General features: G+C 36.5%; 1 protein-coding gene across 1 annotated transcript; it reads right to left on the bottom strand.

The window, feature by feature from the left end:
* Positions 1 to 5,043: 5,043 nt before the first annotated feature.
* Positions 5,044 to 74,222, bottom strand: SNX2 (sorting nexin 2). The gene is made up of 15 exons (XM_090276618.1): positions 74,042 to 74,222; positions 44,836 to 44,953; positions 40,412 to 40,575; positions 34,690 to 34,756; positions 34,290 to 34,333; positions 32,784 to 32,925; positions 25,185 to 25,263; positions 19,215 to 19,290; positions 16,147 to 16,260; positions 15,800 to 15,893; positions 14,269 to 14,474; positions 7,997 to 8,140; positions 6,719 to 6,799; positions 6,532 to 6,603; positions 5,044 to 5,196 (listed from the first exon to the last, which is right to left on the bottom strand). The coding sequence occupies exons 1-15, from the start codon at positions 74,147 to 74,149 to the stop codon at positions 5,146 to 5,148; spliced, it is 1,560 nt and encodes a 519-aa protein (XP_090132744.1). The 5' UTR covers positions 74,150 to 74,222; the 3' UTR covers positions 5,044 to 5,145.
* Between the last annotated feature and the right edge of the window lie 47,674 nt (positions 74,223 to 121,896).

The following is a 121,896-nucleotide window of genomic DNA, read 5'->3' as shown; positions in this document are numbered from 1 at the left end:
TAGAAGATGTGGACTTAAAGTAAAAAGGATAGACAGGATTAAAACAATTGCTGGTAAAGGGAAAATGGTAACCCAGACATGGTAACATCAACAACAGCATTGAGCGGAGAAGGCACACAGCATGCTCACAAGACAAGGGCATCATTTGATTAAAGCAAAAGTTGGGTGAAAATAAGGAGGTAAGAGCAAGATAGGAACAGCAGTTTGAGACGAGATTCTGGATAATCTGAACTTTATCTGTAGTCTGTAGGGATCTATTGAAGATTATTGTGCACAGCACTGTAGTAAGATTTCTTCTTTAGGAAGATCATTTTAGCAGTAGATTGTAAAAATGGCAGAGTAGGAAGACTGAAAGAACAGGTATTTCACAGGAGACTTAAGATAGTTCTGGAACATGGTCACAGATCTTATCCTTGAGAAAGAAACAGTAGAAATGAGAAGGGAATAGATTTCAGAAACAAAATCAATTCAAGTTGGTCTTGGCAAAATAATGATACCTAAGCAATGTAACTGAAAATCTAAGTATTGTGCTTTATGTCTCAGCTACCAGAGGCTGGGTAACATTTTTCACTGAAATTTAGAAATTAAACTTGGTTGACAAGCCTGTCATGCATGCACACACATTTATGTACACATACAAATCCATACATACTTATACACATATATAGTAAGAACATTTGAAATAAAACTTAAAATCAAGATAACTTGAGACTTTACTATGGAATCAATGAGAAGACAATTTATTGTTTAGTTTTGTTAATTTTGTCTGACTTTAGTTATTAAAGTTACATATGTACAAGTTTAAAATAGAACCTTTTTTTTTTTGATGTACTCCCTTAAAGCAGTTTATCCCATTAACTAGCCTTAATAAAAAAATAATTTTCTGTGTATTAACAAGTTGTCAGCTTTACCTTAATTGACTTTAATTACAGAGTTTCCATTTCACCCAGTTAAGAAAAATATGTCAACTTATTCAATCTTATGAAAAGTTCAAAAAAGTATGTGAAAATAGAAAGGAAGAAGGGCATTTTAAATTTCATGTGCATTAAAAGACTAGGCAGCAAGTTACAACTTTACTGTTTTGTACAATCTTCTATTCTTATCCACTTCTGAAGGAATAGTTTGAAGAAATAAACTCTCTGTATCCCAAAGGACTTCCTAGAATTCTGTATGTTAATGATTAGAACAAGAATCTTGAAAAACTTACCAACACACTTTCAAGAAAGAATGCTCACAGTTAACACAGATTTAAGAGGTAAAAGCAGTTTCATCATAATGCTTTAAAACCCTGGATCTTCCTACCTGTAAAATGAAGTTGTACTAGACAGACTATTATTTCCTTATGGCAATTTATTCATAGCAGATATTAGGTACCCACTACATGCAAAGCACTATGCTACCTAAAAAGTCTTGCACATAAATTGTATCTGTCCTTGAGAGCAATACCTGATAGTCCTTTTTATTTAGCTTCTAATTGTTCACTGAGTTTGAGATAGTAAATAAAACACTAACTGTTGGACTTACTCTCAATTTCCATTTCCACAGGCATTGTCTAAACCTGCGCTGCCCAATATCATAGGCACTGGGCAGGTATGACAACTGATCACTTAGAAGGTGGCCAGACTGAGTGGAGAGGTGATGAAGGTGTAAAATGCACACTGAATATCGGAGACAATATGAAAAGCAGAATGTAAAACTGCAATCATTTTTAACAAATTTGATTACATGTTAAAATATTCTCGAGCTTACTGAGTTAAACATTAAAATTAATTTTACCTGTTTTTTACTCTTTAAAATTTGGTTACAGTGGGGATGTAGAAGAGGGTCTAGAGGGGATAAACGCTGATGGAAGGAGAGACGTGACTTGGGGTGGTGAACTCACAAAACAGTAACAGATGTATTAGTTAGAATTGTATGCCTGAAACCTATCTAATTTTATTAACCAATGCCAAATAAATAAAAATAAAATTTGGCTGTAGAAAATTAAAATTATACCTGTGGTTCACACTGTATTTCTATTGGTTTAAACTCTAAGGAAGTCATCAGATTACCATGACTTTTCTTCATGGCCCTGACTATAAAGAGTAATCAACAATTATTCACATCACTCTTTAATTCCCCTCTTCTTAGTAGTTGTCTGTCTGGCCAATCATCTAGATTGCTTATTACTTGAAACCACATCCTTCATTGTGAGGGTTAGTAATAATTCTGGATTTTGGGTAAGGTAGAGGATCATGATTCTATCGGTCTGCCCCCCACCACCCAATACTTTGAAACACAGTGTCACACACAGAGAGATAGTATAACATATACATTTCCTTACTAGTGAATATATGGAAATGCCTCCGAAGTTCCCAAGCCAGTGAGACTGGACTTCTTTTCCCAGGTTTATGTTTCCTCCTCACTACATGGCCTCCTTTCTTTTACAACAGGATGTTTGCGCAGCACATTCGTAGTTACTGTTACTGAATTTCTGCTGTCTCTTGTTTTAATTACATGACTGACTGCCCATGCAGGAGCAACAAAAAAAGCAAAGTAGCCATTTAGCTTTATTACTAGTCCCATATTTTATTTAAGACAGGAAAATGGAAGTCTTTGATTCCAAGAAGCATTTTTTAAAGAAATATAACCTTTCCTCTCTACTCCTCTGATGTCCTTCCTTTAAAAAACCTGACTTAAGAGGCTTATTTTATGTTTAAAAACTACTTATGAAACAATTTGTACAAGGAACTTGTAAAACTTTACTAGACCTTGATAATAAAATTAAAAAGCTTCAAAGAACAGCAAAAAATGAAACAGGTATTTTGAAGCTAGTATAAATATATATGTATAAAATAAGCTAAATGGTTTAAAATAGCTCATCAAAAATACAGTCAAGAAAACTTATTTTTACATTTTAGAAATCATAAATACGTTTTTCTCTAGCTTTGGTTCACTTTATTAACAGGAGATGGTTTTGATTAGAATTAGATTTTCTAATTGAATAATATTTAATATTGAAGTTCGGTACCGTAGTCCCTCTCTATATCACGGTTCACTTATTGCGGCCTCACTGTATCACAGGATTTTAAAAAATATATTTAATTATTTATCGCATATTTTTTGCTATATCGTGGGATTTTGCGGTACTGTATACGTATGTTGTTAAAGGTATGTAGGTTTAAGAGTGTAGAATAAATGTAAGGTTCCTACTTTTGGGGGGGGGGTGTCCTAGAATGTAAAATAAGTGAGGGAATACTGTATTCAAATTCAAACCTATTCAACTGAAAAATCATTATTAGAACTATTAATGCTTTTGTTGTTCTATTTATTTGGAATGAAGTATTTTAGTAATATGAATAGGAGATATGAAGACTGATAGGTGGAAATAAGCAGATGTGGGAGAAATTAAATCCTGTTAAAATGTTTGTAGGTATCAGAGGCTCATATAATTTACTTGAAATTTATATGAATAGACTCCTTTTCTTTTAGTAAAGGTTGTTAAGGGGAATAAGGTCTGGAATGAAGTGTGGGTCTGTGAACTCTTTAGCTTGATCAAAGCTAAAAACATTTATTTGAAGATACTGAATGTTCTAAAGAATATACCATTGTGGAATGAAATATTTCGGCTTAAATAACTAAGTTATTACCCTATATTCAAACTGTATCTTTGGAAGTAATATAACTATGTATATGATACTAGGACATCATTGTAGTGAAACTATTCCCACTAAGCCTATATTTTGTTCAACATTAATGGAAAAACAAAATATATACAACCATGAATTACTCATTTCTCAAAAATTTCTAAGTTATCTCCAATAGAAGCAATAATACCAGGATATTTTTTTTCCTGTTCAAGTCTTTATTATTAACCGATTATGTGTTAGGTACTCTTTTGGGTTCTAGGAATATAAATGAGTAATACTTCCAGTATGCTTAAAATTTCAACTAAAATAAGTGATGGAAGCAAACATATCCTGAGGATACTCTACTCTGATATATTAATTGTATCTAGTAAGCTGCTCAAGAGGACATACCATGTCTCACTCTGCTGGGAGGAGATTTAGCTGTTAAGCTTAAGGAGTGAGACATAAGAATACTTTCTAAAAAATAAAAATAACTCTAATGCCAGTCACAAATTAAACTTTCACCAGTATTAAGAATTAGATAATAGTCATCCAAACAGGATACAGAATAGGCAAGAAGGTTGCCAAAGACAAATTTCATGAAATTTGCTCTGTGGATTCTTGACCAGTCATCAAATCATGAGATATTTTAGAATGATACCATTCTTCGTCAATTATAACCATAGACAATTGACATTTAGTTTAAAACAAAAACAGTCAAGGAAATAAATTAAATATATGCAAAGTCTTGGATTTTGAAAATAATAGATGAGTAAAACCCAAAAGGCTTGTAACAGAGGTACATAAATACATTTCTTCCTAATTCTTAAACTGGGCCTTTATGATAGGGATTGATAAAAATAAGCAAAGATAATTATTCTCTCCTTTACTCAAGACAAGAGCATTCTTCAGAGCTGAATCAAAATATAAATGTTCTTTGGTTTGTGGTAACTGCATAAGAAAACTTAAGCTTCATTTAGTCATTTAATGATGAGTTCAGCTCTGTCAATAAAAAAAAAACATTATCTACAAGGTAAAGTCTCTTCCCATTAAAAATGCTTTAAAAATGTTTATATACCCGAATAATTTGTTACTAACACTTCACAAGGAATATAATTTTATTACTGCAATCACAAAATCATAATTTCTGTACAGGAATGTATAAGTGAACATTAATCAATGCATTGATAATTCACTTCATAAAGAGGGTGAACATACTACAGAACATATTATAAAGAAAAAATATTGTAAAATTTTCTGGCCTTGCAGTGCACTTTTTAGTGCAAGTATTTAAGACACAATAGTGTTCAATTCAGCAAAGTATTGCAGAATGTCATGCCACAGTCCACTTAATTCAAAAAGGGTCAGGACATGCAGCTTGTAATAAAATGTGTGTGTGTGTGTGTGTGTGTGTTTATATAAAAACCACATGTAATTCATAAAATATATAGTGGTTTATTTAGATGGTTTTAAATGATTTCACTGTGGAATCAGTATAACTGGAACAAACATCCAAGATCTTAACAGGAGTAATCTTCTAAGCAATGGCTTTGGCTTCAGGTAGGAATGCCTCCCAGTATTTTATCAGCTGTAAATGATAACAAAAATAAAAAATATTCTCATTACCTTTTTGCTATATATATGCATATGTCCTGTACAGCATTAAAAAAAAGAAATCTATGGAAATAGCTAGTAATGATTAACTTTTACTAAAGTCTGGTTCTCAAAATTATTTTAATTCCCATCTAAAGTTTGTCAATATAATTCACGCATGAATAATTTAACTTAATTACTTCTGGCTAATCTGTTTTTGATGTGAATATAATTTTTAAAATATCCAAAAAATTTTTTTGATTTATGCAAAACTGCAGAGAAGCAGATTATCAGTATAAATTAAGTAAGATTATCTTTAATAATAAAACTGCAATGAGCTTTTCCAATGTAAAGTGATAACAGCTAAATCAGAGAACATTTGTATTGTATGTTACTGCTAGCCAAAAAGAATGAGAAAAAAGGAGAAAGAAAAGAGACACTGGGCAAAAGTTGGAAAAGAGCCTGGAAAGAATTAGCTGCCAGTCTTTCCTGGATAGTCCAAAAAACAGAATGAAGTATAAACTAATGTTAAGTTTAAAAAAATTACTTTAAAAACAAGCTTATATGACTTATTTATTATAGTAGTTTAAAAATCTGATCTTATAAATTAAGTAGTTAAGATAAAAAAAATATAATTTGAATATATAATGTCATCACTTAACTCAAAAATTATATAGGCAAGTTTCTAATCCAAAGATCTTAAAACTAACTGGAGGAAGAAATCCTTCTGTTCAAGACATTAAATAATTTGATCCATTACTCAAAGTTTTATTAAAATACACAGGAAAAAAAACCCTGCTATTATCTTGTTAAAGATTTTTACTTAATGTAACATGAACACCATGGTCTCCTCTAGTTAAGGAGACAAATGCCACTACTTGTGGCACATAATCACTACCAACCCCACATAAAATTTAAAAAGAATCAAAACAACATTGTTTAAAACCATAAGAATAGTATTTTTAGTTTAAGTTCTGTCTCTTAGGAAAGTGAAGAACTTACTAGTTTATACACAGGTATGATCAATAGGGAAAATAAAACTCGGAAGATAGGCAAAGGGAAAACTTGCCCAGTATGTGCTTTTCATAGCCTAAAACTGGGAAAAGTGTATCTTACCTAGTGGTTTGAAAGAGTAGGGGCAAAAGGGACCTGAGAGTTTCCAATTATTTTAACTACCATTTTTTCCTTTGCTATTACAGGTTTTCTCTACTTAATTTCTTATTCCTCTTTAAGTATAGAAGTTCTTTTCACGGATTATCATCTTTAAAATGAAAAAGCATACTAAAAATAAAATCTGCAAGAAGTTTATGTTATAAAAACATTAGCTTACCTGTTGTTGTGTTTGAACTAATGATTCTAAGTACTTGATAATAACAGTTTTAAAATCTCTCACTCGTTCTTTCTGTTAAAGAAGAATACAAGAGAAAAGGTCCATTAGTACATAACTAAATTTGATTTTACCATAAAATCACAGCAAATGTGATCACATTGTTAAGAGAAGTGTAAATTATACTTGCCTCAAATCTTCCCACTTCTTTTCTAATTGTTTTAGAGATTTGTTCAAAATCTCTTTCTCCTTGTTGTACTTTTGCCTCCCACTAATAAAAACAAACAAAAATGTGCAAGTTTTTTTATGTTTGTCTCTAAGAAATGTATAGAATTAGCTGTCATGACCACTAAATTTAATGTAAGCCTGAAAACCCTGAGAAAGCTCAATACTGGCAAAGCCCATTTTAGCATCATTCAAGCTTGTATCTAACTTTCCAGTAGTAGAGATGCACTTCAGCTTTATTTCCATTAATATTTCATTGTCAGATTTACTTATGATTAGAATATTCTAATGCTTACTAAACTACAATCTCCACCATTGAATTAACTGTAGGACAGATGAAATAATTTAGATAATAAAATTCACTATCAAATCATTTAGCAGTGTTAGATTTTAATTTTCTCATTTTTTATATCATCAATTATTTCAAAATTTATCAACTACATTCTAATTTCAATACTACATATTCATCGCAATTTATCTGCCCATGGAAACTCTTTAAATTAGAAAAATTGTATGATAAACTTAAAAAAAAAAAATTTTGCAATGGTAAAATGTCTGTATTTTTTAAAAATTGTGGAATTATGTTCTACTAAAGACCTATTACTAAACATTAAGTTCAGTACAGAAACAACAAAATATGATTAGTGACCAATGAAACAGCTAAAATAAAATAACTGAAGACTTAAGCTATGAAATGGTATTTCCCATTATGTAACCAAAACACTGGTACATACTCTTCCAGGAGCAGGTACATTTACTTTGAGTAATATAAAGGTTGTCCTACCTCTTCAATTTCCTTATTGAAGCATGGCAAAAAAAGTGTATAAATTATAATAAACTTATACAAATTTACTAAAATACCATATATAATACATATATATGGGGGATAATGTTGCCCGTAAAGCTAAATGAGGGACAAGTCCGCTTCTAAAACTATTTTTAGAAACAAATTACTGAAATCAAATTACTGTACTCATCTCAAAACAAATATGTAATTATTAATTAAATATAAATTTAAATAATTTCCTTGTTTATTTATTCCATGATCATGTGAAAGTAACAAGGGCCCTGAGAATATTAATGAAAATAAAATGTTAAGATAATTCTAACACAGTTTATAATATTATGGAAAAGTAGCTAGGTGCTGAATGGTTAGAAAAAAATTTATGAAAAATTATGCATAAATGAATGACTCATGGAAAATTTGAGTGAAGAGATAAATAAAGCATTTTGTATTAATCACCTCTCTTATTTCATTTTTAGCTTGCTGTATTTTATCTGGTTTGTTAGCAACCATCATTTTTGCCTCTGTTTCACGTTTTTTGAGCAAAGTAATTTGAGCATCTTCCCATTTCTGCCAGCACTTCATCCGATGGTCAAACACACCCTGTAAGTGAACGACATGCTGCTGTTAAGTGACAGTAACACCAGATGCACTGCACTGCGAAACACAATAAAACCCAGTATTGAAATTCTATTTTAATATAATGAACTACTAAAAATAAACATGCCAATATTAACAAATAAGTGAATAAATATCCATATTTATTTGCTTAAAAACAGAAATCCTGGTGACTGAATCAAATGTAAGAGCTCAGAATTTTAAAATACACAAAATCTATTTAGTCTTTAATGTTTTAAATGTGGCTTATAAGAAGATTTCTAACAGAGTTCTATGGTTTTCAAAAGGAAAATGCTGGTGTCATAGCTACATTGGAAGTTTTCCTACTAAATAATATCAAAATTAGATTTAAGTATTGGAAATAAGCCAGAAATTGAAAAAAGAAAATAGAAAAAACTCATAACAGAAAGTAAAAATGTAGTGGAAGAGATTACCAATAGCAAATAAAAGGCAAAGAAGTTAAAAAGTATAACAAAACAAAAAAAGTTCTATGCAAGATGAAGAGGGCAAACAAATATATATATGTATATTTACACACACACACAGGTGTATAATGCAGAACCAAAGAGACAGACAAAAAGGGCTGTAATAGAACAAATCAACCAAGTCTACTATTTTTTTTTTCCAATGGGTGTGGCAGAGAAAGAGTAAGTGAATAGAGAAAAATAAATAAAATATGACCATAAGAGAGTAGATTAAAAGTCTCATGAAAATAAAAATGATGGATAGTATGACAGAATAAAATAATCCCTTCTCTAGCTTGATGCTAGGGATATAGTCATATTACTTTAGTATTTACTAACTGAACAAATGAAGCAAGCATTAATAAATTGGGTAAACTAGAAAGCATGAAACAAGGATTATCTTCATCTATTCCAAACAAAGAGCTTTATGGATCGAGAAACAATAAATACATGCTCTTAAAGGGACCTGCTGAAGAGAAAGTATGTAGGTAGTGTACTTAAAAAATCTAAGCTTTAGAATAAAGTTGGCTTCGAATTCTAGCTTGGTCACTGTATGATCTTGGTTAAATTCATTTAATTTCTATAAGCCTCAGTCTTCCAAATATAAGGAGGAAAGTAGATCTATAATTTTGGATTAGAAATAAAATGTAGCACAGTGCCTTAACCTAGGGGACATTTAAATGACCAGGTAATATTATGAGTCACTTCTAAATAACATACACATATAAGTGTAGTTGATTAACTCAAGATTTCTACTAAAAGTGCAAATAGTAATAACTAAGCAATAAGAAAAAAATTGGACAGCATTTATATCATAAAGCATATTTTTAGAATGTGAGCAAGAACATTAAAAACTCCAAATCAGGCAAGCAGTATCCAATGTGATGAAAGGCAACCTGCAACCAGGATTACTCTATTCAGCAAAGCTATCATTTGCAATGGAAGGGCAGATGAAGTGCTTCCCAGACCAGGTGAAGCTAAAGGAGTTCATCATCACCAAGCCATTATTATATGAAATGTCAAAGGGACTTACTTAAGAAAAAGAAGATCAAAGCTATGAACACTAAAATGACAACAAACTCACAACTATCAACAACTGAATCTAGAAAATAAAAACAAAATCCAACTAAGCAAACTAGAATAGAAACAGAATCACAGGTAATGGGGATCATTTGGAGGGTTATCAGCTGGGAGTGGGGAGAGGGAGAAATGGGGATTAAGAAGCATAATTGGTTGGTGCAAAATAGACAGGGGGAAGTTAAGAATAATATAGGAAAGGGTGAAGCCAAAGAACTTCTGTGCACGACCCATGGACATGAACAAAGGGGGGTAGGATTGCTGGAAAGAAGGGGGGTACTGGGCAGAGGGGAGCAAAGGGGAAAAAAATTGAAACTACTATAATCAATAAAATATACTAACAAAAAAACAAAAACAAAAAAAACTCCAAATCAACCTGAAACTTAAGTAGTTTATCCCAAAGAGTTCTTAAAGATGGTGCACATTTTAAATTAACCAGGACAACAGACATTCTGGAAAAGCTGCTAAGTCAAAGCACCCTATCCATAGGTATTTAACTCCATTTTGCTAGACTTAATTTGTCATCTCATATAATTTCTCTTCTCACAGTAAGTGACTCTTACTGTCCCCACTGTCTGCTTTTCTTATATTTAAAAGACCCTATTTTCCTTAAAATAGTTATCATGAATTAATTTAGCTTCAGCCGATGTAATTTGGGCAAAAAATCACCAAAGTAATACATCTAACATAAATAGATTCAGTCACTACCATTTAAAACAAACAATTCCTGACTCTTACTCCCTATGCATACACATACACAAAACCAAAAAGTAATTAAAAATGTTAGGCCTTGTCTTTTTTTAGGGGAATGGGGCCATATCAGCTCTTCACTGATAAACTCTGTTCATTAACAATTTGATTACTTAAAATATGTACCAATACAGTGCAAAAGCCAACCAAAATGCCCTTGAATTTCAATATTAGCTTAAGTTCTAACTATAGGGTGGGGCAAAAGTAGGTTTACAGTTGTTCATATGGAAAATAATACATTAATAAATAATAATATAAGAATAAACTGTTTTACATATAACGATAAACCTACTTTTGCTCCATCCTGTATATATCAACTTATTTTTTTAATGATATACTAACTTACACTAATTTAATTGCTGATCAACTTATTATCTCATAATATTCCAAAACCATCACATCTTTATTGTGGTACAGATGTAGGAGCTATGGTAAGTAAGGCTACTCAAGTCAGGTTATTTCAGAAAAATAAAATTAATCTTAACTGTATAAGAATCAAAACTTACCCTCATTTGTTTTCCTACCCTTGTAACACTGGAAAATAAAAGAAACAGAACCATACTTGCTCTTCTAAAATGCTATCTTAAAAAGCAATTAAATCATAACATTTGTCTTTGTATGTCAAGATGATCTGCTCTAGAACTAGCTTCTTCTATGAGAGACAGATTTACATTGATGATCACTTTGGATTTCCACCCCCCCTTGCCAATTTATGTTACACATTTGTATGCAAGTTGACTAGGTTAGACAACACTGCAGTTGTGGAGAGGTTTTCCTGGCCCACCAGGAAATTTGATGATGCAATTTTAATTCAATTAGTACTATATTCTAATTCACTGAATCTGAAACTATGTTGCCCTTCCTGGAGTCCTGAAAGGATGCTGATTACTTACAGCCAAATGATGATTTTATTAAACTCCTCGGGAAACCCATTTACTGGGTGTTTTAAAAAATATTTTTATAAATTTAGATTCCCTGTAAGAATCCTTAATAAAGAGTTCTAGTGCTAAAAACATTCACAACCATTACCCTCAATCCCTGATGCTACTCCAGTGATTCACAGAAGATGAATACATAAGAATGCAATGCAACGAGTTTACCAACTAATAAACATTAGATAACAGTACTAGCAAAAACATGAAGTCTTAGATGTCAAGAGACCCTGTAGTGTAAAAAAGAGAAAACAAGAGTTTCCAGGATACAAGGCCAGGCCTAGGCAATATTTTGAACGGGTAAAATTTATCTTTCTTTAGGGCCCCATTTCTGATGTTCTTAGCTCCCCATTTTGGGTCTATATTTTAATTCCCAAAGGACTTCTAGTTTCAAAATTATCATTAGAAAAGCAGTCTTAGTATGGGTAAAACAAAAACCTTAGGAGTGTTAAACAGCTATTAGAAATAGAAATAAGAAAAAACAAAATAACTGAACAAAGAAAATTATATTTAGAAAAAGAAATGCAATGGCTTATTATTTGTAAAGATGCTTAAATCCACACTAACTAAAGATATTAAAGCATATACAAAAAATACCTTCACTGCTGAGTAGAAGAAGAAATACATAGGTTGATGGGAGTAAAAGAAATATAACCTCTCTGAACATCAATATGGCAATAATTATTGAAATGCATATACCCTTTGGCCAAGCAATTTACTTCTAAGAATTTTATGCCCAAAGAGTTATTATCAAAATACTTAATATTTAAGATTGGGCGGGTTAAATAATTCAAAGAACACCTATATACTATATGATGGAACACTATGCAACTATTAAAAATGTGACATTTGATATAGAGACCTCTAAAATAGTGAGTGAAAAAAAACAGGCAAAGGACTGTGCATATGCAATATTGTGCTCCTTTCTAAAGAAGGAAGTAAGAGATGGAGGGAGGAAGGAAGGAAGAGAAAGAGACACAAAGAAACAAAGAAAATAAATTAGCTTCCTATATGTGTATAGCTAATTGTGTAAAAACACACAAGAATCTAACATCATTTCATTAAAGGAAGAAAGACTATAGAGGTCTTAGGTAGAAAAGAAATCTACCTGTTTGGGCTGTTAGAATTATATGTGCATGTCTTTTTCTTCAAATACAAAAAAATTAATTTAAAACAAACAAACAAAAAATAAAGCCCAGAAATATAAAACCATCGCCCTGTTCCCTAACTCCTCAACTCCTTGGTGCAGTTGATCTGGACTAGGTTTCAGTAAAAAACCAATCTGAAAGAGTTTAATTTACCTCATGGTATAACCTGACCATAGCTCTTCAACATTTAGTCAATAAATCACTAATTCAGTATTTCCCAAAATGTGTTCCATATATATAAAAATATATTACATGGAAAAAACCTGTTCATATGAATTTGGAAGTCTCTAGATTAAACAAAGGTAAATGTTCATTATTTTTTTACTCCTAGACATTTCTGAGCTTTTCCTATACATTCTGAGTGTATAAGACAGTATTGTATACATTTATCCCCAAACTCAGATGACAGTGGTACATCTTTTGGTGTCAGTGTTCTATGGGACATAATATAACTGTAATTCCACAAAATGTAGAAGTAAAACTGGATGTAGGTAGAAAGAGGAAAGCTGTTTTTGAGGAATCAATATCCATTACACAGACAGGCCATCAGTGCCAGGGAGTATTTTTCCAGGTTAGAACTTCTCAGCAGGTGCCCCTTCTCACAGACAATGCCTAGCTTCCCTTTTTGGACCCATAGGTTTTTTGCAGGTATTATACTTTTTTTACTACAGCTCTTAGGCTAGTGGGAGCTCTGGAATGAGGTGAGAATAAGTGAGAGATACAAAGGAACCATTATCTATAAACTGCATTTCTTTATATCTTAAGTTACATATATATAAAATGAAGTATACTTGGATAACTGTAACGTATATTAACATCTTTAAGTAACTGTAAAAAAATAATTAACCACCAGGATATATAGTACATCTAAGAGTAAATACAAGCAAAACTGGTAATTTTACCAAACCTAAGAAAGCAGCACTCTTGAAGTGCTAAGAACCTTCTAGTAGACTGTCACCATTAGCTTGAAAACCAAATCCTTGATGAATATGCAATGTATCAAATGTTGTGATTGTAGAAAAACACTAATTCCATCACAGACATCAGCTGAAAAAATTTTGCATAGAAAACAAGAACTTTCTAGACGTTTGAATTCAATGTAAAAGGTAAATGTCCAGCTCCCCTGTTTCATAACTAATGTTCATAACAATAATCCAAAAACAAGATAAGATCTTAAAGTAGCTTCTGAAACATAAGATAATATTCAGTTCAGTTTAATTGTTTAAATATTGGATATAACTATGTAATATTGATTTCTATTAGGTAACTGGATTACTTTTCCAACTATTTAGAAACTGAAGATTGTTCATACTTAGTAACTAATCTAGTCCCATTTCATCTATAAATACAGGGTGACTACACATTTTGGAATATATACAGTCCAAATTCATTACAGCTATCGTTAAACATATTCATGCAACAATCAATTCTGGTTTGTCCTGCTTCTCATTACTGTTCTACTAATGATAATACAATCCAGTAGGTAGTATCAGTTCATGCTACAATGAGCATATAAATGCTACCAGTTAGTTGCAAACTTGTATTATGTAAATACGTAAGTAAACGTGTATTGGTTTTATCGTATTTGGCATTCCTCAGACCTCTTAAAAACATCAATTTTGTCTATTGTATTGTCCAACTCACAGGAAAAGCATTCTTTTAAGTTATGAATAATCAAATTCTTTTATAAACAAACCACTGAAGTGAGGAGAATTCAAGGAAGATTGCAAAACAAGGCTTACTTTCACTGCAGCAATAAGACGAATATAGTCACTAAGCAGTTCGGAAAACAAATAGAAGTCAGCAAAAGCTTGTTCTTGATGTAGCTGGTCTATCTTCTCCTCAACCTCTGCAAGCTGAGAGAGAGCTCTAGACAAAGCAGTATGATCCTCCGAATTTCCTAACATGGCAGCACTTTTAGCAAAGGCAGCTGTGTTGGCTGAAAGTTCTGAAATAGAAAAGTACCCACTTTTAATGTTCACTAGTAAAGTTTTAAAATATTGTATTGCATTTTTAATCTCTCTAAATTTTGTCTCTTCATGAATTGCTCAAATAATATTTTAAAATAATTAACATAGAACAACCAGTCATTAAAATGCCTTGGGCATAAATGCCAACTGCTCAAAGCTATACTGAAAGTTAGAAGAACCAAGCCAATACCCCCAGAAAATGAACTGTTTAGTAACTTAATAAAATAATCTGCCTCCCCTTTCTCTCCTAAAGTACTTATTCTATTCCTTAAAACATATGTGAATAAATATATTTATATTAAATATGAAAAGCATTGAGAACACACAATCGATTTATGCTACTTTGCCTTTAAACATGTGTCATTAAAAACACCTATAATTTTTAATGAGGATATTATTTAACCAACAGGAGGAAAGCAAGGTAAAGCTATACATACAATTCTCCTAGATCTTATTCCTTTTTTCTTTGTAATGCAACAATGCTTAGTGAAATATTAAGAATTTCTAAAGAGATTTTTAAACTTGGTCACTTTAGATACTTCAAATAAAAATAGATGTCTATAGACTGGTAGTGATTAACCAACACCTGCACTGCCCGTGCATTCTGTAAAGTGATCTAAAAGAACCTTAGAGCCCATTTTCTAGGAGATATAATGCAAAGAGCAAAAGGTGTTATAAACTGCTTTCAACAAATCAGATTTCTGTAAGTATTTTATTAAAATGTACTGCTGGTAATGGCACATACTAAATTACTTATCTAAAATTTTAGAAATGTGATATTAAAAGGCTTCTTTAAAAACAAACAAAACCAAAAAAGAAAACTCACCATGCAATTTAAAAATTGCAACTCAAATTTTCTATACATTTTTAACAGAACACCCAGATTTTTAAATACAATGCTTCAAAAGTGAATATTTCAATGTTTTCTAGAAAATACGGGCACGAAACAAGTATTTTAAAGAAAAATTCTAAATATCAATTTTGAATCTCATACGTTGTTATAATCAGTTACTAAGACATCTTCATTCATTAAATAGTTAATACGTTTAACAGAGTTAATAAAGTGAACAATTTTAATTTATAATCCAAAATGTATTTTTATAAGCTCATAATTTTCTACTTCTAAACTAGAAATTAAAATAGAACAAAAAATATCAAACAACAAAGTTGAGATAGAAAACATTCTCTTAAACTATGTCTTCTCCCTTCCATAATAATTTCAGAATATTTATTTTAATAAAACTTAATTAAATATTTCAATTAATTCATGGTATTAAATAAATAAATAACAAGGCAAACAAACCTTTCCTATGACAGACCAAGGCTTCAACATTGCCATGAAGTTTCCTAAGTTGCTGATCCAGATTTTCAAATTGCTGCTGCTTTTCTTCAAACCACTAACAAAAAAATGAAAAATGGAGCTTATTTATCCAGAACAAACTACTTTAAATTAGGTTACCAATAGCAAGTTCCATTTCTTGTTTTAAAGCAACAAATTAACCATGGATAACCATGGTGGTCAACTGATGTGGTTGAGAACTAAACTCAATAAGCAAATTAATATCCTATTTTCTACTTGTACAGCTTTAAAATGCAATTGTTGGGCTCATTAATTCATCTCATTATTCAAGTCGAAAAATCAGCTCTTACTGCATCCGATTCATTCATCTTGATTGTCATTTTGTTGACAGCGTCGGCAGCCTTGTTCACCATCCTCAATATTCCTGCTCCACTCAGAGCCTGTGTGTTAACTGCTCTAGGCAGCTGGAATTGAATGACAAATAAGGGCAAACAAACCGGTTAAAAGCCTGGAGGTTTAACTGGACACAAAAGGGATTGTCCCCTCTCCCTCCCAAAAAACAGAAAGGAAAAAAAAAGGAGGTTGTATTTTCTTCACTCTCATACATTTCAATAGTGAGATCTAATTTCTCAAATATACTACTTGTACATTCTCAAAGGAAAACTTAAAAAATTGACTTTCCATTTGTTTTTCTTCTGCACGTTTACATTTAGATGGAACAATAGTCTGTTTGTCAAAATATATTAAGTAATTGCCAAGCACCTTAACATGAGCCACCTGTTTGCTAGCAGAACTAAACTGTTTATAAGGAAAGAAGAAAGTCTTGAGAAAAATCTCCTTATGCTCAGTTAAGACTGTGAGTTTGAATTTCTAAAATATTCTGGGATTCAATAAATTTTTGGAAGATCTCAAAAGGTTAACAATTAGAACGCAACTCTTTAAGGGCCCAAAATGTGCCAAACATCTCAAATATAAAGTGCAGCAGTTAATAATTTAAGGTCTTTCAAGTGACAAGTTTGCATTTCAAAACCTTAATAGGAACATTAGAATGTAAACAGAAACACATTCAACTGTCTCTAAAAATGTATTCTGAATAAACTTATTTTAATATGATGTCTAAGCAACAATTTACAGCACTGAAAATTAGACTACATAAGCCATTCTTTTATATCTGGTTTTAAATTTTCAAGAAAGGAACTGATAATCCTGTAACTATCAATGCAAAGAAGACATTATGCTAGTAATGGAGTTCAGTAATTAAAACTAATTAAAGCACTAAGCAGACTTCTGGTCAAGATGGAGGCCTAGACAGACACGCTGCGTCTCCCTCCACAACTAAGAAGGAATACAACTACTTCAAAACTAGAGACAACTAGAGGTTCTAGAAAATTGAGCTGCATGAAGTCCAACAAACAAAGATATAAAGAAGAAATACTCATCCAGACAGGTAGGAGGGGCGGAGAGGATGCAGTGTGGTGGTGGCAGCAGTGGCGGCAGCAGTGGCGGTGGCAGCTGCAGCTGCGGCTGCGGCAGACCGGCAGAAAGCGCAGTCAAATATTTTAAAAAGGCGAGAGGGACACCTGGGGAGCACTCTCAACATCAGACCAGACCCCACAGCTCACAGTTCCAGCACCGGGGACAAAGCCTCGTTGCTTCTGACTGTGCAGACCAGTGAGGGTTGGGGCGGAGGCAGAAACTGCCAGTCTCTCAGCAGAGTTTGCCTGTTTTAAGGGCCTCCACAATCCTAGAACGTCCGCCGATCCTCCCACCCTGTGAACAACGGCCAGGGCAACAGCTAGAGAGCAGCCTGACCCATACGAAAGTGGGAGAAGTGCTTAGAAAAGGGATGAGTGCTGAGGAAGCAGCATTGTTCCCTCTCAGACCCCTCCCCCACATACAGCACAACAACGTGGTGAAACAGGTTGCCCTGTACTGACCAATACCTAAGGTTCCATCCCTTACAACATGACAGGTGCGACAGCTCTACTAAGACTCAGAAGTAAACAAACACTGGAGTCTGTCAAGATGAGGAGACAGAGAAGTATGGCCCAAAAAAGGAAACAGATCAGGTTCCAGTGGGAGAACTAAGCGATGAGGAGGTAGCCAACCTAACAGATGTAGAGTTCAAAATACTGGTGATAAAGATGCTCACAGGCTTGATAGATATATTTGAGTACCGCAAACGCATAAGGGAAGAAGTGAAGGCTATGCTAAATGAAACAAAGCAAAATCCACACAAAACCAATGGTGAAGAGAAGGAACCCGGGTTTCAAATCAATGATTTGGAACAAAAGTAAGAAAAAAACAGTCAACCAGTACAGAATGAGGAAACAAGAATTGAAAAAAATAAGGAGATGCTTAGGAACCTCTAGGACAACTTTAAACGTGCCAACATCCAAATCTTAGGGGTCCCAGAAGGAGAACAGAAAGAGCAAGAAATGTAAAGTTAATATGAAAAAATAATGAAGGAAAACTTCCCAAATTTCCGAAGGAAACAGACATACAAGTCCAGTAAGCACAGAGTCCCAAACAAGTTAGACCCAAAGAGGACCACACCAAGACACGTCATAATTAAAATGCCAAAGGTTCAGGATAAAGAGAGCATCTTAAAAGCAGCAAGAGAAAAGCAGAGTTACCTACAAAGGGTGCCTATAAGACTATCAGCTGATTTCTCAAAAGAAACTCTGCAGGCAAGAAGGGACTGGCAAGAAGTATTCAAGGTGGTGAAAAGCAAGGACCTATAACCAAGACTACTCTATCCAGCAAAGCTATCATTTAGAATGGAAGGGCAGATGAAGTGCTTCCCAGACAAGGTAAAGCTAAAGGAGTTCATCATCACCAAGCCATTATTATATGAAATGTTTAAGGGACTTATTTAAGAAAAAGATGATCAACACTATGAACATTAAAATGATAAACTCACAACTATCAACTGAATCTAAAAAATAAAAACAAAAACTAAGCAAACAACCAGAAAGGAACAGAATCATAGATGTGGGGATCATTTGCAGGTTATCAGCTGGGAGAGGGAAGGGGGAGAAATGGGGAAATGGTGCAGGGACTAAGAAGCACAATTGATTGGTACAAAATAGACAGGGGGAAGTTAAGATAATATAGCAAAGGGTGAAGCCAAAGAACTTATATGTACAATCCATGTACATGAACTTAGGGGGGTGCGATTCTTGGAAGGAAGGGGAGTAGTGGGAAGAGAGGAGCAAAGGGAAAATAAATTGGGACTACTCTAACAACATAATCAATAAAATATACTTTAAAAAAATCCACTAAGCAAAAAATAATCCATTCTTTATCCCATCTATTAATTCATTTATTTACTGAGCATCTCTATTATATACTATTACACAGAAAAATATAAATACTGAGACCATTTATATACAAAATTTTAAAGTAGAAATAATACCTCTGAGCTTTCCAAGAACTGCCTTAAATCAGGATCCTGTAGTAAAGTTGGATGCTTTACTGTTCTTCGAAGATACCTAGATTTAAGAATAAAATTGCTCCTTTATTTATCAACAGCATCTTATTTTAAATCTTAATTCAACAAAATAATAGATACATGATGTCCTCAGTCTGTCTATGATTATTTAGAATCTTAAGCAATTTAATGATTTAAAAGCTCTTTGTTCATTTGAAAAGTCATATTTATATTAAAGGAGATATGGCAGGGAATGAGGGTGAAAGTGGGGAGAGGTTAAATAACTTACCAAACTTCTCACTGAAAAGTTTAAAAGGGTATATGAGTTTGTCAAATAATTTTATCTTGGGTGGAGTTATTACTTCAAAGTCCTAAGAAATGCATCACTCTGTATATTCCAGTCAACTATTTTTTAATTACTATTACGTATTACCAAAATGGAGAACAGCCTATAAGCTTTTTCCTTATCAGCAGATTTAAATTATCAAGTCAGCTTTGGCCCTTATTTGACAAGGAATATATTTTCTTCAATATTTCTATTTTTAAGGTTTTGCTATTATTAATAAATGTCTTATAAACAAAAATAGAAAGTAAAGGAAACAGCATTATTAAATCACTACTAGTCCAACTTTTAGTCATTTTCCTTACTAGAACACCCCAAATTTCCCTGTCATTCATAATAAATTGCCATTCTTTCATAAAAAGAATAAAAGTTCACTATTGATGATTCTTAATTACTTATCTAATCCCATTTTTTAAAAAAACCACTCTTTCTCCAGATTAAAGATTACACGAAGTAATATTTCAATTATATTTTGCCTCAGTTAATATACCTTTATTCTACTTCTGCAGAACAAATGTAGTAGTTGCCCCGACTTTTTTGTTTTCTCTTTTTTACAAATTATAAAATACAGTAGTCCCTCTCTATATCACGGTTCACTTTTCATGGCCTCACTGTATCGCGAGATTTTAAAAAACATTATATTTAATTATTTATCGCAGATTTTCGCTATATCGCGGGATTTCGCAGTACTGTATACGGATGTTAAAAGTTACGAAGGTTTAAGAGTGTAGAATATATTTAAGAACATAAGTTGTGTTTATAAAAGTGTGGGAAAAGTTAAGGGAGTGGGAAAGGTTAATAAGGGACTGGGAACGGTTTATAAGTGTGTGGGAAGGGTTTATAAAGCCTTAAAATATATATAAATACTAAAATAAATGTAAGGTTCCTACTTCGCGGATTTTCACCTACTACGGAGGAGTCTAGAACGTAATACCCATGATAAGTGAGGGAATACTGTATTCTAAAATAAAGATTCTGGGACAAAAAAATGAATACCTTCTCTAAAGTTAAATTCTACCCAATGGTTAAAATTATTATTTTATTGTGGGGTTTTTTTTGGTATATTTAAATGAAATATATACCATATTAAACTTCATTTTAAATCATTAACCCATATAAGAAGTCATTATAATAGATACATGCAATACAAACTACACTGTGATTTAAAATAATATTTGCTGTCTATATTATCAAGCAATAAATAAATAAATAAATAAAGCTGCAGTAGGGACACTAATCCAGTATATTAAAGAAATGTTGGTATTTTCCATTAGGGTTTTACTTACACATTTAACACTGAGGTTCTCCAGTACTATTAGGTAAGTTAGTTATTTCATTGCTTAGACGCTTACTGCTTAAAGCAGTTTGTACAAGTTGTTCATCTGAGTGAAAACAGCTGGTAAATAGCCCGCATTCAGACATTTGTGAAATGAACAAGCAAGCAACAAGATACAATACCTAGTACAGAACCTTTAAGAAATATTCCAATGTTTCAAACTAAAAAAAAAAAAAAAAAAAACCTTAATACTATTTATATTCTAAAATAGCTTTCCAAACTGAGTTCACATTAAATACATATTCCTTTCATTAAGATTCATAATGACAGCAGCATATTAGGTGCTGTGAGAAGCCCCTGCAGGAAATAAAACTCATCTATCTGTTACATTCTATGTTGACAAAATCGAATTGATGAGAGACTTCTTTTTTCACCCTACCACAAACTAGCATTCTGAGGAATCAGTTTTAGAAAATGATAGTCTAGAAATAGTAAATTTTTTCTTCTTCTTAAGTGTTAGATGGAAGTAAAGAGCAACTAACCATTAAAAACAAAAGTATTAAGCTTACAGAATGTTAAGATTAAGAACAGAAACATAAAATGAATTTTAATATTAACATTGGGTAAATATACACCAGTTCAGAATTAAGGTGAGGGAGGGTTGTCAATATATAAAAGAAGGATACAGAACAAAAAGAGGAAAAGCATATAGGAATAACATGCGGAAAGGAGTATCGGAAGAAACAGAAAGACTGAAAGGAAGACAGAAATGAAAGATGCAATGAAATTAATGAAAAGTAATAGATTCAACAAGAGGTGGGTCAGTAGTTATTTTTCAGATCTGCTCTAAGAAAAGGATACTGTTAAATTTAGAAGAATTGCGTACTTACCAAAAACAGAACAAAATAAAGCAGGTTATACAAAATGCTTGATAGGAACAAAGTTAAAAAATATTCCCTTGCTTGAAACTCAAACACACATGCTAATAATAAGAGAATAAAAAAGGCAAAAAGAACCTCATTCTTTGATGACATACAATTGTTCATTCAACAAATATTTACTGAACATTTACTGCATATCAGTTATTGTTCTGAGGACTCAATTTATCAGTGAACAAAAGAAAACAAGATCTTTCCCTAGTAGGGGTTGTATTTTAATAAGAGAAGATAGACAATAAACAATAATTGTGTTAAGTATGTAAATTATGTATGTAGTATGTGGCAAGGTGGTAAATACTATGGAAAAAAGGAAAACAATAGAGCAAATGGAATCAAGTGTGTAAGGTGTGGTTGATGGCAATTTAAATACAATAGGTCTGAATGAAGCCAATGATCAGAATAGGTTTCAATGGAAAGGTGATATTTGAACATTTTAACTTGAAAGAGGTAAGGGAATTAGCCATACAGATACCTGGAAACAAGAGCTTTCTAGACAACGGGAGAGGCCAGTGAAAAAACCCTAAGGTGGAAGTCTGCCTGGGATCTTTGAAGGGCAGCAAAAAAGTCAAGTGTGGCCTAGAGCAGAGTGGTCAAGGAGGAAATAAGATGAAATAGGTAACAGAGTGAGCAGTGCACACCATGTAGGTCATTTTAAAGACTGGCTTTTATTGAGTGAAATGGGGGTGGGGGGTGCATGTATTGATATGATCTTATTTATCATTTAAAAGTATGATTTTGGCTGTTAACACTGAAAAAGAGCAGAGTACATTTGAAACTAATATAATATTGTATGTCAACTGTAATTGAAAAATAAAAAGTTACTTTAAAAAGAAACAGCAGAAGTGCAAGGATGGAAACAGAATTAGGAGCCTACGTCGGCTAATGGAGGCATTTGGACTAGAAGAGGGCTGCTGAGAAATGGCTGTATTCCAGATACTAGAAGGAAGCAATAGGATTTCCTGATGAATTAGATAATCCTAAACCTGTGCCTATCCTCCAAACTTCCTGATACGAGAGTGGATTAGTCAATTTACACTAACTGTTTAGACCTTTCCAGTGGGTTTTTAGGTACTTGGAATGAGCACATTCAAAACCGATACACTTATATCTTAGAGATAAAGAATGAATTGAAGTTAAGTAACTTGCCTAAGGTCACAGAGTGTGCAGGGCATAGTGCAGTGCAGGCTTCAACAGAGAGAGGATTCCAAGCATGCACACTATATCATGCCACTCTGTATTTCCCAGTTTATATTTGCAGAAGTGTATCCTTACCTATAAAATAGACCCTATGCTCTTAAAGCAAGATGCAAAGCACTCTCAAGAAAATCAAGTGAGTGATCTTAATACTAGTTTCTGCTTAATTCATTGAGTGTGGCACAGGGAAGTACTTGGGTTCCTAACCATTCTTCCTATAATTTAATACCAGATGTTTATTCTTTCATTTTAAGATAGTCATCTGGATTCTCTAAATTGAACAACCATGTAAATGAATATCACAGAATACACAAAGAGAAGCACTTCCCTGACCCCCCAGATTCGATGAAGTTGGACAGTCCACAGATATGCCTGCTCTAATATTTCAATTTTAAGAAATACCACAGAAAAATCACTTTAGGAAATTCATTCCAATTCCTTTGTTTCTATACCTTAACACCTATATATTTTTTTCAGCTTTCTTTTCTAATGGAAAATACACTTCCCCCTCAGTAGTACACTGTTTCTTTTCTTTCACTATTGAAAAGTCCACTAAAACAGGATTTTAAAGTAACAAGTATCAGTAAAGAAAATTGTTTTCACATATACACTAGGTTAGGTTTCAATATTTTCTTAAAACTCTCCTCAATGTTTCATACTGCATGAAGGTATGGTAAATACTATGCAATGCATTCAAGTTACAAGAAAGGTGAATGTAGAACCAAATTATATGTGTTTGGTACAATAAATCTTCATTAAGTTCCTTAACAAGCATGCCATCCAAAATATTTCAAATTTACTCATAGAAAAATAGGACTTGAAAGGTTTCTTAAAGGGTCATGGTTATACTTTCAGGAAGAACTAGGCAAAATAAAGGCAGAGCATTATCTACTTTTATTCTTGAAAATATTCAGTTTATGACCTCTTTCACAACAGAAGCAATTCTGATGTTTAACCTAAAAATCTCCTGATGCAATTAAAATCCTTTTCCTAATTGCTGATTTTCACAGATAAAATCTCATCTTTATGTCTTCTCCAATATAAGATCTTAAACTTCATATCCTTTAGCTTTTCTTATTGTAATTGTTCAAAGCTGACTTTACTATGGCATTTTCTTATAAACAATTCACTACTAAAACCAAGAAATAAGTTGCCTTAAAATAACTTTAAAATTAATTTGTAACCTGGAGATGATATATATATATATTACTCACTAAATCTCTCCTACTCCCTCCCACTCCAATCATTGATTTTAAGCCAAAATAGAAAATAAAACAAAGAACAAATAAGCAAATTCAATTAAAATAAACAATTCAATGAAAAAAAAAAACCCTATGAAATTAGAAAATGTTTTAACTTTAGGTAATGTTATATACTTATGTTCTATGGACTTTAAGATAGTTTCAAAATTTTCTCAAATTTTCAGCCATAATAAGGAAAGAATAAATGTTCAGATTCTGGAAATGGAATCCTCCCATCCAATCCACTTTTAAAAGTCAGCCACAATGAAGACAAGTCTTAAAAGCTATTGGAAATATATTGCATCAGCAGTTAAGGGAAGGTAGAGCATATACATTAGCCTTTAAACACACAGTCAACTCAGGCAGCCACTAACAGTTTTGTGAACTCACATCAAAACCAACTACACAAAATTAATGAAGGGAGCACAAACCGAATTTTCAGTGTATTTAATAATCTTACCCAGTAATAATTCAAAGGAAAATTTAATTTAAATGAACTATAATTAGCCAAATTATCCAACGTAGTACATGAAAGTGAGTACAACTTTCCAAGAACCTACATAATACTAGAGGTATTATTTTTATCCAAATATTTTTTATTAACCCTTCTCCCCCCATTCACAAGATTCATGTTTTCTTTTTTTCTGCCTTCTCTTGCTGACTATAGCTATGAAATAATTCTATTCTCAACTAACTCATGCCTTTATATTGCTGCTTGTAACAATGATACAAAAACAGGCGGTATGTTGATAACTATTAATGAGAATAAAAGTAGAACAAGCATACAGTATAGTGTTTTTTAAAGAAGCAATTTTCCTAAAAGTTTAAAACACTCTTGATATCATTCATCAAGTGGTATTTTGAAAGAAATCACTGAAATATAGTTGTACTATATAATGGAATTAGCCTTATATTACTGAAGTAAAAACATGAAAGTAATAAAGCAGAGCTGTCTAGAATTACCTTTCAAGAGCTGCTCTCCGTTTTTCCACAAATTCAGTGGATGATAAATCTTCTTTACCCACTTTGACCTTGGTCATGCCTTTGAAAAAATTGAATGAAACTCATGATGATTTATTATTATGAAAAAGTCTTTTATGATCATTTCTGTCTAATTTAAAATATACTTTAAACCTGAACTTGACAAAAAGCTCCTCAATTTATAATTAGTATCATACATTTGAGAAATTAAAACTCATGATATATTAACTCTACTTGTAAGTTACTTATAAATAAAGCAGAGGTTGAGCTATGTCTGTAGTTTTCTGAGCTAAAACTTTTGGATTTCTTATCTGTTATATATTATACTACTGGTAAATTAAAATGTGTATTTCAATGAAATTAAAGTTAGTAAATTTAAGCTCAATTTTCAATTCTTATTAGCAATAATTAAGGTTTTTTACCTTGGGGACAAAAAAGTAAAAATAAGCATAACCCAAAAATTTGCTAAACATTATCTCTTACAGATTCTAAGAATATGTTCTTATTTTTCATAGCTGTTTTGTAATAGAAGCAACAAGCTCTTTCATAGAGACATTTAGAACTCTTTAAATTTAAAAGATAAAAATCATGTAAATAATTTCTGTATTGGCAATTTCAATTTTAACACGAATACAGAAGACTGAAGTTTTTTTCTTTGTTTTTTTTTCCTTTCAAAAACTGATTCTGTAGAAATAAAGTACAGCATACTATAATGTGGATGAAACTTGAAAATATTATACTAAGTGAAAGAAGCTAATCAAAAACCACCCTATATGATCCCTCTTTTATGAAATGTCCAGAATAGACAAATTTATAGAGAAATAAATTAAATTTGTGATTGCCTATGACTGGGGGATGGGGAAATTAGAGAATGATGGCTATGGGGTAATAAAAATATTCTAAAATGGATGTATAGATAACTCTGATATACTAAAAGCCACTGAACCACACACTTAAATGGATGAATTGTATAGCATGTGAATTATATCTCAATAAGTCATTAAAAATGGATTATGTAAAACCATGTAATATTCTAATTCAGATTGGTACATCTGGTATACATACAAATGTATACCACCTATGACTGTTCTATTCAACTTAATTCCTCTGTAACATAATAGTTTGAAAAAGAAAACTCAAACACCTATGCTGAATGGACTATAAGATGTGAAATGTTCAATTATTTCATATTTTACTTTCCTAAAAAAGAAAAAAAAAAAGATAGTCCCTTTTATTTTCTTCAAGAATCTTCTGCTCATGCTATTTTCTAGAGGTAACATTTATAGGCCACTGTGGCAAATTTTTAAAAAGTCTGACTCTAACCAGTTACCTCTTAAGTTTTCAACTTTGTTATTCTTCTCTAAAAGCTTAGTGAAATGGTGTTTTTAAGTCAACTGAGGTTCCATGAAAATGCAGTAACTGTTAAGTGCTAATAAAATGACTCCTCTTCCTTCAGTGCTAGTTATAGCTTCCCAGTAAAGAGGTTACTAACTTTTATTACACCACCCCATTATCAGTGTTTATTATTCAAAAACTACTGAGTATGAAATTAAGAGCCTCCATATCTTAAATTTTTCTTTGAAAATATATTCATTTTTACTTTAAAAAAATTGATGAATATGAAATTTTTAAATGACTGCTTCTCTAACTGGTTGGCTACAGGAAGCTCAGAGATCAATTTGTTACCCACCTTTAGTAACTGTTCAGACTTCATGCACATATTTTGAGGAAACTTTACATTGGCTTCATCCTACTATTTGACTCTAATTATTTTTCCTGCTAATTTCTTTCTTTACATTTTAAAAATAAAACTGCATTTTATGTAGTTGCTTCAAATCCTTTCTGAAATAAAGTGGTATATAAATAAATAATTTTAAAACAATTTAATCCTCAAATATATATTAGAAAATTAGACAACCACATAGCATTAGATTATTTTGAAAAACCAGGTTTTCTATTTTAGGTAAAAAATAGATGCAAATAATAATTGCAAAAAATAATACAAGAAGTAGAAGCAAAATAGAATAATGATTAATAAGAGTGCAAGCTCTAGAGTAAGATGGCTGGCTGGCACTTAGAGCTCAGCTATGCCTGTTAGTAGCTGTATGATACAGGACACGTTACACAACCTTGATGAACCTCAGTTTTCTTACCTATTAAGTAAAGATGATAATAAGTTAACCTCCTAAAGTCATTATGAGGATTAAATGAGAATGTACGTAAATTATTTACCATAGTGCCTTAGCACAGTAAACACTCAATGAATGATAATTATGCTGATAATTTAACTGATAGTCTTACAATTTAATGGTCTATCCTATGAATAATATGACCATAAATGTGCCACTGTCCCCTAGTACCCTTTAAAGGCTATCAGAATCAGTATCAGAAAAGAATGCTCTAAGGACTTAGTTTCTTCTATTTTGAATTTACATGTGCTACTTATTAGACTGCAATAATTTGTGGAATGATGAAGATTATTGAGCCAAATTATTAATTTGAAATACAATGAACTTGAGCATAAAAATTTAGTATTTAAATCTTTTCTTTCTGGCCAATGTTTAAAGACTAAACTATCATATCTAGCCACCAAAATGAAAGAAGAACTTCCGGTCAAGATGGAAGTATACGTAGACATGCTGCATCTCCCTCCACAACTAAGAAGGAATACAACTACCTCAAAACTGGAGACAACCTGAAGTTCCAGAAAATCGGGCTGCATGGAAGTTCAACAAACAAATATATAAAGAAGAAATATTCATCCAGACAGGTAGGAGAGGCACAGCTGGGGCTGGGGCAGAGGCAGCGGCAGTAGCCACCTGGCGGAAAGTGCAGTCACTTATTTTAAAAATCGGGAGGGGCACCTGATGAGCCCTCAGAGCATTAGACCAGCCCTCCCAGCACATGGTTCCAGCACCAGGGAAAATAAAGCCTCATTGCTTCAGACTGAAAATCAGTAGGGGTCGAGGTGGAGGAAGAAACTTCCAATCTCTCAGCAGAGTTGGTTTGTTTAGAGGGCCCCCATGGTCCTAGAATGTCCGTAGAACTACTCAATCTGGGAACCATAGCCAGAGCAATAGCTAGAGAGGCACCAGTCCCATGCGGGAAGTGAGAGAAGTGCCTGGAAAAGGGATGAGTGCTGAGCAAGCTGCATTGTTCCCTCTTGGACTCCTCCCACACATACAGTGCCACAACATGGCAAACCGGGTTGCCTCAGACTGACAAATACCTTAGGCCCCGTCCCTTACAACACAACAGGTGTGGCAGCTCTACCTAAGACACAGGCAAACAAACACAGGAGCCTGTCAAGTTGAGGAGACAGAGAAATAGGGCCCAAAGAGGGAATGGATCAAGGTTCCAGTGGGAGAAATAAGCGACGAGAAGACAGCCAACCTGACAGATGAAGAGTTCAAAACAATGGTGATAAAGGTGCTCACAGGCTTGACAGATATCCTTGAGTACCACAAACACATAGAGAAGAAGTGAAGGCTATGCTAAATGAAACAAAAATCCACACAAAATCAATGGTGAAGAGAAGGAAACTGTGGTTCATATCCATGATTTGGAACAAAAGGAAGAAATAAACAGTCAACTAGTACAGAATGAGGAAACGAGAATAGAAAAAAATGAGGAGAGGCTTAGGAACCTCTGGGACAACTTTAAACGTGCCAACATCCGAATCATAGGGGTGCCAGAAGGAGAACAGAAAGAGCAAGAAATTGAAAGCTTATGTAAAAAAATAATGAAGGAAAACTTCCCAAATTTGGCGAAGGAAATAGACATACAAGTCCTGGCAGCACAGAGAGTCCCAAACAAGCTAGACCCAAAGAGGACCACACCAAGACACATCATAATTAAAATGCCAAAGGTGAAAGATAAAGAGAGAATCTTAAGAGCAGCAAAAGAAGAGAGTTACCTACAAAGGAGTGCCTATAAGACTATCAGCTGATTTCTCAAAAGAAACTTTGCAGGCAAGAAGGGGCTGGGAAGAAGTATTCAGTGATGAAAAGCAAGGAGCCACAACCAAGATTACTCTACCAAGCAAAGCTATCATTTAGAATGAAAGGGCAGATAATGTTCTTCCCAGACAAGCTAAAGCTAAGGGAGTTCATCATCACCAAGTCATTATTATAAGAAATGTTAAAGGACTTATTTAAGAAAAAGAAGATAAAAACTATGAACATTAAAATGACAACAAAGGCACAACTATCAACAACAGAACCTAAAAATATAAAAACAAAAAGAAACTAAGCAACAACCAGAACAGGAAGAGAATTATAGGTATGGGGACCACTTGGAGGGTTATCAGCTGGGCGGGGAACAGGGAGAAATAGGGAGATGGTGCAGGGATTAAGAAGCGTAATTGGTAGGTATAAAATAGACAGGGGGAAGTTAATAATAATATAGAAAAGGGTGAAGCCAAAGAACTTAAATGCACAACCCATGGACATAAATTAAGGGGGGTGGGATTGCTGGATGGAAGGGGGGTACTGGGCAAAGGGGAGCTGACAGAAAAGAAAATGGGGCTACTGTAACAGCATAATCAATAAAATATACTTTAAAAAAGTGAGAAAAATAATTTATTTTTCCTCTTTTGGTTTATAAAAATAATTGTACAACTCAAAGTCAAAAAGATATTAATAATAAATGATCTATAACAGATAAAACTGAAGTTCCCTACACAGATTGCAGGATGCCAGAAGATATCACTGTGATGTTTAAAGAGAGAAACAAGATTATTAACCAGATCAGCAGTTCTCCAAGTATGGTCAGAACACTCAGAAGGTTTCAGAGACTCTTTGTGGAGGAAAGGAGGGTAGTGCACAAAAGCTTCATTTTCATAAAATATTAAGCTATTATTTGTTTTTTCTACTCTCCTTCTTTCATAAAAGCTCAGTAAAGTTTTACAAAGGTTATATGATGTGTTATATCACAACAAATTGAGTACAGAAGCAGATATGAGAATATAGCCATCTTCTATTAAACCAAAAACTAAAGAAATCTGCAAACGTGTAAAGCAAAAACACAAAAGGTACTCTTTTTAATTTTAATTTTTTCACAAAATTTTGTTAACAGGTAGTGAGTCTGTCATTTTTAAATCAATTAATAAATACAATTTTAAAACATTCTTATATAATATTGATACAGCTCACATAGCAAAAGCTTTTTTTAAATTTCTTCCATTTTTTTATTGTTGTCCTATTATAGTTGTAGCATCTTTCCCCCATTGGTCTCCCCTGCTTCGCCCACTTCCCCCCTCTTCCACACTCAATCCCCACCCTGTTGTCCATGTCCATGGGTCATTTACATTAGTTCTTTGACAAGTCCCTTCCCCTTCTTTCCCCCCTCTCCCCCCACCCGCCCTCCCCCGGTCACAGTCAGTCAGTTCCTTGTCTCTAGGCCTCTGGTTCTATTTTGCTCATTTGTTTTGTTCATTAGGTTCCTGTATTGGGTGAGATCACAATGTATTTTTCTTTCACCACCTGGCTTATTTCGCTAAGCGTAGTACTCTCCAGTTCCATCCACGTTGTTGCAAAAGGCAGGAGTTATTTCTTTCTGCTGCATAGTATTTCATTGTGTAAATGTACCACAGTTTTTTAATCCACTCATCTACAGAAGGGCACTTAGGCTGTTTCCAGAATTTGGCTACTGTGAATAGCACTGCTATAAATATAGGGATCCATAGGTTCTTTGGAATTGGTGCTTCAAGAGTCTTCAGGTATAATCTTAGCAGTGTAATCGCTAGAATAAAAGGCAGCTCCATTTTTTGTTTTTTGAGGAAATTCCATGCTGTTTTCCACAGTGGCTGTACCAGTTTGTATTCCCACCAACAGTGCACCAGGGTTCTCTTTTTCCCACATCCTCGACAGCACCTGTTTGTTGATTTGCTGATGATGGCCATTCTTACTGGTGTGAAGTGGTATCTCATTGTGGTTCTTATTTGCATCTCTCTGATGGCTAGTGATGTTGAGCATTCTTTCGTGCTTTTATGGTCACTCTGTATATCCTCCTTGGAGAAGTGTCTGTTTACGTCCTTTGCCCATTTTTAACTGGATTGTCTGTATTCTTGGTGTTGAGTCACATAAGTTCTTTATATATTTTGAGATCAAACCCTTGTCTGAGGTATCATTACCAAATATGTTTTCCCATATGGTTGGTTCCCTTTTCATCCCACTGATGTTTTCTTTAGCAGAGCAGAAATGTTACGGCAGAAATTGTGACCATAGAACGGTAACGAAAAGCTTATGGGGCCTCCGTAAAATTCTACAAGTGGCCACACTTAGTCACCCTGCCCATTGTGACACAGGCCACAGTCAGGGATTTAAAAATAAGGTGGCAGCCATTTGGGAAGGGAGAACCATGTAGTTCTGAAAGGAAAGGGAGAACTCAGTGCAGTTTACTAGGAGGTTAGCAACTCCACGTGGTTCTGCATTAAGAGCTGGAGGGCACCACAACACAGGCTCGAACTGTTGGGAGCTTCTGGTAAATCTGAACTGTGTCTGGGAAGGAGAGAAACGGTATCTGACTTCTCTATTCTAAAACTAGCCTGGTTTGGCAGGGGGAGACAGAACTATGTGTTTGTGCGTGTTTTAAAGACAGTAAGACTTAACAGCACAAATCCACCATTAATCTAAATCTGTATAACCTTTAAATAAACAATTCCTTTTCTTTTCACCAAACTCTGGTATCAAGAGTTATGCTTTTGGCGGCAGGCAATCAGGCCCCTCATAACTGAATAGCCCGTGGGTTCTGTTACAGAAACTGCAAAAGCTCTTTTTATAGGTCTCAATAAATTTGAAGACTATATAAGTCTTGAGAACAAGAAGCTAGAGAACTGACAACTAGATTTCTGAATTAAAAAAAAAGAAACAAATCGACTCAAATATGTCAGGCTTCAAAATCATAAGATATGATAAAATTGTTCTTCAAATCAAGTGTTAGAAAAGTAATTTAAAGATCAAAAAATTCACTTTAGAATATTTTTCAGAATAATAATCTTATGTATAAAGAAATATAAAGTAAGGTAAATAAAAACCTATGACTGAAAAGAGTGGAAAAAAATATACTACAAAATTTTAAGAAATGACAGATGTCTTAATGGTGAGACAATGGAGGTTTTCCTCTTTGGTCATTTCCTACACAGTCTTAAACTAAGCCTTTCTTACTTGCATAAGTAGCAATGTTTTTAAACTTTAAATTGAGGTACAAAATATATTGAGTTTAAATAGCTCTTATCTGAGTGAGGCTAGATCATATCTTCTTTCTGGATGATATATAGCTGAGAGCCAAACACCTCCCTCCCTAACATGGCACTCTACTGACCCTAAAAGGTTAGGGTTTTCAATTGCTTTCAGCTTGGCAAATTCTGACCCAATATTTAACATTATTATATAAATCAAAATCCTCAGGTGTTAGAAAATAAAACTATTAGGTTATACAGTCTTCGGTTGATAAATAACTATCATAAATGGAATATTTAAATTCAGTATCTCTAGACATTATGAGATAGCATAATGATCATGGACTCTACAAAGTTATACAGTAACAAACCAGTTTTATTGTTTTTTAATTCACACTTACCTACTATACTCTTTTCTGGAGCTGGTGGCACAATATAACCGACATGTAAATACTTGCTTGCTAACTTGCTATGCAAACCGAGAAAGTCACTAAATCTTCTTTTAACTGAAAATTCACTCTTACTGAACATGGAAAGAGAAGTCTACGAGTGAAAAAGAGTTATTTCAAATTCTGAATACTAAGCAATTATTCAGCAGTTAATATCATACATAATTGTGAACATACGTGTATATATACACACTGGTCTACTTCACAAAAAAACCCAGAGTAGCTTACTAATGTAGTATACAAATTGCTAACAAATGAAAAAATCTAAATCATAGATGTTTTTTATAGAAATGTAAGAGGACAGAAAATATTTACTTTACCCCATCCTTGACTCATCTCATTGACTCTATTTATATTTATGGTAACGACTCTTAAATCTTTATCTCTGACCGAGATCTCCTCAGAGCTTCAGTCCAACATATCGAAATGCTCAAGGAACACCTCCATTTAAATCTCAATACTACCTGAAATTCACTGTATTTTCCCTGCTGGAACACAGCTCCATAAGGGAAGGATGTTTGACTATATTGATTACCATTATATCCTAGCACTTGGAAAACAGCCTGACCCCATGGTTAGTGTTTAACAAATATCTGTTTAATGAATTAACAAATCTCATCCCTGTCCGCACTGTGTTTCTCCACTTGTGTTGCTTTTTCTCCAGGACCAGCCTAAGCACCACAAAGTTCCTTTAGTAGGTAACTTAGACATTCTCTTCTTTATCACTCCTTAAATTCAAGCCTTATTGATTCTACTTCCTACACAACTCAAGAAGCTATTTATTTTGCTCACCCCCAGAACCAATCCATTAATATAAAATATTACTTATCACAGCTAAAATTGCTACAGACCCTACAGACCCTATCTCTCTCTTTTAAGACTTGAAGGTCTACAATCCTGTTAAGAATTGCCATGGCCTCTTAACTAGAAATCTTGACTGCTACTTTGATACTCCCAGTTCATACTGCATCAGAGGCATCTTTCTAAAACAAAAACCTAATTCTCCCACACTCTTGTCTGAACCTCTTCAATGGCTCTCCATTATCCTTAGGATGAAGGAAGTTCAAAGTCCTTAAGGTTGCTGTTCATAATATAGGAGGCTTACTGCCAAACAACTCAATGAGGTACCACTTCTTGCAGATCCTGGAAGGCACAATGCTTTCATGACTTCTGGCTTTTACACATGCGAATTCCTTTGCCTGGAACATGCATTCACCTTTCTCCCCCCACCACTTCCCCCAATCACTCCTCCTACCTTTGTCTATATTAGGTCCCTTCCTGCATACTCTCAAAGAAGAGACTACTTTACCTACCAAATCCCTCACAACTCACTAACAACTTATTTGCAATCTTTCCTGGATGGTCACCTTGGTAAAGACAGGGATCACTTACAAGTTAACCATCCTTGTGCTATACACAGTGAGGGCTCGGTATTTTTTAAAGAAGCAAAAGGCTCACCTTTGTTGTTACTCTATATGCCATGTAAGCATTCATGCCATCACCTGTAAGGAAAGTCAAACAATGCTATTTAAAAACATAAGCTTAACTGCAATATACACAAAAAGGTAGCTATGTAAGGTAATGTTCTGATTAACTAATTTGTGGTAATTTCATAATGTATATATACATTAAGTTATCACATTGTACATTCTAAATAAACATAAACAATTTTTATTTGTAATTATGTCTCAATAAAGCTAGGAAAAATCAAAACAAAATAAACAAAAATCCCCCCACAAGCTTAAAAATAAAGGTGCCATTTTAATACTATAACAATGCATTTAATAAGGAAAAACAGCACATTAATAAAAAAGCTAATTATCAAAAGAAGCAAGGACAAAATATAATATTGACTCACCAACTTTCTCTGGATCTGATACACCAATTTCTATGTCAAAAACATCTCCATTTGCTTCTTCTTCAATCTAGGAAAGAAATTTTTTGGTGTTAAAAATTCCAAATTATATTATTGTCATAACGCTAATCACTATAAACTTTTTAAAGTATAACTTATTGATAATGTTGTTACAGTAGTCCAAACTTTTTTTCCCTTTTCTCCCCTCTGCCAAGTACCCCGCTTCCCTCCAGCAATCCCACCTGGCTAAGTTCATGTCCATGGGTCATGCATATAAGTTCTTTGGCTTCGCTCTTTCTTGTATTATTCTTAACTTCCCCCTGTCTATTTTGGACCAACCAATTAAGCTTCCTAGTATCTGCACCATTTCCCCATTTCTCCCTCTTCCCCCTCCCAGCTGATAACCCTCCATATGATCCCCATACTATGACTCTGTTTCTATTCTAGTTTGCTTATTTGAATTGTTTTTATTTTTTAGATTCAGTTGTTGATAGTTGTGAGTTTGTTGCCATTTTAATGTTCATAATTTTGATCTTCTTTTTCTTAAGTCCCTTTGACATTTCATATAATAATAGCTTGGTGATAATGAGCTCGTTTACCTTTACCTTGTCTGGGAAGCACTTTATCTGCCCTTCTATTCTAAATGATAGCTTTGCTGGGTACAGTAATCTTGGTTGTAAGTCCTTGCTTTTCATCACGTTGAATACTTGTTGCCAGTCCCCTCTTGCCTGCAAAGTTTCTTTTGAGAAATCAGCTCATAGTGCTATAGGAACCCCTTTATAGGTAAATCTCTGCTTTTCTTTTGTTGCGTTTAAGATTCTCTCTTTATCTTGAACTTTTGGCATTTTTAATTATGATGTGTCTTGGTGTGGTCCTTTTTGGGTCCAGCTTGCTTGGGACTCTCTGTGCTTCCTGGCCCTGTATGTCTATTTCCTTCACCAAATTTGGGGAGTTTTCCATCATTACTTTCACATAAGTTTTCATTTTCTTGCTTTTCCTCTTCTCCACCTGGAACTCCTATGATTTGGATGTTGGCATGTTTAAAGTTGTCCCAGAGGTTCCTAAGCCTCTCTTCATTTTCTTTAATTCTTGTTTCCTCACTCTGCACTGGTTGACTATTTTTTTCTTTCTTATGTTCCAAATCACTGACTTGAACCCGTCTCCTTCTCTTCACCATTGTTTTTGTATGAATTTTCATTCACTTCATTTAGCATAGCCTTCACTTCTTCCCTTATGCGTTTGCCATACATAAGCATATCTGTCAAGCCTGTGAACATCTTTATCACCATTGTTTGGAACTCTAAGTCTGTTAGGTTGGCTATCTCCTCATTTGTTAGGTTGGCTATCTCCCCACTGCTTAGTTCTCCCACTGGAACCTTGATCCATTCCCTCTTTTGGGCCATTCTTCTCTGTCTCCTCATCTTGACAGGTTCCTGTATTTGTTTGCCTCTGTGTCTTAGGCAGAGCTGTCACCCCTATTACGTTAAGGAATGGAGCCTTAGGTATATGTCAGTATAGAATGTCCCGTTTCACCACGCTGTGGCACTGTATGTGGGGGGGGGGTTTGAGAGGGAACAATGCGCTTGCTCAGCACTCACCACTGTTCCAGGCACTTTTCCAACTTCTGTATGGGACTGGCGTCTCTCTAGCTGTTGCTCTGGCTGTCAATCCCTGAGTGGATGGATCTGCGGACATTCTAGGACTGTGGGGGCCCTTTAAACAAGCGAACTCTGCTGAAAGACTGGCAGTTTCTTCCTCTGCCCCAACCCCCACTGGTTTGCACAGTCAGAAGCAATGAGGCTTGATTTTCCCTGGTGCTGGGACTGTGAGCTGTGTGGTCTGGTCTGGTCTGGTGCTGGCAGTGCTCCCCAGGTATCCCTTCTAACTTTTTAAAATGTGTGACTGTGCTTTCCGCCAGCCTGCCACTGCCACTGCCTCTGCTGCTGCCACCACACTGCATCCTCTCCACCCTAGCTCTGCCTCTCCTACCTGTCTGGATGAGTATTTCTTCTTTATATCTTTGTTTGTTGGACTGCCATGCAGCTCGATTTTCTGAAATTTCAGGCTTTCTCTAGTTTTGAGGTAGTTGTATTCCTTAGTTGTGGAGGGAGATATATCATGTCTGTCTAGGCCTCCATCTTTGCTGGAAGTCTAATCACTATAATTTTTAACCTCTAGCTTTTACTAGAGTCAGTGTCACATCAATCAATTTAACAAGCCATTCAGTACTCCATTCCTAACAATAAAAGCATTCATATTTCCTAACTACATAAACACACACACACAAACACACACACACACACACACGAACAATAGGAAGAGGATCATTTGGAAAAGTAACACAAAATCCTGTGTTCTTACTACTCCTCAGATGTAGAAAGAGTATTTTAGTCTTCTGTAGGAATACCATAAATATTTTTGTTCTATATATCAAATCTTCACACTCAATTATAAAAATAATTATTAACAGCTCTTTATTTTTAATAGTAGCATTTTTCAAAACTGTATCTCTGTTCTATTCTTAAAAAGATTTTATTTTACTTTTAGAGAGAGGGGAAAGGAGGGAGAGACAGAAAGAGAAAGAAACATTGATGCAAGAGAGAAACATCGATCAGCTAGCTGCCTCTCAAACGCGCCCCAATGGGGACAGATCCTACAACCCAGGCACGTACCCTGACAGGGAATCGAACTGGTAATCTTTTGCTTTGTGGGACAACACCCAACCAACTGAGCCACACTCGTCAGGGCTGTATTTCAATTCTATAATAACTAGGAGGTAGCCATTACTTTTGCCAGTATATTATTACATGCTTGCAGAAATTATTATACTAATAAGCAACGTTAGCATCTGATTTAATTACTTAGTAAACACATGTTCTTCTTAAAAGCATTTAAAGCTCACTGAAAAAAAATTCCCTGAAAAATGCAATAAGGAAAAATAATAACCTACGACACTACAGAGAAGTACTTTTAATGAAATTTTAAACAAGCAATTCTAATAATAACTCTGCAATAAAGTTTTGTTATTCTCAAGAAACACAGAAATTAAATACTGCTAATTTTTAAAGCAATATTGACAGTCGAAGACTATCTAAAAGAAAAGTGAATTTTTAAACTATGATCTTTTTATTTCAATGTTGCCCTCTTGTACCGATTTTTAAAAGCCATATTTGAAATGTAGCAATATAAAGTATATAAATCCTAAGTGTACAGCCCAATAACTTTCACAAAGTGAACACACCTTTGTAAACAGAACCTACATCAAGAAACAGTATCAACTTCCAGCCAACATGGAGACCTAGACAGTTACACTGCTTCTCCCTCCACAACTAAGAAGGAACACAGTACCTCAAAAGTAGAGACAACTAAAAGTTCCAGAAAATCGAGCAGCATGCAGTCCAACAAACAAAGATATAAAGAAGAAATATTCATCCAGACAGGTAGGAGGGGTGGAGAGGATGCGGTGTGGTCGCAGCGGCAGCTGCAGCAGTGGCAGGCTGGCAGAAAGTGCAGTCACACCGTTTAAAAAATAGGGAGGGACACCTGGGGAGCACTCTCAGCACCAGACCAGGTTGCACAGCTCACGGTCCCAGTGCCGAGGAAAATCAAGCCTCGTTGCTTCCGACTGTGCAAACCAGTGGGGGTTGGGGCAGAGGAAGAAACTGCCGGTCTCCCAGTAGAGTCCGCTTATTTTTAGGGCCCCCATGTTCCTAGAACATCTGCAGACCCATCCACCCTGGAAACGACGATGAGGGCAACAGTTACAGGGGCACCAGTCCCATACAGAAGTGGGAGAAGTGCCTGGAAAAGGGGTGAGTGCTGAGCAAGCAGCACTGTTCCCTATCAGATCCCTCCCCACACACAGCGCCACAACGTGGTGAAACGGGTCTCCCTGTACTAACGAATACCTAAGGCTCCGCCCCTTACAACATATCAGGTGTGACAGCTCTACCTAAGACAAAGAGGCATACAAACACAGGAGCCTGTCAAGATGAGGAGACAGAGAAATATGGCCCAAAAGAGGGAACGAATCAAGGTTCCAGTGGGAGAACTAAGTGATGAGGAGACAGCCAACCTAACAGATGCAGCATTCAAAATACTGGTGATAAAGATGCTCACAGACCTGACAGATATGCTTAAGTATGGCAAACACATAAGGGAAGAAGTGTAGGCTATGCTAAATAAAACGAAGGAAAAAACCACACAAAGCCAGTAGTGAAGGGAAGGAAACTGGGGTTCAAATCCATGATTTGGAACATAAGGAAGCAAAAAACAGTCATCCAGTACAGAATGAGGAAACGAGAATAGAAAAAAATGAGGAGAGGCTTAGGAACCTCTGGGACAACTTTAAACGTGCCAACATCCGAATCATAGGGGTGCCAGAAGGAGAACAGAAAGAGCAAGAAATTGAAAGCTTATGTAAAAAAATAATGAAGGAAAACTTCCCAAATTTGGCGAAGGAAATAAACATACAAGTCCTGGCAGCACAGAGAGTCCCAAACAAGCTAGACCCAAAGAGGACCACACCAAGACACATCATAATTAAAATGCCAAAGGTGAAAGATAAAGAGAGAATCTTAAGAGCAGCAAAAGAAGAGAGTTATCTACAAAGGAGTGCCTATAAGACTATCAGCTGATTTCTCAAAAGAAACTTTGCAGGCAAGAAGGGGCTGGGAAGAAGTATTCAGTGATGAAAAGCAAGGAGCCACAACCAAGATTACTCTATCCAGCAAAGCTATCATTTAGAATGGAAGGGCAGATGAACTACTTTCCAGACAAGGTAAAGCTAAAAGAGTTCATCATCACCAAGCCATTATTATATGAAATGTCAAAGGCACTTACTTAAGAAAAAGAAGATGAAACTATGAACACTAAAATGACAACAAACACAACTATCAACAACTGAATCTAAAAAATAAAAACAAAATCCAACTAAGCAAATCAGAATAGGAACAGAATCCTAGGTAGGGGGATCATTTGGAGAGTTATCAGCTGGGAGTGGGAAGGGGGAGAAATGGGGAAATGGTGTAGGGATTAGGAAGCATAATTGGTTGGTCCAAAATAGACAGGTGGAAGTTAAGAAAAATATAGGAAAGAGTGAAATCAAAGAACTTATATTCACGACTGATGGACACGAACTCAGAGGGATGGGGTTGCTGGAGGGAAGGGGGATACTAGGCGGAGAGGAGCAAAGGAAAAAAAAAATGGGACTACTTTTAACAACATAATCAATAAAATATATTAAAAAAAAAAACAATATCATTACACCCCAGCAGGCCCTTTATGCTCTGTTTTTTTCTCCAATGGGAACCCACCCTCCACCAGCCAACATAACCACTAACATTAACTGCATGCCTTTATCAAATAAAATTATTCAAAATATAACTCTGTTATATTAAGTTTTCAAAGCATTTTCCTACATTATCTTATTTGACCAACACAGGAACCCTGAGAGGCACACATCATCACAAGATCACAAACTACAAACTCCTTGACTTTAGAAGGAAAGTGATTCACCCAAGTTACTGAGTTAAAAATTGGGGCGGATAAAATCAGAAGCCAAATTACTGGACTTCTTTAGTCTGATGTTCTTTTCCCAAAATGTTTAAAAGGCTTTGATTGCAGATGACTGATAGGAAAGTGATTTTTCTGGCGGGGGGGTTGGGGGGGGCGCAAAAAACTTAGTATTTACACATTAATTTAGAATGCAAACATTTTTCCATACCTCCTCCCTAGATCTATCAAAGATCACAGGAGCAGACATACTCTTTGATTCAATTCTGGGAGCAGTGAGTGTAGTAGGGGTCACAGGTGTGACTGCAGGAGAAGGGTCAGAGGAGAGGATAGGTTCCCTTTCTGGACTGTCCAGAGAAACTTCTTCTGTGGCTTCTAGAAACAAATTACACAAGTTAGTTAGGCTCTGGTAACAAACCGCAATAGTCTATATAGCAGTTAACGAATTATAAAAAATATTTTTATACTACCCACAAATAAATGCCAAAATAATGTTATTTAAAAAAAATTGTGACAAATAATTTTATGAATCCTTTCTCAGTCATTTATCAAAACTTTAAAACCAACAATGACTATGTTGATTTTGGGAAGAATTCCAGTAAGTCAGCTTAATTATCTATATATAATTATCTAGTGGTAGGGACAAAGCTAGTAGGAAAGCAATGATGTGGATAATTCCACATTCATTTATATTTGGACTTGTAATATATCTCATACTTGTGGTAACTTACCTTTCAATATCTTTTATTCAGACTAACATTGATTATTTTATACATATAAACACAAATTTTATGGCAGAAGGCCACCCAGAAATATCCCAACTGGGATTAAAAATTTGTTAGAGAAAATTCACAAAGTTAGTAATCTAAAGCAATTCACTGCTAAAGATTACTGGATATTAGTTGAATACACAAATATGAGACAAAGCAAATAGGTGTTTAGGTTTTAATTCAAAATGCTCATTCACTTGAAAAATCTAAAATTAAATATATTTAAAACCAAATCAATAAATAATCTACAAGCTATATAACATTGTGCTAAATGCAATGTATGAACACAAAGAAATGTAAAATATCATACCTGCCCTCAGGGAGCTTATAATCTAGTTGGGAAAATAAGACACAAGTATGTGGAATGTTAAATAATAATAAAAGACAAGTAATAGCCAAGTGAACAATAGAAAGAATGTTATAAGACATTTCATTGCCATATGAACTACAGAACAAACACTACAATTTGAGCTATAATGGGACACAATACTTTGGGATAGGGAAAATCAGGAACAGTTTACAAAACTTAACGGAGAAGATTTGGATGGGTCGAATTCCATGAAAATGAATAGCATAAGCAAAAAACAAAGCCATAAAAATGAAAATTACAATCAGTGGCCATAATAAAACCCACAGCTCCGCTGGTTTATAAAACTGATACCAGGAGAAGGAAGGCAGGACTATAAGGGAAATAGGACAGCCCACTGTTTTCTAGTCAGTGAGCCATTTTAATTTGAATACCTCAACAAGCATAGCAGTAATAACATATTTACCTGAAATAAGATAAATATGTTAACATACAAATGAATACAACTTAACATTTTATTACTCTACTCTTACTGGTTATCTCATATTGATGAGATCCTTATTTGGCATTGCTTTATTATTATTATTTTTTACATTAAAAATAAAAATAACCAAAATCTTTCAAACTATGGTAACCAGAGGAAGGCAAAAAACAAAACAAAACAGATGTTGAATAGGCTATAAGATGAGCCTAATATAACAAACTTAAAATCTTACATGCAACTTCATGCTATTAAGAATGCTAGTACTTATTCTTTTTTTAAAAAGAAATGAAACCAATGAGCAGTAAATGTATGTAAGAAAGCAGTATCAAAGCTAGGAGGTGTGAGATCTCTAATCTACGAACAAGTAAAACAAGTAGCAGCAAAGAAAACAAAAAGAAACCCAGAATTCTCTGAAAGAAGTACTGTTATTGGCTATAGAAAAGACACTAACTTTATTAAGATATCAGTAGTTCACTCAAAGTCATTTTTACTTTTCAATTGCAGTTTACTTCACTGATAAACCAGGTTTTGTATTCTTTGTAGATTGTGACAGGCTATTTCTAAACAGTAGTAGGCCTCCAAATAAGACAAGCCAAATAAATAACTAATAGGGAGGGGAAATGAATATAAATGGATACAAACTTAGATTTAGCATGCTATTACATAGTCTGCCTTAAATTCTTTTATGATTTCTTTTATTAAAAGTAAAGTAACATACCATAAGTTCACGAAGTTTAATTTAATGTAAACTGGACCTTAAGGTTCAAGAAGATGCCCCATAGGTGGTACTAAGTATAAAGATTAACTTTTCCTTGGAAGGGACACTGAGGACAAGCGCAAATGTTAGCTAAGTAACATTTCACTCATACGATAGACACGAGAGAATTTTTAAACAAAGAAATACTCATTAAGCTTACAATTGGTATTATGTGATGAAAAATGTAAGTGAAATAAGCTAAGTATCCTGGCAAAAACAAGCTGTAAAAGTCAAGGAAAATTACAATACTGGCAATTTGCTCATCCTTACTTATTTCTCTAGGACAGCTTCCTAAAGTATGTTCAGTGAAGTTTAAGTGCAGGATGAAACAAAGGGTGGAGAGGGGCTCTGTGGTCCTTATTTTGTGAATACTCTTTTAGCTGATAATGGTAACATGTCACACTTGAACTTTTCCTTCTGGTACCACTTTTGACATACTACTACTTGAAATGCTACACAAAACTCATTAGCATACATGCCAGTACAATATAATAATCCCCGTATGGTTTTAAAATTAAAATCACTAAGTCACTGGAGCAATATGTATCTTCTCTCCTCTGATACAGGAGAAATAAATTAAGTAAATGTTATTACTGGACAATAGTTTTCATCATCCTGGTAACAATGCTGCTCTCTATTATGATTCCCTAGAACCATATTCCTCCATAGAAGGAGGAATGAAGGAATGATATACCTACATAAAGGCTTTATAAATAAGAGGCAGGTGCAGTATCAGCTAATTGATATAAAAATGATCACTTTAGGTGTTAGAGACAACTCATGATGTCTTATGAAATGCAGCTGAGTTGAAGAAAAAAGATAAAGCACAAAAAGTTTTTTTAAATAACTAAGGAAATGTGACTACGTTTAGCGTTTAGTCCCTGTTTCCTCTTTTAAAAGAAACATAGGCATTGATGATATTTGAATCATAATGTTTAGTATAGACTGGGAGGCAGACTAAAATACAAGAAATTTTTCTAAACACGATTAGTGGGTAAACAAATATTATTGTTTAGTTCTTACTTGGAAAACTATACACTGGAAATATTCAGAATTCTCCTTTCTTGTGCTCGATGCACACACCCACAACCACACAATTCTGCTGCTAAGAGTTTCGGCACACTTCATGTATGACTTTAAGGTGAAAAAGTCTTTAGTAAAATGGATAATCCAAAATTTCTACGTATGACCCTATAGTATAAGAGGAATATACACAACCTTAGATTAATACAACCTATTTAGTAGAGAAATGAGTCAACTTTTAGAACAAAACATAAATGTTATGAGAAAACTTTTAAGGACTAACTGGAAAAAGTCCATGAAAGGAAAGAAACACACAAAAATATTATGACTTTGGTTAACTATGATTTTATTCTAAGCTGATAGATAGCTATAAAAAAGGGGGATATGGTTGGTATTTGGTATCATATTTCAAATTTTCTGACATGATAAAATACATGAATTCCTTTACAGAGAAAACATTTTAAGGAACTAATCCAGCAGGAAATTATATGGACCTTTGTGATGAAGGACTGTATCTTCAAACATAATTGTACAAAAAATCCAGAATAGTTTGAATATTCAAACACCATAAAAGCTGAGGACACAATATTAAATTTTAACTCAATGAAAGGCAGTTCAGGTAAATTAAACAGTTAAATGCACAGTTTACTATTTTAAATTTTTGTGTCATTAATTCTAAGAAATACTTGGTTTGTAATATCCAAACACTAAATTGTACCTCAATTTTAATTTTTAAGCATAACATTATTTTGAAGTGTCCAATTTTTTTAAAGGTAGTATGGACTATGCCAAACTCTGACCCCATATCAAAATTAAATTCCTCAAGCATCAATTTACCCAACTATAAGTGAATAAAAACGGAACAGGTGTAAACACTGAAGCGTTAAAACAGTTTTCAAATACACATGGACTACACCTTAAGCGATTTTAAAATCCAGAGTTTAATTTTGCTTTGTGACAACATATTATTAATAAAGAGTATAATCACTGCTATTTCTAAAAGTATGAATGACACAATCATTAGTTTTTTGAGTCTAAGTACTGATTAAAACAACCAAATTATAGTATATGATTTATTTTCACATGCTTAAAACCAGAAAGGATCACATTTTGCTTCTCTCAGCAGCCTGTATTTTTCATCAAGTTATCAAACTGGAAATTTCTTATCCTTCTAAGTGTTAACAAGAACAATGACCACTAACATACATAAAATTTCAGTTTTACTTTATAGAATACTTTCTAACAGTATATATACTACAATTTGTCAGTATTAAAAATATATAGTTACAGTTACCTGCAAAAAGATCTTCTCTGTCATCATCTAGTGCAACTTCTGCAGGTTTTGGACCATTGGAGTTTGCACTAACATCTTCTGCAAGAAGACTCAGGGGTTCTGGAGATGATGGAATTGACTGTGGGGAAAAAAAACAGTAGTAGATAAAGACTGGCATAATTATCTGTTATAATTATGTCTCTAAACATTATAGAAATAGAACAGTCCCTTGATATAAAGGGAAGAAAGAACAAGAACAGTTCCTCCTCTGAGGGTAAGAATGAACCAAAAACACATTTTTACTCATCTACCTCTTTTTAACAAAAAGTCAGTTAAAAGGAAATCTTTCTAATCACCCCTTCTGAGATACTAATTTTGTCATGTGTTATAATTAACAAAAAACAAAAATTTATTGCTTTGTGCATATACAGTAAGATTATGAGACAAAACCAAATCTTGAAAACGTGTTATATTTGTAACAAGCTCATAGTACTGGTTTATTATAAGAGGGAGGTTTACTACTAGTTGAATTAAAAATACTGTTATTCTAAAATGGTTATAGTTTCAAACTAAAAATATGTGTATCCCCAAATATTTACATTTTAACTTAGATAAGAAACCATTTTTATACTTTTTAACCTTGAAAGTATAATGACCAACTTAATGGAATCTAGACTGTAAAGCTTTTATCTTTATTATAGTTTTCTTATAATATTTAAAACCAATACTTTAAAACAACATACCACAGGAAATTGAACATGTTAAAAGTGCACAGCTAGATATTTTCACAAATCCAATATCCCTGTGTAACTAACACCTAGATCAAGAAAGAGAACATTATCATTAAACCCAGAAGCTCTACTCAGGCTCCCTTCCATTCCTGACCCTTCCCCACATGGGCTTCTGCCAGCATGGATTGGTTTTTCCTGTTTATTTTTCTTCTCTTTACAAAATAGGAATTATACAGAGTATATTCTTTTGTATTTGGTTTTTGTTCTTAATGTTATGTATATGAGATTTTTCTGTACTCTTGGATGTAATAAATTATTCATTCTCACTGCTGTAAAATATCCCATTTGTGAATATACAATTAATCTATTCTACTGCTAATGAGCCTTTGGGTGATTATCAGTTTTTACCACTACCAATGGCACAGGAACTTTCTAGTATATGTATGTGTCTAAGAGTGGAATAGTTGGATCATTAAACAATCTAATATATATATATATATCTTTTTAACAAACAAGTTAAAAAATTCTTTTCATATGTGCCTAGGAGTGGAATAGCTGGATCATTAACTATCTTCTAACACGGTTATATAAATTATACTCCCACGAGCAATATATGAAAATTTCAGTTGCTCCCTGTCAACACTTGGATACAGTATATTCCATCTTTTTCATTTTAGCTATTATGGCAGGTGTAGAGTGTATCTTATTGTGGTTTGAATTTTCATATCCCTGATAATGATGCTCAGCAATTTTTTTTATGTTTAATGGCTATTTGAATATCCTCTTCCTGAATGGTCTCTTCAAGTATTTTGCCCATTTTTCTATTGTTTTTATTTATTTGTAGGCATTTTTTATACCTTCTGGGATAAAAGCTCTAGGTCATGCCAGATACATATTTGCAAATACTTTTTCCAGTACGTGTGGCTTTCGCAATGGTAGATTTTAATGAATAGAAGTTCTTAATTTTAGTAAGGGTAAATTATCTATTTTTTCTTTATAATTAGTAAATTTTTTATACAATGAATAATCTTTTGAGGTCACTCCTCATTCATATGATTTTCTCGTCAGCTTCTTAAGTGAACTATCCTCTGTGATATGAGAACATTTCTTTATAGCTTTAAAAACATCAATTCTTTATGGGAAAATTTAAAGGAGAGGCTTTTTCTCTCTGGAGCTCATTCATCCAAACTCTCACAAACGTGGGACTCCATTTACCTATGCATTTTCACTTGAAGGAATTTAATACCAAATAAGTTTATACATTACTTCTGAAAGATGTTCTGACAACCTCAATCTCACCTCTAGCTGAGTCTGGGTAGGTTACTGGCCTATATGCCCCCACAGAATATCTACTTCTTCCATCATAATTTCTCTTACACATTATAATTATCATCTGTTGATAGATTTACACTCTGTAAGGAAAGGAAAATGCGTGTATCTTTTGTTATTTATTAATTTTTATTCAGTTGCTGGCAGCAAACAATCATGCTGTTAAATAAGTTATAAGAAAATAAGTATAAATATGTCTAAGAATTGGCCATAAGTCTATTAGATTACCTATAATACTGAAAATTTTGAAATAACCTATAGCACATCTACATAAAAACGTAGCAGAGTGGCTCCAACACTCATTCACGATAGAAATTATCAGTAAACTAAAAAGACAGAAGAACTTTCTCAACTTGAGAAAGACTAGTGACAAAAATCCAACATTATACTTAATAATAAGAAAGCTGAAGCTTTCCCACTAAGATCAGGAACAAGGGAAGGATGTCCCCTTTACTACTGCTTTTCAACACTGTACTGGAAGTCCTATCTAAAGTAGAAGGGCAAGAAAAGGAACTAAATGGTATAAAGATTGGGAAGGAAGAATAAAACTTTGTTCACAGATGACAATTGTCTAAGTAGAAAACCCAAAAGAATTGGCAAAAAACCCCTCCAGAACTAACAAGTAAAGTTGCATTAATACACAAAAGGTGAATACACAAAAGTTAATCACTTCCCTATATACCATCAATGAACAAATACAATTTGAAATTAAGAGCACACTTACATTAGCACCCCCAAAATGAAATACTGAGGTATAAGTTTAATATGAGGGAAACTACAAAACTCTGAATGCTGATAAGATTCTAAAAAAAGCTAAATAAATGGAGAACTATTCCATGTTCATGAATAGGAAGGCTCAATGTCAAGATGTCAGTTTTCCTAACTTAATCTACAGAGCCAATACACTCCCAATCAAAATCCCACCAAGTTATTTTGAGGATATTGACAAAATTTTACTAAGGTTTATTTGGAGAGGCAGAAGACCCAGAAAGCCAACACAGTATTGAAGAACAAAACTGGAAGACTGAAGCTACTGACTTAAAGATTTAACTATAAAGCTACTGTAATTAGACTGGATTCTTTCACACAGTAATGTGCATTTAAGTTTCCTCTATGCCTTTTCAGTCTAGTTTCTTTCACTAATACCTATTAAAGAAATATATAGAGAAATGGAACAGAATAGAGAGCCCCCAAATAGATCCCATAGATACAGCTAACTGATCTTTGACAAAAGAGCAAAGGCAATACAATGGAGGGAAAATAGTTCTCTTCAACAAATAGTGCTAGAACAACTGTACATCTACTTGTAAAAACATGAACCTGGACAAAGACTTTATACCCTTTACATCTATCAACTCAAATTGGATTACAGACTACATGTAAATCACAGAAATATGAAATCCTTAGAAATCTAGATGGCCTCAGGTTTGGCAGTGAGTTTTTACACACAACAACAAAGGCTCAATCCACAAAATAAAGAACTGATAAGACATAGTTTATTAAAATTAAAAGTTCTGCTCTGCAAAAGATATTACTAAGAGAATGAAACAAACAAACAAAAAAAGCCCTAGACTTGGAGAAAATATCTGCAAAAGACACATCTGACAAAGACTGTTACCCAAAATATACAAAGAACTCTTAAAATTCAACACTAAGAAAATGAACAGCCCAATCAAAAAATGGGCCAAAGACCTTAACAGACACCTCACCAAAGATACACACGTGGAAATAAGCATATAAAAAGATGCCCCACATCTGTCCTCAGAAAAATGCGAATTATAAAACAACAGTGAGAACCACTATACTTCATTGTGGTACATTTTCTATCCTATTAGAATGGTTAAACTCCCATCAGAATGGACACCAGATGCTGGCAAGGATATGGAGCAACAGGACCTTTCATTCGCTGCTGCTGGAAATGCAAAATAGGACAGCAACTTTGGAAGAAAGTTTGGCAGTTTCTTATAAAACTAAACACACTCTCATATAGTCCAGCAATTATGCTTTTTAATTATTCAGAGGAGTTGAAAACTTATGTCTATATAAACACCTGTATACGGAGCTTACAGCAGCTTTATTCATAACTGCCAAAACTTGGAAGCAAACAAGAGGTCCTTCAGTAAGTAGGTGAATGGGTAAAGTGTGGTACACTCAGGTAATGAAATATTATTCAGCACTAAAAGGAAGAGTTATCCAACCATGGAAAAACAAAGAGGAAATTTAAATGCATATCCCTCAGTGAATAAAGTCAGTCTGAAAAGACTACACATTGTGATTCCAACTACATGACACATTCTAGAAAAATCAAAACTATGGAGACAATATAAAGATCAGTGGGTTGGGGAGGGATGAACAGGCAGAACAGAGTATTTTTAGGACAGTGAAACTACCCTATATGATACTGTAATGGTGGGTACATGTCAATACATATGTCCAAACCACAGAATGTACAACGCCAAGAGTGAACTCTAATGTAAACTATGGACTTTGGGTGATTATGATGTGTCAACTGTGGTTACACCAATATTAACAAACGTACCCCTCCAGTGGAGGATGTTGATAATCAGGAATAATGCATGTGTAGAGGCAGTAGATGGAAAAGCTCTGTATCTTCCACTCAATTTTGCTGTGAACTTAAAACTGCTCTAAGAAATAGTCTATTATTTAAAATATGTAGCAGAGTGGCATTTACTGACACAGAAAGATGTTTACAATAGGGCATGATACATGAAAAGTAGAAACCTATACATATGATCCAGTTTCCTGGCAATATTCACTAAAAAAAAAAAGTTTTCTGGCTGTGGCTCAGTGGATTGAGCATCGGCCTGCAAGCCAAATGTCACTGGTTCGATTCCCAGTCAGGGCACATGACTAGGTTGCACATCAGGTCCCCAGCTGGGGGCGCAAGTGAGAGGCAACCACACAGTAATGTTTCTCTCCCACTCTTTCTCCTTTCCCCTCTCTCTAAAAATAAAAATAAATAAAAAAACAGATAAATTATAAAATAAAAAAAAAACAGGTTAAAAAAAAAAAGTTTTCTGCTTCCTCTGTCTTCCTAGAAACTAAGATACACTTGTATTGAATAAAATACAGGCACTAAGGTCCCAAATGTAACTTGTATACCCAACTTTTTTTAAACAAAGGTTTCTATGTGTAAAATTTCAGAATTTCCTGGGAATCAGGAGCTCTGAATTCTGCCTGCCTGTACACTAACTTGTCTATGGTTATATAATAAATTCCCTTGTACGTTTTACTGTCCATATTAAGTGCATCAGATAAGTGCTAACATATTCTTTTTTATCCTATCAGTTCATTATTTTATAATTTCCAAATCCAAAGTCACCTAACTTTATTTCCTTTTGTATTTCTCAACATTACTTGAAAATAACTTTGAGAGAAATTAATCTTGAGAGAAACAAAACAGCAAAAATTTTAAAATTTAAATGCAATATTAAAAACAGTAAATCTCAATTCACTGCTATAATAGCATGCTTACATAAATGAATTTGTAACCAAATCTTAAGGGAAAAGGCAATCAACAGATGCCAACCTCAAGATATCCCAGATGTTGGAAGTGTTAGTCAAAACAACTTTTTTTCTTCAAAACAATTTTTAAAAGCTTTTCTGATGTGCTCCATAAGGAAAAGTTAAAAACATTAGAAATGAAGACAGGTTCTCAGTAAAGAAAACAGAAACACCACCAACAAAAAAATAACCAAATAGAATTTTCAGAACCAAAGAAGTTGTCAGAAATAAAAAGTTTGCAGCAAGGGTTCAATTACAAAATGAAGACAGAAAAGTGTCAGTGAATTTGAAAATAAATCCACAGAAAGTATCCAATCTGAATAACAATGAAAAAAAAAAAAGGTTTAAAAAAGTCTCAGGGACCTGTAGGATAATATAAAAAAGTCTAAAATTCATATCACTGGAGCCCAAGAAGGAGGGATGAAAATTGTTACAGAAATATTTATGAAAATAATGGCTGAAAATCCCTGAATTTGGTGAAGGAATTTATAGATTCAAGAAGTCCAACAAATTCCAAAGAGTATAAAACCAAAATAAATATGTCTACATGTATCATTATCAAACTGCTGAAAATAAAAGATACAGGGGAAAATAAATCTACAGAAAAAACAACATATTTTTACAGGTGGGACACCAGTGCAAATGACTGGATATTTCTCATCAGAAATCACGAAGGCTAGAAAACAGCAGTACAACTTTCGAAGTTCTGGAAGAAAAAAATAATGCAGAAATGTATAAAGAGCAAAAATATTCAAGAATAAAAGTGAAACAGAGTTTCAGATGAAATATTGTGCAAATAAGAGAATTCACCAAAAGACCTCTAAAAATGCTAAAGTAAGTTCTTTATGCTAAAGAAAAATGATACAGGAAGGAATATTGGATGAAGGAAAAGCAACAGAAATGATAAATATCTGAATAATTAGAAGAGACTACACTAAGTCCTTAATGTAATCAATAAGTTTTTGCAAACTGCAACTATAAATGAAGTAACAAATAATGAAACCAATGTTAGCAAAAGCTAATTGATAAAACAAGAGTTAAGTCCCTACAGCAAATTTCTGGCCACAAAAACATCACTAAACTTCTAAATAAAGACTCAAAATACTTCTAATATTAAACACTGAAATAAATGTAAACTATATATATTTAAGAAAAATTAATTCTAAAATAGGATAATGATCTTCCAACCCACTTATTCCAGAACAGGACTGTGGGTGGCCTGAGACAGCCCCAGAAGCTCAGGGCTCAAGGTGGGAACCACCCTGAAACCAACCCTCCCTCAAGGGTTCTATCCAAGCCCTTCTACTGCAAGGTGAACTCACACACAACCCCACACTCATTAAGACTAGGTCAATTTAGATGTGTCCATTAACCTAATGTGCACATCTTTGGGATATAGGAGAAAACCCACACGGACAGTGGCCTCAGCTGGGAATCGATTTTTTTTTCTCATTAACATCATAACCAAATGATGGTTGAATGCAATGATGTTATCTGAAGACCTGCTGTATTTTTTCCCTCTTAAATCCTTTGAAATAGATATGACTGTTCAAAGTAAAAATTGTAACACAACATAAAACTATAATACATACAGAGTAATTACAATCTATAATGTAGTCTTATCATAACTGAATGTTCATACTAGCTAATATCTTAGGTATTCACAGTTCTCTGACACCAGACTCAGAAAAAGAACAACTAGCATGTGTCTGTGTAAGAAAAAGAATCCCTTGTCTCACAGTTCAAAGCCCAGGAGTGGAGGACAGGTTTGGAATGGTGGGAACACAGTCACCCCACAATGGGGACGCTATGAGGCATGCATTTCCTTTGGGTGCCCATCCACCAGCACCTTGGAGTACCCTGCCTCAGGGCTCAGAGATTGACCATGGAGCAGTCACTCACTAAAGGCTGCCTGGACTCTGCCCCTGATTCTCTGTGCCGCTTTCAGTTTACTAGTGAGTACAAGGCCGTTCTCCAGTGGGCAGAAAGCAGTACATATGGAGGCAGTGGCCACTGAATGAGGAAGTGATGGTAGAAGGGAACACTACTGGGTTCTCTGCCTGGCGCACAGGCTCTGGGTGATCAGAACTATATAGCTGTGCAAGATAAAATGCAATTGAGAAGATGTTAGTATTTTTAATAAAGGTCTGCTCTTTTCTTCCCCTATATCATCACTTAGTAGTATGCTAGAGATTATTTTTATAAGTTCCAAGGTTGTTGCTAATATCTCTTCAAGTAAATAGTAGTGCTTTACAACAGTTTGGTGATCACCAGAGGGAAAGGGTGATGGCGGGAGGTAGAAGGGGGTAAAGGGAATGGTGACAAAGAAGACTTGACTTTGAGTGGTGAACACACAATATATAGATGATGTATTACAGAATTGCACACTTGAAACCTATATAATTAACCAATGTTATCCCAATAGTCAATACAATTTTTAAAATAAAATAAAAGAAGAAAAAATAGTAGTGCTTAAGATTCCAACCAAGATTAAAGAAGCCCACTAGAGCCTCTTTCTCCCACTGATGAACACTAAAAGCTCCAGATGGAATAATAAAAAACATCCAAAAGTATATAATAGCAGGGAGATAGGGGACAGAGTCAAAAATGTGAAAAATTATCCTTATAAGGATGAATTTTATATATTTTTTTCTTTTCTCTCCCAGCTTTTCCTGAGGATGCTGCCAGTTGAGAATTAAACTAGGTTTGTGTGTGCAGCAATGGCTGCAAGAAAAACCATCTTTCTGGCTGTATCAAGGCCCCAGCAAACTCCAGAAAGTAGATGGAAAATTCACCCCCTCCCCTACATTGTCTCTGCTGGCCTTGCCCTGAGGCCAGAAGTAGTGCTAACTGCTTAACAGCAGCATTGATGAGCCCACTAGCATCTAATAAAACCCCAAGATAAAATATATAAAGCAATTATTCATAGACAAAAAGGGAGAAATTCACAATAATACCATAAAAGACTTTAATACCACACATCAATAGATAGATCATTCAAACAGAAAATTAATGAGGAAATAATGGCCTTAAATGTCACATTAGACAAGATCGACTTAACACACATTTATAGAACATTTAATCCTAAAACTTCAGAATACACATTTTTTCAACTGCACACAGAACAAAACAAGCTTCAATAAATTCAAGAAGACAAATTATTTCAAGCATCTTTTCCAAACACAATGGCATAAAACTAGAAATCAATTATAGGAAGAAAACTGGAAAAAAACACAAATATAGGGTGGGGTAAAAGTAGGTTTACAGTTGTGAGATGCATAACAGTTTATTCTTGTGTTATTATTTATTAATTACTGTATTATTTTCCATACGAACAATTGTAAGCCTACTTTTGCCCCAATTTGTATGTGGAGACAAAATAGCATGCCACTAAACAAGCAATGGATCACAGAGAAAATCAAACAAGAAATGTCTAAAAAACTATCTTGCAACAAATAAAAATAAAAACACAACTTTTCAAAAGTTATGGGATGCAGCAAAAGCTGTTAGTTCTAAGGAAAGTTTATAGTTAATACAGGTCTACCTCAAGAAACAAGAAATGCCCCAAATAAACAATCTAACTCTACACCTAAATGAACTAGAAAAAGAACAATCAAAACCCAAAGTAAACAGAAGGAAATAGTGAAGATCAGAGCAGAAATAAACAAAATAGAAATTTTAAAAATTATAGAAAAATCAATAAAACTAACAGCTGGCTCTTTAAAAACACAAATAAAACAAACCTTTAGTCAAACTCACCAAGGAAAAAAGAGTGCCCAAATACATAAAATTGTAAATGAAAGAAGAGAATTTACAACCAACACCACAAAAATACTAAAAATCAGTAAAGAATACTATGAACAACAAATTCAGCAATCTACAAGAATGGATAAATTTCTAGAAGTATATAACCTCCCAAGACTGAACCAGGAGGAAATACTAAATCTAAATAGACCAATTACTAGTAATGAAATTGAAGCAGTAATAAAAAAAATGCACAACAAATAAAAGTTCAGGACAGATGGTTTCACAGGTAAAATCTACCAAAAATTCAAAGAACTAATGCCTGTCCTTCTTAAAACTATTTCAAAAATTTACTGCCCTGGCCAGTGTGGCTCGGTTAGAGCATTGTCCTGCAACCAAAAGGCTGCAGGTTCAATTCTCAGTCAGGGCATATACCTAGGTTGCAGGTTTGATCCCCGGTCCAAGCACAAAATCCCCTATTTGGGCGCATACCAGCAGCAACCAATTGATGCTTCTTTCTCGCATCCATGTTTCTTTCTCTCTCTCCCTTCCTCTCTTTCTAAAAGCAATGAAAAAAAAGTCATCAGGTAAGGATTACAAATATATTGTAAAAGAATGCTTCCAAACTCATTCTATGAAATCAGCTTCACCCTGACACCAAAACTAGATTAAGACTTTACCAAAAAAGAAAATTATAGGTTAATATGACTGGAGAACACTAATGCAAAAATTCTCAACAAAATATTAACAGAAATCAATAACATTACAAGGATGCAAGGAAGGTTTAACATCTTTAAATCAAGTAATGCAATGCATCACATTAAAAAATAAAGAAAACCATATAATCTCACTGATGCAGAAAAAATAAAGCATGACAAAATTCAACATCCGCTTATGATATAAACTCTCAACAAAGTTAGTATAGAAGGAATATATCTAAACATAATAAACTCCATTTATGACAAACCCACAGCTAATATCATACATACTCAACAGTGCAAAGCTGAAAGTCTTCCTCTGACATGGGGAACAAGACAAGGACGCTCACTAACACCACTTCTATTTAACATGGTATCGGAAGTCCTAGTCACAGCATTCACACAAGACAAAGAAATAAAAGGCATTCAAATTGGAAAGATGTAAAACTCTCACTATTTGCAGATGACATGATGCTATATATGGAAAACCCTAGACTCCATCAAAAAACTATTAGAATAAATGACTTTAGTAAAGTTGCAGACATAGGTCACACAGAAATCTGTACTGTTTCAATATACCTATAATGAACAATCAGAAAAAGAAACTAAGAGAACAATCCAATTTACAACTGCATCATACAGTATGGAATAAATTTAACCAAAAAGGCAAAACACTTAGATTCTGAAAACTTTAATAAGATACTGAACAAAGAAACTGGTGAAGATACAAGTAAGCAGAAGATACACCTTGCTCATGGATTAGAAGAATATTATTAAAATGTCCTTTCTACCTAAAGCAATATACATATTCAAGGCAATCCCTATTAAAATACCAATGGCATTCTTCTCAGAATTAGAATTATAAGTACTAATCCTAAAATTTACATGGAACCACAAAAGAACCTGAACAGCCAAAGAAATCATGAGAAAGTACAAAGTGGGAGGTATCATCCTCCTTGACATCAAACTATACTACAAAGCTACAGTTTAATACTGACATAAAAAGATACACAAAGATTAATGAAATAAGAGTAGAAAGCCCAGAAATAAATCCTCACTCATATAGTTAATTAATCTATGACAAAGGAGGCAAGAACATACATAAAGACAATCTCTTCAGTAAGTGGTGTTGGCAAAACTAGATACACACACACATACACACTAGGTTGGCCAAAAAGTTCATGGGGCATTTTTTCATGAGATGGCTCGAGTAGTGCATAGTTTTCTTTAACTTAATTCAAAACAATTTGTTACGCTGTATTGTGACAGCAGTCACATCAGCATGCACTTACAAGTTATCAAAGTTGGTGAATTTTTGTGTAGTCATTTTAATATTGAAGATGGAAGAAAATAAGCAACACTTTCGGCTTATTTTGCTTTATTATTTCAAGAAAGGTAAAACGCAACTGCATTGCAAAAGAAGATTTGTGCAGTATATGGACAAGGTGCTGTCACTGACTGAATGTGTCAAAGTGGTTTGTGAAGTTTTGTGCTGGAGATTCCTGGCTCCTTGATGCTCCATGGGTAGTCCACAGTTGAAGTTGATAGTCATCAAATACACATGATTGAGAATAACCAACATTATACCATGCAGGAGATAGCTGACATACTTGAATATTCAAATCAATAAAGTTAGTGGTGAAAATGAAAAATGTGTCTTTTATTTTATGGAAAAAACTAAATGGACTTGCTCGCCAACCCAATACAAAAAAAACAAACACACAAAAAAAAACTAGACTACTTTCTTATTCCATATACAAAAATAAACTCAAAATGGATTTTCTCCTAACAGAAAACATAGGCAGTAAACTTTGACACAGCTCTTAGCAATATCTTTTTGGATATACCTCCTTGAGCAAAGGAATCAAAAATAAACAAGTGGAACTACATCAAACTAAAGTTTTGCACAGTGAAAGAAATCATCAACGAAGCGAAAAGACAACCTACTGAGTGGAAGCAAATATTCACAAATGATACATCTAACAAAGGATTAATATCTAAATTATATAAGGAACTCATACAACTTAACACCAAAAAACAAGCAAACAAAAAATCCAATTAAAAATTGGCAGAGGACCTAAATAGACATTTCTCCCAAGAGGACATAAAAATAACTGACAGACATGAAAAGATTTTCAACATCACAAATCAGGGAAGTACAAATTAAAACCACAATATGATGTAAACTCACACCTGTCAGAATGGCTATCATCAATAAATCACCAATAACAAGTATTGGTGAGGACATGGAGAAAAGAGAACGAACCCTCGTGAATTGTTGATGGGATTGTAAATTTGAGAAGCTATGGACAACAGTATGAAGAGTCCTCGAAAAATTAAAAGTACTCATAGATCTGCCACATGACCCAGTAATTCACTTCTGGGTATTCATCCAAGGAAAATGAAAACACTGAGGGTTCCCCGCCCATCCCTTGCAGTGCAATTTGTGAATTTGCAGTCTCAAACTGAGCTGGCTAAAATGTTCTCAAGAGCTGGGCCCTTTGCCTCTTTGAATATCAGTTTTCTCCTTTATTAAATGTATGGGCATTGAGGGATCAAGCAAAAAAGTGCATAATTTCAGTTTGTTGTATATGATGCTGTAAATACCTTATTACAACTTCCGACTTCCAGTAAAGATGGAAGGGTAGGTAGACACCCTTCACCTCCTTGCGCAACCATAGAAAGAATTACAACCAGATCTCAAAAGCAAATAACTAGAACCATCAGAAAACTGGGCTGTGTGGAAGTCCGACAACCAAGGATTTAAAAAAGCCACATTCATCCAGGCAGGCAGGAGGGGTGGAGTCATGGAGACAGGGCAGAGAGGCCGTGTGGCTCAGACAAGTGGTGGCGACAGCAGGGCAGAGGGCCCCACATTCACATGTGGTGGATAAAAATCAGGAGGGATACCTTGGTAGCAAGCGGTCCCAGCCACAGGCCAGACCCCACAGCCCAGGGTTCCAGCACTGGGAAGGTAAATCCCTGTTACCTCCAGCTGTAAAAACCAGTGGGGGTTGGGGCAGCAGAAGAAACTGCCTGATTTTCCCCGCTTAAAGGGCCTGCATGGCCTTAGAATGTATGCTAAACCCAGGGCAGCAACTGGAAGGGTGCCAATCAGATATGGGAAGCAGGTGAAGTAACTGGAAAAGGGACGAGATGCCTGGCAGCGGCACTGTCCCCTCTTTGAGCCCCTCACCACAAACAGAGCCACAAAGCAGTGAAGCAGATGGTCCTGCCTTCACAATTACCTAAGGCCCTGCCCCACACAATTTACAGGTGCCTTTGCTACACAGGCAATGCTACTAACACAGGGAGTAAAAGGAGTTCTACCTAATACACAGAAACAAACACAGTGAGGCTGCCAAATTGAGGAGACAAAGAAATATGGCCCAAATAAAAGAACAGAAAAAAAAACCTACAAAAAGAATTAAGTGAAACAAAGACAGCCAACCTATCAGATGTGGAGTTCAAAACACGGGTGATAAGGATGCTCAGAGAACTCAAAGTACAACTGAAAAATAAAGGAAGAAATGAAGTTTGCACAAAGTGAAATAAAGAAAAATACACAAAAAATCAACAGTGAACGGAAGGAAGCTGGGATTCAAATCAATGATTCAGAAGAAAAGGAAAAAAGAAACATTCACCTGGAACAGAAAAAAGAAACAAGAACTGAAAAAAAAAATGAAGAGAGGCTTAGGAACCTCTGGGACAACTTTAAATGTGCCAACATCCAGAAGGAAAAGAGCAAGAATGAAAAGTTATTTGAAAAAATAATGAAAGAAAATGTCCCCAATTTGGCAAGGGAATTTGACATACATGTACAGGATGTAAAGAGAGTCCCAAATAAGAACCACACCAAGACACATCATAATTAAAATGCCAAAGGTTCAAGATAAAGAGAGAATTTTAAACACAGCAAGAAAAGAGAGTTACCTACAAAGGAGCTCCCATAAGATAGCTGATTTCTCCAAGGAAACTTTGCAGGCAAGAAAGGACTGGTAAGAAGTATTCAAAGTGATGAAAAGGAAGGACCTACAAACTAGATTACTCTATCCAGCAAAGGTATCATTTAGAATGGAAGGGCAGATAAAGTCCTTCCCAGACAAGGGAAAGCGAAAGGAGTTCATCACCACCAAGCCATTAGTACATGAAATGTTAAAAGGGACTTATTTAAGAAAATGAAGAGCAAAACTATGAACATTAAAAGGGCAACAAACTCACAACTATCAAAAACTGAATCTGAAAAATAAAAACAGAAACAAATTAAGCAAACAACCAGAACAGGAACAGAATCATAGGCATGGAGATCATATGGAGGGTTATCAGCTGGGAGGAGGAAGAGGGAGAATGGGAGAAATGGTGCAGGGATTAAGAAGAATAATTGGTAGGAACAAAATAGGGGGATGTTAAGAATAATATAGGAAAGGGAGAAGTCAAAGAACTTACACTACACACACAACCCACGGATGGGAACTAAGGTGGGGAAGGGGACTGTGGGAGGGAAAGGGGGTACCAGGCAGAGGGGGGCAAATGGGGAAAAACTGGGACAACTATAACAGAATAATCAATAAAATATACTTAAAAATAAAAAATATGTAAAAAAACCAAAAACACCAATTCTTATTTCTGGTGAGAAATATACAGTCCTTTTAATTGTTTCCGTAAATGTAATTTTTTTCTTTACCTGCTTCAAGGTTCTTAATTTTTCATCTTCATTTTTCAGTCTTTTTTTAATGATGTGGTTGGGACTGTTTTTTGTTCTGCTTAGATTTAGCTTCTTCCTGAATCAAAATTCATGTCTTTCACTAAATTTGGAAAGTTTTTAGCCATCATTTCTTGAAATATTTTTCTGCACTGCCTATCTTTCGAGGATGCCAATGACATAAGTGTTAAAACTTTTTTATATTGCTTCACAAGTCTCTAAATTGTTATTTTCTCTTTCTTCAATTTTTCTTCCTTTGTTATTCAACATGGATATTTTCTAATGATTTATCTTCAAGTTCACTGACCTTTATCTCAAGAACTATAAAGGGCCTAAAACTGCACCCTTCTTGTTAATTGAAAAAACACTTGCTTTTTGGTTGCTGAAAGACATGATGAAGGAGTTTTAATTACTCAAAGTACAGCAAGCATCATGAGTGTCATGTTTGCGACAATTTCCCTTGCCCTCAGTTGCCAGGGTGGCGAGAGAGAGGGACCCAAGCTGATATTGCACTGCTTTGGTTGGCTGTGTCAGAGATGAGGAGCCGGAGCTTAGAGAACCAAAATCATTTATAACAGGGAATATTCTTTGCTCCAGAGGAGACAGTAAACAAACCTGGTCTTTGCTTGGAAAGAGACGCTTATCTTTCTCCTAAGGCTGTTTCCCAGAAACACAGGCTTCTTTCAGAGTTTTAGCTGCCTGCGCTGTGACACACTTTTGCTCAGCTTGGGTCACCCTTGCAGAAAAGCAGTAATAGAAGGCAGAAAAAAATAATTTCTGTTCCCTATTCTTTAGACTACTGGGTTTTCTTTTACTGGTTTTGCTGGCCAGAATAGTAGATGATCTCCTGGGATTTTATTTTTATTCCCCAATGATGTTATTTTCAATGTAATACATGACAGGCATGTAACTTTGAGATATATTTGTGATATTTAAGAAGACTTCACTTCAGGAAATACAGGATTTGTGGACTGTCTGGAGCTATTTACAGTTACCACAGTCACATTTCAGCTGAGGGTTATTTTTTATAATTTCCATACCCCTACTCCCTCCCCTTTAGCAACCATTGCTTGTTCTGTTTTGTTTATTCATTTATTTATTTTTTAATTCCACATATAAGTGAGATCATACAGCATTTGTCTTCCTCTGACTTATTTCACTTAGCATAATTATCCTTTAGGTCCATCCATGATGTCACAAATGAAGATTTCATTCTTTTTTATTGCTGAATAATATGAGAGGGTGGGGGGAAGACAGAGAATGAATGACACCTTTTTTATACATTCATCTACTGATGGACATACAGGTTGATTCCATACCTTGGCTATTATATTAGTAATGCTGCAAACTATTACTAAAAGAAGGGAGGTAAATGGATCTATATCATTATGAGGCTCTGCATTTTATTTGTGGAAATACAATATTAACTCTAATTGGACTATAAATGGTTAGATATACTATAACGCTTAGAATAATAACTTTACAATATATATTTATAAAGAGGAAAGGGAGATAAAGTAAAAAATCTAGTAGATAAATTAAAATGGGATACTAATATACACTAAAGTAATACAAAAGAAAGGAGGAGAGGGCAACAGTGTAGAAAAACAGTATACAAATGAAGTGGTGGATCTAATCCAACCACACCAAAAACTACATTAAATGTAAATAGTCTAAGCATATCAATTAGAAAACATATGTGGCCAGACTGGATATAAAAAAAACAATACACAACAATATGCTGCCTACAAATAACATACTTTACAGACACAGATAAGAGCTGGACTGCTATATTAACTTCAGGAAAAGTAAACTTCAAGATAAGGAGTATTATCAGTAATAACAAGGGATCATATAATAAAAGGATGACTTTACCGAAAAATTGTAACAATGTTAAATGTCTATGTGTCTAAACAACAGTGTTTCAAAATACATGAAGGAAAAACTGAACTTAGTGAAGAAGTAAAATATTAAAATCTACAATTTTACTTGAAGACTTTAACACTCTTCTCTTAGTAAATGACAGAACAGGTAATGAGAAAAGATAGAGAAGACCCAGAAAATACCATCAACCAACTTGACTTAACAGTTCTAGAACACTCCAGCAATAACAGCAGACTATATACGTTCTTTTCAAGTGTACAAAGAATATGCACCACAATAAAGCATATTCTGGGCCAGAAACAAATCTTAACAAATTTAAAAGAACTGAAATAAAATATTGACCATAATCAAATTAAACTGAAAATCAGTAACAGAAAGTGACTGAGAAAACTCCCAAATTTGGAAGTTAATACACTTGAAAATAAACTACACGTCACACAGGATGTCACAAGGGAAACTAGAAAATAGTTTAAATTGAATGAAAAGAAAAATATCAAAATCTGTGAGATGCAAAGAGGCCTACTCCAAGACACAAAATAATTAAAATGCCAAAGGTTGAGGACTTCCAGCCAAGATGGAGACCTAGACAGGCACATTGTGTCTCCCACCACAACTAAGAAGGAATACAGCTACCTCAAAACTAGAGATAACCAGAAGTTCCAGAAAATCAAGCTGTATGAAAAGTCCAACAAACAAAGATATAAAGAAAAAATACTCATCCAGACAGGTAGGAGGGGCGGAGCCAGGGCAGAGAGAATGCAGTGTGGTGGTGGCGGCGGCAGCACCAGGCCGGTGGAAAGAGCAGTCACACGTTTTAAAAAGTCAGGAGGGACACCTGGGAAGCGCTCACAGCACCAGACCAGACCACAGAGCTCATGGTGTCAGCACTGGGGAAAATAAAGCCTCATTGCTTCTGACTGTGCAAACCAGTGGGGGTTGGGAAAGGGAAAGAAACTGCTGATCTCTCAACAGAGTCCACTTGTTTAAAGGGCCCCCACGGTCCTAGAACGTCTGCAAACCCACTCACTTTGGGAATGACAGCCAGGGCAACAGCTAGAGGGGCACCAGTCCCATACAGAAGTGGGTGAAGTGCCTGGAAAGGGACGAGTGCTGAGCAAAGGGCATTGTTCCCTCAGATCCCTCCTGCATATACAGCACCGCAACCTGGTGAAACAAGTCACCCTGTACTGACAAATCCCTAAGTCTCTGCCCCTTACGAAGTCACAGGAGTGACAGCTCTACCTAAGACAAAGAGGCAAACAAACACAGGAGCCTGTCAAAATGAGGACACAGAGAAATATGGCCCAAAAGGGGGAAAGGATCAAGGTTCCAGTGGGAAAACTAAGTGATGAGGAGATAGCCAACCTAACAGATGCGGAATTCAAAACACTGGTGATAAAGATGATCACAGGCTTGACAGATATGCTTGAGTACAGCAAATGCAGAAGGGAAGACGTGAAGGTTATGCTAAAAGAAACAAAGGAAAAAACCCATACAAAACCAATGGTAAAGTGAAGGAAACCAGGGTTCAAATCAATGATTTTGAACATAAGAAAGAAAAAAACAGTCAACCAGTACAGAGTGAGGAAACAAGAATTGAAAAAAACTGAGAAAAGGCCTAGGAACCTCTGGGACAACTTTAAACGTGCCAACATCCAAACCATAGGGATGCCAGAAGGAGAAGAGGAAGAGCAAGAAACTGAAAGGTTATGTGAGAAAATAATGAAGGAAAACTCCCTAAATTTGGTGAAGGAAATAGACATACAAATCCAGGAAGCACAGAGTCCCAAACAAGCTAGACCCAAAAAGGACCACACCAAGACACATCATAATTAAAATGCCAAAGGTGAAAGATAAAGAGAGAATCTTAAAAGCATCAAGAAAAAAGCAGAGTTACCTTCAAAGGGGTGCCTATAAGACTATAAGCTGACTTCTCAAAAGAAACTTTGCAGGCAAGAAGGGGCTGGCAAGAAGTATTCAGTGATGAAAAGCATGGACCTACAACCAAGATTACTCTATCCAGCAAAGCTATCATTCAGAATGGAAGGGCAGATAAAGTGCTTCCCAGACAGGGTAAAGTTAAGGGCATTCGTCTTCACAAAACCATTATTATATGAAATGTTAAAGAGACTTATATGAGAAAAAGATCAAAACTATGAACATTAAAATGACAACAACCTCACAACCATCAGTAACAGAAATCTAAAAAATAAAAACAAAAACCAACTAAGCAAACAACCAGAACAGATACAGAATCATAGGTATGGGGATCATTTGGAGGGTTATCAGCTGGGAAGGGGAAGGGGAAGGGGGAGAAATGGGGAAATGGTGAAGGGATTAAGAAGCATCACACTGGGGAACACAATTTTCGATGAGTTTTATCTGACACTTGTATTTGACTGACTTTTGGCATCTGAATCCAAAAATGAGCCCAGTTTTCATCTACACAACTTTTTAAGGTACAGGATACCCTCCCTTTGTCCCCAAAATCATAAAAAATGTACATACAAAGGAAAAGAAAAAATTTCCTGAATATACTGTTTATTTAGAGTTATTTTATTCATATAAAGGCTATACAGTACTCCCTCTCTAGAGCGCGGTTCACTTATCATGATCTCACTGTATCACAGGATTTTTAAAAACACTTTATTTAATTATTTATCCTGGATTTTTCTTATATCACGGGATTTTGCGGTACTGTACACGTATGTTGTTAAAGTTACGTAGGTTTAAGAGTATAGAATATGTTTAAGAACATAAGTAGTGTTTATAAAAGCGTGGAAAAGGTTAATAAGGGAGTGGAAAGGTTAACAAGGGACTGGGAACGGTTTATAAGTGTGTGGGAAGGGTTTATAAAGCCTTAAAATATATATAAGTACTAAAATAAATGTAAGGTTCCTACTTCGTGGATTTTCACCTATCGCGGGGGGTCTAGAACATAATACCCGCGATAAGTGAGGGAATACTGTATACTGTTACTCTAAGTCAAATTGTGTACAAGTAGTAATGTTCTGCTACCAAACATACACATGAAAGTATTTTATCTTTTCAAACGACAGGCTAGGAAATGCCAAAATGAGATACTTGAAACAGTCTCCTTCAGTTGACAAAGCTTTAACAAATTGCTTCAGGAGACCCAGTTTTATGTGCAGAGGTGGGAATATTATGTTCTGTCAACAAGTGCCTCATGTAGAATGTTTGAATCACCAGGTTTGAGGTCAGATCTTGGAGGCCAATTCGACTCCACCCAATGCTTCTCACAAGCTCTGCTGTCCCACATACACAGAAAACGGGATACTTGGTGTATCCGCACTGCTGACCAAGAAGGAAGCAGACCATTTTAAGGCCAACACAGATGATCCAATTGTGCTTGTGATATTGCAACAGATCAATGACTCTCTTTATGTCTTTATATTCTTCACAAAAACTGAATGGCCAATTGGGACTGCACCAAATATCAGGCTGGTGCAAAAGTATAGTATTCCCTCACTTATGGCGGGTATTACATCCTACACCCCCCACTGCGATAGGTGAAAATCTGCGAAGTAGGAACCTTACATTTATTTTAGTACATATATATTTTTTAAGGCTTTATAAACCCTTCCCACACACTTATAAACTGTTCCCAGTCCCTTATTAACCTTTCCCACTCCCTTATTAACCTTTTCCATGCTTTTATAAACACTACTTATGTTCTTAAACATATTCTACTCTTAAACCTATGTAACTTTAACAACATATGTATACAGTACCGCATCATCCCACAATATAGCAAAAAATCCACGATAATAATTAAATATAATATTTTAAAAAGTCGCATGATACAGTGAGGCCACGATAAGAGAACTGCAATATAGAGAGGGACTACTGTAATGTTCAACTTTTTTAAAAGTAAGTTTTAGATAGTTATTTATTAAATTTGTGACTCATAATTTTTTGATATCACAGTGACAAATTTATACCTTATTTTTTCAGATTATCGAAGTATTGTTCATAATCATCTGCAATATTTGCACCATGTTCATCCCATCTAAAAACCACATTAGAAATGTTTTACTCTATGAGTTTCATAAAGGTGCCAATGCAAGTAAAACAAAATCTATTCGGAGTGCTTATGGGAACAATGCAGTGACTGAAAGAAGTTGCAGGAGGTGGTTTTCCCATTTCCGAAGTGGGGATTTCAGTTTGAAAATGAGCCAAAAGAGGGTCATCCAAAAAAACTTGATTCCAAAGTGTTGGAAGCTGTTGTCACAGAAAACCTTACTGTTACCTTTAGGGAACTTACAGAAAAATTTAACGTAGCCCATACAACTGTGTTACGCCAACTGAAAAGGATCGGAAAGGTTTCAGTAGTTGGAAAATGGGTCGCACATGAACTGTCTCCAGAGAATCTGCAACAGTGTGTTGCTTGTTGTGAATCATTGCTTTCGTAACACCTTCAGGCACCATCTTTAGGTAGGCTTGTTACAGGTGCTGAGAAGTAGATCCTTTCCCGTAACATTACACGCCACGAATCATAGATCAGTCCAGGAAGAAGAAGAGTTCAACAACCAAAAGGAGGACTTCACCCTAAGAAGATCATGTTGAGTGAACAGTGGGATATGGAAAGAATTGTCCCTTAGGAACTGTTAGACAACAATTAAACAATTACTGCTAATCTTTACCGTAAACAACTTCGCTTAAAAGCAGCTTTGAACCAAAAGCAACCCTCCTTAGTCAACAGAAAAGGTGTCATCTTCCATCAGGATACTGCTCATCCTAACACAGCTTGACTCACCAAAAATTTCTTGAAAGAGCTTGGTTGGGAAATATTGCTTCATCCTCCATATTCTTCTGACCTTGATGCTTCTGATTGTCACTTGTTTCGGGGACTACAGAACCATTTTGATGGTCTTAGGTTGACATCAAGAGAAGAGATTGAAAATGAGCTGGATTCGTATTTTGCTTCAGAACCCAAAGAATTTTACAAGTATGGCATTTATAAGCTAGTTGACAGATGGAATGATGTTCTAGATATGTTAATGAATAAATATTTTCATAATCGTGGGCTTTTTCATTTTTAAAATAGACCTCGAAATCGGACATTATTTTTGCATCAACTTATAAATTGCCATTGTGGAGGAAGACACACTTCAAGCTCCACTTTGAGCTATCAATGAACAGTCACCATACAGTTGCATTATAGATTGGAATTCCCAATTCCTCCATTAAACCATGTATGCTATGGCAACACACAAAGCCACTGTCACTTCAAAAATACTGCAGAAATGCACTTTCTCTTGATTGAAAGAAAGATACCTTCACTCCTTTTTCAAGCAAGTTTTTCTCATGCAGTCTTGATGCTAGGAGTTCTGAAGCCTTTTTGGATAGTCCCAAATTTCATGCCAAATCATTCAACTCATGCTGATCAAATCCCTTACAAACTGAGTCATCTTCAAGTTCAAATCTTCATCGTTGCTGTCACTTACTTCTTCACTGTACTCCTGTATTTTGAAAGAGAAAACTGGCACTGGGATTTCAGCTGACTGAGGCACTGGGCATATAGCTGATGGCAGACTAGGATACTCTATTTTAGATTTATTTTTCTTGTTATATCCTGACGTTTTCACTACACAAAAGTAATAGTCACTTGAATGATCTCTGGGTTCTCGACAAACCATAGGTACAGCAAATGGCAACTGATCCCGTGTTCCCTTTGTCCACACCCATAAACTCCCAACACACTGCTTGCACACCTTGTGAGGGGTCCAAGACTTACCCTGATCACCAAGTTTTACTTTAAAATATGCAAAATAGGCTTGCTTGACAAATGCACTAATGTTTGTTCTTTGACTGGGAATGGTGAAAACTGCCACAGATATAACAAAACGAATCAGGGTTGTTTAGGCACTTACAACGAGAAATAGCAGAGGCAGACATGTTCTGAAGGAAAGGAAATAAGTGCATATGTAAATAAAAAAATAAATTCTGTTAACTCCTTGTATACAGATAAGAACCTGGACCACACTTTGGTATACGATTTACTATATAGAGTGGCACACAACCTCTCACCACACTGTCTCATGTGTAACTGAATAGCTTAGACAAGTATGAACCTGTTGCTGGTTTCCAAGGTCATCCCCCACCCCTCCCCACGAGAGGGAAGTTTGCTCTCAGCCAATAGGAGAGCACTAGTGCTTCCCTCGATCCAGGCTCGATCCAGCCTCGATCCAGCCTCGATCCAGCCTCGATTCAGCCTAGAGTGGTTGCATTAAAATAAGCGGTTCAGAAAAAACTTGACATGATAGAACAAAACTAACTGCAGTTTTGAAATTAGCATGCCTATTTAAGTCTAAAAGGGCTGAAAAATCAAATTCAACGGGAATTACGTTAAAAATTGTTCCCCTGGGTAATTGGTCAAGGAACTAGTATTAATGACCCATGGACATGGGACAACAGGATGGGGACTGAATGTGGGAGAAGGAGTGAGCAGGGTGGGGAGGGAGCAATGGGAGAAAAAGTGGGAAAAAAGAAAGAAAAAAAAAAAACATAATTGGTAGGTACAGAATAGACAGGGGGAAGTTAAGAATAATATAGGAAAGGGTGAAGCCAAAGAACTTATATGCATGACCCATGGACATGAACTAAGGAGGGTGGGACTGTTGGAGGAAAGGGGGTTACTGGATGGAGGGGAGCGAAGGGAAAAAATAAATTGGGACAACTGTGACAGCCTAATCGATAAACTATACTTAAAAAATAAAAATAAAAAAATGCTTTAGGTTCCCAAAAATAAATAAAAAATAAATAAATAAATAAATAAATAAATCTCCATGCTGGTGCCTTTAAATACCTGGACACAAAATGTTTTTTCTCCAAAACACACATAATTCACATTGAAATTAAAAGAGAAAAGTTGAAGACCTTGCTAAGAGTAGAAAACACAATTAAGAAAACAAATTACACAGTTACCACCCTTTTGCACTGGAACAACAGATACTAAACTTTAGTTCCTCTTTATCGAGCTAGAATCTCTACTTACTTTTAATGTTACCCACTTTCAGGGTTCCAAAGACCATCTCTATGCAATTAAGTCACTCTAGTCTTCTCTAGTATTTCTGTACTATATACATGTTTCATTTACACATGTATCCCCTGGTACTACAGGTTTTTGGTCACACAACTATGTATACTACATCAACTTCTACTGGTTCATACATTCCCTGGGGGCAGGGGTATATTTCCACACTGAGTATGGTTTACTCTTATCATTCAATAAATTTATGGCAGACTCCCAAATCTACTTCTCTATCTCATCCAGCATTTCTAGCTATCTAATATTATCTTCATTGGTGTATTGTAATCCCAAATGAAATAAACTCATAATTTCTCCTCCTAAAAATCACCTGAAGGATCATAAATCCTAAAATATCATTCTTTTAATCTGCTATTGCATCAATTTCCACTCTCCTTTTTTATTTTCACTTTTCTTGAGGTCTTAACCTCAGATTAAAATACCTTCCATGTAATCAACCTAACAATAACTTCCACTCAAATTTATCCCTCAGACTGCTAGCATTATTAATATTCCTAGGTGATTGTGTTCCTGTCATGCAAACCTTAAACAGCTTTCACCTTCCTACACAACAGATTTCAAACCCCCTTTACAATCTTGTCACATAGAAAGCCTGTAACAGCCTATCGTCAGCAACTCAAAATTATTTATGGTTTCCTAGAATATGGACTAAACCTTAAGTGACTCTTCCCATTCTCTCACTTCGAAATTTCATTCTACCCTTCAAGCTCTCTCTTAAATATTATTACATCCTCACTGAGTGTTTCCCAGTCAACAAAAACATTTACTGTTCACCTGCTCTGTGGCAACAATAATGATAAGAATTAGAATCTCCCCATTTCACTGGTACTTTCAGTAAAAACTGGTGTGTTTCCAGATCATATAATCACAGTCGCTCTATATCAGTCTTCTGTACGCCTCCTACTTCTCCACTGGAGATTTTTCGTCCTCAAAAACTTGGCAGTATCTTGCTGATATCTGCACCCCAATTATCACCCAAACAGTAGTAGAAAGTAAATACTCAAGTATTTATTGAAGTCAACCAAGCATGGTATATTCTAAGTACTTACAGCATGGGATTACATGATGAGAAAGGAATTCTAAGACCTGTGAGCCTTCAAACTGGAAATTTCACTTGAAATGTTCTATAAACTATCATGTGACAGGAAGCTGCGGTCCTAATCTTAACTTCAGGTGACCTTAGATTTGAGGTTAGTATAAGAACCAGGTGTAAACATCTATAGTCAACTGCTTTTGAACAAAGGTGCCAAGGCCATTCAATGGGGAAAGAATAGTCTTTTCAACAAAGGGTACTGGGACAACTGGATTGCCACATGCTTAAGAATGAGGTTGGATCCTTACCTCATACCATATGCAAAAATTAACTCAAACCAGATTAAAGACCTAAATGTAAGAGCCAAAACTACTAAATTCTTAGGAGAAAACATAGGTATATATCTTCATGACCTTGGATTTGGCAGGGGATTCTTATATAGGACAATGAAAGCATGAACAACAAAATTAAAAATTGGACTTGGTCAAAGTTTTTTTTAAAAGTCTGTTCTTCAAAAGACACCATAAATAAATGAAAAGACAACCACAGAACAGGAGAAAATGTTTGCAAATCATGTTACCTGATTTAAAAAATGTATCTAGAATAAAGAATTCTTACATCTCAATAATTAAACAACCCAGTTAAAAATTACCACAGGATTTGAACAGCAATTTCTCCAAAGAAGATATACAAAGGGTCAAAAAGCACATGAAAAGATGTATGACATCATTAGTCATTAGGAAAATGTAATCAAAACCATACTAAGAAACTACTTCACACTTATTACAATGGCTAGAATCAAAAAATCAGTTAAGAACAAGTCTGGTGAGGATGTGGAGAAACTGGTACCCTCACACCACCAGGTAGGAATGTAAAATGACGTGGCATTTTGACAAACCACTCTGGCAATTCTTCAAATGATTAAATGTAGAGTTACCTTATGACCCAGGAATTCTACTTGTACACGAATGTTTATTGCAGCATTATTTGTAATACCCAAAATGTGGAAACAATCCAAATGTTTATCAACTGACAAATGGATAAACAAAATGTGGCAGAGCCACATAATGAAATATTATTTAGGCATAAAAAGGAATGAAGTAGTCTTTAAGAACACTATGCTCAGTGAAAAAAGTCACCGAAGACCACATATATAATTTCATTCATACAAAGTCCACAATAGGGAAGACTATAAAGACAGAAAGTAAATTAGAGGTAGCCTTAAGGTTGGTAACAGGTGGGTTTGAGGAGCTCAGTGAAAAAAGTCACCGAAGACCACATATATAATTTCATTCATACAAAGTCCACAATAGGGAAGACTATAAAGACAGAAAGTAAATTAGAGGTAGCCTTAAGGTTGGTAACAGGTGGGTTTGAGGAATGGGAAGAGGGGGTAAAAGTTTAGGGTATCGGGTTTTTTGTTGTTTTTTTAGGTGATGAAAATGTTCTAGAACTGACTATGGTTATGGTGGCACATATCTGTGAATATACCAAAATCCATGAAATTACACATATTAAATGGGTGAATTGTATGGTATGTGAATTATACCTCTAAAAGCTGTTTTTAAAGATATTTATTTATTATTTAGAGAGATGGGAAGGGAGAGAGAAAGAGAGGGAAAGAAACATCAACGTGAGAGAGAAACATTGATCAGTTGCCTCTCATACATGCCCTGGCCAGGGAATGAACTCACAACCCAGGCATGTACCCTAACCAGAATTGAACCAGCGACCTTTTCCTTTGTGGAACAATGCCCAACCAACTGAACCACTCTGGTCAGGGTTACCAACAAAGCCATTTTTTAAAAAAGAAAAAAAAAACAGGCATATCACATAAATTTTCTGAGTTTATTATTTTTAAGGTGCTATATTACCACTCCATTCTGCTTTAGGGCAAGCATCTTTTAAGCTGAGGGTTGTATCATTTAAGAAAAAGGCAATACTTCTAAACAATGTAAACCCTTGCTTCTCAGGTATCAAAAAAGAAGAAGGCTTTTGTCATTTTTTTTCCCTTTGCATTCCCTTTCCTGCCCCCTATGTTGGCCTCCCATTACTCTGTTCAATAATCACACCAGAAAAATGCACTAGGGGCTTTAATTATGACTTACTTACTGAATATAGCTTTATGTGACTGTTCTTAATTTTGAAAGGAAAGGAGCTTAATATTTGGTTAAAAATATACTGATAGGGTTCACGTACACTAAATTGTATAGTCATTGCAAGCTTAACAATTATGACATAAAAGTCTATAATTTTATTTTTACTTATATGGATTTCAATTAACTTCAAATACCTTTAAAGAAAAGTTCCTACATGAACAATATACTTTAAAAAACCCTAACTTACTTTTAAAAAACTGAGTCATTAGTTTGTTTTACTTTCAATTTACAGCTAGGTAATAACTATTTTCTTAGGTAATAACTACTCAAAGCAGATTATCTGTATCCCAATCACCAGGAGTTTTGCCACTAACTCATTGTTGCCTATAAACCAGAAGCAATGTCACTGAGGACAGTTGGTTAAAATGTGGAAGACTGGGCTTATTCCAGCCCTGCAGAATCAGAATTCACACTTTAATAAGATCTCTAGGTAACTTGTGTATAAAGTTAGAAAAGTACCGGCATAGAGCACTTATTAAACATGCAGATTCCATTTTAAACAAGTATCCTATGGTTTCTCCTGCACTGTTTAAAGAAAAATGGAATACTGAAAGAACATAGGGATACTCTGGTATACTAAGAAATACTGCTATATAAGAATGCAAAAAAAAAAAAATCTGAATTTAAAACCTCATAGTTAAATTTCCTTAAAATAACCTGAAACAGTCTATGAAATAAGAGGTTTAGATGAACAATCAAAACCAACTTTATTTATAGCTTTCAGTGCACTAACAAAGATAAATTTATCCATACTCAAACTTCTGTAGACGTTTACTGGAAAAAAATCAAATATCTTATTAAAAAGTTCCATTCAACTGGAAACACAGATTATAATTCCTTTTATTCAACACTAAAAGATGTCAATTAAACAGAATGATTAGTTCATAGTATTCTAGTTTACACTAGGTCAGTGAACTTCCTCCTGGTCCTTGCCAGTGGAAAACCTTAATGTCCTCAAAGACAACACAGGTCTTAGGATCCCACAGAGACATTAATTTTCAATACATGTTAAGATAGCTGAATAGTACCTATAAAAGGCTAAACCGATACTAACCCTCAAAGGTAATTTGCTTTGTAAGATCATTTTTACTAATTCTTAGGAGATGCTGGTTTTGACAATCCAGCAAACATTTACTAAATGCAAATGCTCAAGATTTTGCAAGGAACACAAAGATGATCAAGGCGTTACCCTTAGCCTTCAGAAGCATACAATCTGGGGGGGGGGGGGGGGGGAGTTGGCCAGCATCTGCAAATACAATTAGCAGAACGTGGTCAGTGCTGAAAACGTTTCCCAGGTAACCGAACTTCAGATAACAGATATGTTACAGCAATTTCCAACTGATTTGGTGCGGAGCTGAACAAACCAAGAAAGCTTACTAAAACACAGATTATAAGGAAGTAAAAGCATGAGGTAAACAACCCTCTGGAAAATATGCCTACATTTTAATACACATACCCACACTTAGAATTGGGCTATGAGGTGCGTGTGTTCTCTTCAAATACAAAGCAATTAAACATGAACTGGATGTAGGAGACCCAATACAGTTAAGTTCATAGAGGGTGTTTCCTTTGACAAAAACAGGAACACTCACTTTCAGAGATCGCTGACCATGCGAGAAAAGAGGAAAAGAGAGTGAGGACTGTTTTTGCTTCTCCCCTGGTAACTTAAAAAAAAAAAAGTTTCCTGGACTACTCCCTCCCTTCAACTTTATACTTGACAAATGTTATGATCCTTAAAAATAAAAATCTAGGACTAGAGAAGACAACAAAACCGGTCAAATGCATTTACCTACTTAATTCGAAAAAGAAGCATCACCTCTAAGGGGAACTGGCCGTGCGTGGACGGCCGAGGCTGGGGAAAGTGCATCCACAGGCTGCCTGCAGACGCTGGGACACTCGGCGCTCGCTTCAGTGCTCTCCCCTTTCGGGGGCACACCGTCCCTCGGGAAGGGAAAGGCAAGCCTCTTTCCGAAAGGGGCTGCGCGGGGGTGAGAGGCGAGGTTTACTCGGACCCAGGGCAAGACCTTCTCTGGTCTGGAAGGAGAGGGGCAAGTGACACCTAGGGAGGCTAGCTGAATAGAAAAGGACGCTGCGACGCTCCGTCGGGTCCCTGCACCCCTGGGGATATGGTCAGACCCCGGGGCCGCCGGCTGGTCTGAAGAGGCCTCGCCATCCAGGCCAACTCCAGTCCACTGACAGGTGCCCGAGGTGGGGTCCGCGTCACAGGTGTCGTCCCGACCAGGTTCTTGCAAATGCAGGGGGGTGGGGAGGGACAAACCAGGGCAGGGAAAAGGCACCTAAAAGGTGAGACGCGCGGCGTAACGCCGCGCCCACGATGACGCGGTCTCACCTCTAGGGTGGAGACAGTGCTGGTGAAAAGGTCTTCTCCATCCTCCTGCTCTTCAAAGTCGCTGGGCTTCCCGTCCCCCAGCGGAGGAGGTTCCCTCTCCGCCGCCATCTTCCCTCGCTCAGACGACTGCGCGAGCGAGGCCTCGCGGACTTGTCACGTGAGCACTCAGGGCTGGAGGCTGGCGGGCGCACTGGCCTCCTGGCTCCCCCGCCTCCCAGGCACGCCTCTCGTGGCCACGCCCCGCCGCGCACGGCCCCGCCCCCGGCCTCGTGATGGCATCCGCGTGGAGCTCCTGGAGCTCGGACCCGGGGGTTTGCCTATTCCCACCTCCGCGACTGGGTAGGGGCTGCTTTATCTCCGCCCACTGGCTGTACCGACTTATGTGGAAGAAACCGGGACTGCCATTACCACATCACCTTTTAAGCAGGAGTAGGCCATACGCTATCCGTTGGCGCTACTGGTTTTAAAATCTCCTTTAGGAAGTGGATGAGCTTGGGAACCTCATGATTACACCCAGCTTGAGGACAAGATTGAGGATTGATGGAAGAGAGACATTTCACAAATCTCTCTAGGGTGTCCAACAGAACTTTCTGATGTGATGGAAATTTCTATATCAGCGCCCTCCAATAGAACAGCCACAGGTCATGTGTGACCACTGACCACTTGAAATATGACTAGTGTGATTGCAGGACTGAGCGTTTACTTTTATTTAATTTTAATTAGTTTAAATCTAAATAGCCACAGGTGGTTAGAGGCTACCTACTGGGTAATGCAGCTGTAGATAACAAAAAGACCCTGAATAATTTATTATCTGAAGTGTACTATTTCATCATGAGCCACACATCACGGGTTGGCAAAAGTATGTTTACAGTTTCTGTTTGTAAAATAACACAATAATTAATAATACAAGAATGAAGTCTGTGTTTTACGAACTCACAACTCACTACTTTTGTCAACCCTGTAATTTTCTTCAATAAAGAATCAGAAAGGCTGGAAAAATGACAATTAGGAAAATAAGTGGGAGATTGGTAAGAGCATCATCTGCAATTCCCCCTGCCAATTACTAGCTCGTGGGAAAGACACTTAAAGACTTCAATTTCTTTATCAGTAAAATGTGAATGTTACTTAATACTCCACTCACCACATTGCACAAGATTAATGTCAGGATCAAATGAGAAAATGAGTGAAAATATTCTGAAAGCTAGTGCTGTGCCAATGCAAGATATGTTTGTGGAAAAATAAAAGAGAACATTGCAAATAGCAACTTGATGTTATAATTTTGCTGGAGAAAGAAAAGCTTCGCAGGGATTCTTTATAAATAAAGTACAAACCCTCAACCCTTCTGGGCTGAGAGCCCTAGTTTCCGTTGGCTATGTGCAAAACTAAGCATCTCTGGAATTATTTGTTTTTTAAGTGTGTTGGAGCAGAAGGTTTTTCTAGTGACTAAGATTTCTTCTACTCCTAAATTTTAAAATTTCTATGATTATTTTCAAGAAGCATCAACCCAAACCACAACTAATTTAAGAAAGCATACCAAGGTCCCAATGATCCTTGGGTATGTTTTATGCATGGGCCAATTGTCACTGCCATGCCACCATCACCATTCCTTTCCAGAGCCACTGCTGGAAGAATGAGTGGTGGAGGCACATTCCCTGACCTGCATCCACCGCCAATGGATGGTCTGTAGCCTATTACTAAGCAGAGACTTGAACCTCTGCTGAAACCTCATAGCCTAACTTGAGGTGATTCTTCTCTATATCCTTAATTTTTACCCATGCCTTTGGTTTTTTTGTTTGTTTGTTTGTTTTTTCTTTCATGACTATGTTTATTGGTTACTACTTTTCTATCTTATGCTATGGTCATTTATATTCTTCATTTATCTCTTTACTAGACATTTGAATTAGTTGAAATATAGGTCCAGCTGCTTAAAACAGAGAACTAAATTAAAAGCAGCTTTAAAAATATACTTTATATTATGTAGTCGTCGGCAGCCGTCCGTCTCGAGAGACGATGGTGTAGCTTCTTAAGAGTCTATCTGCACCGCCGAGAATGGTTGTGCAGTCCGACTCGGGAGTGACACTGTATCTGTCTCCTCCCGTGTTGAATCGACATCTTGCGATGACGCTGGAGTGTCCTCTCCAGTGAAGCTGAAGCTACAGAGCCTCGAGAGACGATGGCGTAGCTTCTTAAGAGTCTACCTGCACCGCCGAGAATGGCTGTGCAGTCCGACTCGGGAGTGACACGGTATCTGTCTCCTCCCGTGTTGAATCGACATCTTGCGATGACGCTGGAGTGTCCTCTCCAGTGAAGCTGAAGCTACAGAGCCTGGGCAGGGTGATATGGAGGGTCTGCTGTTGCCCATGCAGCAGACCCCCCCTCTCTTCGCAGCTGAAGGGTCCAAGGGAAAGACGGAGTCAATACAGCTTGGCTTCAGGTGCGCCGCAGGAGTTGCCGGTGTTGACTACAACGTCGAACCGCCTTAGGGACTCCGGCCCCGGATTTTCTGTCGGGGTTTACTCCCTTAGCCTTTCCCCTGAAGAGGTATGCCGCAAGGCAGCGGAGGTTTTTTGGAGTCAGAGTTTTCCTTCTCTGATGTGCCCTGACTGGAAGATCGAACCAGCGACACTTAGCTCGCAGGCCGACGCTCAATCCACTGAGCCAAACCAGCCAGGGACATATTATGTAGTACCCTTATGTAAAACCATAAAGGCTCTGTGAGATAATCTAGGGATTACAGATACCCTGGCTGGTTTGGCTCAGTGGATTGAGCGTCGGCCTGCGAGCTAAGTGTCGCTGGTTCGATCTTCCAGTCAGGGCACATCAGAGAAGGAAAACTCTGACTCCAAAAAACCTCCGCTGCCTTGCGGCATACCTCTTCAGGGGAAAGGCTAAGGGAGTAAACCCCGACAGAAAATCCGGGGCCGGAGTCCCTAAGGCGGTTCGACGTTGTAGTCAACACCGGCAACTCCTGCGGCGCACCTGAAGCCAAGCTGTATTGACTCCGTCTTTCCCTTGGACCCTTCAGCTGCGAAGAGAGGGGGGGTCTGCTGCATGGGCAACAGCAGACCCTCCATATCACCCTGCCCAGGCTCTGTAGCTTCAGCTTCACTGGAGAGGACACTCCAGCGTCATCGCAAGATGTCGATTCAACACGGGAGGAGACAGATACCGTGTCACTCCCGAGTCGGACTGCACAGCCATTCTCGGCGGTGCAGGTAGACTCTTAAGAAGCTACACCATCGTCTCTCCAGACGGACGGCTGCCGACAGATTCCTTCTGTTGTTCTGCCATACCTAGGATGTACTCTCTACCTCGTGGTCCAAGCTGGCTCACAACCACAACTACATTCTAGCTGGCAGAAAGGGAGTAAAACAGAAGTGGAAATGTATCTCATTCCCTTGAAGGGCACACAGTCCAGAAGTTGCACACACCATTTCTGTCCACATCCCTTTGACCAGTTTATTAGTTACAAGGCCATCCCTAGCTATGGTAGACTAGGAAATGCAGTTGTTATTCCACCCCCTAAAGATTAAGGGTTCCTTTCTCTGGAAGACATGAGACTATTGTAGGGAATTAGCAGTCTCCGTTTTAAAACATTCATTCTCATCACGGAGGCATATCTGGATTTCCTTCTGAGTGACCATTACTGTATCACCTTTGATGTGAAGTCTCCTCCAACTCAGGAATGGAATGTATGACTTAAGCTAAGCCAAACATAGCACAGACTCAGCCTTAGTGACTGGTGGGAGTTCAGAACTGGCTGTATTTTCCCCAAACTTGCAGCAACTTTGTCTTTATCTTCCTATTTAACCCGAATTCCAGAACCATAATTGTAAGAATTGTCTTGGTATTTTTTCTCAGTTCTTTTCTTCTTTGGTCCTTTGCTCTTCTGCTTTATCTTCTCTGAGTCAGAAATTCAACCATTAACTTCTCTATTCATATTGCAAAGAGCATTTGAAAAATAAAACCCAACTTTAACTGAAGATCCTTTAAGTCCATTATCTCCAAACCCAAGTCTGCACTGCCTAGATATCATTATTTCTTTCTTTTATGGATCCTGCAACTACTTTTTCCAGTAGAGGTTCTAAAAATTCATTTTCTCCTCAAGTATTCCACCATCTTTTCTTCTCATTTTCAATAACAAAATAAAATCTACTGAGTGAATCCTTCCGCCTTCAAGTATGATTGAAATTCTCTTCTCTCTGTGCTTCTATCACTTGCTGTGTAAGTTTTTATAACACCTATCATATTGTACTGTAATCTTGTCTACTTTCCTATTACCCCTAATAGTCTAGAGGATTGATGAGTTCAGGAGGTATTTCTTATTTGGCTTTGGATCCTGAGTAACCCTGTATTAGTTATCTATTCCTGTAAAACAAATTATCCCAAATTCATCAGCTTAGAAACACAACTACCTATTTTCTCATGATTTCTGTGGGTTAGAAATTCAGGTACAACTTAACTGAATGCCTCTGACTCAGGGTCTTTACAAGGCTGCAGTAAAGGTATCTATCAGAACTCCAGTCAATTCAAGACTCAACTTGAAGAAGATCTGCGTCCATACTCATTCCTGTGACTGATGGCAAGCCTCAGGTCTTTGCTGACTGCTGAATAGAGACGCGAGTTCCTTATCCCGTGAGCCTCTCCATTGGGCTGTTCACATAACATGGCAGCTTGCTTCCCTCACAGTGGAGACTCTAAGAAAGAGGGAATTAGACAGTGCCAAGAAAGGACAACAGATGGTGAGCATGGCAAAAGCCAGAGAGTTTGTGTAACCTAATTTCAGAAATGGCATCTCATTACTTTTGCTGTACTCTGTTCATTAGAAATTCACACTCAAGGGGAGGGAATGGTGTGAATAACAGGAGGGAGGAGTCTTGGGGGCCATTTTAGAGCTTACCACAAACCTTCATGGTGTTTAATACTCCGTAAAATAGATATCTTATTAGTGCCTTAAGTTAATAAATGAACGAATGTATGTCACTCAGAATAGAGGGCTAAGTGGAAGATATAGATTTGGTAGCCAAAGCCTCTAGTACAGAGGTTCTCAACCTTCCTAATGCCGTGACCCTTTAATACAGTTCCTCATGTTGTGGTGACCCCCAACCATAAAATTATTTTTGTTGCTACTTCATAACTGTAATTTTGCTACTGTTATGAATCGTAATGTAAATATCTGATATGCAGGATGTATTTTCATTGTTACAAATTGAACATAACTAAAGCTTAGTGATTAATCACAAAAACAATATGTAATTATGTATGTGTTTTTCGACGGTCTTAGGCGATCCCTGTGAAAGGGTCATTCGACCCCCAAAGGGGTCGCGACCCACAGGTTGAGAACCACTGCTCTAGTACATGTGAGGACCCAGGAATTCTGGGAAGCACAACCCTAAGGGTCATTTAAGAAGCAGGCAAAGGGAGCAGTGCGATAGAGAAAACTGAAAAGCAGCAGTAAGAGAGATAGGAAGCAATCCAGAAAAACAAAAGGCTATACATGAAGTAAAAGGACAAAGAAGAGACTGTTTGACAGTATCAGTACCTTGGTTATGTTAATAGGATGATAACTGAAGAGGATGACTAATTAATGAGTACCAAAAAAGTATACAGCATCTTGTGATGGTTAATTTTGTGGGTCTACTTAGCTGGACACTGGTGCTAAAATATTTTGTCAAACATTATTCTGGATGTTTCCATGAAGGTGTCTTTGGGATCAGATTAACACTTAAATAGTGGACTTTTAATAAAGCAGATTACTCACCATAATGTGGGCAGGCCTCATCCAATAAGCTGAAGGTCTTAATAGAACCAAGACTGATCTCCACTGAGCAAGAAGTAATTCTGCAAGCAGACTTCCTTAGGACTTGAACTATAACTTTTACCTGAGTCTCCAGCCTGCTGGCTCTATCCCATCAGATTTTGGATTCACCATGTCTCCACAATTGTATAGTCCAATTCCTTATAATAAATACCTCACTCTCTCTCCCCACCCTTGTCTATCTCTCTCTGCCTCTCTCTCTATATATACACTCATTTTATGTATATAGATAATATATATGTATATATATGTGTGTGTGTGTATATATATATATTTTTTTTTTTTTGAGGTTTGTCCAGATGATATTCAGGCATGTAAAATGAAAAATAGAGACATTTATTGAGGAATATATAAGATACAAGAAACATTGTACATAGGACAATGATGTCTCAGTCCCCTTCAAAGTAGGCACCTTGGGATCTCACACAGTTCTCCCAGTCACCATTGCTGCCCTGTCATATTTTTCTGAATCTCACTGACAGTCCAAAATCTCTTCCCTTTCAAAGGTGATTTTAGTTTTGGGAAAAGCCAGAAGTCACAGGGCACCAAATCTGGGCTTTAGATGGGCTGAGTCACCTGGGTGATTTGATGTTTTGCCAAAGAACTCTGCATGAGATATGATGCATGAGCAAGCATATTGTCGTGAGGAAGCTGCCAATCACCAGTTGTTCATGATTGTGGCCTTTTGAATCATCAGAATAGTTTCCGTGGAAGAATCTTCAAGCTTAACACAAAATTTGAGGCAGATTCGTTGCTCTACTCGCTCAGTCATTTTGAATGCAATGGCCACACAGTGCACATGTTCAGTCAATGGTGTCTACTGCCCCCACTGACTAGTACAGTGAAGTCATCATTGTTCACACATGTGTGATACCAGTTCACTCTCCTCAGCTGCCAGGTTACATCGATATCACGCAAACCGTTCTTATTATATTAACAGTAGCTGGACTTTTTCCAGTCAGATTATGTATGTGTGTGTACACACATATACATATACCTTGTTGATACATACGTACACACACACACATCCTCTAGAATAGGTCAGTTCTTTCCTGAAGAGACAGGTTTATTTTTGTGTGTCTATGTTTGTTTTATTTTAATTAGAAAGATTTAAACGTGTTTATATATTTAGGGCAAGAGGTGAAAAGAGAGTAAGAGGTTGAAAGTACAATATAGAGAGATATAATCATAAGGGATGAGATCTGAAAACAAACCAGTAGGAATAAAGAGCAAGAGGAAAATGTGCCTTTAAAAACAGAAGGTATACTTCCTCTGAAAATAGAGAGGGAGATCAGAGTCTTTTTAAGCTATTTTTTATAACAAACCACCCAAAAACTTCGTTGTTGAAAACAACAATTATTTATTATTTCTCATGAGTCTTTAGGTCAGCAAGGCAGTTCTACTGGGCCAGATTTGGCAAATCTTGTCTTGTTCATTTATCTGTGGTCAGCTGGGGATTGACTGGGGGCTGGCTGGACAAGGCTGATCTGGCTAACACAATTCAGCTCTGTTTCATGTGCCTTCATCCTCCTAGACTGGGCTTCTTTTCAAGGCTATAACAGGGTTCAAAAAAGGAAGGTGGAGACACACAAGTGCTTTTTCAAGACTTTACAAAAGAAAGTTTCATAGCAGAACCCAAAGTTAGAATGGGAAGGTACTACAAAATTACAGGGCAAGGAGTATAGAAAAGGGAGGCCGTTGATTTTGGCCATTAATGCAATCAGTTTACCAAAGTTTGGATGCATTTATAGACTTCTTTGTAAATATGGGCAGGAAGTAGAAAGATTCCACCCATAAGAGCAATATATTTTTATTCTATGGGGTAAGAAAAATGAATATTTGAGAAAAAAAGAGGTCAGTATTGTTAGATCCAGCAGAGTGAGAGGAGAACTGACAGGAGAACAGGCCATGAGTTTAAAGGATTTATTTGGCCTGTGGCTACAGGTGGGCTGAAACCCTAAGATGTCTTCTGCAAACAAAAGTAAGGCAAGGGTTTTTAAAGGGAAGCTGGGAGTTGATTAGGGCAGGGGGTTGGAGAGGCTCCCTGCAGGTGGCTCCAATCAGGGAGCAGGAATTGATTCTGAAAACAGAGAAGTTGCTAAATTCCTGTCTGCAGATAAGAACACCTTTGAATGACACAGGCAGTCACTAGACCCAGCAGCTACTGCAGGGACAGCAGATCTACTGGGGGTTAGGCAGTCCCTGGCTTACTAAAACCAGACCTGTTTACCAAGAGCCCATGTCTTATGCCTAAGAAGTATCATCACAGGTGGCATGAGGAAATTGAAGAGTATTTTCAGTAGATCTTGTGAAGATTTGGAGAGAATATTCACCAGGGACATATGAGGAACTGGCAGACAGTTCTGGAAGGCTAAATGAAGTGGAAACCATATGTTTCTGGTGACAATAATCTCAACATTTGTGTGATTTTCTCCACTAGGCTAGCATTGAGGTGTAGAAGAGGAGATGGATGGTTAGATTGACCCAAGGTTAGAAACTTTTAGGATAGTCTTGGTGGAGGGACAAGGGGGCTGAGGATTTTGAGGCCCTCAACAGGGAGGAGTGACCAGAAATAGGTGGTTTTCAATGACAGGGATGGATAGCAGGTGGCATGTATCTCAAAGAAGGAGACATTTTTCCCAAGGGTATTAAAAAATGACACAATGAAAGTGATATTTAGAACCCAGTATGAGCTATATTTTTGGTGAAAAGTGGCATATTACTCAAGGCAAGGAGGCCAAAGGAACTTTCTGGGAGAAAATTTATGATCTAAGAACATTTTTTCATGGGCATTGGGGTTTCAGGAGGCATAATGAAAAAAGTGAAGATGAAAGTCAGCTATGGATTAAAGGGTAGGGAGAAGGTGAAGGGAACAGGTCAAGAAGACCCTGAAGAGACCTTATCCTGAATGTAGCTTCTGGTGAGTGAAGTGACGTACAGAGTAGGAGCTATGAACAAGTAAAATTCACTGTGATGATCTTCTTTGCTATTCTATTGGGAAAACACTTATTTGGTTGCTTAACCAAATAATCATTTGCTTAATTTTAACAATACTTAAGTAATAATATTTAAGCTTGTTATTGAAAGATAATAAAGGACTTCACATTTGTTGAAAGAAGTCAGGCAGTCCAGTCAAGAATAGCATTCTCTTTCTCACAGGTCGTAAATGCAAACAAACTACCCCTACTCTGTGTCGGCAATCCCCAAATCAGTGACATTAGTAACAGTTGTGAAATGGTTTTATAGTCGTGACCCCCATGTTTTAGCCCTTCAGTGGCAGCAGAGTCCTACAGACTGAAACATTCTTTTAAAATAACTGTTTCATCACTTGTATTTCTTGAAGACTATGAAAGGCAGACATGCAGATCTTGACAATACTTAAATAAACAGAAACCTTTCTTTTTTCCCCTCCATTTTTTTCTCACATTGCAAACTGTCCTTGTGCCTCTCTCACCTCAAAATAACCCCCCAAATGTCCTCACCCTATGTCTTCGGTCATGTCTTCCTGCTGCCCACTTCCCCGGTCACAGTGTCCATGGGTCCATTACTATGGTCACGGCCGGCTTCCCTGCCATGAGACCTGCACAACAATGTAAGACTCTGCACTCAGGAGCACCCCATGCTTAGTTTAACGCTCTGCTGTCATTGTCATAAAAGTCTTAATAATTTTGAACAAGATCCCTGCAAATTACGTAGCTGGTCCTGACTCCAGTCTGCCAGTTACAACAACTGCAGAGGACAGTGGGAGGATTGTGTGTCTTCTGTCCCCCACGGAAGACTTGTTTGTGCTCCACTCTCACTGCTTTTCTCCAGAGAATGGACCAAGTGCTTTGGTGGCTTCACCACGACTCTTAGCTCTCTGCTTCCGAGAGGAGCAGTAATGAATGTTGTCGACACATATTAATAATTTTTGTCCTATCACATGCTTTTGAGGACAATTGGTCAATCTCAAACATAAAATATGATGTGTGTGTGTGCATGGTTAGCTTTGTAAGGACTGGCACATGTAGAGAAAGGCTTAAAGAAATTTTTTTAATAGAATAGAACATTGGCAACAAAATAAGGAAGAGAATATTTGTTATTTCCAAAAGATACATTTATGAAACAGAATTCTAGGAATAAGGTTAATCACTTGGGTGAGCTAAAACAGGAGTGGAAACTACTCTATTAAACACTGAGGAAAGATCTAAGGAAATAAGATATAGTGTTGGGGGTCAAGTAAAGACACTGTAACCAAACCAACATAAAATTAAAAAAAAACAAAACATGAAAAAAGTTACATCAACCGCTTTTCTCAAGTCTAGTCATGAACCCCATCTCTTATATCAGAGACTTTCTTGTTCTAATGAAATTACATCTCTTTGTCCTTCACTGCCCTTTACATGATACCTTACACATTGTACTCCTCAATCAATATTTGTTGTTTGCTGGAAAATAAATCTAAAAAAGAAATTCTTTTAGAATAGAAGAAGCAAACAGTCTGCAGATGGGTTTGATTTGCCCCACACTTAAAAAAAATTTTTTTGATCAACTGGATATATCTAAAAATCAGTAAATGTCACACAAAACCCCATATTTCTGGCTTCTTTTTAAAAAATTAAAAGACCTGGCTACATATAGCTCAGAATTATATGGGCATATGCTCTCCAGCTCACCACAGTCCCCACCTGACACTGTTGTTCTCCCCACGTGAATGCGTTTCCACCCACTGTAGCAGAGACTGTGAATTGAACCTCCAAATCCACCCCTCCCTATTCCTTAATAATAAGTATGAGGTTTTAGCAGACATCATGGCAACCAGAATAAAGAGAAGTTTTCTTCCTCTTATATAAGAAGGGGTGACTATGTGACTATGTACTGACCAGCCTACTTAGTTTTCTGTTCAACTTCTGGGGAATGTCTTTAAAAAGAGAAGACATGCCCTTTCCCCCATTTCTCTTTATGCAGGCTGAAATTCAAATGTAATTGCTGGTGCTTCAACAGCCATCTTGGACCATAAAGTCCCCATCTTGGGACTGGTATAGCAATAAAGTAGAGGGGGCCTGAATCTCCCGTTCTGAGAATCTGCCACATCAGCCCAGGGATGCCTCCTCCAGCCTTTTACATTAGATAGAAACAGTTTCTATACTGTTTAAGCCATTGTTGTCCTATTTCCTCATCTTTAAGATGAAGATAACAAACATCATAACTTCCTTAATGGCTTCTTGGAAAGTTTAGATGAGATAATTCAAGTAGCCAAACAGAAAAATCTCATTCCTTAAACTAGGCAGATGAGACAGAACTGTGGCCGGGAGGTAGGAAGGCATGTGGAATTAAAGGGAGGCACTTTTTTTTTTTTCTTACTCTGCTCTTCCCAATCAAGAAGTATTAAAAAGTGTGGGAGTAATAGTGAAAAAGGTTTTACCAGAAAATGAAAGAATCCAGTATGTTATTATTTTAAGCCATCATATTTAAAGTTAAGACTAATAAGGGAATCTCAAATCTTAATGTTTTTATATCACACAAATCATTCCTTAAAAGCAGTGAATCTGATGACAGTTGAATGGGAATTATATTTTCTTTCAAAGTGCCATTTTTAGTCAATTAAATTCTCAAAAGATCCCTGAGTTTATTAAGAAACTTAATTCCTGCTGTTGGAGTGAGTCAGAATAGTTTTCATAAAATAAGAACAATGTACCTACAAAATATAGACATTTCTCCTTCCAGTAAAATAACAACTTCGATATATATATTTTGAAACCAATTGTGGCGGCAAATTAAAATCAGAAAAAAATCCATTACTTGGTAGTTTTTATAAAATTGAAAAATATTTTCCTCAAGCCCTATCTAACCCTTTCCTACAATTATCTTCAATGAAGCCTAAATCTTTAAAAATATCTTTAGATGAAAGTAAAAATTAGGCTTAGAGAAAATAAAGAAGATGGTGTCATTTTAAGGAAGTAATTTAAAAATGGTTTTTATTTGGCAAATAGAGCATAACTGGAAAATATTTGTATAGATGGAAAAAATAATATTACACATAAAGTCAATGTTATTTACATAGAATTAAATTGTGACATTTTTGTTCATTACTCATACTGTCCATAGTGAGAACATTTAATTTTTCAGTGTGTTTTTATGTATTAGCCATTTACCAATGAAGCAGCAGCCTTTATATATCATTCCCTTTTTGCCCTCCAGACTTAAAGGAATATTCTAATTAAATAAAAAGTCTAAGTCTTCCTTATATTTAATTATGCCATGATGCTTCAGGAATAAATTACACAGAATGGCCGTAAAGATAATCTGAGAAACCATATTGTAATTAATAGAGATTGTACTAATAATATTTTTCCAAAAAACTTTTAAACTCTATGAAGGTGCAATTTTGGGGACATTTTAAATTTATAGTCTTCAGTTTGTTTTTGTGAGCGGTCCCTAGGATAATTACTTTGGATAAGGCCAAGGCCTTCCAGGTAAATACAAATTACAATCAGTCACCCTACCTTTGATGCCAGATTCATGAAGTATTTGAAACTTTTCACTATGAAACAAGCTGATGGAACTTGATTAAATATAGCAGTTTAAGTTTGGGGACCAATGTTCTGTATAAAATGTTAGTGTGCGATAGATTTTTGCATCTATTTTTAAAAGACTTAGAGAGTTTCTTTTGCCTGGTAGCCACTTCCTTAAATGCCTGGCTTCCCTAGATATAACTGGGCAGTCTACCCCTGTTAAGAAGAGGACTACATCCAGTCAACACAATGGGAGGGAAAGGCCCCTTGACCACCTTTCTGGAACAGCAGAATGCATTAGAGCACACACCCAGCTCATGCGGCCACTGTCACAGCCTTGGAGCAAGGTCAAACTCAATTTCCCTAATTGCCTCCAGCTATATGTATGCCTCCACCCACCCATTTCTTTCTCTTGCCTACAGTGGCTAGAGAAACTAGCCCTTAGCTACATCTTAGCTAAAGACCCTTTCCTCTCTCCCCCATTTGGTCATGAGAGTGTGGTGGTGATGCCAATCAATTTGTTTGTGCTTTTTCCACACTCTGTGGGACTGTATCGTTGTGTAAAACTTGACTGATGGGAAACAGTGATTCTCTCAAAGTTTAGTGTGCACCAGAATCCCCTGGGGGGTTTGACCAAACACAGACTTCTGGGCTCCACTCCCAGAATTTCTGAGGTAGGGCTAATACTTTGTTTCCCTAAAAGGTCTCCAAAATGTTGATGCTATTGGTTAGAGTATTACACTTTAAGAACCACTGATTCAGAGGAAAAAGAGCCCATTTTTTGACTCTGCCTCTGGAACTAGAAAGTTAGCTCTTCAAGCAGCTGGTATGTAGTTTTATGTCTCCCAGATTTTGGGTTATTTAAGTATCATTTTGTTTGTTGTCAATACACATCGAGTGGGTTCCTTTGTATTATTCAAATACATGTTCTTTGATAATGTTCAAAACCCAAGCTCTGGAAAGAGACCTGAGTTTATGGGTAGTGAGAGCAAACAGCCCACCTAATGCTACTTCTTTCTTCATTTGTTTCTCATTTGGTTGTCTGTCTGGCAGTGTGACCGGAAATTGCCACTTTCTAGTTTAAATGATAAAAGCTAGAGCATCCTCTCCAGAAGTATAAGGTTAAAAAGAAAGGAAGAAAGAAAGAAGTAAAGGAAGGAAGGAAGGAAGGAAAGAAGGAGAGAGGGAGGAAAGAAAGCTTTAATGATTTTTTAAAACATGCTTTTAAAATGATGTATTTAGAGAATGCCTGGAAAGAACTGTATTGACTTAATCATAATTAAAATGCTAGTAGCAACAAATTTTTATTAAATGCTTATTTTGCCAGGTACCTGCTAAATGTTTTGTATGTTATATCATTTAATCTTCACAAAAATCCGTGGAGTTGGTACTATTATTATTCCCATTGAAAATGTTTTTGGTGATCTTGAGTCATAATTAGAACCAGATTTTAATAAAATTTTAATGAAAAATTTCAGTGTATTATACAAAAAGGTAAGGAGTGTTTACTTTTTATATAAGCTGGTACCCTGTTTTTTGTTCCCTGATCTTGTTTTTCTACCGCTGTATTTTTGTCTCTGCTTAAGATGCCTTTTCTATTTCTCTCCAGCATAGCTAAAATTCTGGCCTCTCTTCTGCTCAGTGACACTTCTTCATGTCTTCTATTCTCACCTCATCTTCATGTGAACAGTCATATACAATGAAGAAATGAATGTGTTTGGATAGGGTATCATTCTCATTTCTGCCACATACAAGCCATGGAACTTTGAGCAAATTAACACCTCTGTTTTTCTAACTTGAAAAATGAGACTAATAATACATGAGTATACTGAGCTGTGTGTATCTTATGGACCTTATGAATCAGTAATTAATTGAGTTTCCTCTGTGCAGACTTGTAGAAAGCTCAGAGATTAATTGGTAGGCCCCCTTTACAAATGTACAGTAGTTTGGTTCAGCCCCTGTGGAAAGCAATATGGAGATTCCTCAAAAAATTAAAAATAGATCTAACATATGATCTAGGCCCCCTTTACAAAATGGATCTTAGGGTATATCTTCTCTGTACTACCCAATTTTTCTTTGTACCATTTTCCCATAGACACACCTGAAAATAGTAACTTAAAAATTCATTTATGAATGTAATTCAACTCTGTGCATTTCACAAATTAGAAAATGCATATTGCCTCCACTCACCCTCTGAGTAAAAATCACTATGATATACAGTTGACCCTTAAGCAACACAGGGGTTAGGGGTACTGAACTGGCCCCCGCTTCCACCCCCATGCAGTTGAATATTTACATAAAACTTTTGACTCCCCAAAAACTTTACTAATAACCTATTGTTGACCAGAAGCCTTACCTATAACAAAAAGTTGATTAACACATATTTGTATATGTATTATATATACTGTATTCTTACAGCAAATTAAGCTAGAGGGAAATCATAAGAGAAAGTATATTTACAGTGTTTATTGAAAAAATCTACTTATTAATGAACCTGTGCAGTTCAAACTTGTGTTGTTTAAGGGTCAACTGTATACAGTTTCTCAATCTTTGTTTGTCCGTCTATCTATCATCCACCTATCAATTTTAAATAGTATTCAAATAGATATTCAAACATACATATGGTGGAAGGGGATGGAACATACAGGGGATGGATTGAATTTATGTAGGGGGAGAAATATTTCTTCCATTTCAACAGGAAAAAGGGATGTGTACAGATAGCAAGTGGATCTTCCTTGCTTTGGTGACTTCAAAGCAGAAAATAGTTTGGTTCAGCCATTATGGAAAGCAATATGGAGCCAAACTCATAAAAACAAAGGGCAAAGTAGAGGTTACCAGGGATTGGGAGAATTGTGGGAATAGGGCAGATGTTGATTAAGGGTACAAATTTACAACAAATAAAAATAGCCCTAGAGACCTAATGCACAACAGAGTGAATATAGACAACAATTGTTATATTATAATTATCAAACTTGCTAAGAGACTAGAACTTAATTATTCCAAATGACTATTATGTACAATGATAGAGGTACTAATTATTGTTACAATGGTAACCATATTTCAATATATAAATGTATCAAGTTAACATGCTGTACACCTTAAATTTATATGTCAAGTATCTTTTAGTAAAGATTTTTTAAAAAGCAGAGAGCAGTCAAATCTCCCTTGCCAGATGGAAGTTCAAAAGAAAAAATGGCAGCAGCTTGAATGTATTTAGTGAACAAGCCTAATCAAGAATCTCGGAGTCATTTTATTTTTAAAGTGTGTCCTACTCAAACCTGGAAATTAAACTGGATTTAAACTAAGCACCTATTTAGGACAGTTGTAGTAAGTGAAGCATCTAATGGTATCTAGGAATTTCTTATTGCTGTATTCATGTGTAGCATCTTAAAATAGGATTGTTTTCTAATTTTAGTGAATTTGTGTTAAAGACTTACTGAGTGGGAAAGCATGCTTTACATTTTTACTCAGGTAAGCACTTGTATGAGAAATACCAGGTGTTTTTCCTGCTTCAAATCCATCCTAGTTGTTTGCTCTAAGTACACTGTCATTTGTGAATTGCTTTGTCCCTTTCTACTAAACGATGATAAGGCATGAAATTTTTCTCTGCTAATAAGGAGTTTGAAAAATTGTTCCAGTTGCTATTCAGCGGAGTTCTGAAGCCCTGAGCACTTTGGCTGTGTTGTTCCTGGCTGTCAGCCACGTCGCCAGGCCCCTTAATTACTTCCGGGGAGATGGCAGGGAGATTGCTTGGCCTCCTTATGCCCAGGATGTTAAGGCTCATGTTTCCTATTCACCCTTCCCCAAAGAGGAAACTCACCGAAGCACCTGTCAGCCAGATTTGTGTGTCATTCTTGCCAGCCATTTCTTGGGGACTGAGCCTTGATCGGTCTCTTTCACTTAGCGCATATTTTCACTTACTTTCCTGGCTCTGTATGACCTTCCAGTATCCCCACTGCAAACCACTGAAGGTGTACCTGTTATCTGATTCTATATCAGACACTCTGCTCCCAACCCTTCCAATAGCTTCCCCATTACCTCCCTGCCTTCAGATCTCTTCCACCACTCTCAAACCGCACCAGGATATTTTGTTAAATGCATCAAAACATCGTGCCTAAACTGCCAACACATAACCATTAGGAAACAATCCCTAATGGGGTTATTTAGAAACTCAAAAGTACAAAGAGGAGCAAAAACATGAGACTTGTCAGATCAGTGAAGTGTCACCCAACAAATAGAAGCCATCAGGTTACTATGCTACTATATTCAGGTTTTGACCAGTGAACCTAGTCAGAAAACAATATTCTTGAGTTGCATCAGAGAGGAAAATTAACATGTTTACATTTATGTAAAATGCAGTCTACTCAAGTTAATGTTCAAATGACAAAGGAAAATTTCCAGCTGATGAGGAAAGCCTACAACAATAATATGGACTTGCCTTCTGTTTTTATAACAACTTATACTCTAGGTGGAGGCTTTCTGTAGGTAATATACGCATTACTTGTTTATTTAACTTTAAAACAGACTGTTCTCAAGTGTAAACATGGGATAAGCACTTACATGGTTAAAGGTCTGAACAATATTAATTCCCTAATGCCATTAAATTTGTCAAATGTTACAATAAAAAATTAAAATTAACCAACAGATATTGACACAAAAGTTAGAACCAGTTTCTATGTTTATATATGCCAGTCCTTAACTAAACAAACTTGTGTATTGCCTAAGAAAAGGTTTATTTTTGACATGTGGAAATGTGAAAAGTAACATAAATCATTCGTCGTCGGCATCCGTCCGTCTCGAGAGACGATGGTGTAGCTTCTACTGAAGCTACAGAGCCTGGGCAGGGTGATATGGAGGGTCTGCTGTTGCCCATGCAGCAGACCCCCCCTCTCTTCGCAGCTGAAGGGTCCAAGGGAAAGACGGAGTCAATACAGCTTGGCTTCAGGTGCGCCGCAGGAGTTGCCGGTGTTGACTACAACGTCAAACCGCCTTAGGGACTCCGGCTCCGGATTTTCTGTCGGGGTTTACTCCCTTAGCCTTTCCCCTGAAGAGGTATGCCGCAAGGCAGCGGAGGTTTTTTGGAGTCAGAGTTTTCCTTCTCTGATGTACCCTGACTGGAAGATCGAACCAGTGACACTTAGCTCGCAGGCATAAATCATTATATTTACATAAACTATGTGGTTCTTGCCCTCAAGGAATTTACAATATGAAGTTTACAGTATGTGAAGAATTAAGCAGAAAAATAAAAATGTTGGAAGTGCTGGGAAGTTAGCTTAATGAGATAAAGACTTGTTCAGGGAGGTTTGGGAAGAAGAAATAAAGGTGGGGTGTGGAAGGGAGTACTCAGCAAAAGCGTTAGGATGACGGAGAGATGAATGATGGACATAAATCCATGTGAGCAGTAAATGATAGTAGATAAGCAGGCAAAGGCAAATTAATATGTATTCATTTATAAGCCACAAAACCCAGGGCTTTATATCTAGGCAAGAATAGGAATTTTGGAAGAGCCTAAAGGTCAAGTTGCAAGACCCAGAGAAGAGGCCCAACCTTTCTGTGGCATTCTCTAGTATTCAGAAAATGCTACACTTCAAATAACATCACTACTTCATTAAGTTCTGTACCCAGCTAGAGGTTAGTAGTAAATTCTGTCTGATAAGATTATTCAATCTGAATTTTACAATGGTTATGTTGATGGTATAATTTTGTAGTGAAAGAAGTGAAAATTTTACTTAGCCATTGTCCCATACCATCTCTAGTGGGAATAAGGAAGGGGCCAAAGGCTAAGGTACACCTCAGCCATCACTATATTTGCTGTGTGCTTCTGAGCGGACCTCTTGTGGGGGATACATGCAGAAAGGGTAGCAAATTCTTCACAGATGTTCTTGGGCAAGGGATAATTGCTACCTCCCACCCTTTGCTTACTCTGTGCCCATTCGCAGATGGAACTGGGAATTTGGCCCTAACTCATATTTTTTCCTGTTCCTCAAGATTGAGGAGAGGAGGTTGAAACTGGGCACCCTGATTCTCTCTATCTTACTACAAGGCAGATTTCTCCCTGTCTCTTTTCTCTTCCTTTGAGTGTCAGGGAAAGAGAGAGGTGTAGCCCATATAGGCATAGTTTGTAATTTTCTTCACATTCCTTGCCCTCGTGAGATTAAATCTGATCTCTTAAAGGTAAGTATCTACTGCCAAGGTTCTGGAAGGGAATGACAATAAAAGAAAGGCAGCTCAGGCAGTTGCCAATCTCAGCAGAGCAATGATGTACTTCAGTTCCAATGGTCACAGCCCACTGGTCAGAACTACTTACACGACCCCACCTATGTGCCAGGAGCCTTGGAAATGAAGTCCTTGGCTAAAATGAAGTCCTCGGATTTCCTCTCTCATATTCTGTGAGCATCCTATGTAATCTCTTCAAGTGCCATTAGATTGTGGGCTGAATTTTACTTGGCCTACGTGGTGTCGATCAGGACTATATTTAAATCTTTTTCAATTAGTTGTCAATATTTTAAAATGGAGACACTTTTTCATTTAAATAAAGCTGCATTTTGGGTTTCTCTCAAAAAAGCCAGATTGTCTATCAATGCTGGGTCTTTATTTCTGCATGGTAGTAACTGGCAGGAGCTGGATATTGCTTACTTTCCAGTTTGCCTCAATCCTGTTTAACAACCCCAATGAGTGCATCCAGCTAGATTCACTGCTTTGGATTACTTGCTGGCATTTGAGCTTGTGATTCTGGAGCAGAAATCCAAATTATGGCCTGTCTTGGCTGGGGTGGGGGAAAGCTTATTGTATTGCCACCTGTATCAGTTTGTTAGCACTGCTGTAACAAAATACCGCAAACTGGGCAATTTAGAAGTTTATTGTCTCACAGTTTGTGAGACTAGAAGTCTCAAACCAAGGTGTTGGCAGGGCTGGATTCTCCTGAGTGTTATGAGGAAAAGACGTGTTCCAGGCCCCTCCCTGGCTTGTAGACGGCCATTTTGCATTAACATGGCATTCTCTGTATGTGTCGCTCTGTGTCCAAATTTCCCCCTTTTATAAGGACATAAGTCATATTGAATTAGGGCCTATCTTAATGAATCCACTTTAACTTGATTACCTCCATGAAGACCCCATCTCCAAATAAAATCACATTCTGAGAAACTGGGGGGTTAAGATTTCAATATGAATTTTGAGGGTACACAAAATTTAACTCATAACACCATGATTACTTGGTTCCACATGCATTTCGTGATTAAATAAAGATAGGAAAAAATGTAAATGCTTTCAAGTAGAAAGCTTACCATTGTTTTGAAAAAAATTGGGAATATTTTACAGAAGAGTTGAGATGCAATGTCAAAATGAATTTTCTTTCTTTGCAAGGAATGCTGCGCTCTTGGTGTTCACTGTGCAGCTGACATCGTCTACACTGAGGCCAGAGGAATTTCTCCATTCTGTGGGGAATGGCTTTTTTTGTATGAGAAGGGGCAATGCAGAGAGGATGCTGTGTTACTTGACAAAAGAAAGAAGCAAACTTATTACTATAGCTCTGCTCAATTTTGCGAGAACTTTTCTTCTCTCCCAGACAGAAAAATATTTCCTTTGATGTAATTGTCCACCCACATTCTCTGTCCCCAAAGCAGTTGTGAAGCTGTGCTCACATTTATTGTCTGTCCAGTCTGTCAGTAACAGAAAGCCCCCCAACAGAGCCAGCTATAAAATGTCCAAGTTTAAGTTGTAATAAATTTAACTATTTACTGAGGTTAAGTGGAAGAGTTCCAGCTGGCATTTACATTTTTTTTCTCAACTTCTCTTACCAAAGAGTTTGCTGACTTCTCTGAAGGGGAGCGGGGGGCCTTTCTGGGTGGGGACACTTGCCAGGGACAACCAGGACAGGCCCTGGTGGTTTGAGTGAAACAGCTCCCAGCAGCCAGGGCACAACGGCAGGAAGCAGGACACACCCCTCCTTTCACAACCTTTTACTAATTATATACCTGGGCAAGGAGAAAATGAAAAGGCAGTTTAGAAATGCTAATTCTCAAAACTTTGTTTATGTATACTGGGGACTCGAAGTGCCAAAACCAAACGGCCTGATTTAGACACAAAGGGCTAATGAATTGCTATTGAAAGTGGGAAATAAGGCCCAATTTTTCAGCCTTCATGATGGCAGTAGCCAGTTTAACTGCTTTCTTTTTCTATATGCTGGTGATTTGACTAACTTCACCAAGCAAATCAGTTGTTTGGGAACACGTAAGCCCAGTCCCACATAAAACACTAATTTTACAAATCATAGATGAGCGTTATGAAGAAACAACCCTGATGAACAAATTCTCAAAACATTCTGCTTACTTAGAAAAAACAAAATTCAAAATTTTTGGAGTTGCTGCGACAATTTAGGAGCACTTGGTGCCAGACAAATGATTCATTTCCTCCCTGATGATGTAAGAAGCTGACACCTTCTTTCGTGCGCATGTGTGGAAAAAGAGGATCTAGGAAGCCTTCTCTGGCTGCTGAGGTGCTGAGTAGCCGAATGCAACTGTCTAGAATTCTTTAAATCAGCACAAATGAGATAGATACTCCATGACTTGGTCTTCTTAGGAACAATGATAGGAAATAACTTATCTCTTTTCCTGAGTAGAGTTTTCCTTAAAAAGCATGTGGCTACATCCTCCTTTAACTCAGGCCTCTGATGCCTGGGGCTTCCCTGTAATTCTGTCCTTCTGGAATCCCCTTTTCCTTTAATAAACAAGTAACATGGCCCAAGCCCATCCCACTGCCCGCAGTGCAGAGTCCCCTAATAGGCCTCCTGGCTGCCTCTGCATCAGCTCCCACTGCTCTCTGCTTCTACAGAGCCTCTTGGCTCCTTACATCACTTTTGGCATTTCCAATTGCCCCACTTCAATATTTCAAATATAAGACTGTCGGACTTCTGCTAAAGGCTGGGAGAAGCAGAAGGTAATTGCAGCCCAGGATATTAAACAGTACTGTCCCAAAAGTCCTCAGCAGCTACCTTCACCATATAAAATCTCTTCTTGGATAAGTTTATCTCCAGCCTCTGCCTGCCACCATATTCCTCTGGCCCTTCACTCTGCTATGTTACCCTCCATTCCACTCCTTCAGTTGCCACTAAAGTGCCAGCAGCCAATTCTTTTGATAAAGTGTCTATGCAAGTAGGCTTAGCTTGTCACTCAGAGTTATGAGAAAAGTTGTTTTGGGTGTCTCTGATTCTAGATCTGAAACCCTCACCCCAATCTCTTGTTAATATGTAATTTCACCTAGCTAAAAAATTATTTCCCCAAGCATGTTCTAGAAAGCAAATATGAAAAATTATGTTTGTATGGCAACTTTTCTTTAGCTCTGGGAAGACTTGGAATTAAATATAGAAACAATGAAGTAAGTAATAGGTATTATTAATACATTATTTTTTAAGGAATAATCTAGATTTAGATATGTAATGAATAATGTTCGGATAATCTGACCTGGTAGACAGACCTCATGATTCCAATTTAAAGTGAGTAATTGGATAACTGTTTTATATTTGTGATTTTAGTTAAAATACTACTAAGTTTATAAAGAGTACAATTATAACAATTAAGAAAACATAAAATTAATCTTATCTATACATTTAACTTATTTGATTTATAAGAATCTTTGTTCTAAAATTGTAGTGATGGTTACACAACTCTGTGAATATACTAAAGCCATTGAATTACAGATACTTCTCAACTTACAATGGGTTACATCTCAATAAACCCTTTGTAAGTTGAAAAACGTTTTAAGTAAAAAACGCACTTAATATGCATAACTTACCGAACATCATAGCTTAACCTAGCCTGCTTTCAATGTGCTCAGAACACTTACATTAGCCCACAATTGGGCAAAATTATCTCAGTGCCCCTGCCCAGCATCACAAGAGAGCATTGTGCCACATTTTGCTAGCCCAGGGAAAAGATTAAAGTTCCAAATTTGATGTCAAATTGCTACTGAATGTGTGAGCTTTTGCACCATCATAAAGTCAAAAAATCATAAGTTAGGGACCATCTATACACACTTTAATTGTACACTTTAACTGTACACTTTAAATGGGTGAATTGATGGCATGTAAATCATATTTCAAAAAAAACTGTAAAAAATCATTAGAGTTCTCAAGAATGTGTGTGAGTCCATTGTAACACCAAACAATTAAATATAGTACACTTATAAGTTCAGTGAAAGAATATTTAAAAGGATTAGAGTAATGCCCTAGTCAGGTGGCTCAGTTGGTTGGAGCACTATCTTATACAGTATTCCCTTACTTATCATGGGTATTATGTTCTAGACCCCTGCGTGATAGGTGAAAATCCACGAAGTAGGAACCTTACATTTATTTTAGTATTTATATATATTTTAAGGCTTTATAAACACTTCCCACACACTTATAAACCATTCCCAGTTCTTTATTAACCTTGTCCACACTTTTATAAACACTGCTTATGTTCTTAAACATATTCTACACTCTTAAACCTATGTAACTTTAACAACATATGTATACGTACAGTACTGCAAAATCCCGTGATATAGCGAAAAATCCACAATAAATAATTAAATATAATATTTTTAAAAATCCCGCAATACAGTGAGGCTGCAATAAGTGATCTGTGAATAGAGAGGGACTACTGTATACCAAAATGCTACGGGTTCAATCTCTGGTCAGGGCATGTACCTAGGTTGTGGGTTCTATCCTCAGTCTGGGTATGTACAAGAAGCAGCTGACCAATGTCTTCTTCTCACATTGATGGTTCTCTCTCTTTCTCCCTCCCTTCCCCTCTCTCCAAAACTAAGTAAATGAAGTCTTTAAAAGCATTAAAGTAAATGAATTGTAAAAGCTCCCTTAAAAGTGATTGTTAAAATTTATAAAATAGAATAACAGGATTTATAACTTATAATTAAAGCTTAAGGCAAAAGTAGGTCTTAAAAATCTAATCTTAATAAACTGAATAATAAAAAAAAATAGAATACCTTGTGCATGCATAGAACTCTTCAGTGGAATGAAGAGGATGAGATTTATATGATACAGTTAGTCACTACAATACAAATTAGCAGTACTGAGATCACTGTACAATGGATTAACAAAAATTCCAGCCAAATTTGGGTTGAAAATATAGTAATTCTGAAACTAGAGTCAATACTTTTAATTAACTCCAGCTCTGGCCAGTTATATCTTACAGGATGAAAGCTGGCAAAATGTCAACTTTATCTGTTTTCTTCAATATAAAATATAGAAAAGTATCTGCCTCTTAAGACTACTGTCAGGATTAAATAAGCTAGTACATATAAATGGCTGAGTTATGGGCACAGAGAAGGTGCTGAATCAATGTTACATATTATTACTAGCTGGTCAATGATAGAACATTTTGTGTAAATACATAGAGTGGGCATCTGGTGTCCTTGTTACTTTTGGGCAGTTAATGTCCATTCTCTGTTCCCAAGTCCTGATTTTCTTTTCAAGAATTTACCTATTTCCCAATGTGCAGGAGTGGCCTTGGTGGAACTATTCAGGTGCTTGTGCTCATGGACAGGCATGTAATCCAAGCCAAACTGACTAGATCCCCAACCTCTACCTCTGGGGAGTTTGACTCTCAAGTGAGGTGGTACAAGAAGTGGAAATTGTTTTCTCATCTAAAGTACAGGCAGTGTTAGTCCACAGCCAAGCATCATGTTGTGATGCTGGGGCCACCGCTGGTCAACAGTCAGAATGATTGTTGGACTCAGCACGGAGGAGAGTGAGGACAAGCTGAGACCTGCCAGGCACCTCTGCACCTGTCTGTTACTGTATCTGACAACCTCCCACAAGGTTCTTCTTTGCTCAGTTCTAACTTGGAACAATAGAGAGAAAGGGATTCTGAGAAAGAGAACTCTCAAATAAATCAAGTGGACAACCACATTTTCCAACACAGTTTTTAAGAAAATAAATGGAGATGAACATGTCAGCAGTGGGCCTGGCCCATAGTTAGTATTTACTAAAAACTCATTTATTTATCATGGTGTTTATAAATCAAGTGACCTGTGCTGCTAGTATTTAGACTTGAAGTCATTGTTCATGACCACTTTAAACATGAGAATTGCTGACACACATTTTATTAAAGTGAATAATGTTGCTGGTCCACTGTGTTTCTTCCTATGAACATATTTGGAAACTCTTTATATGAATAAAAATACTTGTTAATTTGTTAAGTACAAAAAGCAATAAATATAAACTGTACACTTTATAGATTTATTTTCACCAGCCTTGCAATTATATCCTTTTAAAAATATATACTTTACTGATTATGCTGTTACAGTTGTCCTAATTTCTTTTCCCTTTGTTCCCCTCCACCCAATAACCCCCCTCCTTCCACTTATCCACCCCCCCTTAGTCCACGCCCATTGGTTGTACATATAGTTCTTCTCAGCATCTTCCTGTCTACTCCACTCCCTCCTACTATGCTTCTTAATTCCTGTACCATCTCCCTTCCTTTACCCTCTACCCCCTCCCTGCTGACCTCCCCCAATATGTTCCCCATACCTATAATTCTTTTTCCACTCTCATTGCCTACTTAGTTTGCCTTTGTTTCAATTCCCTAGTTTCTGTTGTTGGTTGTTGCGATACAGTTTTCATTTTAATGTTCATAGTTTTGATCCTCTTTCTCCTAAACAAGTCCCTTTAACATTTCATATAACAATGTTTTGGATCTGATGAACTCCCTCAGTTTTACTTTGTCCTGGAAGCACTTTCTCTGCCCTTCTATTCTGAATGACAGCTTCACTGGATAGAGTAATCGTGGTTGTAGATTTTTGCTTTTCATTACTTTGAATATTTCTTGCTAGTTCTTTCTTGTCTGCAGAGTTTCTTTTGAGAAATCAGCTGATAGTCTTATTGGGACCCCTTTGTATGTAATTCTCTTCTTCTCTCTTGCTGCTTTTAAGATTCTCTCTTTATCATTAATTTTTGACATTTTGATTATAATATGTATTGGTGTGGTTCTCCCTGGGTCATCTTTTTAAAACTCTCTGTGCTTCCTGGACCTGTAATTCTATTTCTTTCCCCAAGTTAGGGATGTTCTGCTTCATTATTTTTTCATATAATTTTTCAATTTCTAGTTCTTCTTCTTCACCTTCTGGCAACCCTATGATTTGGATGTTGGTCCGCTTATAGTTGTCCCAGAGGTTTCTGAGCCTCTCCTCATTTTCCTCACTTTTTTGTTTCCTCTCTCTGCACTGGTTGACTATTTGTTCATTCCCTATGTTCCAATTTGTTGATTTGATCCCTGGTTTTCCTTCCCTCACCACTTGTTTCATATGTGTTTTCGTTCATTTCAGCAGGACTAGCCTTCATTCCTTCCCCATCTTGTTTAAGATCCTCTGTTAGGTCTGTAAGCTTTCTTATAACCAGAGCTCTGAACTGTGCCTCAGAAAGATTTCCTATCTGCTGTTCCTATAGATCATATATTTGCTGTCTGGTCAGCTGCGTGATTGGGATCTCTATCATGATCTGTGCCATCCTGACAGTTTTGTGTTTACTTTTGCTTCCTGGGCAGGGCTGTCACTCCTCCTACGCAATAGGGGATGAAGCTTTGTGCACTCATTACTACCAGGTGACACTTCTCACCACACTGTGGCACTTTGTGTGGGGGTGAGGGTCCAAGATGGATTCCTGTTGTTCACTCTCTACTGAGAGACCAGGAGCCTCCTCCACGCCCTCCGGCCCTCACAGTCTGATGCAATGGGGGTCTGCCTTCCCTGGTGTTGGAATCGCAAGCTGACATGTCTGGTCTGCAGCCAAGGATGCTCCCCAGGTGCTTCTCACCTCCCCTTAAATATGGGTGTCTATGCTTACTGCTGTCCCTCCACCATCACCACTGCTGCCATTGCCAGCACAGCTTGACCTCTCCACCCCAGCTTCGTCCCTTCTACCCGTCTGGATGAGCACCACTTGTTTATAACTTCTTATGTTGGACTTCAATGTAGCTTTATTTTCTGGGACTACTGGTTATTTCTGGTTTTGTGGTACCTGTATTCCTTCTTAGTTGTGAAGGAGATGGAGCGTGTCTTTTTAGGCCTCCATCTTTGCTGGACGTTGCAATTATATCTTTAGTTTTAAAAATAAGTACAATGTTATCTTTTTCTCATTTTCCTATGGAACTTTTGATTTGTATCTCAAGACCTTTTTCTTGACATGCTTTCTTCAACCTCCTTTTTTCTTATAAATTTCCATCATAGACCTCATTATTTATTAAACTATGCCAATTTACTACGTGTGTCCTTTTTGCCTGCACTATTCTTACAAAAGAGGTAGCTTATTAGCTCTTAGATAAGACTCTCAGTAAGTGTAATTACATCTGAAGAATTCTAGCAGGAAACAGAAGGCAAGCTCAGCTGGGATTTTGAAGAGAATTAAATGAAGGGGTGATTTATAGAGCTACAGGCAGGGCTAAGGGAACCAACAAAGCATGTTGGGGCACCCAGGGACCAGCCACAATTGAAAGTCCTGCACTGGAGCAGCTAGTATTCTGGCCAGGGGAGGAAATGGCCTGGTAGGTTCTAGAGCCAAGCAGGAGGGGTTGCTCCATAGTAAAGGGACAGAGCCTCCTCTGGAACCCACAGAAGTGGAGCAGGAGTGAAGGAAGAAATGTCTACTTTTTTTCTCCTGCCCACTGATCTACTATCAATGCCTCTCATTGGCCAAATCCATTTTTATGTATAATCCTTTTTGGTACATATTTCTGGATGGACATACTTTGAATTTTAAACTGTCTGCTCTCTTTCTTATGGGCAATTCTAAATATTTCACTGCTAACAATCTCGTCATACAGTTTTCTTAAGGATATATTATTTTCTATATGTATAATTCTGTTTGTTTTCAGGGTATTCTTTTGGGGAAAGAGAAAGTTTCTTGCTGTTGGGTAAGTAGTTAATATTGTCTGCTACACAAATAAAAACACAGCTTTCTTAAATCTTGAATTATAATAAGCAGATTACTTACAATTAAATTTCTAGCAATATTCTTGATTGCTCTATTAGAATGTAGGAGGACAATTATTCTGAAATAATTAAGATTTAGTCTCCTGGAAACACACACGCACATGGACACACACTTCTGGAGAAGTCTGCTGTATGTGTAAGGAGTGGATTCTGGGAAACTTTTCCTTATTTTAAAGAAAGACTCAGGAAGGAAAAGACCGCTCCCCCCCCCCCCCTTTCTGAACACTGTGTTAATTTCTGGAATCATCCATGGGGGAAGTTAATCTGAGGATGACTCTGATGTGCCGAAGAGGCAAAACAGGAGATGGAAAGAATTTGGGTTCTTAGAAATGTCATTGAGCTACCAATCTGACCAGTCATAAACCCACCCTACCTCATGACTTCTTATCACATGAGAATCAGATTTTCTATTGTTTTAGACCATTAAAACAAGGCTTTCTGTTTCCAGAAGCTGATAGCATTATAATTAATAAAGTATACCACAGGCATTGTTCCAAGTATTTCAGAGCAAGCCATGTGTGTTGTATACTTAGTTATTTGGTAATTCTTAGAAAATAGGTTTTAATGACAGTAGAGGTACACAGCTATATATTTGGTATATATGCTACATAATTGGTGAAAACATTTATAAAATTCTCATAATATGCCAGGCATGAGCTTCAGTTTTGGGAACCCAAAGAAAAATAAAACAAGGTTCTTTCTCTTTGAGAGAAAAATATGGTTGTCCCCCAATATTTTTTATTTTTATCATATTTCCAAGAATAAAAAAATGAGCTTTGTTTAATATATGCTTATATAGTTTATTTCTTTCAAGATCTTTAAAGTGAGGATAAAGAAATTATGCTATTTTAAAACCCTGTAAAGAAAACTAAGAACATATGTGAAAGGCTCAAGGACAAACCCTTATTTATGAAAATTGCTATATCCATGTGTATTTTCTGAAGTTATGTATAAGAATGCTACCTTTGAAAAGACCAGAGAAAGAATATTGTTTTGGATTTATAGCACATCCAATAGAGAGGTGAATTTGTATATTAATGACCTAATAAATTTTTAGCATATATTTTATGAGAAGGATGAAATATTATAATATTTTGAAAGCTAATCAATAAGATATTCATTTAGTTTTACTACTTCCCAGGTTATTAGGATGTTGAGTGAAAGCAATAAAGCTAGTTAAAGGGCGTATCTATTTAATAAAAGGCATGTAGAATGCTAATTGGTTTTTAAGATATATGCCATGTTCCTAGTTGTCTTCTCTGATTTCCTTAGCTTGACATCTAAAAAAGTAAGTTCTATGGTTCTCAGGAACCTTTCTCCTTTATCGATCTTCTTTTATATCTGTCATTGACCAATATTTAAACACAACACATAAATCATACATATAAAGTTATAAGGCTAAAAGAGTCATATATCAAGTAATAAGATAAACCTGTGAGCCCCTGGTTTTAAAACCCTTTTTATATGAGGAAGCTGTTTTCCGGTGATTGGTGCCACACTGTGAGGCCCAGTCCATGAATTCACACCCTCTAGGATTTACCATGATGCCTGCTGTTGGAGGGAATGAGTGGTTTCTTGTTGTTAGAGTTCAATGCACCGTTCCTGCGTCTCCTTGCCTAGGGGACTGACCAAAAATATTTCAGGTCTTTCAGGGCCTTAAGCTTCAATCCTGCCTTTGATGATGTCACAAATAACTCTTCATGGAATATTCCTGCTTTTCAAGCTGATTCCTGGTTCTTCAGAGATAATCTCAGGACTCACTGCTGTCATTCCACTACAGTTACATGCCACATGATGATGTTGCAGTCAACAATGGACCACACATTTGACAATGGACCCATAAGATTATAATGGAGATAAAAAATTCCTAATGACATTGTAGCCATTGTAACATTGGGTACAATGCATTACTCACGTGTTGGTGGTGATGCTGGTGCAAAGGAACCTACTGTGTTATTAGTAATATAAAAGTATAGCACATAATACTTGATAATGATAATAAATGACTATATTACTGGTTTACGTAGTTATTATACTATACTTTTTATCTTATTTTAGAGTGTACTCTTCCTACTTATAAAAAAGTTTGCTGTAAAGCAGTATGCCATGCTTTGCTTTGCTAGCAGCAGCCTCATACATCTCTTGTTTACTACATCTCTTGATTGCGTCCTTTTCTTTTGTGCTTCATTTAATCTCTTGTTTTATAAATTTAGTGTAGCTGAAACATATAACCGTTATAAAGTCTATAGCACTGTATGGTAATGTCCTAGGCCTTCACAGTCACTTACCACTGACAAACTGACTCACCCAGATCAACTTTCAGTCTTGTAAGCTCCAGTCATGGTAAGTACCCTATACTGGTGTAGCATTTTTTATCTTTTATACCATATTTTACTGTACCTTTTCTATGTTTAGATATGTTCATGTACTCAAATATTTGTTACAATTGGTGCTACAATTGCTTACAGTATTCAGTATGGTAACATATTGTACCGGCTTGTAGCCTAGGAGCAATAGGCTATACCACACAGCTTAGGTGTGTAGTAGGCTCTACCACTTAGGTTTGTATAAGTGCACTCTGTGATGTTCACATCATAAGAAAATCACCTAACAATGCATTTCTCAGAACACATCCCCATTATTAAATGGCACATGACTGTGAAATTATGATCCCTTCTGCAGATGTGACTGAGTACTACCTTATGTTCTGCTCAACTGCTTTGAGATAGGTTGGTAGACCTTGTAGGTATACATTGTGAATATAGAATGTATGCGCCAAGTAATTCGTGAAAGGTGCTCTGAAGAATAAAAAGAGAAGGAGGGACCCAGTTCCTGCTTTCACTGGGAAGCTGGATAGTTACCATGTGTCATTCCAAGTTGTTCCACATTTTTCTCCAATCTGCTGTCTGCCCCAGGAAGTAGAATGATAGGGATTCCATCAGTGAGTTCCTGTGGTTCTTGGTTTCTGGTTGGGATCATCCCATGGGTTGTCCTGATAAGCAATGAGAGGGGAGGAGAATGAGGTAAGGGTGCTTATGACTCTGGCTATCCCCTGTGAAGTCACTTTTAGTTGGCCAGTATAGAAAGTCTCAGCTCCTTTCAGGAAGGTTCACTGTTCACAATTCCCTATCCTTCTGGTAACCACTTCCTCCCTTTGTGCTTAGGTGGTGATAGCACCCCTTAGGTGGCCTGGATTTCTAGACTCTTTCTTATGGTTTCTGTACATCTTTCTCAGACCCACGTAAAAAGTTCCTTGTGAATTATCCCAACCTGTATGTGCCATTTGCTTAGTTTTGGGATCCTGACTGTTATATTGGGCTTTTAAGACATACATATTCATAAAGAGGTAAATTGTGTTGCAGATAAACCAATATAAAAAGAATCCACAAAAGGGAGCAGTTCATGCTACCATTGGGTGATGGAGTTTTCTTTGAGGAGGAGTGTTTAAACAAGGTGCAGGGGATAGTGAAGCACTGATCTGTTTCTCATATCATGTTTGAGCACAGGTCTCCATCCACTGTACACATTTGGAAGAAAGAGCAGAAGATAAGACAAAAGGTTAAAGATAGTCATCAGTAACAGCGAACTTTATTATGTGCAAACTATGGTGATAAGCATTCCCTTTTATATGAACAAACCGTTATCTTTACTATTCCATATATTATCATATAATACCATATATTACAAAACATCTTGCTCCTTTACTATTTTCTATAAATGAGTTCCCTTTTCCTAAGGGATAAAGAATATGGATAAATTACAGCCCATTGGTTCTTTAGCTTTCTCACTGTTTCACAGGTTGTGAATTTATCCCCTATACATCTAATTCTATTTGTTTCAGTTAGAAAAATCTGTATGTGATTGTCCTAAAAATGTTCATCAGAATGCTTACATAATTCATTTATTCACTGAATATTTACTACTATGTGCCAGACACTCTTCTAGATGTAGAATACTGAATTTTTAAAAAAAGACCTGTCATGAATCTCATATTTAGGTGGGACAAGACTGACAGTAAACAAACAACTAACTAGAATAACAGAATGTTATTGCCATAGAGAAAACAATGCAGGTGAGAAGGATTCTGAGTGTTGGAAAGAGGATCATGATTTCAGACTGAGTGATCATGGAGGAAGAGTGGTTTTGTCATGTGTAACTTGATGAGGCTAAATTATGTTTCCCTTTCCTGCATATTTCTTGTGTAGTGTTTTGGGGGAAGAAGTAGAGCAGCCATCTAATTTGTGTGTGTGTGTGTGTGTGTGTGTGTGTGTGTGCTTCAGAGGTCAGGACAGATGTTACTGTAACTCATGTACCTTGTAGCTTATCTGCTGGCTTCCTTCATTAATAAGGGTCAGTGGCCAGGCCTGCAACTGCTTCACCTTTCCCTGCATTCTCCTTCAGCTTCTCTGACTCCTGGGCCAGGTGTGTGCTCAGCTCATGACAAAGGAGGCCAGCTTCTTCTGTAGGACACCCACGACAGCAGTTTGAGGGCAGTGAGAACTGATACAGGTTTTAAAGTGTCCTGTTGGATTCCAGCATGTTCTCCCCAGCTTTATAATCATCTTTTCTTCCCATCTGTGGACTTCAAGCTCCAGCATCAGATGTAAAGAAAACAGTCTTTCAGAGACTGCTTAGTTAGCTCCCACAATTGTGTGGAGTCATATCTCTGTAAGAAGTCAGAGATATTGAGATGTTCTCTCAATATCTCTAAGTAAATAAATTTACATATAAGTTACATATTATATATAAATCAATGTATTACATATAAATCAGTTTATATCTCTATATATAGATACACATCTACAACAGATTGATTTGTTACAGGATTTGACTTAATGCAATATGTATATCATCCATCCATCCATCCTTCCATCCATGCATCCATCTAGTTCCAAGTGATTTTGCTCCTTTGAATCCTTGAACATAAGGCTTAACTGAAATGGTGATATCTGAGCAAAGACCTAAAGGAGGTGAGGGAGCAAGCTGTGCAGGTAGATATCTGGTGTAAGAGTGTTTCAGACAGTGAGAACAGGAAATGCAAAGGCTCTAAAGCAGGAGCATGCCTGGTGTGATTGAGGAACAGCTAGGATACCAGTAATGTGGGATCCCAGTTAAGAGGCTTTTGAAGGATTCAGGCACAAGACAATAATATTTTGTAGCAGTGCGAGCATTGGTGGCATGAGGAGAGTTGGATTTGGGATATTATTTGAAGGTGAAGTCGTCAGGACTTGCTGGTGAATTTTATAAAGAACGTAAGGTAAGGAGAAGAATTAAAGATAATTTCATATTTTTGGCCTGGGAAACTAGGTGAACAGTAAGATGAGGGAATGGTCACAGAGGAGAGTTTGTGTGAGAAACAATGATTTTTGCATTTAAGTTCGAAGTTCAGATGTGGAAAGATCTAGGCTGAAGAAATAAACTTGTGAGATGTACAATAGAATTTAAACCATGAGGACACCAGGATTACTTAGGGAGTGGTGACTTTGACAAGGGCTATTTCAGTAAAGTCATGGGATCAAAGCTTAGCTGGCACGTATTCAAGAGAAAATGGAAGAAGAGGAATTGAAGACAGCAAACCTAGACAATGCTCTTGAGGAGTTTTTCTGTCATCAATATTGATTTATAACCATAGTCAAAGTATATAAAACACCACCAATCATTTGTATCTTATAGACACTTCCATTAGAGGATCAATGATGACATTTTATCTAATTTTTGTTCATGTGAGTGCCTTTCCAACTATCCAATCACTCCCAGAGAGAAGAGTTTGCTTTTCTTGTCTTTCTGTTCTTGCCAAGCACAATTGTGAAGTAGATGTTTATTATGTAATGCCATCTTTCATTAAGTATTTCTCTGAGTTGAATGCTTTGTCCATTTCTATACAGCTCTTGGGGGTGTTGAAGAGTTCAACTGGCATGGTTTTCCCATCATCACAGCAGTCAAAGAACACATCAGCATCTAGGGATTAGGTGAAAAGCCTGTCCATTTTAAATATAAAAGTTATCAGTCACAGATGAAAAGTAGGTAATGGCTCTTTTCAAAGAATTATTTGCTTTTTTAGATTGATATAAAGAGGCAGAAGAGTAGTCAGAGATGAATTCAGAAAGTAAAGGAGGAATGCTCATTTATATAATCTTTTTGAAAGAAAATTTTTAGATATTTAAATTTATATATTTAACTTATTTTATCTTAGTGTAGTACAGATAAGTACTTTTACATATTACTTGCATTTATGGTAGCTTATTTATTTAACCACGATTTAAAATTTAAAGAAGCATAAAATAGCTAAATTGTGTAATTAGAATTCTGAGGAAACTAGAAAAAAAGGAAATTATTAGAGAAGTGATCCAAATGAGACTGTATAAGTAAGGTGGATGGAGAACACCAAGCAAACACGAAAATTGAAATGAAGGGAAAATTAAGACATCACAGGGCCAAATAAATAGAAATAGTGTTGCTATGATCAATGTAGATGTGCCTAACAGTAAATATCTGTTATGATTGCATGTATGCAATACCATGTATTGGGGATGCTATGGACTGAACTTTGTCACCCCAAAATTCCTATGTTGAATCCCTAAACCCTCATGTGACTGCACTGGAGATAGGGACCTTTAAAAGATAATTAAGATTAAACTAGGTCCACAGGTGGGTACCTTGTCAGATAGGATTGGTATTCTTATAAAAGGAGGGAGAGACACTAGAGCACTCTCTCTCTCCACCATGTGTGAGGACACAAGTGAGAAGGCAGCTGTCTGTAAGCCAGAAAGAGTCTTCCCAGAAATCAAACACTGCTGGGAACCTTGATCTTGAACTTTTCAGCCTTCAGAACTGTGAGAAAATAAATGTCTGTTGTTTAAGCCACTCAGTCTAAGGTATTTTGTTATGGCAGCCTGAGCTGACTAAGACAGGGAAAAACAGTTAAAAATTTTAAGAAATATAGTACTATTTTATTAATACCCGAAAATACACGCAATAGCCTTAGAATGGAATGTGTATATTATGTCAGATACATTTAGTTTCATTTAATCCTCAGAAGAATTCTTTGAGCCAAATCATGCTTCCTATTTTAATGAGGCTCAGAAAATTAAGTAATCTATTCAAGATAACATAGCTAGTAAGTGAAGGAGTCAGGCTTCATACTTCCTTTTGTTTGATAGCAAGAGCCATGTTAGTCATCCATTTTATTCATTCTTTTAATGGTACTTGCATTTCTACTATATGGCAGGAACTAAAATAGATGTAGATATAATCTTCACTTGTTCCCTGCCCTCAAGGGGCTTACAACTTGAGGTGCTAGGGTCTGGGACAGGATATTACATGATATCCTGAAAGCCTGGGTCAGACATGGGAAAGGGGCATCTCAGACACTGAGATAGAAACACAAATGGTAAGTTTTGGAGTGAAAGGTAAGACTAAAAGTCTGAAGCATTCTTATGTGTTCTGCAGCAGTACGTCTCAAAATATAGTGTGCATATGAATCACCTGGGGATCCTGTTAAAATAGTTTCTGATTCAGTAGTTATGAAATGGGACCACAAAAGTCTGTATACCTAACAAACTGCTCAGCTGGTACAAAAGGTACTGGTCCAGGGACCATATTGGAAGTATCAAAAGACTAAAGAGCAGATGCAATATTTGTTTCATGTGGTGCCTCCACCCTAGAATCCAGAGGAAATTCAGATAAAGACCGTGGTCTTACATGAACAATTTTCAAGCTCACTAATGGCTTAGAAAACAGGCCCCCTTGGTAAGAAAACATGCTCTTTTACTAAATTATTTTTTATTGACTACTGTATTTTAATTAAATCAGGTTTTATGGTTTTATATAACCCTAAGTGATCGGTTTGTCAGGATTTTACATTTCTCAACTAATGTTTATTTTGCATGAGATGTCCAGGTTTTGACTCCTTTACTTGAAATCATTGCGACATCCCTATGTAGAGGGTATAGAAAGAAATTAAACAAATTCCCCAAACAAAAGCATTTGATACAAAATGAACTGCTTTTATATGTTCTAAACAGTTGATCATATAAGCAACTTTATTTCAGTTATGGAAACTGAACCTGGCTACCTTTCCTTTTTCCTTCTTCTTGCACTCCCAGATTTATTGAGATATAATCTCTTAACCATCACTTTAAGTGACAAATTATATCTGAGGCTGACCAACAAGATGATTCTTTTTCTGAGCCATAAATAGCTAGGGAACTCCCTTTTTGGAATAAAATACAGTCTTTTAGCTCTGACTGGCATGGCTCAGTTGGTTGCAGCATTGTCCTGTACACTGAAAGATTATGAATTCGATTCTGGTTAGGGCACGTACCTAGGTTGCAGGTTTGATCCCAGGTCAAGGAGCCTATGAGAGGGAACCAATCAATGTTTCTTGCTCACATAGATGTTTCTCTCTCTCTCTCTCTCCCCCACCCTCTACCTCTCTCTCTAAAAGCAGTGAAAAAAAAAAAAAAAGTCCTTGAGTGACGATTTAAAAAAACCTTTTAGTAACAAGGTTTTGATAAAAGCATTTCTGATTATTTAAATCTGAGGCTTTCCACTCCCTTGAACAACGCTTTATTCTTCCTCATGAACTTACAATTTTCTAATTGCTAATGTTTTCATCCATGAAAGACAGCAAAAGAGATGAACAACTCTCTAAACCTGGCTCTGAGCCCTTTCATTCAAGTCAAATACAAATACTTTTTAAATTTGAGGATTAAAAATACTTATAAGAAATTCAAGTCTTTCTTGATCTTGTTTTGTGACACTCAATTTATCCTCATGATAATTAGTACTTGATATTTACATAGTAGTTTTTTCCCAAATTTCTCAATATGGATCAAACACTTAAAAATATTGCCACAACATTGCTATGAGAGATATAGATAGGTTCAAAGAAAGAAGACAAGCAAACATGATTTTCAAGCCTTAAACTGTAAACAGAACAAAAACTTCTACAAAGGTTAGAGAAATTTGAGTTTAAATGATAAGAGATTTACTTTAGGCAAAAATAAAGGGTTACCCCAGAGAGGGAAGTTACACAGGAAATAGTGGCTCTTGGACGGGAAGCAACTGCAGATTATCGAAGGATGTGGTCAGCCACCAGTGCAAGGTTTTTCCTTTCTTTCTGGTCTTACTGTCACTTCCCTAGAAGAAGTCATTAACCCCATTAAATGCAGGCTTTTGCATTGACTCCAAGTTGACTTCCTTGCCTCCCCCACCTTTCTCTTGCGTCCCGTCCATCTCCTCTCCTGCCACAGACTGCCATTTGTAAAAGAAAAGATGATTTATATCCTATTTAAAAGTTTCTTAATGATGAATATAAAAAAAATTACCAAATAACTAATTATTTAATATTAAAATGTGCTTTAAACTTGGAAATTTCTTATAGGATAAATTAAGAGACACTTCAAATTCTTTAATTTTTATGTTGTTTTTACATTCCCTTTGTTGACTGGCCTAAATGAATAAAAATTAGTGTCTTCGAAACAGAACATTTTAAATTAAAATGGCATGAGAGTAAGGTGAGAGGGCTTTTATGACATGATGCTAAATAACTAATCTGTTCTGTTTTTCAAGGATGTAACTGGCAGTTTTGATGTCAGATAGTGAATGAGATATGAGATTTAGAGCAAATGGTGTGGGCTGTGTTTGTCAGTGAGTGCTGACTTTTACTGGAGGGACAGGTCTAATATAACTACCAGAATTTTCTGTTTCTTTAGCTTTAAAGAGTCTCCTGGGCTAAGTGTTTGCAAAGCAGCAAATATTACTGCATATGAACTTTTTATTATAATCACTTTAGCATGATTTTATGTAATTGCTTCTGGGTTATAAAATGGTGTAATCCCAATGTTATAAGGTCATCTAAAATTATGGCTAAAAATATATATAATAATTGTCCACAATTCCTGAAATTATTCCCTAGCCACATCAGGTTATGAAGATGGACTTTCTCCCCCACTTCAAATACATCAGCTACCACATATATTTTCTACATGTGAATCTATTAAAATATTTTATTACTTGGGATCAAATGCCAGTATTTTACTTTAAATAGTTTTCAACCATTTCCTCAGGGAAAGTTTTTATATACAGTAAGATTTTATTTCACATTTAGTGAGAATACATTTTTGGGTGAAAGGAAAGTCTGTGTTCTCACATTTTAAACGTTCATGTTAGAATTGTGTATCCCTAGCTTATTATCAGCTTTATTTTTAGGTTTTTCCCTCATTTCAATTAAGTTCTATTTGCCAAACATTTATTGAATATTTTCGAGAGACAAAGTTTATTCTCATGAGATATGAGCTCTTAGGGTTTCAAATGAGGGAGAATAAGGATATAGTGCCCAGTGTTCACCCAAAATGATAAATAAGTTGTATTTTATGAGCAAACTTTGACTGGTTATTAGGGATTCTTGGCAGTGCCATGTGAAGAAGAAATCTAGGGCTCCATTCAAGGTCAGCAGGCAAGACTGCCACCATCAGAATGATATATTCCATGGCCTAGAGTGGGAATTGGTGGGAAAATTGCAAATTTTAACCTGAAAATGATGAGAAAATTTAGGAGAAAGAATCATTATTTCTCAATTGCTTCATAGAAGAAGTAACTATAAATTGGGCCTTCGAAAATAATTTAGATATCAGAGAATGAAGAGGAAGGGACATCCTAGGCAATCAGAATCTGGAAGCTCAAGATGTAGAGGTTAGCAATCCAGAACAGCCAATAGGTGAGGCTGGAGCAATGTTTGCATAGATAGATGTTGTGGGAGACAAGGTTGGAAAGAATATAAAGTGACTTCAAGAGGAATAAAATCATTATCTCATTAAATTCCAAAGTGGCTGGGCATGGTATCTTATATATACAATGTATATCAGACCATAGTTCTTGTGAGCCTCACTGATTATACTTATTTAAAAAATAAAAAAATACTTGCAATGTTATAGTGGACACTTATTTCTGCCCAACAGATTCCTTCTAGTGTGCATATCTTAAATGTCCTTTGGGAAAGCACTTACCTCTGTTCAGCCACATTTATAATGGAGTAATGGCTTCCTCTATCCCAGGGGAAAACAAGTAGCAGGTTCCAATTCTTTGGCCAAGTAATAGGGTCATGGTGGGCACTAATCCAATTAGTGCCAAAGAGACATGGAGACACTGACAAGGTCTTTGAGAACAAAGAGTATTTACAGAGTTACAGAATTTAGTGATGCAAGGATGTGAACCTACACATTAATGCAGCCATCTTAGTGTCAGAATGTGGGATAGTCTCTGGATAAAGCCAAAACAGAGGAGGAGCGTTGAAATTTGGAGATGAACTGAACTCACAGAACATTGCATAAACCCATGGAGCAAGTTATACCTGAAGCTAAAGTAATGCCTGAACCTGCAGCGATTTTAACCAATTTGAGTTGGATTTTCCATCATTTGCATCAGAAAAAGTCCTAACTTATAGAATGATTTAAATCATCATAGTTTTATGTTCTTTTTGGAGTTAAACATAAGTTCTTTCTGTGTTTTAAATGTATTTTTATTAACTTGGCCAACTGATGGGCAATAGAGACCAATTATTCTGTTACCCAATGACTCTTGCACCTTTGTCTATTGATAGGTTTCTCCAACTGTTCTTTTTTTATTTTATTGTTTATGCTATTACAATTGTCCCAAGTTTTCCCCCTTAGTCCCCCTCCACCCAGCCCCCACCCACTCCCTCAGGCAATCCCCACACTGGTCAAGATGGAGGTGTAGATAAACCACAGCTCGACTCCTCGAACAACCACATCAAAATTACAACTAAACCACAGAAAAACCATCATTCAGAACTGCCAGAAATTGAGCTGGATGGAAGTTTTACAACTATGGAACTAAAGAAGAAAGCACATCAAGACTTGTAGGAAAGGCAGCAACATAGAACAAGCTGGTCCCACACCCACATGTGACAGATAAAATTTAAGAGGTATATCTCAGGAGCAAGGAGTCCCGGCACCACACCAGCCCCCCAGCCCAGGGTTCCGGTGCCAGGAAGATAAGTCTCCATAACTTCTGGCTGTAAAAACCAGTGGGGGGAATTGAGGCTGTGGAAGACAGAAACTTCTAGAATCCCAGGCAGTTTCTCTTAAAGGGCCCATACACAGACTTACTCAGACTCACTCCCTCTGGGCTCCAGCATTGGGGGCAGCAGATTGAAAAACATCAGAGACATATGTGGAGGAGCTGAATTATCCAGCATCAGCATGGGGGGGGGGGCAGCTTTCCACCAGATAAAAGTGCTGGCAGAGACATTGTTCCTTTTCTTTCTTTTTTTAAAGAAGATTTTATGTATTTATTATTAGAGAGAGGAGAAGGAAAGGAGAAAAAGAAGGAGAGAAACATCAATGTGTGATTGCCTCTTACACACTCCCAACTGGGGATCTGGCCCACAACCCAGGCATGTGCCCTGAGTAGGAATTGAACAGGTGACCCTTTGGTTTGCAGGCCGGCACTGAATCCACTGAGCCACACCAGCCAGGGCCCCATTGTTCCTTTTCTGAACCCTCCCCCAACAGAACCAGCATGAGAACATCACATCTGAGATTCCATCAATGTGGCTTTACATTGTCTGGCTCACTCTCGTGATTCCCTGAGACCCTGCCCCAACCAGCTATCATGCCCATTCATGCTGTTTCCAGAGGCTTTTCTATATGAATGACTTCTCTCGGTCCATGTCTCAGATTTTTCCAAATTCTCTCAAACAAGCAGCATATGGCTTCAGCAAGCTGGGTACCTCTCACTAAGTTTTCCCAGGTTCAGCACTTGAGAAGCTTGGCCTTTCCTGGGCACCTCCAAGCCTAGCACAAGTAGTTGCCATCTGCAGACTTTTGTAGCTAATGCTGTGTGACCCAGACAGAACACAGGCCATGGCTGACCTTGGACAACAGCAATCAATGCTCAGCTATGAGAGGAGGGAGTACACAGCCCACACAGTGGGTGCACCTTGAATACCCAGCTTGGGTAATAGGGGAAGTTGTGCCACTAGATTCTACAGGACACCTACTATGTAGTTTAGGCCACTCTCTCAAGCCTGGGAGTTGTAGTAGTTTTACATAATACATAAATTCAACTGTTCTTGAAATGCATGTTGTTGTTGTTTTGACTAAAAAAAAATGAGGTTTTATTTATTTTTAGAGAGAGGGTAAGCGGGGGAGAAAGAGAGGGAGAGAAACATTGATCAGTTGTCTCTCGCACATATCCCAACTGGGGACCAAGTTGCAACCCAGGCTTGTGCGCTAACCGAGAATAACCGGTGACCTTTTGTTTCGTATGATGATGTCCAACCAATGGAGCCACACTGCTCAGGGCTTCTCTGGACCTTCTTAATGAAGCCTCATTTCAAATTCCCTTTTGTTTGATTTTCAATGGACTCTGTGTCAGTTCTCATTTTCTAAAATTGTACTTGGAACAAAAAACTTCAACCAGGCTCAGATCAAAGAAATAAATTCATGTTTGCTCCAGATTTGAGTGATATAAACATTCAAAACCCACATTTATCTTTTAACAAATACCATCATGTGTCACATTATATTTCACCTGCTATCCCTTCTGATTCATAGGTGAGCTTTTGGGAGTATCACATGGATTTGAAGATGTAAGTCTATGTTCTGTCAGCCATGTGCTTTGATTGGTAGGCCACAGTGAGCTTTCCTAGGATCTGATACTGTCCTCATCAGTTTCACTCAGGAGAAACTGATTTTGTTTAAATGAGATAAATACCTGGGATCTTCAAAAACATCAAGAGATGGTCCTCAATAAAGAAGGAGAAATTAAGGAAATTATTTTATTTTTCAATAACTCTCACTTTGGACATTTTTGGGGGAAGATTTACTTGAAGTTTCCTTTTGAAGAACTTAAGTGGTCTCATCCCTCTCTGAAAAGTGTAACTTTTCTATTCAAGTACTTATAATGGTCTGTTAAGAGTGTTATTTAACCCCTGGCTGCTGTGGCTCAGTAGATTGAGCGTCGGCCTGTGAACCAAGTGTCGATGGTTCGATTCCCAGTCAGGGCACATGACTAGGTTGCACATCAGATCCCCATTTGGGGGTGCATTAGAGGCAACCACACAGTGATGTTTCTCTCCCTTTCTCCTTTCCCCTCGCTCTAAAAATAAATAAATAAAATTGTTAAAAAAACAAAACAAAAAAAAGAGTGTTATTTAAGCTGTAAAACTTAATCACTAAATATAATTATCTGCAGGATAACTATTTTTACTACCACTAATTTAAAAGGACATTTGTTGCACCACTGAAAAAATGATACTTAAACAAAGAAAATTAAATCTGTAAAGAATTTTCAAATAAGGTAAAAGAAAAAAACCTAGGCATTTATAAAAATGTTCAATAGTCTACTAAAAAGTCATTAGTTTTTCTCTTACATACTATTAACTTTTAAAATAGTCATCACTTTTAAAGAAATAATATGTTTGGGTTTAAATATGTTGACCTTGAAGTAATGGTGTAAGAACCTCTTCTTGGAAAAAGATTAGTGATAGTCAGCAATGTCACCACTGGGAATGAGGCCAATGAAAAGGCCACAGTGGGTGTGGCACAAGGAGAGCAGATTCAGAGAGTGGCAAGGAGAGAAGTCAAGTTCAGGGAATGTGGAGGAGGAAATAGATGGTAAAATTTTGGCAGTGAAGGTGTCTGAGAATTTCACAGCAAAAAAATGTAATGCCAGGGCCAGGCAATTGTACTTTTTGGGTCACTAGGAGAGACTATTTAATTACTCTCGCCTTGTTTTTCTTATTCCAATTATCTGTGGCTGAGGAACAAACCAGCCCAAAATGTAGTGGTTTAAAACCACAATAATTTACTTTGCTCACAAATATATAATTTAGTCAGGGCTCTGTATTAGCTTTCTATAGTTGTTGTAACAAATTATAACAAATTTAGGACCTTAAAGCAACACAAATTTATCATGTTATAGTTCTGTGGGTTAGAAATGCAACACAATTTTCACAGGGCTGAAATCGAGATGTCATGAGGCAATGTTCCTTCTTGGAAGCTCTAGCAGAGCATCAATTTCCTTGCCTTTTCCAGCTTCTAGGGGCTGTCTGCATTCTTTGGCTCACAGCCCCTTCCTCCATCTTCAAAGCCAGCAATAGAAGGCCAAGTCATTCTATCATTGAATCACTCTTAACTTTTCAGTTGCCCTGCTTGCTCACTTTTAAGGATCCTTGTGATTACATTGCACCTACCGAGATAATCCAGGATAAATCTCTCTAGTTTAAGACCAGCTGATTAGCAGTGTTAATTCCATCTGCAACCTTAATTCTCCTTTGCCATGTACGGTAACATATTCACAGATTCTGGGGATTAGAATGTGGACACTTTCCCATTATTCTGTCTACTACAAGTTCAATGGAGATGATGACACATCTCTACTCTACACAGCGTTGGCTGGGGCACTTGAACTGGGTCTGAAAGATCTACTTCCATCACAGCTCACTCATGTGGCTTGCAGATTGGTGCTGTCAACTAGGAGCTCAATTCCTCTCCATGTGGTGTCTCCATGGGGCTGCAATGGCTTCCTCACAACATGATGACTGGCTTATAAAAGCTATACAGTAGTTCCCTCTATATTGCGGTTCACTTGTCGCGGCCTCACTGTATTGCAGGATTTAAAAAATATTATATTTAATTACTTATCACGGATTTTTTGCTATATGCAGGATTTTGCGGTACTGTATACATATTTATATGCATAGTATTTATAATTTTAATGATTTTTGCCTAAAATTTTTCAAAAAATATATAAAAAATATAACATAATTCTAACAGTAAAAGAATATTAAATCGAAATAAAACACTGCACACTGTTTACAGTATGTATTTTTTGTGTGTGGACAAACACATACATTATGCTGAAAACGAGATGTACACTCGAGCTCGTTTGCCTACGTGAGATTGTACACGGCACATGATTGGCTGATTGACGGAAGGCAACCAACCACAGGATTGTTTTGTGTATCCTGGGTGCTGATTGGCTCAGTAACTATAGCATCAGTTTGTCTGCGATCCCACACTGTGCTCATATGTTCAGCATCTCGCCTTGTCCACTTCACTCCTGATTGCTGTGCATAGTTTTGCTCTGCGGTATTGTCTTTTGTGAAATTTTCCTTAAAGACTGAATTTATTGCAAGCCCTATGATGCCACCCAAAAGTTCTGCATCTTCTAAGGATTCTGGCAGTGAACCCAAGTGCCAGAGGAAGATGCTTACCATAAAAGAAAAGGTGAAACTTCTCGACATGTTGAATGAAGGGAGAAGGTATGTATCTGTTGGCCACCATTATGGGGTCAATGAGTCTATGGTTTGCTATATAAAGAAGGACGAGAAGACTATCAGGTCTACAGCATCAGTGACTTTCAACAAAACAGCAAAGAGAGTGGTTACTTCCTGCAATAAGATCATTGTGAAGATGGCCAGGAGTATGCATTAGCTGTGTGGATAAACGATTGCAGAAAAAAGAATATCTCACTGGATACAAACACTATATCCAGATGAAGGCCAAGCAACTGTATGATCATTTAGCAGCAAAAAGGGATGATCACAACGGTGATGAGAATGAAGAAGAGGACAGCGACATTGACGCTGAAGCAGGACCTTCGAGTGCTTCTCCAACCAGACCAACCCCATTCAGTGCCAGCAAGGGCTGGTTTGACAAATTTCAGAAATGCTTTGGACTCAAGAGAGTTTCTCTGCACAGAGAGGTTACCTCTGTGGATAAAGCCAGAACCAAGGAGTATGTGAACAACACATTCAAAGACATCAGGCTATAAGCCTGAACAAGTTATCAACATGGATGAAATAGTCTTATTTTGGAAACGGATGCCATCTTGCACTTTCATTATGAAGGAAGATGCAAAAGCCCCTGGTTTCAAGGACCAAAAAGATAGGGTAACTTTAATCATGTGTGGGAATGCTGCAGGCTTTATGATAAAGCCAGGGCTTGTTTATAAGTCCAAGAACCCAAGGGCCCAAAAAACAAAAATAAGAATGTGTTGCCTGTATACTGGATGCACAACCCTAAGGCTCAGATCACAAAACTCCTCATGACTGATGGGTTTCATCAATGTTTTATCCCAGAGGTTAAGGTTTATTTGGCAGATAAAGGCCTTGATTTCAAAGGCCTTTTTGATAATGGGTAATGCTGGAGGCCATGCTGTCGACCTGACATATGATGGCATCCAGATAGACTTCTTGCCACCGATCACCACATTGCTTATTCAGCCAATGGATCAAGGTGATATTCATGCTTTTAAGGTGCTCTACACCTGAAACGCCCTGCAAAACCTCATTGAAGCTATGGACTCAGATGAAGACTTCTCACTAAAGGCATACTGGTGTGAGTACACAATTGCATCTTGTCTCCAAAATATTCAAAAGGCCATAAAGGAGATGAAGAATGAGACATTGAATGCCAGCTGTAAAAAATTGTGGTCAGAAGTGGTTCATGATTACAAGGGATTCTCTCCTGATGAAATCCATCACTCTGAGGTGGATAAGGCCATGAAGCTGGTAAAAATATTTGAAGGAGAGGCCTTCAGTGACATGACTACTGGAGACGTAAATACCCTGATCAATGTGCACTCAACCGTTGGTGGACGAAGACCTGGAGGAGCTGATTAAGTCAGCAAGTGAAGAAGAGGATGAGGAACAAGACGAACAATTAGCTGAAGAAGAGAAGGAGGTTGGCCTAACACTTGATCATCTTGCAACGATGGTCAGAATGGCCAAAGAACTTCAACGAGTGGCTGAAGAATGGGACCACCATATGGTTCGTTCGTTGCAATTTGAAAATTCAATCGACAGTGCCATGTCAGTTTACAAAAACATTCTCAATCAGAAGAAAAAGCAGTGCCAGCAACTCCCGATAACTATGTTCATCACTCAAATGAAGAGGTCGGTTACGCCAACGTGTTTAGTGGAAGTAGAAGTTATGGACGAGGCCGAAGATGCTACTGCACCACCCGAAGAAGTGCCTGATGAAGTGGTGCTTTTACAAGAGCTGTAATGCTTTTCTTTGCTGCGCAGTACATTCATCTCATCTTCATCACCTTCATCGTCATCAGTACTGCACAGCTAATTCATCATCTTCATCATTCAAGTTGTAGTATACTTCACTGGTGAGTACCCATATAAAATTTTACAGTCCTGTATATGTATGCTGTTAAAGTTATGTAGGTTTAAGAGTGTAGAATATGTTTAAGAACATAAGTAGTGTTGATAAAAGTGTGGAAAAGGTTAATAAAGGAGTGGGAAAGGTTAATAAGGGACTGAGAATGCTTTATAAGTGTGTGGGAAGGGTTTATAAAGCCTTAAAATATATGTAAATACTAAAATAAATGTAAGGTTCCTACTTTGTGGATTCTGACCTATTGCAGGGACATCTGGAAAGTAATACCCATGATAAGTGAGGGAATACTGTATTCCAAAAAACAGGAAATGGAAGTTGCTGTGTCATAAGGCTTGGGCCAGGAAATTGACACAGTATCACTTCCATCATATTCAATTGATCAGAGAAGTAATGGAGCCTATTTAGATTCAAGAGGGAGGGGCATAGATCTCCAACTCTCAATGAGAGGAGTGTCATAGAATTTGTGGCCGCCTTTAATTCTCCATATTCCTCATTGGTAAAATAGGGATAATTTTTACTTATAGTATTGCTGTATAAATAATGCCTGTAATGTGGCCTATAACATTCCTATGAAATTGAGAAAAAAAAAACTCTTAAATGTCTGTTCACTATTTGGATATGTATGAATACATGAGTGCTGTGTGTTCTTAATATTTGTGGGTATAGATTTGTATAAAGATCACTTTGCATATTTGATGAAGGTTACAGTCCTTCTCTCCAGAAAAATGTACACATATATTTATGTACAGTCTTTGGCTGACCACTTCAGATTTCCAGACTAGCTAAAGATCTGGGGGGGGGGGGGATGCAGGGGGAGGAATAAATTTTCCACTATCATCTAGGTTCTTTTGGCTGGTCTAATAATTAAATTGACATGAGACAGAGTAGTAAGAATGTAAGAACTTGTACTAACACCCATGATACCAAACCTAGATTTAATACTTGACCTAATTACTGTTCCAGCCTCTCCCATAAATAAATCTTAATCCTCTAGTCTTGAATTTTCTGGTCAGTACCAATGAGGTTACATGGATCCTCTCCATCCCCCCATAGAAAAAAAGGGGTAATCTTCATGATAAAAACCCTTCTCTGTTCACTTCCTCCCAAAGAATGATGTCCTACATGTCATATGATTTCACTTATATGTGAACTCTAAAGAACAATATAAATGAACAAACATAACAGAAACAGACTCATAGGAGGAAAGAACAGATTGATGGTTGCCATAGAGGAGGGAGGTTGAGGAACTAAATGAAAAAGGTGAAGGGATTAAAAAGCACGAATTGGTAATTACAAAATAGTCATGGGCATTTAAAGTACAGCATAGGGACATACAGTCAATAATATTGTAATAGCTATGTATGGTGCCAGGTGGGTACTGGAAATATTGGGAGATCACTTTGTAAAGTACATGACTCTCTAACTACTATGCTGAAACTAATACAAAATAAAATTAAAAATACACTGTAATTAAAAAATGAAATTAAAAAAATATAATGTCCTGGTCTAAAAATAAACCTTTTGTTTCCCTTGCCCCATTCTTCTTCCTATAGAAACTTCCCATTTTATACAGCCCCTCAGAGCATCCTTCTAGTTGCTAGAAGGATGTAACCCAATTCATGACTTGCTTAATAAAGCCAAGTAGATCTTCAAATATGCTTGCCTGAATTTTGTTCTTTAACAAAAGGCAAGAGGAGAGCCTGGCATTATTAGAACAGGACTGAGCAAGAAGAGAAGTTGATGATCTGAGCTCTAGAAGCAGCTTTACCTGAACTGAAAGCCTGGAGTTCACATACACTTGATAGTTTATGGAACAGTTCACAAATATTCTTTCACTTGTGCTTCCCTAAATCCTGTGTGAAGACAAAAAAAAAAAAAAAAAAGGTGTTTTTATTCTTATTTTAAAGGTGATAAAGCAGAGAGGTTAAATCATATAGATAAGAAGTCGAGTTAGAGACCATTAATTTCTTGGTTAGCAAATAACAAAATCAGGCCTTCTGACCTAATTATGGTGGTCATTTTCTTAATCCATATTTAATTACTTAAATTCACTGTACTAATTTTCCAGTTACTATAGAGGAAAGGACCCTGAAATTCATAATTGATAACTGTGTATTTGGAAGGTATTTTTAGAAATTAATATACAATATTTGCATAGGCTATTCCATTTTACATTCTTAAAATTCAGTTAAATTTTATTTTCTAACCATTTTAAAATTTATTTCCTCTTTTCATCTTTAAATAATATTACACTTAGGAAACAGTGATAAGAGTATTCTTTAAATGAGTAATGAATTGTCAAGGGAATAAGAAGAAAGGAATATTTACCAAAGCAGTGAATATTTAGTTTTAGTTCAGTTTGTTGAAGAGCTGACAAGCCCTGAGTCCATGAGAGGGCCATTT

Source organism: Furipterus horrens, unplaced genomic scaffold (assembly GCF_987537825.1).
Source record: "Furipterus horrens unplaced genomic scaffold, mFurHor1.1.pri manual_scaffold_5, whole genome shotgun sequence".
Lineage (NCBI taxonomy): Eukaryota > Metazoa > Chordata > Mammalia > Chiroptera > Furipteridae > Furipterus > Furipterus horrens.
Note: the sequence above shows the minus strand (reverse complement) of the source record. Positions and strands in the feature narration are given on the sequence as shown.

Bases quoted from the DNA above. Each gene is read 5' to 3' on its own strand.
- SNX2 (XM_090276618.1), bottom strand. From the start codon at position 74,149: ATGGCGGCGGAGAGGGAACCTCCTCCGCTGGGGGACGGGAAGCCCAGC. The intron at 44,954-74,041 runs GTGAGACCGCGT...TTTTCCCCACAG, and splicing joins GCACTGTCTCCACCCTAGAG to TCAATTCCATCATCTCCAGA. The intron at 6,604-6,718 runs GCAAGTATAATT...CTTCTTTAACAG, and splicing joins AAGAAGTGGGAAGATTTGAG to AAAGAACGAGTGAGAGATTT.